This window comes from Bidens hawaiensis, unplaced genomic scaffold (genome assembly GCF_021521415.1).
Source record: "Bidens hawaiensis isolate Kalapana, Puna unplaced genomic scaffold, B.hawaiensis_p1.1 tig00006520_1, whole genome shotgun sequence".
NCBI lineage: Eukaryota > Viridiplantae > Streptophyta > Magnoliopsida > Asterales > Asteraceae > Bidens > Bidens hawaiensis.
In genome coordinates, this window is record NW_027491437.1 from 1121747 (window position 1) to 1265925 (window position 144179).

At 37.7% G+C, this 144179-nt stretch overlaps 6 protein-coding genes, 1 long non-coding RNA gene, 3 other non-coding genes and 5 pseudogenes across 12 annotated transcripts; 5 read left to right on the forward strand and 10 right to left on the reverse strand.

Moving 5' to 3' along the window:
• Window positions 1-6328: 6328 nt before the first annotated feature.
• Window positions 6329-7894, reverse strand: LOC143632670 (pentatricopeptide repeat-containing protein At2g20540 pseudogene; annotated as a pseudogene).
• Window positions 7895-10694: 2800 nt separating this feature from the next.
• Window positions 10695-13784, reverse strand: LOC143632663 (pentatricopeptide repeat-containing protein At2g30100, chloroplastic-like). Its single transcript, XM_077101128.1, has 2 exons — window positions 13020-13784; window positions 10695-11631 (listed from the first exon to the last, which is right to left on the reverse strand). Exons 1-2 carry the CDS (start codon window positions 13731-13733, stop codon window positions 10858-10860), a joined length of 1488 nt encoding a protein of 495 aa, XP_076957243.1. The 5' UTR covers window positions 13734-13784; the 3' UTR covers window positions 10695-10857.
• Window positions 13785-16140: 2356 nt separating this feature from the next.
• Window positions 16141-18533, forward strand: LOC143632671 (arginine biosynthesis bifunctional protein ArgJ, chloroplastic-like; annotated as a pseudogene).
• Window positions 16384-16456, reverse strand: TRNAE-CUC (transfer RNA glutamic acid (anticodon CUC)). The gene has a single exon. It is a non-coding gene; the product is annotated as a tRNA-Glu (tRNA).
• A 221-nt stretch (window positions 18534-18754) lies between the features above and the next one.
• LOC143632644 (uncharacterized) lies at window positions 18755-19078 on the forward strand. The gene is made up of 3 exons (XR_013153545.1): window positions 18755-18805; window positions 18888-18958; window positions 19043-19078. It is a non-coding gene; the product is annotated as an uncharacterized LOC143632644 (long non-coding RNA).
• Window positions 19079-49313: 30235 nt separating this feature from the next.
• Window positions 49314-50916, forward strand: LOC143632645 (uncharacterized). The gene is made up of 5 exons (XM_077101111.1): window positions 49314-49726; window positions 49816-49892; window positions 49981-50017; window positions 50122-50227; window positions 50323-50916. The coding sequence occupies exons 1-5, from the start codon at window positions 49456-49458 to the stop codon at window positions 50819-50821; spliced, it is 990 nt and encodes a 329-aa protein (XP_076957226.1). The 5' UTR covers window positions 49314-49455; the 3' UTR covers window positions 50822-50916.
• Window positions 50917-64948: 14032 nt separating this feature from the next.
• TRNAL-UAG (transfer RNA leucine (anticodon UAG)) lies at window positions 64949-65028 on the forward strand. Its single transcript has one exon. It is a non-coding gene; the product is annotated as a tRNA-Leu (tRNA).
• Window positions 65029-65310: 282 nt separating this feature from the next.
• On the reverse strand, window positions 65311-65456 carry LOC143632699 (U4 spliceosomal RNA). The gene has a single exon (XR_013153553.1). It is a non-coding gene; the product is annotated as a U4 spliceosomal RNA (small nuclear RNA).
• Window positions 65457-73909: 8453 nt separating this feature from the next.
• Window positions 73910-77136, forward strand: LOC143632646 (zinc transporter 6, chloroplastic-like; annotated as a pseudogene). The gene is made up of 3 exons (XR_013153546.1): window positions 73910-74490; window positions 75185-75334; window positions 76647-77136. The product of XR_013153546.1 is annotated as a zinc transporter 6, chloroplastic-like (transcript).
• Window positions 77137-78105: 969 nt separating this feature from the next.
• On the reverse strand, window positions 78106-88503 carry LOC143632664 (6-phosphofructo-2-kinase/fructose-2,6-bisphosphatase-like; annotated as a pseudogene). Its single transcript, XR_013153548.1, has 23 exons — window positions 88318-88503; window positions 88178-88241; window positions 85914-86206; window positions 82671-82835; window positions 82335-82529; window positions 82161-82256; window positions 81711-81809; window positions 81575-81604; window positions 81350-81403; window positions 81143-81196; window positions 80796-80873; window positions 80601-80692; window positions 80462-80519; window positions 80260-80334; window positions 80124-80171; window positions 79893-79990; window positions 79483-79558; window positions 79340-79402; window positions 79186-79278; window positions 79012-79080; window positions 78651-78714; window positions 78499-78564; window positions 78106-78379 (listed from the first exon to the last, which is right to left on the reverse strand). The product of XR_013153548.1 is annotated as a 6-phosphofructo-2-kinase/fructose-2,6-bisphosphatase-like (transcript).
• A 4288-nt stretch (window positions 88504-92791) lies between these two features.
• On the reverse strand, window positions 92792-93807 carry LOC143632648 (gamma-interferon-responsive lysosomal thiol protein-like). Its single transcript, XM_077101112.1, has 5 exons — window positions 93541-93807; window positions 93386-93451; window positions 93150-93290; window positions 92968-93060; window positions 92792-92869 (listed from the first exon to the last, which is right to left on the reverse strand). Exons 1-5 carry the CDS (start codon window positions 93805-93807, stop codon window positions 92792-92794), a joined length of 645 nt encoding a protein of 214 aa, XP_076957227.1.
• Window positions 93808-95235: 1428 nt separating this feature from the next.
• Window positions 95236-96337, reverse strand: LOC143632649 (gamma-interferon-responsive lysosomal thiol protein-like). Its single transcript, XM_077101113.1, has 5 exons — window positions 96071-96337; window positions 95901-95966; window positions 95682-95825; window positions 95500-95592; window positions 95236-95397 (listed from the first exon to the last, which is right to left on the reverse strand). The coding sequence occupies exons 1-5, from the start codon at window positions 96335-96337 to the stop codon at window positions 95236-95238; spliced, it is 732 nt and encodes a 243-aa protein (XP_076957228.1).
• A 3204-nt stretch (window positions 96338-99541) lies between these two features.
• Window positions 99542-101614, reverse strand: LOC143632665 (ran-binding protein 1 homolog a-like). The gene is made up of 4 exons (XM_077101129.1): window positions 101423-101614; window positions 100959-101110; window positions 100699-100824; window positions 99542-99889 (listed from the first exon to the last, which is right to left on the reverse strand). The coding sequence occupies exons 1-4, from the start codon at window positions 101569-101571 to the stop codon at window positions 99672-99674; spliced, it is 645 nt and encodes a 214-aa protein (XP_076957244.1). The 5' UTR covers window positions 101572-101614; the 3' UTR covers window positions 99542-99671.
• An 18541-nt stretch (window positions 101615-120155) lies between these two features.
• On the reverse strand, window positions 120156-121156 carry LOC143632696 (mitogen-activated protein kinase kinase kinase 17 pseudogene; annotated as a pseudogene).
• A 15337-nt stretch (window positions 121157-136493) lies between these two features.
• LOC143632666 (putative protein phosphatase 2C 25) lies at window positions 136494-138127 on the reverse strand. The gene is made up of 3 exons (XM_077101130.1): window positions 137683-138127; window positions 137206-137544; window positions 136494-137009 (listed from the first exon to the last, which is right to left on the reverse strand). The coding sequence occupies exons 1-3, from the start codon at window positions 138058-138060 to the stop codon at window positions 136677-136679; spliced, it is 1050 nt and encodes a 349-aa protein (XP_076957245.1). The 5' UTR covers window positions 138061-138127; the 3' UTR covers window positions 136494-136676.
• Window positions 138128-144179: the final 6052 nt, after the last annotated feature.

The window sequence follows — 144179 nt, forward strand, 5'->3', positions numbered from 1 at the left end:
TCTTACCACATTATCATCATATTATACCTGATATCTGCTCTAGCAATCTCTTAATATACTTTTATATTTAAAGAGCAATCTAGTCTGATTCTCACGCCGGAGGGTGGTCACAAGGAGGAACCCCCCCCCCCCTTCTCAGTGACGAGCTCACGGTGTCTGTTTTGCAGGTTATCAGAAGAACCATCTTCCAAGGGTCTAACCCCTCGTGGGAAACATCTATCTAACCCCCAGGTTACCAGTAATCTGCCCGGGGTTCGGTTAGTGTTTCTTCACTAGCCGCCCCTTTGATCTCTTTAGATAAGGAGACTTGAGAAGAAGCAAGGAAATTGTTAATTTTTGCAATTGTTCTCCAAATACTGTTTCACTTTTTGTATAAGGAAGAGCCATCCACGTTCTAACAATGTGTTGAATTGCCTCAACAACCCTTCTTCGTAAACTCTCTTCTTTCACCTTGAACCTCCACCATCGCCACCTTACTAAGAGAGCTAAGTTTGAGTTCCTTAGTTGGCACACACCCAGTCCCCCGTCCTCTTTCATCGTGATCACATGATCCCAGGTAACCCAAGTTATCTTTTTATTTGCTTCGTTTTCTCCCAAAAGAAACTTTCTTCTATTTGTCTCCAAAGTTTGAATATCTTCATCCGGACTTGGTAAACAGAGAAATAATAATTTGGAAGACTTTTAACGTAATACGACTCCCATTGAGAGGGTCTTAGCTTTCAAAGCCGCGAGCCTTCTATCGAATATGTCGGGGACCGACTACCAATTGTTTATTTTCTTCATGTTGGTACCAATTATTTATTTTCTTTATGTTGGCACCCACACCTTGATACCAGATAAAGAAAAGGGAGCTCCCCTAGAGCGCAATGTTAAACCTCCCTCGGAGTAAAAGATCTCTTAATTGTGGTTATTATTTTTCTTTGAAAACAACTTTTTTTTTTACCTAAAATCCACCTAACCTTAGAGTATCTCCACTGGTAGTGGGTGTGGAGGTTTTTGATGACATGGTATGGGGCAAACGAAATGAGACGGGTGGAGACAAACGTTTGTGTTAGGTTTTGTTTGCATTCTCAAACGTTTGGGAGGTGGGTTTGTAGTGGCCCCACCACAACCACTACACACAAATCATATATATATATATATACACACATACATACATATACATATTTATTATATTTTAATGGGGTTTAGATTGGTTTATAGGTGGAGGAAAAGTGGGGTTTTTTGGTGCAAAAGTTTAGAATATGATGTGACCATGAGATGAATGTTTGAATTGGTTTATGGGTGAGGATGCTTTTATATTTACAAATATTTGAAGTTTTGAACGTTATACCTCACTTTGGTAGTAAACAAATAAAAATTCTTTTTACAGTCAGCAAATTTAATAATAAATGTGTTGCCTTTTAATTTTTTTTAAAAGATTATCTTTTAAAACAATAATTTAATAAATAAAAAATTTAAAATAATCCTATGTAGGGCTGTAGCCTCCAAACGAGGTGAGTTTAGTCGGCTGATAGCGGGCTCAAAGTTTAAAGAGTCCACTTTGAGCGGTTTGTTTATCTTAACGAGCTGACATGTTAAGCTTACGCTTAGTTTGTAAAAAGCTCGAGCTAATTTGTTTAGTTTTAATTATATATTTTTTCACATATTAATACATATAAAAGTAAAAAAAGAAATATTCTAACATACATATGCGTAAATTTTATAAACTACAGGATTTATAGTTTGTATATATATTAAAATTAGTTATAACTTATATATAAACTAAAATTTGGTTATAATTTATAGATTATTAAAGTTTAGACTTTAGTTTAACAAACAACGAACAAGCTTACAAACTAACTGATTTCAAATAAGGATTTTTCGAACGATATACGAGTTTTAGCTTTTTGAGGGAATTGATTCAATTCTTAGATCACGAGGGTCGCTTCAAAGCTTTGCGTGAAAGTCCCCCCCCCCCCATCCACCATCGCGATTCTTTGCGTGATAAGAGTGGTCCTGTTCACGCATGATTCTCAATTAATGGGTTAGGTGTCACAATACTATTGGTTTAGTATTTTCTTTTACTTTAAAAAAACGAATTAAATGAATAAAGAGTATAAACATAGATTGAGACATTGAGTAGTGGATGAAGGAGACGAGATGAAGAATCATGGGTAAGTAACATAAATGTCAAGAATATAAATGATATCATACGACTATGAGCCACATGTTTCAAAAACATGACACGCAAGAGTTTACTACTTTATTCCTCCAAATGAGTGGAGAGTAAGAAGAGATTAGAATCCAAGAAAAATGATGATGACATGGATAGCAAAACTATTTGATTGTGTTCTTCAATTAAATGAGAAGTGATTTGAGTCAATTGTTGGTCATCTCAAATTTCATCCACAGAAAGTGTTTCTTTACGATTTGTTTGGCTGTAAATTAGAGGGAATAGTTATTAATATTTATCAGTTCTTAATATTATTAGAGAAATTGTTATATAGATTAATAAAAGCGAAGTTTGATCAACTTGTAATATTTTTTCTTCATGTATTCATATATACAATATGAATACAATTGATTGATTATATATGATACTGGTCGGGTTTTCATTATTCTACAATACACAAAATGTAAAAGAAACAATCATATGTAATTAAAAATTAATACAAAAGCTAAAAACCAACAAAGCAACAAGCTTTCAGTGTCGGTCAATTATTGAACAATAATGTTAAGAAATATAAAAATTATGCATGATTAGGTATACTAAATACTCATGTTCGTTTGTTTTTTCTTAATTTGTTTATATATGAGTGCAAGTTTACAACTTTTCATTTATTTTTGTAATATAAATAATGGCATGGGATCCTATTAGCATGGAAAGAAACACTATACATATGTCATGACCCAAACTTCAAATGCATTAACTATGCTACTAATGTTTCATGTTTTGTAATCATTTCATTGATGACCACTATTATAATAGAAGCGTTTCAACAAAGAATCAAGGCATACACTTGTACGCGGTGTTTTAGTGATTTAATATGAGAGATAAATAGATTGAAGTAGATATAACTAACTGTATTACAATTAAATGGATCTTATTGATCGGCTTGAAGAAACAATCCGTCCCTTGAAAAAAAAAAGAGTTGATGAGATTGTTATTTTATGTTGGTTGGTGGGCAGTACGGTGGTTCAGAATTACACTTCTGGAGGACGTTATTTACTTTTATATTTGCTATGATATAGTGGTTGAAAATGCAAAGTTAAGTGGATGAAGTGGCTCTAAAACCCAATATTGTTTTGTAATTTTGCTCGTCTAGCTAGTCGGTTAGTGTAATAAAAAATCCAATGTTATGAATTATTTTTTAAAAATTGGGTGAAGAATTACAAATATATATAAAAGAAAACTTTGGTGACGATGAAATGTGATTAGTCCACTTGAAAGGATGTCATTGGGCCAAGTGTTTCATATATTTTTTGTTTTTTTTTTTTTTTTAGGATTGTCTTTTGTTTTAAAGTTTAGTAATTATATTTCTAATTATTTTTGTTATGTTTTTTATTTTAGTTCCGATACCTACATACCATAACGAATGTGACAAAAACTGACCTAATTTAGGCTTACCGTATTTTGTTTTAGTTCTAGTACCGTAACGAAACCAACCGGATGCCAATTCTATTTTTTAGTCCGATTTCGTAACGAACATGAAAAAACAACCGAATTTGCATAGACTCACCGCTAGAGACCAACAACGGTTGGGGTTGTACCAACGCTCAAGTTTTACCAACCGACGCCACCCAATTGGTCCATTTCAATTTTTATAACTTTTTTTGTGTTAGTTTCTGTACAATAACACACGTAACAGAAACCGGGCGAATTCACGGCAACGTACCAGCTCAACACTTTAGGACCGATAATGCTTGTGTTTTACCAACGTTTGAATTTACCGACCTGCCAGACGCAACGCGCCGGGTAAAAAACTAGTTTATTTACATTAAATATATTTGGTTACTTAAGATGATAAAGCTTTGCTGACTCTTATAATGTGCCTTTATCAACTTCCATTATTTGATTATTTTAATTATTTTAAGAGAGGACAACCAACATCAACAGAAACATAAGTCAATGATCACAGTTGAGGCACATATGCAAGAAAAAGGAACTAGTAAGGAAAGAATGAGTCATCACATGCATGGATTGTCAGCAACACTTTGAAGATATGGAAAAAGATTCCAAAATATAATCAACTATACATATATATCCAGCTCAAATGTCCCACTTGAAATTACCCTTTTGACCTTTTGACTTGGAGCAGAAAAAGAGATTTATATCATAGGTTAATGCAGCACTTACAAATTCTTGATCACATGGTAAGATGATGCCATTAACTTTGACAAAACTGAACTGATGGTCAGATCCGTCCCCGAGAACCCCAAATATCCAGGAGTTCGAGACAAGTAAAAAAACTGGGCCCCTAAACCTAAACTATTAATTTATTAAAAATAAATACAAATAAAGCTTAAAATATAAAAAACAAGAAAAACGCATATCAAGATTCTTGGTAAAATGCATGAACTTGCACATATACTCTAGAACTTACATAGTAAAGCCCAAGATGGTCCATTTCAAGATTCTTAGAGCGTCTTCTATTAAAACACACACACACACACACAAAAGTTGGAAAAAGGTTGCGATAGCGAACCCCAGCTAGAGGTGCATAAAGTCGGATTTTTTTTTAGAAAACCGGTTTTGGTTTGGAATTGGTTCGGAGTTTGGTAAATTCTTTGTTGTTCATGTGGCAATCCGACAATGTTTGATTGGGTTCAGAACCGGGTCTGGTTTGGGGCATCATTTCTGCAAAAGATGGGTCTTTATATTCAAGCTCTTGATAAATAAGTAGTTGCAATATTGAAAACCACAAGCACGTCGGTTAATTGTTTGATAAGCATAATTTCTGAAAATAAAACCCAATTCGAGATGAGGAATCTCCGATTACAGGTAGTACGATAATAATTTCAAATTCTAGCCTAATTAATTGATAAACCTAGTAACCTATAAATAAGCTACCACTACTAGTAACTGCAACTAAACCTCCCACTCAGCCAAGTTTCTTGGGGTTGGAACCTTCTTTTCTTTAGGGTAGGTTTGACCCACTGGAACTCCTAGGTACGTATCACATTATACCTCTCTATTATAAAATTTTGTACTTAAAACAATCGATTTGCAATTAGGTCATGAAACGCTTGAAAGTTTTCTTTTTTACGTAAAGCACTTTCAAACATGTTGTAAGTCGAAATTCATCAGGTAGATATGTCCATTTCGAACTTAAGCAAATGGAATCCGCAAAGTGAAAAAACTTAACATGTCAAGTATATCTTTGTGTATGTTTACTAAAAATTTCATGTAACATTTGTTTGAAATCCTTTTTTTTAGTTTCTCAGACCACAATTATGTGGAAAATTGAAATACATCTATAATCTGACATTGTTGCTTGACCCCGAGTCGGAGCGTTTTTCGCCTTACAAAAACTTTCTAAATGTTATTTTTAGTCGAGGTAGACACTCAACCTGACAACGTTGCCACATTTCTTGCATCAACAATGGTCAAGTTACTTAATGAAGATCCAACACCAAAAAGAAGAATGGGCACTTTCAAAAGCCATTCCAAGCATTTTCTGAGTGTTGTCACTAAACCAACGCAACCAATACCTATTCATATAATATATGGTGGCGAAAGGGTGAAAAAAATGAAGATAAAACAATCTTCAAACAGTAAAGCCGTCACTCAACGACTAGAATTTTTAAGTTGTCACAACTAGGCCTGTAAACGAACCGAACTGTTCGTGAACCGTTCGGTGGGAAGTTCGTTTGTGTCGAAATGGTTTCCAGGTAAGAACCGATTTCGGCTCTGCACGGGTTCGGGTTTTGGCTCGGCACGACTTGGGGTTAGGACAGGTTTCGCCCGGCATGGGTTCAGGAAGGGTTTCGGGTCGGAACGAGTTTCGTTCCGTCTAGGCACGGTTTCAAGTCGGAACGGGTTTTGGCCAGACCCGAAACCCATTCTAACCTGAATAACGTTGCGATTCGTACCCGTGCCGACTCGAAACCCGCCCCGAAACCTGTAATCCGTTCCGACCCGAAGAAAGTAATTCCATTTCCAATTCAAACTCCAAACATGTTACCCACCGGTGAACAGTGGGTTCCATACTTCCATACATGTAATATATGAAAAGTAAGAACAAAATTTGCAATACGTAGTATATGACCATTCGTATCGTATAATTTTTAAACTAATAGTTGACAAAATCAAACAATAAACTTACATGATCTAGCATCTGATAAATTAAAGTATAAAGACATCATGAACAAATCTTGATTGACCACTAGCAACTTTTAAAACAGTCTGCATATCAAAGTCAACTTGATGCATTGCACTCTCTGCAGTAAACTCATGAACAAGACCATTAATCTCAATCCAACTACACCCGGGTTGTTTCTTAATATTATGATTCCTCATCAACTTCCTCGTCCTTAACGCATCTTCCCACTTATCTGCCAACCGATACAGGTTCCAAAGAAGCATGTACACGCCATCATCACACGGTTCTAACTCGAGTACTTTCTTTGCAGCTGTTTCAGCTAATTGCAAGTCTCTTTTTACCAAACAAGCACTCAAAACCGACCTCCAAATAACTGCATCCGGTTCCAAATTCATGTTCTTGATCAACTCCATTGCATCGGTTAGATGTCCCGCCCGACAAAACAAATCCACCATGCACCCGTAGTGTTTGATTGTCGGTTCAAACCCATAACTATGAACCATCTTGTCAAATAATAACCGCCCTTCTTTAATTAGCCCTCCGTGAGCACAAGCCGATAGAACTGACAAAAATGTAATTTCATTTGGAGATGATTTGGTACGTACCATATTATTAAATATTTCCACTGCAGATCTGCCTTCACCGTGCAGTGCCAACCCCGAAATTATACTCGTCCATGAAAAAACATCTTTTACCGACATTTTATTAAACACTTTTCTCGCAAACTCAAGGTTTCCGCCTTTAGAGTACATATCTATCAACGCATTGTTGACCGAGACATCAGTAACAAGATAAGCTACCTTATTAGCATACGCATGCACAGACCCACCGAAATCAAGAGCACCAATATCAGCACAACCAGAAAGAACCGCAACCACGGTGACGGAAGTAGGCCAATTACGATCCCCATCCCCACCTACGATTCTCATCTCCCTAAACAATTCCAACCCGTGTACAACAGTCTTCCCACGAACATAGCCCACAATCATCACAGTCCAAGACACAACATTTCTGTCAGGCATTTCATCAAACACTTGGCGTGCAGACACAACGTCCCCGCAAATAACATACCCATTAACCAGACTCGTCCAAGAAGCAACATCTTTGATAACCATCGACTCAAACACCCTCCTACCCAAATCCACCCGTTGAGTCCTGGCGTAGAAATCAATCAAAGCGTTTGAAACAATAGGAGCTTCAGCACCCAACTGATATCGAACCACCATCGCGTGAACGGACTTGCCAATCACCAAATTCCTCAAAGAGCCGCAAGCGGAAAGTGCGGCCACGATGCAATGGGCATCTGGGTGCAACCCAGATGAGGAGATCATGTGGGAGAATAAAGAGAGGGTTTGGAAGGGGTGTTGGAGGTGTAAGTAGATGGACATTAGACAAGTCCATGAGATTATGTCTGGGTTTTGAATTTGGTTGAAGATTTTGTGAGCTTTGGTTGGGTTTTTGGCGTATTTGTTGAGGAGGGTACAGGCCAGATTTTGGTGGGTGTTGAAGAGGCCTGAGGTTATCAAGTGGGCGTGGATTTGGGTGATGAGATTAGAGTGCTTGCTGCATTTGTGTAACAAGCTGTTCATAATAATAAGAATAACCAGTCATCTGCTACACTTGGTGTCTCACGATAAGCTCAAAATTTAACATTTACTTACTAAAAATGTGTTCCCAAAACCCCATTTATTATTTACCTACTAGTAAAAAAACCGCCTGATGCTGCGGAAGCGATGAAAATTTGCAATGTGGTATTCAGTTATGTTAATTCATCAATTAAACAAAGATTTTACTGGTTTGAATTTTCATATAATGAATAGAGCATAGAGTAAATCTACAAACACCACTACTCTTTCACAGTCTACCAAAATAATTACATCGACTCCATCAACAAGCTGTTGTACTAAAAAAGAAAAAAAAATAAAACCTTCAATGCCTAGCTACTCCACTACAGGGCATTAAGGGCTTAAGGCCATTATCACCTATTACATGATTGCATCTGCAATACCATTTTCTGATCCAGGAATTTCCTTTAATAGTAGTGATATTCTTTAAAGTTCTATTGGTTTTAAATAATCCCAACTATGGCTTATTGGTAAATATCAGTCCCAACTATTGATGTATTTGTTTTTAACCGGCCGCGACTAACGGATGTTAACTCTGTTAGTGATTGCTGACGTACACCTTCTTCTCCGGCCAGAAACTTGCCGGAAACCTGCAACTTGCCTCCATTCTCCCTAATATCGTCACACCGTCTCCCTCCCTCTTCAAAAGACATCGGAAATTAGAAAATGAAGTAGATTTCATCTTCTTTCATTGCCAATCCCTATATACCAAACCCGATTTTATTTTCAAAAATTTGAAATCAATGTTACACGATTTACAAAATAAGCATAAGGCTTTTGTTAAAAGGATAAAAACGAGTAGAATGATGTGTCAATTACCTCGAATGGTGCACGATTGACGAGGGTGAACTTCGCTGGAGACAACAAGAGCGGCACGTCGGTTAGGTTTCGAATGAGGGGAAAGATAGAGAAAGATGGTGTAACGATATTAGGGAGAATGGAGGCGAGTTGCAGGTTTCCGGCAAGTTTCCGGCCGGAGAAGAAGGTCCACGTCAGCAAATCACTAACGGAGTTAACACCCGTTAGTCGCGACCCGTTAAAAACAAATACATCAATAGTTGGGACGGTCAGCAGGCAAGTGTAAAGTTAAGACTGATATTTACCAATAGGCCACAGTTGAGATTATTTAAAACCAATAGAACTTCTTTAAATGTCATACCTGATTATCCATTTATCCTATAATGCTTGCCTCAACTCCCTTAGCTGAAACCCAAACAAAAAATTGAAAAATCTATTTTATTTTAGATGTAAAAACAAATGTAAAACCATCTACGTAAATCTTCTAAAGAAATTTTTTTTAATTGCAAAAAAATCTTATTTTAGAAATTTAAGACAAAAAGTGTTCGAAGTTGAGGCGATCATATTGGCAGTTTTAACTAGTTAAATACCCGTCTAGTGGTCGAGTTTAATAATCACAACGACATTAGTATTTGACTATTTGTTTTCTTTGCATTATAAACAAAAACATTATTTTAATGTTCTAATGACATTAGTAAAAATTTGATTTAGAGATTCAACATCTAACATGTACCTCACTAGTTGTTTATTACTTATATCACTAATATCGAAACATTACTCTTCAAGTAGTCAGCATTTTCTGAGTGTTGTCAGTAAACCAACGCAACCAATACCTATTCATACTAATACATGGTGGCCAAAGGGTGAAAAAAATGAAGAAAATGGTGAAAAACAGTCTTCAAACAGTCATAAAGTCGTTACCCAACAACTAGAATTTTTAAATGGTCATAACTAGGCCTGTAAACAAACTGAACAGTTCGTGAAACGTTCGACAGGAAGTTCATTTATGTTCGTTTATTTTATAAACGAACGGACATGAACAAAAAATTTGTGTTCGTTTAATTAAATGAACGAACATAAGCACATGTTCCGTTCGTTCATTTATGTTCATGAACGTTTGTTTATGTTTGTTTATTTATGTTCGTTTACGTGTGTTTATTTATCTTCATTTATGTATTAATAGAAAATAATTAAATATTATCTGGATAAGTCATCTACTTAAAGATTTTATATTTGTTAATTTGCGTTCACTTAAGTGTTTTCATTTATGTTCGTTCATGTTTGTTTGTGTTTATTTACATTTATTCATATATGTTCATTTTTTAAATAAATGAACATGAACATAAATATTTGTTCGATTGAATATTCGTGCTCGTTCGATTCGTTTACAGACTTTCATTATTCACATTGATGAATAAATTAGTCTCAATCTCTAGGCTCTACCGATTTTATTTGTGTTCGTGACCGTTCGTGGGCACATTCATTTCCTTAATGAACGAACACGAACATAAAATATCGTTCAGTAAGTGTTCATGAACACATTATTTCCTTAACAAACAAGCATAAACAAGGCCTTGCTCATGTTGTTTCGGTTCGTTTGCATCCCTAGTCATAACCGGTTTTGGGGTACAAAACCAAAACAGAGAGACCGACGTATAAGTGGTGCGTAGGTTAGGAACCAAACCGCTTCATATAATAACCAAACATGAGATGCAGGGTCAAGTACGGTTTATAACATGGTTCTGGTTCTAAAACTGATTTTTTATGCACTATGAGTACAGTTGACCCTTCAAAATAGAAGAACAAGAACAAGAAAGCCCATTGATATGAACACAACACACGGCTTCTTCTAATCTAATTGCAAAAAGGTAAAAACTTGGAACAAAAAAAGATTATTGAAAGCTTGTATAGATTCTTGATGCAAAAGATAAAAACTTTACAGAAAAGCACAAGTAACCCAAAGTGCTGCATTTAAATATTATGTACTTTACCATATCAAGATCCATAATCCAAATTTTAACAAAATACACATTGAACAACATGTAATATCAACATCTTTACAACCACCGACTCGAATTATTAGCTCTATACACATTACACATATACATAATTATGACGATTCTACAGCTTTAAAGCATTTTAATCACCCAAAGCTTATATTTTTTTATATACATGTATATAAGACAAGGTCCGGTCAAACCTGCATCAGATAACTGCTTGCAAAGATTAAAATAAACATCCAAATTTCCCGACTGATTAATTCGCCTCCTTAATCCCTGCAAAACTGCAGCCCGATCAAGAAACTCAGGATACAACCCTAAATCAAGCATCTTTGTAACTGTTTCGGCTGCATCTTCATAATGAGAACCTTTAATATAACCTCTTAATAACCATGTTAACGTTTTCTTTTTGTTTAATAAACTTGTGACCTCGATTCGCGTAAGCAACCGTGAAATAGATTTTGTTTCCTTCTGTGAAGCACAAATCGCTAATACGATGTCATAAAGGTTCGCATCGGGTTCTTTTCCGATTAACTTCATTTTCCATAACTGTTTTTCAGCCTCAGGCCCACGGCCTGCGCATATGTACATGGCTAAAAGGCGATCGTAAACAACCCCGTGAAATGACGGCCCGCCCTCTTCGATTACCCAGTTGGATAAACGGACCCCGTCGGATATAAGGGTAGACTGGTAATTTTGGATGAGGTGCGTGTCATGTTCGTCTAGAGTGGAAACCAGACCGGTTTTCGTGAAGGATTTTAACTTGCGTAAAGCTTTACTGAACTCGTTTAATTCTTTGACGACAGCTGTCATCGCGATTAGATAGCTATAAACCTCAGGCTTCAAGTTGGATTCTTTAATATCGATTACGAGATTAATTGCGTCTTTGTAACCACCATCCTCCTGATTACAAAGATAGCAATAAGTCAATTAGTTAGCTATTAAAAAAAAGAAAAACATGCAAAGTTGCTGATATAAAATCTGATTTGGTAAAAATGGATAGCTTACACGGATTAGGTAATATGCCAAATGGGTTCGGGTCAAAATGCTTTTTATACAGTTTGAAATGGGCCGGGTCAACTGGGTTAGCCTAACTCTTCATAAATAATTAGTGTCAAATACAATTCACAAAATCATGTTATTTAAATAATAATCTGTTTTTTTAATAAATTGACTTACGAGGTTTAATGAGTTAAAAATGCAATTTTGGCAACTTTTAGCATGTTCAGCCCGCCTCCTTTTAAGCTACATCTTTTTTATCCTTAAAACATAAAAAAACAATACAAATTGACACCTCTACATGCCTCTAAATCATTCAACATGTTTCTAAAACTTATCCATTAAGACTTATAAGAGGCACCATGAACCATTAAAAGGTGCTTTTTTAGTGAACCAAACACATTGTACCTCTGAACAATTCAAATGTAGCCTCTTAATAGAATCATTACGAGGCTACCAAACAGCTCCTAAATCATATTTACTAAACCTGTTTGCTTATCTTTATTAGAAAGATAGAACTCTTCAATGTAAGAGTTTTTTTAACCTTAATGTATTTGAACTACATAAATATGTCAACTGAATTCACATTTATTCATTCATATTAATATTAATTTTTGGTACAGGGTAACTTCTATTTTTTCATAAACATGTATCGTTATTATGTTGTTTTCTTAGTCAAATATGGTATTATGTTATTTAAATGTCTTTTAAATAGCAATGCACTTAAGTTGTTGGTGGTCCGTTTTCACAGTTGGGAATTATACTTTCTTGGAATGAGCTAGGTTGCTAAATTAGTACACAATCAACCAGTATAACCGATACAAAAGCAATGACATGGCATGGCATGGCATGTCATTTCATCACAAAGTGGGCTTTATACTCTTTCTGAAATGAACCAACCAGGTAATTTAATAATAAGCCGGCTCATATATAAAGTGTCACGTAAGCATGACAATAGTCATCTCGCGATCAAATTAACAAATTAGCTCATTTTTAAAAGCATAAGTGTGTTGCTTTTCCATGACATTAGTCTTTTCTTATTTAAAAGAATTTATACAAGTACGATTACGCTAAGCACCCTAGACCCTACCAATAGTTGTGCTATTAGTGAGATTTTACTATGTTTGTTTGTTTGTTTGTCATATCGTGTTCACATTTTCCTCGCTTTCACAAAATCTAATTTTGGTATCCTATCAAACTACAAGTACCCTACCTACCTAACCAATTACACACACGAAATAACCGAACTCAAATATATATAACCGATCAAGAATACGAAAACAAAAACTTACCATCATCTTCCACGCAAGATACCCGGTGGGCCCCTCTTTCCGGCCGCGTTTCTCCCCCTCATCACCCCCAACCCCCCTCCTCAAAACCTCTTTCACAAACAAAACACACTCATCTTTCTCACTCAACTCCCAATACAAAGAAACCACCTTTTCAATCATGCTAAAATTCGGCTTCAACCCGACACACTCCATATCCACAACAAGCCCAACCACATCATCAACCTCATGTTTCCCCTCAATCAACTTCTTGATCCAACCACACATTAAAGACACCATTAACTCCATTGTTTCCTCATCAACTTTATTCTCTTTCTTCAACCACTCAAACACTTCCAAAGCACACCATGAGTCTCTACCCTCTTGTGAAAAATAAACCAACACAAGCTGTAACTCTCTAGCGGATAACCTAGAATTCATTTCCTCAAGAACATCGGATGGTTCGCGTGTCATACGTTCTAATTCCTCAATTGCCTCGAAAAACCCTTCACTCATTTCATCCTCGTCGTCGCTGGTTACAACCGTGTTCAATTCCACAGCTTTAAGAATCTTGAATTTGGAGTTAGGGTTTCGGGTCGTAATTGAAACCCTAGAACGGGTATTGACGGAATTGATGGAAACTAAGGTGTATAATTTGGGGGTTTTGCGATTAGGGAGTTTATTAATGGAAACCCAATTCATAAAAAAAGAAAGCCCGTGAATTGAACCCATTTGCATGATCAATTTGAAGATTGAAACCCGTTTCTTGAATAAAAAGATTGGATTTTTTTAGGGGAAAATTATGTGGTTATTATGGGTGTCAAAGATTGCAACTTGTGGAATGAAGAATGGGGATTAATTAAAGGGTTAAGTTTGATGAGAAGGATGAAAGTTTGTAGGTGAATAACACAACAGCTTTAGAATGCGACAACACACCGCATATTTGGTCAATCATGGGAAGTATAATTAAGGGATAAGGTTGTAAAGTTTAAAGTACTAATGATCATGATTAGGAACTTGATTTGGTAGAATTTGAAGGTCAACCATGTTCTTCGTAATCTAAGCGTCTTTGACATAGAGATATCAGCATTGTGCGTAAATGTAGGGGGTGCAAACGGGTTAGACTTGAGAGATTCAACCCGAACTCGTTTATTGGTGTTCTTGGGACCCGGGTATAATTCTTATTGAAAATAAATGAATCATTTCGAGCCTTACGGGTCTTACTCGGTTTATGTAAGGAGCAAATGAGTGAAACCCGCAAGTCTCGACTCGAACCCGGACCCGTTTAATGGTATATTTTAGGACCTAGGAACAACCCTGTTGTAAATAACCCGATATGAACCGGTTCACGACTCGAGGGTCTTACCTGGTTTATGTAAGAAGAAAATGGGTCAGACTCGCGAGACCTGACCAGGACCCATACCCATTTAATATTCTTAGGACCAGGGAACAGACTCTATGGTAAATAATCGGGTTTGATTCGGGTCTTACTCAGAGTATGCTCACCCTTACTTAAATGTGTCTCTCTTCAAGGTGATAAGCGTTTAAGTCCCGTGTTGAATAAAAATCATAGATTAACAAATAATTAAGAGAAAAAACCTGGTTGTTCATAGTTTGTCTTAAATCATGAAAATGTGTAATTGATTGTCCTTGTGGTTTCATGATTACACAAGCTAATCAAAAAGTAACTTGAACCAGCTAAGACAAAAGCAAGGAAACATACAAAATACCCAACTTAAAAAGGATGAAACTTACGTTACATTTAGGTTTAATAACGTATGAGCAGTGGACGGATCAGAATTACATCATCTCTAACCTAAATTAAAGTCAAATGTTTTCTATTAATTTTAAAAATCTTCACTTTTTTTCCTTTTTATGTGTAAAAAACGTGTGAATTGCTTATTTGATTAGTTTGTACTTGTATAGTTTTCTAGAAAACCAGTTTTCAATTACGCGATCAAAATTTCTATTTATATTTTTGTTTTACTCGACATGCCATATTTAAATGCGCCCTATAAAATGGAGTATTATTGAATAGTATTCCAATTTCCCTCGTCAAAGAGTTTATTGATCTATTGTGCTTTCACTTTATGCTATATCATCATTTTTATACATTTTTAGTCATTTCAAACGTTACCAAACGGTTTAGTATGTAGTTTAGATCAAAAGCCTGCCGAGTGGTAGTAATTCTAGAATTAGGAGTTGGACTTGATATATTGCTAATGGGCTGGAGCTGATATCAAGTCTCATATGTATTGCAAGTTGACCTCTTTTAGGTAGCTCCAGACCTCCAGTATCCAAGGTAACAATTATACAACCATCCATTTTATTTATGTATTCGACTATTCTGATTCTCTGTTGTAAAACAAATTACGATATCAAATTGAAGTCAAACCAATTTTTTATTTTTGCTTAGCTTTGTTTTAATGTTGAACGCTTTGGGTTGGCTAAGAATTACCAGAAACCAAATTATTACTAACAAGTTGGTGTAAAAAAACGTTTAAAGAGGAGCGCTCTCGCCTCTAGCGTCAACAAAATAATTTAAAGTTGATTAGTATATTAAAAGATAATCATTATTTTCTATTGATGGTCAAACTTAGTTAGGCATTGAATGTATAAATGGTCGTAGAAGTTATTATTTTCTATTCATTGCTGGCTTTTAACGGCTCCCAAAGTCCTAAACTACAATTATTAAATCCATCCAATACTCTATTGTGGATTTGTGGGGATCAAACCGTCATCCCTTAGGATAGAGGATACCAATTCCATTAGGCAAAAGCCCTTTGATCTATGTTGCTGTTGCGGATTATAATTTTAAAACCATATAAATCAAAAGTTTAATCTTTTAAACTTGGACCCAAACTATTATAACTATAGAAACCATATGAAGTATTTGTATAATTAGCCTTTACCTAACTCATTCAATAAATATCTGGAAATTTCAAAACATGACACCAAAATTTCAATTTTCAAACACGTTTTAAAATATTTTAATTTGTAAACAAAACAAAGACTTTCAAGTGAGACTACAACAAAAATATCTACGATCCATGATATTTGTTTAAATCTAAACATGAATTTCTTGCATTTCATTAGTTTTAAATCAACATAAATAAATTACACATGCTATTAGGATCGTTAGGGAATGACCTCGAGACGAGCCAAGTTCAGCTCACGTTCAAGCATTTTCGAGCTTGAACTCGGCAGGTATACAACTCAATTTCGAACTAGATATAAGTATTTTCAAGCAAATAACAACATAATTATTATACTTCAGTTTTATAACCAAAAGAAATCGATCAAAAAGCTTGGAATTAAAATAAAACTAAAAAGTCAAAAGTAAACAAAAATAAAAAAATTTGCAAAAGTTAAATTTAGAGCCCAAAAATTCCGTTGCCGGGACTTGAACCCGGGTCTCTCGGGTGAGAGCCGAGTATCCTAACCAACTAGACTACAACGGATTCTTGTTACTTAAACGGACAATGTTTAAATGAGCGTTTTCTCTTTTATTTTAAACGAATTGAAATTGAAGGAAGCGGAGGATGGGAATTGAAGTAACAAATTAACTTCATCAACTTCAAAATTATGTTCTGTTATTATATTTGTATTGAATGATATTGATTATTTATGGACGATTTCATTATTTTGGTTGAGACATATGTTTTTTGGAGAGAGATCCGAGGTTCAAAGGTATGCAAATGAGTAGTTAAGATTTATTTGTGTAAAATATAGTACAAGTAGGGCTTTAAACGAGTTGAGCCCGAGCTTGGCTCCTTTTGACTTACGGGAGCTCGACTCGTGAGTCGTTTCTTCAAGCTCTGTCTCGTAACATTTGTTATTTATAAATTAATTAGTATACATTTTTAATTATACATATATATTTTGAGAAAAACTTAAACGGGCCTAAGCTTGGCTCAAGCTCAAAACTAGTCTTGAGCTCGGCTGTGTAGTGTGAAATTAATATAAACAATCATAAAATAGCTAAAACTTAAACATGCACAAGGCTCGACGAGCTAAATTATCTCCCCATACAAGGCGCAAAGGCTCAATAACTAAACAAGCTTTATTTATTTGGGGCTGGTGCTCGACTCGATTCAAGCTTTTTATCGATCCGATCACAAGCGGTTTGGCTCGTTTGTGATGTAGATGCTGTAGCTGCAATCTACTTATGTTGACCTGTAATTGACCTCTGACAGGCATGCCATTGTTTGACTTTCTTTAGGGAAATTTACTAAAAATGTGGTTGCAGCTACACCTGTTCTTTACTGCAAAAAAGTTTTAGAAAAATCTAAAAACAGCGGGTTTTCCGTTCTCTTTAACTATATTTTTGAGTACCAAAACTCTTTGAGCATTTATATTGATAACGTTTTAGGCTCGTGCAGTGTTGATAAATGTTGGTCAAGCAAATGCAGCAACGGTAACTTTTACTTGGAATATTTGATTTTAAATTCATGATTTATGAAGCCTTTATGGTGATTTTGGATTTGATAAATATTATTATATGACTTCCAGGGGGTGCAGGTTCCCAAGACGTAGTAGATTGTTCAAATGCTCTTTCTAAGGTATGTAAAATACTGAAATTTAATAGGTTTTTAATCTTTTTTATATTTTCTGATTGCATGATACAAATGATGCTGATATTTGACAATTCTACAGTTACTTCAAGTGAGTCCAGATGAATTTTGATAGAATCAACTGGTGTGATACAGAAACGAATAAAGAAGGTATATAATGATAATAAGAATTTAATGTTAACTTTTTAAGCACGCGATTAATTTATCATGTTATGTGCAGGAGCCTCTTCTGAATTCACTTCCTAAATTTGTTAGTTTCCTTTCATCAACCGTTGAAGCGTAATGTTCCAATTCATAACTCATGCAGTTAGATTATGTTTTTGTTTTATCCTATATTGAATATTATTATATTCTTTCAAAATTTCGATTAATAAAATGATGATGATGAAAATTTTAACGATGCGTTTGCAGAGCAGATTCTGCTTCTGTAGCAATAACAACCACCGATCTTGTGAGCAAGAGTGCGTAACACTTCTTGGTGTATGTAACATGTTGTAATTAACAGTTTATTAAACTTGAAAACTAATAGTCTGAAATGCTCTTTTCTCATTTCTGCCTGTTACTTTTCAGGTTATAGCAACTGATGCTCTTGTAGATTTTGATGTCTGGAGAAAGATGGTACAAATTGCTCTAAACCGAAGTTTTAACCAGAAAACTGTGAGTGTTAACATTGTAAAATAAGCGTATGGAGGGGTGTTTTAGACATTTAGCTATTTGTCAAACTTTGTAGGTAGATGGGAACACAAGCACCAATGATACCATCATTGCTTTGGCTAGTGGTCTATCTGGATCAAACAAGATATCTGCACTGCACAGTCCCGAGGCAACAGAATTACAAACGTGCCTTGATGCAGTATGTATGTTTGAATGTTAACTTTTACCTGAAAGCTGACTTATTTGCTCATATTTTTTAAAAAATTTGAATATGCGGCGTATGTTGCTTAATAATCTTCAGGTAATGTAAGGACTTGCCAAATGCACTCAGAATAGCATTTTAAGGCTATGCCATCCTAAGGTGCTGCTAAATGGATGGATCTTATCAACGTCCATGAATGATAAATCATAGATCGAACCGCCGAATCGGAAAAATTGGGTGCTATCATATAGCCTTGTATCGGCTAAGTTCATAAGTTGGAGATAAGCGGACTTGAACCGCTGACATCCGCCGCAGGGTAAACCACCGCAACTTGGAGATATCTTACTTATGGAGGGAGGTCAACCGCTTTCATTTGACAGGTAATGCACACGCATCCATACGTGTTCACACAAACAGATATTGGTTAATTGTTAAATGCTACAAAACTTGGCGCTGTTCCAGGTCAGCAGCAAGTAATTACCTCAAGGAGGCTGGTGATGCTCATGGCACTGTCAAAATTCAAATTTCTGTAGGTAAGTTTCTTGGTTAAGCACTTCAACAGGTTTACATACAACACTGGCTTCTTTCTTAACTAATTTTTATTGTCTTTTTAATAGGGGATGGACCAGGAACAGGAGTTGCTTGGGGATGTGATTTAAGTTATAACTATGCCAAGATTAACGCGCAGTGCACCACCTAGGGACTCCGCTGTGTACTAAGATCAGAAGGTCTATTTATACTTGAATGCCTTTAATCAAGGCATTATTAATAAATAAAATGATTCATTTCTATATTCTAGTTATTACTATATTTTTTAGTACATAATGCACTAGTCCATCCAGCCATTGTGCATTATATATATATGGAGTATATGGTCTGGTCCTTGGTCGGGTTCAATTTTTATGGTTCGCTTTGTGGCTAATGATCATCCATAAGGAGAATCCCTAGGGGAAATACATATAAGAACCAACTCACTCGGCTTGAAATGCTCAGATCTTGAAACTTGAGCTCGAACTCGGCTGGAATACAACTCAAATTCGAATTAGCTTTAAGCATTTTCGAGCAAAAAACAATCTAATAAGTCTTGACTATTATACTTCAGTTTTACAATTCAAAAAACTTTAAATTCAAATAAAACTAAAAAACCAAAGTAACCATTAACAAAAAATTTTGTAAAAATAAAATTCAGAGAGCAAAAATTCCGTTGCCGGGAATTGAACCGGGGTCTCTCGGGTGAAAGCCGAGTAACCTAACCAACTAGACTACATCGGATCCTTGCTATTAAAAGATAGCTTTTCGGTTTTTTTTTTTATTTTAAAATTTTACGAAACTTGCATAATTTAAACGTTTATTAAATAGTAAACCTAGTTGTCAATTTTTATCGTTTCATTCACTTCCTTGATTTGTTTTGTAGTTTACCTTGTTTTTTTATTAGGATGATTTAAATTAATTTCTTTGTTAGGTGAGTGAATCTATGACTTTTTGGTTGATTAATATTTTTTTTCCTATCATTGTGTAGCTTCAAATTTGGACAAACTCAATAGAAACTATTTCTCTACTGTTTTTAAACAGTTAGTTTCTAGCATTTTCATAAACATGTATATTAAATAATGCTTTTTAATAAATTAAAATTTGTTTAAGAAACTGAAAGTTGTGTATGATAAGAAAAATGAAATAGAATCGTTTGATATAATTTTGTTTGGTTTGTAAACCACAGAATATAATTTGAATTTGAATGTTTGAGCATGAATAATACATGACATAATATTACACTTTGTAGTATTTTTATATTATGTTGCTACTTTTATAATTGCAGCCCTAAAATTGTTTACAGGATTAAAAAACGTGTAGAATATATCTTTAAATATTTTCTTATCAACGAATCATTTAATTAAAGACTGGGGGTGTTTGGGATTGCTTATTTTCACCAACTTATAACTTATTAACTTTTTAAAAAGTAACAAGGTGTTTGGGATTGTTTATATTGAGAAAAGAAAAGTTTTATAAGTTACACTTTTGTAACTTATTAACTTAATAAAAAGTGATAAGGAGGTAAATAAAGAATCCCAAACACCCCCCAAGTATAATACATAAGACAATGATACAAACTCAATTTATTGTCTCAAAATTAATGAACACAAGTAGATAACTACTGGATATCAAAAAATATATTTGACCATATTGCACATTTGCACAGTGCCACGGCAACTTGTTTCTGAACCATTGACTTAAAAAAATTGAAAAGGCAGCTTGTTTTCCCGCGCATAAAGCTGTGTAGTTACTTAGGCGAGTTCAACGCTTATGCATAGTAATGTTATGACTTCAAGATTAGCGAATGTAGTTTTTAAAATATTGGGTTTTGCAATTCAAAAGAGGTAGCTGTCGTTTGCCTTCTGTTTCAATGTAATCACTACCTTGCTTATTTATTAATAAATTATATTCGGACCCCAAAAATTATATGAAGTACTTTATGTAAGCTTGAATTCTCTAGTTAAAAAAAGATTATGAGGGCTTTTCAAATATTAATGTATCAAGCAATTCATTGAAAAATTCTAAAATTCCATAGCTAATATGAATTAAACTTTAATTTCCTTAATGGAGAGAGTGCCCACGCCACGGGGTGAAGGATTGGGAGGCTTGACATGCTAACAAAATGGTACAAATTAAGAATTTCAGGAGGTTCGGTTTGGAGATCCCGGGCGAGCGGGAGGAAAAAAGGTAAAGAAAAGTAGAAAATTCTCCTCCCCCCACCCACCCGGCGGGTAACGATCAAAAAACCCTCCCTAATGAAAGTACCCGAATGGCATTCCGTCCAGCCTTAGAAAGCAACGATAAATCTGACTGCAATATGAAATAATCCAGTTGTAATCTGACTCTGATATGGAGGTACGTACCGGTGGTAAATCTGAACATAAACCCTAGCTACCCAAATTGACTGAAATTGTCATGTTTGAAGTCAAAATTGTATAAGTCAATCATGGTCATCAAAGTTAGGGACTTGTTAGTCATTTCTGGAAAATGTGGTAGCAGCTTGCATTGTTACGGGTTTGAATAAGTTTCTTATCTCAAGGGTCTTATTGACAAGTTGGAATATAAGTTTGTTTTAACAACTATTCATTATGGGAATTAGGGTTTACAAGCAAGTTTGTTCAATTTGATCGGGTTACCTTTTCGATTTAGTTTTTGAATTCAATAATAATTGTTTTGTTTTTGTTATTCGAATTGTAGAGTTCATTGGTGTTTTTCATAATACAAATAAGAAAGACAAGAAAATCAAACTGAAATATGATCCATTAAGTATTGAATTCCAAATTTTGTATGAAAAACCCAAATAGTCATTGTGTTAAAAGATACATGTTCTTGTATTGGAATTCAAATATTCTCACAATCTCTTTGTTATTTAGTTTATTTTTTTGCCTTATTATTTCCTGATTTCTAGTTTCTTTTGTATTTAAAAACCAAAGACCATAACATAATGATTATTCAGAAATAAAACAACTTTGATCCATCTAAATTTTAGATGGCATCAGAGCGGTTCTCGACCTAAAATAAACACACACAACCCTAATCGCCGCCTTCTTCAATGGGCGGCGATGAAGATACCACGAACTCCGGTTCGAAACATAATACCACACCCGACACAAACTCCCCATTATACATCCATGCTTCAGATTACCCGAAGCAGATGCACGTCAATGACATTCTCACCGATAAAAACTACTCCGACTGGTCACAAGAGATGATGAACTTCCTTTTCGCCAAGAACAAAGTCGGTTTTATCAATGGATCCATCGAAAAACCTGACAAAACTGCTGCGGATTACAAGTTATGGATGCGTTGTGATGCCATGGTAAAGGGATGGCTCACAACGGCCATGGAAAAAGAAATTAGGAATAGCGTGAGATACGCCGATATCGCAACCGAAGTATGGGCTGATTTGTTCGAACGATTTGGAAAAGAGAGCGCTCCGCGGGCGTATGAGTTGAAGCAAACACTCGCCGCCACACAACAAAGAGGTACATCGGTCTCCGCTTATTTCACCAAATTGCGTAGTCTCTGGGAAGAGATGCACTTGGTCATGTCTATCCCTCGATGCACATGTAATGATTGTACATGTGATGTGGGTAAAAAAATGGTTGCATTCAGAGACAAAGAAAGATTATATGATTTCCTAATGAGTCTTAACAATGAGTATTCCGTTATTCGGACTCAAATTCTTGCATTGAACCCAACGCCAAGTTTAAATAACACTTACCGCCTCGTGTCTGAAGACGAAAAACATAAGGCGATAGCTGCTGATAAAAAGACAACAACCGAACCTGCAGCTTTCAAGGCTTTCGCGCCTGGTAAACGTGAAAACAACATGGGCCCACGACGCGACAAAGCTCCCGCAAAGGATATCAAACTCGGCGATGTTGAACATTGTACGTTTTGCGGGAAGGACGGACACAATCGGGACGGTTGCTTCAAACGAATAGGATATCCCAACAGGTGGCCGGGAAATAAAAAGCGTGAAGAGACAAAGCAAATGGCAGCATGTGTTGAAACAGACATCAGCACTATCACAGGTTTAACTAAGCAACAATATGAAGTTTTTTTGAAACATTTTGCAAATAATGGAAAACCCACACAAGATACAAACCCGGCGGCTTATATGGCAGGTAATGAAAACTATCGTAATGATTGGGTAATTGATTCGGGGTCCACCGAGCACATCACACGTGATGTTGGGATTATTGAAAACAGAGTTGAGACCCATAACGAAACACCGGTTGTTATTCCAAACAGAGAATCAATATCCATTGAAGGGAAAGGTGAATGCACACTGCCGGGGGGAGGGGGGACTAAAATAAAAGGAGTTCTTTATATTCCCAAATTCACTTGCAACCTTTTATCCGTTAGTCGACTTAGTCGGGACCTTCAATCAGCAATAACCTTTTTTCCTGATTTTTGTGTCATGCAGAAACTATACACGAGGAACTTGATTGGTGCAGGTGAGTGCAGGAGCGGTCTGTACCGAATGGGGATGTTTGGAGTCGAGAGGAAATCTTTGATGACAACCGTTGACATTTGGCACAAAAGATTGGGTCACGCTTCCGGTGAAAAACTTGCTCAAATAGATTTTCTTAAGAACGTTTATTTCAATAAAATGTGTGATTCTTGTTCAAAGGCTAAACACACTAGACTTCCTTTTGAATTAAGTGAAACAAAAACTAAGGATTGTTTTGAATTATTACATTGTGATATTTGGGAAAGATATCGTACACCCTCCCTTTCGGGTGCCAATTATTTTTTAACGGTTATTGATGATTTTAGTAGGGCGGTTTGGGTCTTCTTATTAAAATTTAAACATGAGGCGGGTGCATGCCTCATGAACCTTTACAATATGATAAAAACCCAATTTGAAAAAACCGTCAAAAGAACTAGAAGTGATAACGGGGGGGAGTTCACATCAAACTTGATGATTAATTTTTATAGTGAAAAGGGCATCTTGCTTGAAACCACGTGTCCTCACACCCCACAACAGAATGGGGTTGTAGAAAGAAAACACAGACACATTCTAGAGACGGCTCGTGCTCTTCGGTTTGAAGCGAGCCTACCAAAAAATTTTGGGGCGAGTGTGTCTTGACCGCTGTTTACGTTATCAATAGATTACCTTCCGAGGTCATTGAAAACAAAACGCCATATGAAATTAACAAAAACCCAACTATAGTTTCATGAAAGTTTTTGGTTGCTTGGCTTATTTTAGAAGCAATGAAACAAAGGGGGATAAATTCGAAGCAAGGGGGAGGCCCGGGGTGTTTTTGGGCTACCCGGCAGGGACAAAAGGCTACAAAATTTTTGACATTGAAAATAAAAAAATTGTTCTCTAAGGGATGCGAGATTCCATGAGAATCATTTTCCATTTGATAAGAAGCAGGTGACTTATGATGACACAGAATTGTTTGAATTATATGATGGGCATATTGAATGTGAAAGTGAAAAAGTAGGTGAGGTCCATGATATGGATAAACCCATAATAATAGAAAGCTCACAACAAGAAGTTGAAACCCAAAATGAAATGGGTGAAGGCCCTAACACAGAAACTACAAGCCCATCTTCAGATTCAGAAAAAAGCCTTGAACAAGAAGACAAACCGGGACACTCAGTTACAGCTGAAAATCCGGACTCAGCCACTGAACGTACTCAGGGTAAGAGAAACCAGTCTCAACCTAAGCATTTCAGCGATTATCATGTCCAACTTCCCCCATCGGTCGACCATGTACGAGCTCCGCCAAATTCGAGTTCCTCTATACCCATTGGCTAACTTTGTTACTTACAATAATTTTTCAAATTCTCATAAAGCATTTCTAGCGGTCATCAACTCGAACGATGAGCCAAAGTATTTTCACCAGGCCGTTAAAAATGACATGTGGAAAGAAGCAATGAAAAATGAAATTCAAGCTCTTGAAAAGAATGGTACGTGGACCTTAGAAAAACTACCCGAAGGAAAACATGCCATTGATTCCAAATGGGTGTACAAAGTGAAGTATAAGCCGAACGGTGAAGTCGAAAGACTCGTCGCGAAGGGATTTACCCAAATGGAGGGGATTGATTATCATGATACCTTTGCCCCTGTAGCCAAACTAGTCACCGTCAGAACCCTTTTAGCGGTGGCGGTTAAAAGAAATTGGGTCATTCATCAACTTGACGTCAATAATGCCTTCTTACATGGAGATCTCCACGAAGAAGTTTACATGAAGATTCCACAAGGATTCGCTAAATACTGGGAAACTAGAGTCTGCCGTTTGAGGAAATCATTATATGGCTTAAAACAAGCATCAAACAATTGGTACCATAAATTTACCAATGCTCTACTAGATATTGGGTTTAAACAATCTAAGGCAGATTACTCTCTTTTCATCCAAAGACAAGGCAATAGTTTTGTTGTTGTGCTTATTTATGTTGACGATGTGGTGATGGTTGGCAATGACACAATCAAGATGCAAGACACAAAGAACGAGCTTAATAACCAATTTAGCATCAAAGATCTTGGCAACTTAAAGTATTTCCTTGGCATCGAAGTTGCCAGAACAAAAGAAGGCTTGGTATTGAATCAATGAAAATATGTACTTGATATTCTTGAAGATTGCGGTTTACAAGGTTGCAAGCCGAGTCCAATACCCATCGAGCAAAATCACAAACTCGATCAAGCCGAAGGTGAACCAAAGGTTGACGCTGGCCGCTACCGTCGCATTGTCGGTAGGCTCATATACCTACAATCTACGAGACCTAATATCGCTTACTCGGTTAACATTTTAAGCCAATTCGTTGCTGATCCTCGACAATCACATTTGGACGCTGCTCATCGAGTCCATAGATATCTGAAGGGAACGCCAGGGCAAGGAGTTTTGTTTCCTAGCGAGGGGAGGTTGCACTCTCACTGCATATTGTGATTCTGATTGGCTCGGGTGTCCTTACACCCGGAGATCGCGAACCGGATATGTGCTTCTTTTGGGTGAGGCACCAATTTCATGGAAAACAAAGAAACAATCAGTTGTCTCTCGTTTGTCGGCTAAAGTTGAGTATCGGTCAATGGCCTCTATAGTTAGCGAAGTCCTTTGGGTCAGGTGGCTCCTAACCGAGTTGGGAATTTCATCTCCTAATCCCACTCCCTTATTTTGTGATAACCAAGCCGCCCGAGATATTGCCAATAACCCTATCTTCCATGAATGAACTAAGCACGTAGAGATGGACTGCTATTTTGTTCGTGAACGAGTGGACTCACAAGACGTTATACCCTATTCGATTGACACCAACATGCAGATTGCTGATCTTCTAACCAAAGGGCTCGGGACTAAACATCTTCGTTTCTTACTTGACAAGTTGGGCACTCGGGATATCCACACTCCCACTTGAGGGGGAGTATTGGAATTCAAATATTCTCACAATCTCTTTGTTATTTAGTTTATTTTCTTGCCTTATTATTTCCTGATTTCTAGTTCCTTTTATATATAAAAACCAAAGACCATAACATAATGATTATTCAGAAATAAAACAACTTTGACCCATCTAAATTTTAGATCTTATATTTATTTGCACTTATAAGTATGGATATTTTTTACATGTTTATATAGTCGAAACGAAGTTACCTGTGACCATATTAGTTTTATATATTTAACCATATGCATTTTAAACACTTAAAAACCCTGCAAGCCTCTATATTTCTTATAGGTACATATATATAATATATAAATGTTATCGAAATGGCTTGTAGCCTAGCGCCTAGCGGTATCAAGACGTGTAACAAAGGTATTTCTCTCTAATCGGTTGAGGATTCTAGTATCGTAGTGAACAATTATATATATAGTTTCGGGAAGTAAGTTTAATGAGTGTTCAAATTAATTAGTTGTTAGAAAAAGAGGAAGAACATGTTCTTAATTGGCGGCAAGCTCACACTAGTCTTTCTTAATTATTGACATAATGTCATATCAAATTAATTATCAATTATGAATTTGGTCAAAAGATTTTAATTCATGTTGGTAAACATATATACACAAGGGGTTGCGATTTCAGACACCATTTTTTAGAATTATATATAGCTATTCGACAGTAAACGGCGTGCGTAAGTTTACACAAGCTAAACAAACGATTTATATGTCTAGTAAGTTGACGCATAAATCGAGGGGATGCGCAAAATCATATCCCATATATGAGCATGCGTATGGGATGCATATGCCAAATCATATGGTATTGGGGAGGAAAGGACACTCATGGGTATTACCCATATATCGGTCAATCACATACTGCCACCTCATTTCCATCACTAATTACCCACAAACCACAAAATTATTAGGAGCACCTACTCACAAGTACCCTAGAACTTTATTAATTCATTTTAATTCTTCAATAGTCAACAATGAATCAATTTTATGTGGCAAACCTTTGTCATGGAGCGAAGCCATGAACCGTACCCACATGCGGTGCGGTGGTGTTGCCATATGGTTTATGTAACACCCCGACCAAAGGCGGATTATACATCGGGGCGCCACATATTGTTTCATTACTCGTGACACTATTGGGTGTCAATATTTAATAAATACATTCATTCGCGCACGCGCAAAGTAAAAATAAGATAACATAAATCATCATAAATCAATATATTATAAGACAAAATATTCGAACAACAATAACTTGTCTTGATACATTTTAATCTAGGTCCAAAAGTAAAAACGTCCTACGTGTCCACAAGCTCCAAATGTAGCTACAGCAAACCTGAACATGTGTTAAAATAAACGTCAAACACTTGCGTGTTGGTGAGAAATCAAGTTTAATACAATACATAGATAACAATAAATCTGCGCGCAACATGTGTATGTCTGGTTTTCAACAAGGGTGTAATCCGATCGGGACCAACTCTAAGATTCATAGACTGCCAGTGCTCACAATTGAGCTCACAAACAAGACAAACTGTGCATGTGTAAACAAAAGAGAAAATCATAAACGATAGTTCTCCCGTGTTCATCTAATGGTACCATGAGAACTGCGGAATAGACCGACAAGACGGTTAATGATCCACACATACAAATAAACAGCCAAGTCTACGTCCTCAACACATGGGATACTGCGCGACTAAAGTTCATAAACAGTTTAAGACTCTAAGTTTGTATGAACACATGAACATCCCAAAACGTTAAAAGCAAAAAGGGATTAGGTACGAGATTACTCACTTGGTAAACGATGCGGTGTAAGATAAAGCAAGAACCAACTTTAAACAAGCACAAGTTAACCTATAAATAAGATTATTGTTTTAATGATCTGTTTTAAGTCTCGATTGTAAGTTAGCATAATTAATAAGTAAATTATTATATATAATATATTTTACCGGAAAAGCAGGGTAGAACAGGGAGGAAGACGGAGGCAGAGAGGAGGCGGCAGAGAGAGCAAGGAGCAAGAGAACAGGAGAGATTAAGTGTTTTGTGTGTGTAGTGTTATGAAAATATTATTATTATTTATAGAGAAACCCTAGGGAACACAATCCCTAGAAAAGGGGAAAAAGATCTCAAAAAGCAAAAGATTCCAAAAGCAAAAGATATCAAAAGATATGGCAGCTGCAGGGGCAAGATAAAGCTGACAGGGAACAGTAAAAAGCATGGGCGGATCAGAAAAAGGTACTGGTCAAGCATGGCAAAAGCAGATCTCAAAAGATAATGTCAGTCACTTTTTCTGCCAACCAATGGGGTTGGTGCGCATGCTGCGCCGAAAGTAACTTTTCAGACATAAAGCAGATTAGGTCAACAGCACAGAAGATAAGACAACACAAAAGCAAACGGCTAGATTCAACAGAAGAAAACTCAAAGGGTTTAGCGCGAGAAGGCTCGAGCGCGAAGGCAGACACAGAAGGTCAAGAGAGCGCGAGCGCGAAGGCAGACAGAACCAACCTTAACGCGTCGCGGAAAGAACTACATTTCTAAGCGCGCCGCGGGAAGAATCACATTTCTTAGCGCGCCGCGGGAGGAACTAAAATTCCTAGCGCGCCGCGGGAAGAACTATAATTCTTCGCGCGTCGAGGGATGAACTACGATTCTTAGCGCGCTGCGAGAAGAACTACAAATCCTTAGCGCGTCGCGGGAAGAACTACCGTTCTTAGCGCGCTGCGAGAAGAATTACAATTCTTAGCGCGCTGCGAGAAGAGTTCGTCTCGCGTATCGCTGGAACAGATGGTCTTCACGCAGGGTTCCTTGTAAGGGGTCTGGCGCGTGGAGCTGCGCAGACAACCTTAGGCGGGAAGGAACAAAGGACAAGCAAAGAGTTGGGAGAAAAGAGGGAAACAAGGCTTAAGGGCGGGACGGCGACAAGAGGGAAAAGAAGGCGGAAAGAGAGAAGAAGAGGGACGGGACGGCGGAAAGAAAGAGAGAGAAAGAGGCGGGAAGGAAAATATATTATTATTATTCAAAGTAAAATATAAGTATAAATAAATATTAAATCACAAAAGAAAGAGATCGGATAAGGGAAACGGGTACCTGGGTCGTGTGACATCTGCCCCGATCCGACCCGACCCAGGTACCCGTTTCTCTTATCCGATCTCTTTCTTTTGTGATTTAGTATTTATTTATACTTATATTTTACTTATTTTTAATAATAATATATATTTCCTTCCCGCCTCTTCCTTCTCTCTTTCCGCCTTCTTTTCCCTCTTGTCGCCGTCCCGCCCTTACGCCTTGTTTCCCTCTTTTTCTTCTAACTCTTTGCTTGTCCTTTGGTTCTTCCCGCCTAAGGATGTCTGCAGCTCCACGCGCCAGACTCCTTACATGGAAGCCTGCGTGAAGACATCTTGTTCCTGCGATGCGTGAAGAGAACTCTTCTCGCAGCGCGCTAAGAATGCATGTTCTTCCCGCAATGCGCTAAGAATGTATGTTCTTCCCGCGATGCGCTTAGAATTCTAGTTCTTCACGCAGCACGCTAAGGATTTGTGATTCTTCCCGCAGTGCGCTAAGGATTGTTGTGCCAGCCTTCGCGCTCGCGCACTCAGCCTTCCCGCGCTTAACCCTTGTATCTTCTGTTTATTCTAGCCGTTTGCTTTTGTAAATGTCTTTTCTTCTGAGCTGTTGACCTAACCTATCTAATGTCTGAATAGTTACTTTCGGCGCAGCATGCGTACCAACCCCATTGGTTGATAGAAAAAGTGACTGACATAATCTTTTGAGATCTGCTTTTGCCATGCTTGACCAGTACCTTTATCTGACCCGCCCATGCCTTTTTACTGTTCCCTGTCAGCTTTATCTTGCTCCCTGCAGCTGCCATATCTTTTGTTATCTTTTGTTTTGTCTTGTTCTGTTTGTCTTGGAATCTTTTCCCCTTTTTCTGGATTTATGTCTCCTAGGGTTTCTCTATAAATAATAACATTATTTTTCCTAACACTACACACACAAAACACTTAATCTCTCTTATTCTCTCTTGCTCCTTGCTCTCTCTGCCGCCTCCCTCCTCTCTTGCCTCCGTTTTCTCCTCTCCTCTGCCCTGTTTTCCGGTAATATATTATATATAATAGTTTACTTATTAATTATGCTAACTTATAATCAAGACTTAAAACAAATCATTAAAACAATAATCTTGTTTATAGGTTAACTTGTGCTTGTTTAAAGTTGGTTCTTGCTTTATCTTACACCGCATCGTTTATCAAGTGAGTAATCTCGTACCTAATCCCTTTTTGCTTTTAATGTTTTGGGATGTTCATGTGTTCATACAAACTTAGAGTCTTAAACTTGTTTATGAACTTTAGTCGCGCAGTATCCCATGTGTTGAGGACGTAGACTTGGCTGTTTATTTGTATGTGTGGATCATTAACCGTCTTGTCGGTCTATTCCGCAGTTTTCATGGTACCATTAGATGAACACGGGAGAACTATCGTTTATGATTTTCTCTTTTATTTACACATGCACAGTTAGTCTTGTTTGTGAGCTCAATTGTGAGCACTGGCAGTCTTATGAATCTTAGAGTTGGTCCCGATCAGATTACACCCTTGTTGAAAACCAGACATACACATGTTGCGCGCAGATTTATTGTTATATATGTATTGTATTAAACTTGATTTCTCACCAACACGCAAGTGTTTGACGTTTATTTTAACACATGTTCAGGTTTGCAGTAGCTGTTTTGGAGCTTGTGGACACATAGGACGTTTTTACTTTTGGACCTAGATTAAAATGTATCAAGACAAGTTATTGCTGTTCGAATATTTTGATTTATAATATATTGATTTATGTTGGTTTATTTATATCTTATGTATACGTTGCGCATGCGTGAATGAATATATTTATTAAATATTGACACCCAATAGTGTCACGAGTAATGAAACAATATGTGGCGCCCCGATGTATAATCCGCCTTTGGTCGGGGTGTTACAGATTGGTATCAGAGCTCGTTGACTTTAGGATAGGTGGTTAGACGTAACGGCCTAGAATACCTAAGAGTCCCTTCTCGCGCATGAGAGAAATCTCATGTTTGCGCGCTTATTGTTAATTACTCGTTATTTATGAATATGCTCGCGCTTGCGCAGTATATGATTTTATGTTTTATTTCGCGATATTTCGATTTTTGTTGAATTTCGATTTTTATTGATTTTACTTACATATTCGTTTGTGGGATTTGAAAATCCGAAAAGTCATGGTGATACATGAATAGTTGATTTTCAATTTCCATTTACGATTATGTTCTGAGGTTGGAGACTTGAAAAGTCATGGTGATACATGAATTGTCAACCTCCAATACTCATTTTCTTGTATATTTTATATTGAAGATTGGAAAGTCATGGTGATACATGAATCGTCAACCTCCAATACTCGTTTACTCGTATATTTTAAATTTGGAATTCGGAAAGTCATGGTGATACATGAATTGTCGATTTCTGATTCGAATTTGTTACCTTTATTAAGTCTGCATTTTGGGTCATTTATTTTACTTTAACTTTTGACAGTAACTGACTCCGTGAAACCAAGCTTTATAAGATTAAAACTTTGCGATAAAACCAAGATATTAACTAAAAATTAAAACTTTTAGAGAATGCCTCCGCTATCTCGCCGTCATCAGAGGAGAGAAGCCTCGCGCATGCGTAGACAGCAACGTTCCCAGGAAATGGCCGCCGCGATAGCCCAAGCCTTGAGCCAAAACAATACCAACACCTCTGGTTACAACATTAAGTCCTTTAACGCGGGTAACCCTCCAAAGTTCACAGGTCTTGAAGGAGCCACCGTGATGCTCCAATGGCTCGAGAAGATAGAAAACACTTTCCTCCACACCCAATGCCCCTCAGACAGACGAACCCTATATGCTTCCAGTGTCCTGGAATCCAGAGCGCTTACATGGTGGAATGGAGTAGCTCATGCGCGTGGCGCAGAGGCTGCTTCTAGCATGACATGGGAGGAATTCAAGGAAATTCTTACGCGAGAATTCTGCCCTCCCAATGAAGTTAAGCGCCTGGAGGAAGAATTCTGGAACTTGAAGCAATACAGTGGCGAAGCGCGCGAGTACGCGACGCGCTTCCATGAACTAAGCCTGCTTGTCCCTCACCTTGTTACCCCTTCCCGTCGAGCCATAGAGAAATTCCTTGGGGGTCTCCCCATGGAAATTCAAGATTCTGTATGGGCCAGAAACCCAGTTACCCTCTCTGACGCCATCGAGTTGGCCGCTGTGCTCAGCGACAACCATGTCAGAGCAGGAACCCTGTTCCTGCGGGGAACTGAGAAGACCAAACCCACCAAGACTGCCCCTGAACCAACAGAAACCAAACCAGAACCCTCAAACCGTAACAACCTCAAGCGCAGGCGCAAGGCCTATGCGCTTACCAACCCGCCCATTGTCCAGCAACCCGCTTACCAACCCCCAGTTTACGCGCCTAACCCACTGTCAACCTACCCAACACCTCCTGTAGTCCACAGCTATGCCTTAACCAATCCAGCACTCCCTGCCCCGCCAACTAAGAAACCTTACACAGGAAACCATCCCTTTTGCCCAACCTGTAGATTTCACCACCCAACCCAAACCCCGTGTCGACTTTGTACCCGATGTGGCCGTACTGGTCACCATGCAGAAAACTGTAGAGTCCTTCTCGCCAATCCAATTGCGCCAACACCACCAGTCTACCCGCAGAACCCACAACCAACCTACCAAAACCCACGACCCAGATCGTGCTTTAACTGCGGTGATCCCAGTCATTTCCGGAACGCGTGCCCGAGACTGCAAGTGCAAATCACACAAGCGAATCCGGTGAACCAGATTTCAAACCAAGTAACGCGTGGACGAGCTTTTAACATAACCGCGCACCAAGCGCAAGCGAATAATGACGTAGTTAATGGTACATTTTTACTTAACGGATTTTATGCTTCTGTACTTTTTGATACTGGCGCCGATCGAAGTTTTATCTCTCGCGCCTTCGAGCAGAAGCTTGCGCGACCGCGCAACGATTTAAAAGAAGATTTTTCAGTTGAATTGGCTAGCGGTGAAACTGTTTTAATAAACTCTGTGATCAAGGATTGTACGCTTAACCTTAATGAAAACGATTTTCTAATCGATCTCATCCCCATGCCTCTTGGAAGTTTTGATATTATCATTGGTATGGACTGGCTTTCGAAGAATCGCGTCGAAGTTATTTGCGCCAAGAAGATGATTCGCATACCTCGAGAAAATGGTGATCTTCATATCTACGGAGAGAAACCCTCCCGCGGTCTTAAACTTATGTCTTGCGCCGAAGCCCAAAGACTCATGCGGAAGAAGTGTGTTGCATTCTTAGCCCATGTGGTTAAACCTGCTGAAGAGAAGAAGCTTCGCGATATCCCTGTTGTGCGTGATTTCCCTAAAGTTTTTCCTGATGATCTTCCTGGTATCCCTCCCGCTCGTGAAGTCGAGTTTCGTATTGATCTTGTCCCTGGTGCTTCCCCCGTGGCTAAATCTCCTTACCGTCTTGCGCCCGCTGAGATGCAAGAATTGGCAAGCCAACTTCAAGAGTTGACTGCTAAAGGATTCATTCGCCCTAGCTCTTCGCCCTGGGGTGCTCCGGTGTTGTTCGTTAAAAAGAAAGATGGATCGTTTCGCATGTGTATTGATTACCGCGAGTTGAACAAACTCACCATTAAAAACCGGTATCCCTTACCGCGTATTGACGACCTCTTTGATCAACTCCAAGGTGCCTCTTGTTTCTCGAAGATTGATCTCCGCTCTGGCTATCACCAGTTGCGCATCCGCGATGAAGATGTTCCGAAGACTGCTTTTCGAACTCGTTATGGCCATTTTGAATTCTTGGTCATGTCCTTCGGTCTAACCAACGCACCCGCCGTTTTCATGGATCTAATGAATCGGGTGTGTAGGCCTTTCTTGGATAAATTCGTGATTGTGTTTATCGATGATGTTCTGGTGTATTCTAAGACCAAGGCCGAGCATGAGCAACATCTCCGATTGGTATTGCAAAAGCTTAGAGCCGAGCAGCTCTTTGCCAAGCTCTCCAAGTGTGAATTTTGGTCTGATGAAGTACAGTTTCTTGGCCATGTTGTAAACAAGATGGGTATTCATGTCGACCCATCCAAGATTGAAGCAATCAAGAACTGGTTTACGCCATCCACTCCTACCGAGATCCGTTCCTTTCTGGGCTTAGCTGGTTATTACCGGCGCTTCATTTCGAACTTCTCGAAGATCGCTTTGCCTTTAACAGCTCTTACGCACAAAGGTAAACCGTATATTTGGGGCTCGAAGCAAGAAAAAGCCTTTCTAACGCTCAAGCGTTTGTTGTGTGAAGCTCCTGTTCTTGCGCTACCTGAGGGTAATGATGATTTTGTCGTGTATTGCGATGCATCCAACCAAGGTCTCGGTTGTGTTCTTATGCAACGAGGCAAGGTTATCGCTTACGCATCAAGGCAACTTAAGGTTCATGAAAAGAATTATACAACTCACGACCTCGAACTAGGTGCAGTTGTTTTTGCCTTGAAGATCTGGAGACACTACCTTTATGGCACTAAGTGTATCCTCTACACTGACCATAAAAGCCTTCAGCATATCTTTGATCAAAAGGAACTTAACATGAGGCAACGCCGATGGAACGAACTCATCAGCGATTACGATTGTGAGATCCGGTATCATCCTGGTAAGGCTAATGTGGTAGCCGATGCGCTCAGCCGAAAACCCTGCCAGCTTAACTGTATCTTGCCGCGCACCCAGCTTCACTTCGCGCCGATTCAAAGCAACCTTGAATCGCGTATTCGTGACGCGCAGCGCGCATCCATCAGTAATGGTAACCTTCGCGCCGAGTTAGCGTGTGGCGCGGAAGCACATTTTGTGCCTAATCTGAGTGGAATTCTCTGCTATCTCAATCGCATCTGGATTCCCTTTGATGAGAATCTTCGCGCTGATATCCTGAGTGAAGCACACAAATCTCGATATTCTATTCATCCTGGCGCCGATAAGATGTACAAGGATTTGCGCATTACTTATTGGTGGCCCGGTATGAAAAAGGATATTGCAGTGTTCGTAGCTAAATGTCTGACTTGTTCTAAAGTGAAAGCTGAACACCAACGCCCATCTGGTTTGCTCGAACAACCAGAAATTCCTACGTGGAAATGGGAATGTGTAGCGATGGACTTTATTACCAAGTTACCTTTGACAGCAAGCAAACATGATAGCATTTGGGTAATAGTGGATCGTTTGACTAAGTCTGCTCACTTTCTGCCCATTCGTGAAAACTACCGTGTTGAGCAACTCGCGCAGCTTTATGTCAAGGAAATTGTCTGCCGCCATGGTACTCCTTTGAGCATCATATCCGATCGCGATGGCCGTTTTATATCTCGCTTTTGGAAATCTCTCCAATCTGCGCTAGGAACTCGCTTGGACATGAGTACGGCATATCATCCTCAGACTGACGGTCAGTCTGAGCGAACTATTCAGACTCTTGAGGATATGCTCCGATCTTGTGTTCTTGATTTTGGAGGTAATTGGGATTCGCACCTGCCTTTGATCGAGTTCTCTTATAATAACAGCTATCATTCCAGTATTGGTATGGCCCCATTTGAAGCACTTTACGGTCGTAAGTGCCGCTCCCCGATTTGTTGGAGCGAAGTGGGTGAAACTCAAATCACAGGACCAGAACTTGTTCAAGAGACAACCGATAAAATCGCCAAGATCCGTGATCATCTGCTGACTGCCAGAAGCCGACAGAAGAGTTACGCAGATCGTAGGCGGAAGCCTCTCGAATTTCAAGTTGGTGATCTTGTTCTCCTCAAGGTGTCGCCCTGGAAAGGTGTTGTCCGCTTTGGGAAGAAAGGTAAGCTTGCTCCTCGTTATGTTGGTCCATTCAAGATTCTCGCGCGTGTGGGAAAAGTTGCCTACAGACTTGACCTGCCGCCCGCGCTCAGTAATGTGCATCCAACGTTCCATGTATCCAATCTCAAGAAGTGTTTAGCTGACGAGAACCTTCACATTCCACTTGATGAAGTTCAAGTTGATGAATCTATGCATTTCGTTGAAAAGCCTGTTGAGATTATGGATCGCGAGGTTAAGCAAACCAAGCGCAGTCGTATCCCTATCGTGAAAGTTCGCTGGGAGTCCAAGCGCGGAGCCGAGTTTACATGGGAAAGGGAAGATCAAATGAAGATCAAGTACCCGCACCTGTTCTCTGCGCAACCTACTTCGAGATAAATTTCGGGACGAAATTTCTTAAAGTAGGGGAGACTGTGACATCTGCCCCGATCCGACCCGACCCAGGTACCCGTTTCTCTTATCCGATCTCTTTCTTTTGTGATTTAGTATTTATTTATACTTATATTTTACTTATTTTTAATAATAATATATATTTCCTTCCCGCCTCTTCCTTCTCTCTTTCCGCCTTCTTTTCCCTCTTGTCGCCGTCCCGCCCTTACGCCTTGTTTCCCTCTTTTTCTTCTAACTCTTTGCTTGTCCTTTGGTTCTTCCCGCCTAAGGATGTCTGCAGCTCCACGCGCCAGACTCCTTACATGGAAGCCTGCGTGAAGACATCTTGTTCCTGCGATGCGTGAAGAGAACTCTTCTCGCAGCGCGCTAAGAATGCATGTTCTTCCCGCAATGCGCTAAGAATGTATGTTCTTCCCGCGATGCGCTTAGAATTCTAGTTCTTCACGCAGCACGCTAAGGATTTGTGATTCTTCCCGCAGTGCGCTAAGGATTGTTGTGCCAGCCTTCGCGCTCGCGCACTCAGCCTTCCCGCGCTTAACCCTTGTATCTTCTGTTTATTCTAGCCGTTTGCTTTTGTAAATGTCTTTTCTTCTGAGCTGTTGACCTAACCTATCTAATGTCTGAATAGTTACTTTCGGCGCAGCATGCGTACCAACCCCATTGGTTGATAGAAAAAGTGACTGACATAATCTTTTGAGATCTGCTTTTGCCATGCTTGACCAGTACCTTTATCTGACCCGCCCATGCCTTTTTACTGTTCCCTGTCAGCTTTATCTTGCTCCCTGCAGCTGCCATATCTTTTGTTATCTTTTGTTTTGTCTTGTTCTGTTTGTCTTGGAATCTTTTCCCCTTTTTCTGGATTTATGTCTCCTAGGGTTTCTCTATAAATAATAACATTATTTTTCCTAACACTACACACACAAAACACTTAATCTCTCTTATTCTCTCTTGCTCCTTGCTCTCTCTGCCGCCTCCCTCCTCTCTTGCCTCCGTTTTCTCCTCTCCTCTGCCCTGTTTTCCGGTAATATATTATATATAATAGTTTACTTATTAATTATGCTAACTTATAATCAAGACTTAAAACAAATCATTAAAACAATAATCTTGTTTATAGGTTAACTTGTGCTTGTTTAAAGTTGGTTCTTGCTTTATCTTACACCGCATCGTTTATCAAGTGAGTAATCTCGTACCTAATCCCTTTTTGCTTTTAATGTTTTGGGATGTTCATGTGTTCATACAAACTTAGAGTCTTAAACTTGTTTATGAACTTTAGTCGCGCAGTATCCCATGTGTTGAGGACGTAGACTTGGCTGTTTATTTGTATGTGTGGATCATTAACCGTCTTGTCGGTCTATTCCGCAGTTTTCATGGTACCATTAGATGAACACGGGAGAACTATCGTTTATGATTTTCTCTTTTATTTACACATGCACAGTTAGTCTTGTTTGTGAGCTCAATTGTGAGCACTGGCAGTCTTATGAATCTTAGAGTTGGTCCCGATCAGATTACACCCTTGTTGAAAACCAGACATACACATGTTGCGCGCAGATTTATTGTTATATATGTATTGTATTAAACTTGATTTCTCACCAACACGCAAGTGTTTGACGTTTATTTTAACACATGTTCAGGTTTGCAGTAGCTGTTTTGGAGCTTGTGGACACATAGGACGTTTTTACTTTTGGACCTAGATTAAAATGTATCAAGACAAGTTATTGCTGTTCGAATATTTTGATTTATAATATATTGATTTATGTTGGTTTATTTATATCTTATGTATACGTTGCGCATGCGTGAATGAATATATTTATTAAATATTGACACCCAATAGTGTCACGAGTAATGAAACAATATGTGGCGCCCCGATGTATAATCCGCCTTTGGTCGGGGTGTTACAGGTCGGGTCGGATCAGGGCAGATGTTACCACATTAGCCTTACCAGGATGATACCGGATCTCACAATCGTAATCGCTGATGAGTTCGTTCCATCGGCGTTGCCTCATGTTGAGTTCCTTTTGATCAAAGATATGCTGAAGGCTTTTATGGTCAGTGTAGAGGATACACTTAGTACCATAAAGGTAGTGTCTCCAGATCTTCAAGGCAAAAACAACTGCACCAAGTTCGAGATCGTGAGTTGTATAATTCTTTTCATGAACCTTAAGTTGCCTTGATGCGTAAGCGATAACCTTGCCTCGTTGCATAAGAACACAACCGAGACCTTGGTTGGATGCATCGCAATACACGACAAAATCATCATTACCCTCAGGTAGCGCAAGAACAGGAGCTTCACACAACAAACGCTTGAGCGTTAGAAAGGCTTCTTCTTGCTTCGAGCCCCAAATATACGGTTTACCTTTGTGCGTTAGAGCTGTTAAAGGCAATGCGATCTTTGAGAAGTTCGAAATGAAGCGCCGGTAATAACCAGCTAAGCCCAGAAAGGAACGGATCTCAGAAGGAGTGGTCGGCGTAATCCAGTTCTTGATTGCTTCAATTTTGGATGGGTCGACATGAATACCCATCTTGTTTACAACATGACCAAGAAACTGTACTTCATCAGACCAGAATTCACACTTGGAAAGCTTAGCATAGAGTTGCTCAGTTCTAAGCTTTTGCAACACCAACCGAAGATGTTGCTCATGCTCGGCCTTGGTCTTAGAATACACCAGAACATCATCGATAAACACAATCACGAATTTATCCAAGAAAGGCCTACACACCCGATTCATTAGATCCATGAAAACGGCGGGTGCGTTGGTTAAACCGAAGGACATGACCAAGAATTCAAAATGGCCATAACGAGTTCGAAAAGCAGTATTCGGAACATCTTCATCGCGGATGCGCAACTGGTGATAGCCAGAGCGGAGATCGATCTTGGTGAAACAAGAGGCACCTTGGAGTTGATCAAAGAGGTCGTCAATACGCGGTAAGGGATACCGGTTCTTAATGGTGAGTTTGTTCAACTCGCGGTAATCGATACACATGCGAAACGAACCATCTTTCTTTTTAACGAACAACACCGGAGCACCCCAGGGCGAAGAGCTAGGGCGAATGAATCCTTTAGCAGTCAACTCTTGAAGTTGGCTTGCCAATTCTTGCATCTCAGCGGGTGCAAGACGATAAGGAGATTTAGCTACGGGGGAAGCACCAGGGACAAGATCAATACGGAACTCGACTTCACGAGCGGGAGGGATACCAGGAAGATCATCAGGAAAAACTTCAGGGAAATCACGCACAACAGGGATGTCGCGAAACTTTTCTTCAGCAAGTTTGACCACATGGGCTAGAAATGCAACACACTTCTTCCGCATGAGTCTTTGGGCTTCGGCGCAAGACATAAGTTTAAGACCGCGGGAGGGTTTCTCGCCGTAGATATGAAGATCACCATTTTCTCGAGGTATGCGAATCATCTTCTTGGCGCAAATAACTTCGGCGCGATTCTTCGAAAGCCAGTCCATACCAATGATAACATCAAAACTTCCAAGAGGCATGGGGATGAGGTCGATCAGAAAATCGTTTTCGTTAAGGTTAAGCATGCAATCTTTAATCACAGAGTTAATTAAAACAGTTTCGCCATTAGCCAATTCAACTGAAAAATCTTCTTTTAAATCGTTGCGCGGTCGCGCAAGCTTCTGCTCGAAGGCGCGAGAGATAAAACTTCGATCGGCGCCAGTATCAAAAAGTACAGAAGCATAAAATCCGTTAAGCAAAAATGTACCATTAACTACGTCATTATTCGCTTGCGCTTGGTGCGCGGTTATGTTAAAAGCTCGTCCGCGTGTTACTTGGTTCGAAATCTGGTTCACCGGATTCGCTTGTGTGATTTGCACTTGTAGCCTTGGGCACGCGTTCCGGAAATGACTGGGATCACCGCAGTTAAAGCACGATCTGGGTCGTGGGTTTTGGTAGGTTGGTTGTGGGTTCTGCGGGTAGACTGGTGGTGTTGGCGCAATTGGATTGGCGGGAAGGACTCTACAGTTTTCTGTAAGGTGACCAGCGCGGCCACATCGGTTACAAAGTCGACATGGGACTTGAGGTGGGTGGTGGAGTCTACAGGTTGGGCAAAAGGGGTGGTTTCCTGTGTAAGGTTTCTTAGTTGGCGGGGCAGGGAGTGCTGGATTGGTTAAGGCATAGTTGTGGACTATAGAGGGAGTTGGGTAGGCTGACAGTGGGGTAGGGGCGTAAACTGGAGGTTGGTAGATGGGTTGCTGGACAATGGGCGGGTTGGTAAGTGCATAGGCCTTGCGCCTGCGCTTGAGGTTGTTACGGTTTGAGGGTTCTGGTTTGGTTTCTGCGGGTTCAGGGGCAGTTTTGATAGGTTTGGTCTTCTCAGTTCCTCGCAGGAACAGGGTTCCTGCTCTGACATGGTTGTCGCTGAGCACAGCGGCCAACTCAATGGCGTCAGAGAGGGTTAGTGGGTTCCTGGCCCATACAGAATCTTGAATTTCCATGGGGAGACCCCCAAGGAATTTCTCTATGGCTCGGCGGGAAGGGGTAACAAGGTGAGGGACAAGCAGGCTTAGTTCATGGAAACGCGTCGCGTACTCGCGCGCTTCACCGCTGTATTGCTTAAGATTCCAAAATTCTTCCTCCAGGCGCTTAACTTCGTTGGGAGGGCAGAATTCTCGCGTCAGAATTTCCTTGAATTCCTCCCATTTCATGCTAGAAGCAGTTTCTGCGCCACGCGCATGAGCTACTCCATTCCACCATGTAAGCGCTCTAGATTCCAGGACACTGGAGGCATATAGGGTTCGTCTGTCTAGAGGGCATTGGGTGTGGAGGAAAGTGTTTTCTATTTTCTCAAGCCACTGGAGCATCACGGTGGCTCCTTCAAGACCTGTGAACTTTGGAGGGTTACCCGCGTTAAAGGACTTAATGTTGTAACCAGAGGTGTTGGTATTGTTTTGGCTCAAAGCTTGGGCTATTGCGGCGGCCATTTCCTGGGAACGTTGCAGCGAACGTCTGCTCGCGGCTTCTTTCTTCTTGAGATGGCGAGCTGATAGCGGAGGCATTCTATAAAAGTTTTAATTTTAGTTAATATCTTGGTTTTAGCGCAAAGTATAACCTCGAAAAGCTTGGTTTCACGGAGTCAGTTACTGTCAAAAGTTAAAGTAAAATAAATGACCCTAAATGCAGACTTAATAAAGGTAACAAATTCGAATCAAGAAATCGACAATTCATGTATCACCATGACTTTCCGAATTCCCAATTTAAAATATACGAGCAAACGAGTATTGGAGATTGACGATTCATGTATCACCATGACTTTTCAATCCTCAATATAAAATATACAAGAAAATGAGTATTGGAGGTTGACAATTCATGCATCACCATGACTTTTCAAATCTCCAACCTCAGAACATAATCGTAAATGGAAATTGAAAATCAACTATTCATGTATCACCATGACTTTTCGGATTTTCAAATCCAACAAACGAATATGTAAGTAAAATCAATAAAAATCGAAATTCAACAAAAATCGAAATATCGCGAGATAAAACATAAAATCATACACTGCGCAAGCGCGAGCATATTCATAAATAACGAGTAATTAACAATAAGCGCGCAAACATGAGATTTCTCTCATGCGCGAGAAGGGACTCTTAGGTATTCTAGGCCGTTACGTCTAACCACCTATCCTAAAGTCAACGGGCTCTGATACCAATCTGTAACACCCCGACCAAAGGCGGATTATACATCGGGGCGCCACATATTGTTTCATTACTCGTGACACTATTGGGTGTCAATGTTTAATAAATACATTCATTCGCGCACGCGCAAAGTAAAAATAAGATAACATAAATCATCATAAATCAATATATTATAAGACAAAATATTCGAACAACAATAACTTGTCTTGATACATTTTAATCTAGCTCCAAAAGTAAAAACGTCCTACGTGTCCACAAGCTCCAAATGTAGCTACAGCAAACCTGAACATGTGTTAAAATAAACGTCAAACACTTGCGTGTTGGTGAGAAATCAAGTTTAATACAATACATAGATAACAATAAATCTGCGCGCAACATGTGTATGTCTGGTTTTCAACAAGGGTGTAATCCGATCGGGACCAACTCTAAGATTCATAGACTGCCAGTGCTCACAATTGAGCTCACAAACAAGACAAACTGTGCATGTGTAAACAAAAGAGAAAATCATAAACGATAGTTCTCTCGTGTTCATCTAATGGTACCATGAGAACTGCGGAATAGACCGACAAGACGGTTAATGATCCACACATACAAATAAACAGCCAAGTCTACGTCCTCAACACATGGGATACTGCGCGACTAAAGTTCATAAACAGTTTAAGACTCTAAGTTTGTATGAACACATGAACATCCCAAAACGTTAAAAGCAAAAAGGGATTAGGTACGAGATTACTCACTTGGTAAACGATGCGGTGTAAGATAAAGCAAGAACCAACTTTAAACAAGCACAAGTTAACCTATAAATAAGATTATTGTTTTAATGATCTGTTTTAAGTCTCGATTGTAAGTTAGCATAATTAATAAGTAAATTATTATATATAATATATTTTACCGGAAAAGCAGGGTAGAACAGGGAGGAAGACGGAGGCAGAGAGGAGGCGGCAGAGAGAGCAAGGAGCAAGAGAACAGGAGAGATTAAGTGTTTTGTGTGTGTAGTGTTATGAAAATATTATTATTATTTATAGAGAAACCCTAGGGAACACAATCCCTAGAAAAGGGGAAAAAGATCTCAAAAAGCAAAAGATTCTAAAAGCAAAAGATATCAAAAGATATGGCAGCTGCAGGGGCAAGATAAAGCTGACAGGGAACAGTAAAAAGCATGGGCGGATCAGAAAAAGGTACTGGTCAAGCATGGCAAAAGCAGATCTCAAAAGATAATGTCAGTCACTTTTTCTGCCAACCAATGGGGTTGGTGCGCATGCTGCGCCGAAAGTAACTTTTCAGACATAAAGCAGATTAGGTCAACAGCACAGAAGATAAGACAACACAAAAGCAAACGGCTAGATTCAACAGAAGAAAACTCAAAGGGTTTAGCGCGAGAAGGCTCGAGCGCGAAGGCAGACACAGAAGGTCAAGAGAGCGCGAGCGCGAAGGCAGACAGAACCAACCTTAACGCGTCGCGGAAAGAACTACATTTCTAAGCGCGCCGCGGGAAGAATCACATTTCTTAGCGCGCCGCGGGAGGAACTAAAATTCCTAGCGCGCCGCGGGAAGAACTATAATTCTTCGCGCGTCGAGGGATGAACTACGATTCTTAGCGCGCTGCGAGAAGAACTACAAATCCTTAGCGCGTCGCGGGAAGAACTACCGTTCTTAGCGCGCTGCGAGAAGAATTACAATTCTTAGCGCGCTGCGAGAAGAGTTCGTCTCGCGTATCGCTGGAACAGATGGTCTTCACGCAGGGTTCCTTGTAAGGGGTCTGGCGCGTGGAGCTGCGCAGACAACCTTAGGCGGGAAGGAACAAAGGACAAGCAAAGAGTTGGGAGAAAAGAGGGAAACAAGGCTTAAGGGCGGGACGGCGACAAGAGGGAAAAGAAGGCGGAAAGAGAGAAGAAGAGGGACGGGACGGCGGAAAGAAAGAGAGAGAAAGAGGCGGGAAGGAAAATATATTATTATTATTAAAAGTAAAATATAAGTATAAATAAATATTAAATCACAAAAGAAAGAGATCGGATAAGGGAAACGGGTACCTGGGTCGGGTCGGATCAGGGCAGATGTTACAGTTTAGAAGCCATGCACCTTACTCATATCGATGCTCCGCCCTCTCTTATGATCAGTGGTGGATCTAGGAATTTTTTTCAGGTGGTGCACTACTTTTATATGCTTCAATTTCATAGAATCGGATATAAAAAATTCTTGGTCTGTTCGATGGTTCTGGCAAAGTTCATTACAAACTAACAAATTAAAAACTAACAAACTAGCAAATTAAAACTAAAATTTAACAAATAATTTAACAATTAACAATATCAAGAGCAATTAAATATTTAACACATAAATCTAAATTTACCTTTATAGTGGGAGGATTCTAGGAAAAGTAGTAAGGGTGAGTATGAGGAAGGGAGAGAGACAGCCATGACCTTTGGTTTACCAAACCACCAACTTACCAGCTAGTCTTGTAGTGTAAATAGAATGGTTCCTTCCTAATTTATAAGGTGGTTACTCTAGTATTTTCTATATATCGATACACTATTATTTAGAAACTCGGATGGTTTCAGAGAACCACCCATTTGCACTATACATCCGCCCCTGCTTATGATAGCATATTTCTAAGGGTTCGTTATCACGGCCAACCTCAAGATATCCATGTTGTATGTACTTATTATGTTATATATGTATGATGATGATGATGATGATGATGATGATGATGAATAATTAATCAAAAGGAGGGAGTGAAGACAAACATCCTCATTCTGGAATGATGGTGTTGATCCGCATTAGTAGGTGATGTTTAACATATACCCATGCAAATTTTATTTAATAATTATACTTTTTTGTACTGTTTGCCTTTAAATAATGATGTTATTTAACATATCAAATAATGCATGGGATTGCAGAGGGTTGACCTTACTACTGGCATTATCCCATTTTTCTATGGTCTAATCAAACAAAAATTCTAATTTATATCTAATTAACAAATCCTTCATGCAAAACCCTTGACTTTATTGTTTCAAGAAGACAGAGAAAACACACATAACCCATCTTCAATGTGCAAATGAATCTTTACCTAGTTTATTTTACACTAGAGAACACTACTTTTTAATTATTATCATTGATTTTTTTTTTAATTTTATTTGTGTGTGTGTGTGTTAGTGTGTTGTGTGTTTGTGATATCTGACAGATTAATCACAAGCTAGATTCATGGATCTAGCTTTTGCTTTTGGAAGATTTGTGTGCTTAGTGGATTCAAACCTACAACCATTTACTTTATAAACAAGAACTAAACACAAGTGAGTAGCGTTGACCAACTACAAGAAGTTAAAATCACTTGGTCTATGGTAGGTAGTTTAACATTTTAATAAAAAGGGTTAATTTGTTAGACATGCTATAAAAGCTCTGAGTTGTTGTATTTTGCCCTAAGAAAAACATGTTTAATTAAGAAATGCATGCCAGTCATATTGGCCCAATGGCCCACTTCGTTTTCTTCCAATTCATGTCTCCTTTTAAAGGTATGTTGATAGGAATAAAGTTGTAATATAAATGTTAAATATAATTACCCATATGTTCATATCATACACGCCTAAATGGTACAATATAGAAGAAAAAGAAATAAAAATATTTGGTCAGAAGTTCTATGGATGTTAGGCCGCATACCTTCAAATGCGGGTATAAAATGTTGTCAAAAGCTAAAATTTGTTTGAAGAATAAAGCAAAAGAAATCAATTCAAACTTCAGTTTCTCAAGTCAACAACATATTTACACACCATTTGCATATACAAGTCTCATAAAATTAAGAATAACCGACTAACTGTGGTGTGTTTTATGGTCTTACAATCACTTAATTGATGAATACATTTTAAAAAGTTAAAACATGGTGCTATTTGAGACGAGATATTCCTTATAGCTTAGTGTCTTTCTTGTTAATAGAATAGAATGAATTATGATTTGGCTAGGATGCAGACTATGCAAGACCGCAAGGGGCACTTCTTTTAGAAGGTGAATCGTGTGTCAACAAAGTTGATCTAGCTAGGTACCTTGTATCAAACATCTTCGTGACTCGATGGTTGTTGGGCGACGTGCCCATAGATTAAAATGACGGTACAAAAGAAGGGAAACTTATGAAGTCTTACATATATGTGTTATGTTAGATATTCATATTATCTAGAAAACCAATTAAAAGAAATAAAGGGTTACGTGAAGAATCTTATGGAAAATTGAGAAAAAGTTGGAAAAAAGAAGATATTTGTTTGTATAGGGAGACAATATCCCAAAAGGAATCCGTCAACGACCGACATACCATCCATTTTCTCCCTTGGGCCCCACACCCATCTACCAATTACAAAGTATTCTCCAACATTTAATTATGTTAAATATAAATTTTTATATCATTTTGTATTATTATAACTAGGTTGTTACCCGGCGCGGGGGCGCGCTGGGCAGTTCTGTGTTGGTTATACACGGGCGTCGTTTCCGTAAGTTGACGCGACGTCGGTTGGTATCAGCAACGGTCTTTACGGTATCAAAACTAAACCAAAAAATAGTTGCTCAAACTAACGTATTTAAAACAAATTAAAAAACAAAACATCACATCACCTTACTTTTTCGATGCTTGATTGAGTATGAAATCTATAAATACAAAGATCTATTTCTATTTTAAAAAAAATGGCTTCAAAAAGGTTCGAACTTGGGACTTGCAAGTTGCAACAACAAAACAATACCACAACAACAGCTTCCTTTTTTGTTACTTTTATTTCTTTCAAATAAAAAAAAAAACTCCAAGGGACTCGAACTCGTGTGAAGAACTCAACAATACCACCACACCAACCACTATTTATGTTACCTTTAGTTTGAAAGCAATAAATTGTAGAATAGATTTAGAAAATAATAAAAAAAAGAAACTTAGTTGCTGTCATATGACAGCCACTAATTGAACCATAATACTTTTCACTGTAGTTATAAGTTTGCATTTATATATAATATAATATGTAAAAAACAAACTTTTCTAACGTAACAGTTTTTTTATTTTTTAATGACTGACATATACTAGATTACTATTTTACTTGTTATGTTATAAAATTTTATTTATGTCATAGCGATAAGGAAGTAAAAATATATTTTATATAATGTAATTTAATTGAGTATATTGAAAAAATGTTATTAAGTATGTATTTCAAAGAATTATGTTGAAAATGTGTATCCATAAACTTATCCCTGACATAAACATGAAACCGACCAAGTTTGTAACGTGAAATGAAAGAAAAAAGATATATAGTCAGTCGGATTGATGGATTAGTTTTATTAAATTTGGTAAGTAATTAGTGTATTAAATACATTGATACATTTTTAAGCAAATAATATGAAGAATCCAATGTGGGCGCTTTATATATTTTTTATTGTTTAAATAACAATTTTGTTTTAGTTATATTATTAAGTTAATTTTTCTAATTTGTTAGCATATCGTATAATTAAGTCGAAATTAATACATGCATGTTCACTAACATTGTAAACTACTCGAATCTAAGTTGTCTAAGCTTGAACATGCATAGTTTAACTTAAGAGGGCATAAATTTTCAATCTCAAGTTCGGATTGGGCTATACTCGATTATTATTTATTAATTATTTAATTATTGTATTTATGTTCATTTATAATTATTAATTTTATACATCTATAACATAATATATACTATTATTACTCTAATTATCTTTAATATATTGTGTATAACAAAAGTCTTGTGTAGATATATAATTAATATGTTAAGAAATTAATATGTACGTTTAAGGTTGTGAGTAAGAGTAGCTCAACTACATTGGAGGGAAAGTGAAAATTTGGGCGGCATGGTGTAAGTTTTCAAGTTCGAATCCAATCTTAATTAACTCGGTTTTATCGCAGTGAGCCTTTGGGTAGTGGGTTTCCCCCAGAACAATAGATGTTGGGCTTAGGCTACCAAGCGTTGTCTGCGATCGCAAGCGTATGATGTCGCATTTTGCTATTAGGTTAACACGGGTAGCCTCGCTTTCTTCATAGGTTAAAAAGAAGAAAATCTAGTTAAGCTAGTTTATTAGATGAGCCTAGGTATATGCTCGAGAATTGGATTACGCTCGTTTATTCTTAACTCAGTTCAAGATTTTAACAAGTCGATCTTAAGTGTCTCTAGACAAGCTCGGTTTGCTTACACCACTAAGGTTATCAGTTTTCTACCTGCTGAACTTAATTTATTGTATCATCCGGTCGCGTGCCTATAATTAAGTTACTCTCTTATGCATGTGGTGTCATAAATGAGAAGTAAAATAAAATGGTGACAGAGGATGTACGACTCTTAAAATTAGCCATTTGTCGACTGAAAATTTAAAGGCATCAATTAATATAAAGACTTAAACTCATAGAAAATTTCCAGTACGTTTGAAAACTTAGCCTTGCCACCGTTCTTCATGCTTAAGAAAATATATATATATATATATATATGATCTCACTCTCTTGTTTTAGTTAAGAACCCCTTTGAGTTTTAAGAACTCGAAAGAACTCAATATAACGATTTTTTTTTCGAATTTTTTTTTACACATGCGTGATATATGTAAGTTACATACACGTAAAAAAATTACAGAATCTTTTACGTACCGAGTCGACTTTTTACACATGTGTAACGGACGTAAAAGTTAGTGTAACCACTTACATATTTATTCTCTCTCATACTTTAATTTTTTTGCTAGATTTAATCTCAACCACATATTCCAATCCATTTAATTAAATGTGTGGCCTGTAATTGAATTCTTAAGTTCTTAAAACTCAACATGATTCTTAAAATATCCCTCCTATGTGTATATATATATATATATATAAAGGAAAAAGAAAAAAACTTAGCCTAGGTAGGACATATGGTCCCATCACCCATGGCCATGCATTTATTGTATGTATATATAATATGTCTTTATATGTATGTACATGCAACTAGATCGAATAGAATATTTCAAAAATTTATTGTTCCATAGATATAGACAAGTCCCATCCTTAGACTTTTACATGGTCTTATAAGTCATGCACATTTCTTTGGTCAATGAAGCTAAATAAATATCATATCAAACCTTGCTCATTTGAAAAGGCAACCTGTATTCTCATGTTTATAATCTTTAAACATTGATGAACTCAAAAACACTTTATTGTTATCAACTAGTAATTTCTGATTCTGATATTAAAAGCTTGGAAAGACTGAAGAAAGATGATGGAAGATGGTGATTGTGATGGTTTAGACTTGAATGATCACTTACGTTGCAAGAAACTTGAAGATGATTATGATGATGGAACGAAAACGAAATCGAGTGAGAGCTCCGGGAATCGTAGCACGGTGGACCAACAAGAGAGTGAGATCAAGACGGAGACATCTACTGGAGTTAGGCTGTATGTTAGATCCAAGATGCCTAGATTGAGATGGACTCCGGAGCTTCATCACATGTTTGTTCGAGCCGTGGACCGACTTGGTGGTCAAGAAAGTAATTAATTCGCCAGTTAATCGTTTGTTGAAGTTGTGTGTTTTGACTTTGTAAATGATCTTACTTTGTGTTTGTGTTAATTTGTGTAGGAGCAACTCCAAAACTGATATTGCAACTTATGAACATAAAGGGTTTGAATATTGCTCATGTGAAAAGCCATCTACAGGTAATAATATAAAAATCAAAAAAATTTCTTGTAATTTGATAAATATTCTTGACATACTAATTTTTTTTTCTTTTTCTTACAAATATAGATGTATAGAAGCAAGAGGATAGACGATGAAGGTCAAGGTATATATATACGCTTGCTATATTTAGATTAGGGTTTTCAAGATTCTTGGACTTGGTTTCTTGATTTGTAATGATTATAAATTCTTTTTACTTTCTATTTTTAGTAATAAATGAGGGAGACTGCTATGCTGCGATGAGAAACAATCACCATATTCACACTTTATGGCAACATCCTATGTTCAATCCAAGATCATATAGGCCAAATCCAAGGTACCCTATTCAATTTTCTTTCTTAATTAAATTACTTGCTTAAGTCTTTATTTTTTGAATTTAATTAACCCGATTCATTCGCATTGTTGATGTAGTAATTACGGGGCAAGCTTGATAACCAGAAACAGCATGAATACTAGAATGAAAGATCATGGCTTGATCAATGGTAATTATGGATCTTATAATTACTATACTAGCAAGATTTTGAACTCGTCTACGGGGGAACAAAGTAACAAGATTGCCCATCATGAGTTTGAAGATAAACCAAGCTTGATGCAACCATGGGTAATCAAACAAGCCTTAAACAACACTAGGTCAACTTTTGTAGACTATCAACTCATGAACAGTCAAAGATTTGATCACAACTTGATTGAGACAAAGAAGAGAAAAACAGTAGACAATGGTATTGATTTGAATCTATCATTAAGTATGAATGCAAGATCACTAGAAGATGAAGATGAAGAAGTAGATAGCTCTTTGTCTCTTTCTTTATTCCCCTCTTCCGCAAAGAAGAAAAGACATTGTAGCTGGTTTGAAGACGGTGAAATAGAAAAGAATCCAAGATGGGCGAGTACTCTAGATCTGACTATATGAATTCGAGAATTCTAGTGAGATGTTGTTGGTACTCGCTTATATTTAGTGTTTTTAGTGTCGATTTGATGATCATTATTGTTATTTACAAGCACTTATTACTTGTTACTGTATTAGTTCGTGCCGAGTTTCATGAAATCTTATTTCTTGATGTTTGTATGAAACATCGTTGAATATCTATCTTTGAATTTCTTAAACTTCATAGTTTAAGTTTCTACTTTCTTACCATTGTTTAGATAGGTGTTATGTGACGTGCAGACTGTGTTATATGACGTGTGAACCGTGCCATTCGTCATATAACGTCTACCTAAACATAGACTTTCATTAAAATGATAGAAAAATATTGTTTTGCAACCATTGTGGCTGCCAGTGATGAAGGAGAAACGCTGAAAATGGAACCAATTAATTAATGTTTTATTATAACTAAGAAAGGCAAACATTCTACATGCTCCATGCATGAACATGGATCCATGATATATCACACTCCCCTAAGATTAAGGTGAACATATATTGTCTTTACTTGTTCTTGTTGTTTACAAAGACTTACAAATCTATTGGGTCTCCCTATGCATATATGGTTAATCTTGGTACTTACAAACTACAACATACTTCAATGCCACTTATTTTTTATTTCATTTATTTTCATATTTTTTTCCATGAATATATGTACCAATAATACCTTATCGATCTGATCGGTAACAGGCTAATTTAAATAACTTAACCATATCGTCATATGTATGTTTCCCTCCTTGACTAGGATTTCCGATTCAATTCTGAGAATAAATACTTTTAAAAGTGTGAGAAGGATTTCTGATCCAATCTAATACTTCTTAATGGAAAAGTTAAAACAAATCATAACTCAAAATATAAAAAACTAAAATGTTTCTGTTGTCATTCGCGTTCCAAAAAAAAAAGCCAAAAAGACAAAATGTCAATACACAATGACGAAAATAAACAAAAAACACAATAATAACTAAAAAATACACAATAGATCGCAAAATATAAATAATACCAAACAAAATATACACAATGTTAAGTAATATAACACAATATCATAAAAAAAAATTAAGACGCAATGTCAAGGAAAAAAACATACAATCAATTACGAAAATAAACAAAAAACACAGTAATAAATAAAAAGACACGTTAATCTTTTTTCCTTAACATTGTGTGTGTGTGTGTGTGATTTTTTTTATTAATTTTTTATTTTTTGTGGCTACAAATCCTTTTTAGAGCATTCTAAGCAGCTCCCCTAAAATGATATGAGAGGGTTTTGCAAATTATTTGATGAGATTATGAGTGGTTATGAGTGCAAATTATAGGATGTAGAGAGAAATGTGGTGTTTTTTGTAAATTCCGGTAGACTTTGTTTGCCCCCTGGCCCATTTATCTTTTAATATTTGTTAAATTGATTGTGAGTAAATGAGAGAGAAAACTGTAATAATAAAGATATAAAAAGTATTATTTAATTAAATATGAGAAAAAATGTAATGATTTTTATTGTCATTATCAAGATAGGGATAGGAACCCTGTCAGAAATGCTCAATCTTATCCTTCTTATTTTTGTTCCCCTTTATAAAATAACTTGAACCTACTTCCTACTTGTTAATATCCAAATCCTTCATATATGAGCACTTGACACTTCAATCATAAGTGTATAAATTAATAAGAAAAAAACTACTTTCAATGGGGTTGTTTGGCAATATTCATTAACAAGTCTAACCGATTAAAAGGTAGCTCTTGAATTATTCAATATATGTGTCTATGAAATTTAACAATTGAAAGACTTCATAAACCACCGAGTAATAGTGTCTTTTTAGTAACCAAAACATAGTGTACCTCTTTCTGATTCAAATGCTATCAAACAACCCCTAACTCAAAGAAAATAACCATGCAAGTAGAACGAAATCCAATATTAACAAAACTTAGACATGTAAAAGCGAGTTCTCACAAATTTTAAACATACAATACTTTTAAAAGTGAAGTTTAGGGGTTTTCATATTTATGTAAAACTTTAGATATAAATTGTTCTCAAATTTCTATGAATAAATTACAAATTTTTGCCCCTTATGTTGGTGTCAAATTTCAATATATATCAGTTATCTTAAAAATTGATCAGATTTATACTTAATGTTTCTAAATATTACATAGTTTATCTTTTGCTCATAACTCCGTAGTTCTCCATTTTTTATTGTTAAATTAGGTCATGTGCCTTCCATTATTTAAAAGCACATTTTAATAACTATAAAACTATATCTAAAACATAATACAATTGTCGATATATGCATAACCATTTGAAAATTTGTTATGAAGCTTAAAACTTTTCTAGCCTTAGTCAAGCTCATCAATATTTAGCTTGTCGAGCTACCCTTTAGTTTTAGCGACAAGCGAAAAATATATGAAATATAAGGGAGCTAAAATCCGAAGGAGCCCAAAACAGTACATCGACAAATAAGAATTACATCACCACCCAACGACTTCGAAAAATAATTCTAAAAATCATATTTATTCGTCTCCTAAAATAAATTCACTGTTTTCTTTTTCTTCACCGGTTAGCGCCCCAATGTTGTTATCACGACCACCTCTCTTTTCGTCCATATTTGAATGTCGCTTTCGACTTGATTGACGATTTAATTTGGACATTTAAATTTTAACCAAGGTAAAAGAATAAACAAGAAAATCCCTTACATGTTCATTTATTGTCTAGTTATAATTCAATGTTATGTCTGAAACTTTTTTACTGTTTTATGAATGAAAATTGTGAACTTCTACCGTCCATATTTGAATGCCGCTTTTTGCTATTTTATCAATACTATTAGAAAATTTGTGAAAATATGATAAGCAAGTAGGTCGGTCATATTAGCAAGTAGTGCTGTAAGCGAAAACCTGATTAGCAAGCGGGTAAGGAGCAAGAAAATATGGTTAGTGAATAGCAATTAGGCAATAAATTAACTGATTAGCAAGTTGGTTAGTAGAAAAGCGGGTTAGCAAGTTAGCCATTAGCAAATACAAAGCAATTAGTATGATCCTCTTATCATAAGCAGAAGCAAGAAACCCAATTTGGGTCATAACAAAAGCCAGAAAGAATTCAAGCAAGAGCAAGAAACATTTCGAGTTAGAAAAAGAAAGAAAGAGAGAAAGAAAGCAATAGCAAGTAAGAAATGTAGCAAGAAGCAAGAACGATCAAATCTCGTGTGGTTCAGTCGATGAAGAGAGCAAGAGAAACATGATCAAATATATCTCGTGTGGTTCGGTCGATGAAGAGAGCAAGAGAAACATGATCTAATTAGGATTAAGGGGAATACTAAAAGTCAATCCTAATTAATCAATGCTTGAAAGTCAAAGGGGTGAATAGTTTATTTTATAAGTATGTTTATCGGTTTCATAGTTTGATTTGATGCATGTTTATCTAGTTGTTTGAAAGTTATTCAATATAAAAGGATGGTTAGTGAAGAAACACTAACCGGACCCCGGGCAGATTACTGGTAACCTGGGGGTTAGATAGATGTTTCCCACGAGGGGTTAGACCCAGAGAAGATGGTTCTTCTGATAACCTGCAAAACAGACACCGTGAGCTTGTCACTGAGAAGGGGGGGGTTCCTCCTTGTGACCACCCTCCGGCGTGAGAATCAGACTAGATTGCTCTTTAAATATAAATGTATATTAAGAGATTGCTAGAGCAGATATCAGGTATAATATGATAATATCAGATAAGATATGTTAAGATATGATAAGATCAGATGGTCATACCATTTGTGGTATTTATAGCCGAAGGTAGGTTTCCAAGGAGGTGTGGCCGGCTGCAACAGTGTTCCTGTTCCACCAACAGTGGCCTACGCACGTGCCCTGCTGGTAGTTGGTGGGTAGGCAGCGGCTGATAGTGACCAGGCCTGCTGTATACTATTCCTTTTCCACCAACTGCCGGCTATGCACGTGGTATGGCAGTAGTTGGTGAGTAGGCAGCGGCTAATAGTGACACAGTACAGGAGCATGCTGCTCGCCATACTGTTGTCAATAAGCTGTCGTATCTTTAGTCAGATCTTTTTCCCATACCTCGTCAGGTACAGTACAGAAGATCTTCCTGTATCGTACGGACTGGCTTATTTGGGCGGGAGTATTCCCCCTCCCGCCACTGTGCGGGATTGTTCCCGGCTTTGCTCATTCCTTCAGGTGACACTGAATGATTGAGAGCTAAGTGCCTTGTGCGTGTAGCCTTGCTGCGCGGGTGGCCTTCCCTGATGGCTTGTATCCGAGGCTGCGGGGACAGGCGGAGTCCTTCACCATTGGGAGGCATTTCCTGCGGGAACAGCTTGCGTACTGCGCGTAAGGACGTCACGTCTCTGAGCATGGTTGGTCCTGCGGATCCAGTTGGTTTCTGCGCAGACGTTCCTCTTCAAGGTGAGTCTTGCGGGTCCAACTGGGCTCTGCTGGGACCTACCTCTTCAAGTCCCCCCAGTCCAATGTTCTTCTCATGAGTGTTTAATTAAGTGAGGTGAACTTTTGGACTTAAGCAAAGGGTTTTTGAAAAGGGTTTTTTAAGGTTTTCCATGGGGATTCTTCCCGCGGAAGTCCTTGTCACTTGCAGAAATTCCCGAGTTTCCTGCTTGGTCTTTGGGTATGATGCGGGTAGGTCTGTAACCTCCTCGCAAGTCAGGAGCGTTGAGTCCCACTTGTGTGGATTCTCCATGAGGTTTTGGTAGTTTTGAACATAGTGATCAATTATGTTAAAACCACCAATTCCATCCTGGAGCTTCAAACAACGTAGTTCTCGACGTTCCCGCTATGCGGGGATGTTATTTCTGTTTCCGCAAGCATTGCCCAGAAGATCCTTCTTGGTTTCAATTCCCAGCGGAGCGCTAGGTATGTGAAGGGTTTTGCCTTAACACTGTACCCGCGCTCGTCTTACGGTTACTTTACTTCCAAGGTATTCCTGGCGTCAATTCCCTGCGGGTGCTAGGTATGTGAAGGGTTTTGCCTTAACACTGTACCCGCATCCGTCTTACGGTTACTTGTTTGCCAAGGTTTTCTTGGCTTCAATTCCCTGCGGGTGCTAGGTATGTGAAGGGTTTTGCCTTAACACTGTACCCGCATCCGTCATACGGTTACTTGTTTGCCAAGGTTTTCTTGGCTTCAATTCCCTGCGGGTGCTAGGTGTGTGAAGGGTTTTGCCTTAACACTGTACCCGCATCCGTCATACGGTTACTTGTTTGCCAAGGTTTTCTTGGCTTCAATTCTCTGCGGGTGCTAGGTATGTGAAGGGTTTTGCCTTAACACTGTACCCGCATCCGTCTTACGGTTACTTGTTTGCCTAGGTTTTCTTGGCTTCAATTCCCTGCGGGTGCTAGGTATGTGAAGGGTTTTGCCTTAACACTGTACCCGCATCCGTCTTACGGTTACTTGTTTGCCAAGGTAATGGGTATTTTCCCGCTTACTTTTTTGAATTTTGAATTTTGAAATTCGAATAGTTGGTGGAAAGATAAGAACAGTCCAAACCTCTGAAACGTCGTGCGACGGTTTCTTCTGACTGTGTCAGGACGTGCAGGAAGTTATGGTGACGTGACAGTACATGGTCATTCCAGACGCTTTTTCAGGCGCGTGGGCGCGATTTTTCGGGCGCGTGGCCGCGAAATTAATGGTATGCGTCCTGTCAACAGCTGTTGCCAGCTTGCTTTTTGCCACGTGTCATAGTTTCATTGCACCTTCGTTTTCTCTCTCTTCCGCATTAATTTCATCGCATTAATTGCGATTAGTATATAAAGGGGTAGAGGGTTCTTTGTAATCCACACTTTCACTCTTCTCTTCATCTTCTAAGCGATTTCCGGCGAATACTCACCTTTTCAGGCAAGCATTCTCCCGAAATCGTTTTCTTCTTCTTTTACAAGATGTCTCGTGATCTCGAATCTACAGCTGATGACAAGGGTACCGCTGGCGAGTGCCAGTGTGCTCTGCCTGGCGATCTGTATCGGTACGTCGTCAGGAAGTTCATGCTCGAGTCTCTCGAGCCTGAGTTTCCTGAACCCCATCAGACGGTGTACGATACCCCCAGAGGCAAGATCGGGGTTTATGCTGCATTCTTTGTTTATGGGAATCTTAGGTTCCCATTGACAAAGTTTGTTTACCGTGTCCTTGAGAGGCACGGTGTTCATTTGACCGAGTTGCATCCCATGGCGATCGCCAAGATTCGCCACTTCGAGTGGGTATGCCGGATACTGGGCATTGAGCCCTATGTTGACCGCCTGATGACCTTCTACACTTGGAGGTGCATCCAGGGGTGGTACACATTGACAACCCGGATCAAGGGTTTGAAGATTTGCGCAACCGAGCGCAGTCTTCGTTCGTGGAAGAGGGAGTTCTTCTACCTCTCTGCTCGCGCCATCCCCCTTGCCATGAAATTTAAGAACGGGCAAGTACTTCCCAGCCTTCACGCCTCCAACTACGAGGAGGCGGAATGGTTTTCGAAGATATCCCGAGTCCAATCTCCGGTTTACCGGTTTGCGGAGTCCGGGATGGTGATGCTGGGGATGAGCCGGGTGTGGAAGGCTGCCGATGCGCAAAAGATCCCAATCGTCCTCGAATACGGTTCGAACTCTGTTCCTTACGGTATGCTTTGTTTCTTTTTGTTGATTTAGAATCTCTTCTAACTTTTTTCCTGTTTATTTCAGAGGGGAACGACTTGCAGTCTCTCTTGAACCCGCGGGAGGCTGACGGTCCCGCTCGGATGGGTACTCGCGCTCTAGACGAGAACGAGTTGCCCATCCTAGAACAAACGGCGGATCGGTTCGTGGAGGTCTATCCGCTAGGCATGAGATCCTTAGCGCCCGTCGGCCAGGTAAGGCGCTATTCGACCCTCGACCCCTCAATGTTGAAACCTCTGCTGGAATTCCTCTAATCGTATGTTCTGATGAGGAATCCGCAGATGGTCCTCCGTTGGTGCGGAAGAAGAAGGCTGCCGGCGGGAAGGGGAAGGAGAAGGTGGCCTCCACTGCCGATCCAGCGCCTCGGTCTGACTCGGAGACCGAGAGCGAAGAGGTGGCGGGGAATCCCGGTGGTGATAAGATCACCATTCCGGAGGCTGTGACAACTGTCACCGAAGAGCCCAGGATGACAACGGTGACCGGCGTGAAGAGGCCGGCTCCATCGGCTTCATCCCCACCCGTCCGTACTTTCAGGCTCAAGAAAACCCGTAAGCACAACTTCCTTTAGCTTTTATCTTCATAGTTTAATATCGTTAACACTTATCTTCTTTACGCAGGCGTGGATGTTGACGCATTCCAGGGTGGAGCGCAGAGTGGTACCTCTCCGCCAATGACGGTAGGCTTGGTCAGCCTACCTGAGGCGTCGACCCAGGCGCCTGCGCCTGCTTCCGCTGGTTCAGTTGCTCACTGCTTTGAGCCGACTGTTCCAGCTGTGATGACGTCACCGCCGGCTGTGAGTGCTATTTTTACAGCATCCTTCACCGAGCCGGCGGTTACTATTGCTGCGGATTCCGCGGCGGCGACCGCGGCGGCTGCTACCATGCCCCCGCCATCGGCAACGACGGCCGATCCATCAGGTACTCATGGGGCTTCTCGCCAATCTCTGCCACCTTCCCATCTGCCTGACCTCTTGGATGGATTTCCCTTGGGTTCAGGTGATGGGATCGGCGGCTATCGGCCTGTTATTGACCCTACAGGTGCGTAGGGTTCTTTTGGCCCTTTTTATATATTTTTTCTTATCATCTTTTCCTAACTGCTTTATGTTTTTTGCAGTGTCGGATTCCAATGAAGTGTATGTTCCACGATGGAACATTCGCCGAGGAACAACCCTTCGCACCCCTGTGGAGTGCGTGGAATGGGCTCGTCACGCTGCTCCCAGTGGTGCGTTGGGGGAAGCCATGGCTAGCTACCAGGAGGGTAGGCTAACCAATGAGCTTCGGGTTCTCCTGGCCCGGATGCGCCGCGCGTCGAGCTGCTTTGTCGTGAAAACGACAAGTTGAAAGCAGCTCGCGTTAAAGAAGTGTTGCTTGCCAACCTCAACAAGAGTGAAGCCGATCGCGCCCGTAACGAAGCTCAAGCTGCCCTCCAAGAAGCCCTGGTTGCCAAGGAATGGCTTCTTCGAGAAGCGTTGTCTCAGGTATGTTTTTCATGTCTTTACGCTTTTCTTTGTAAATAGAAAAGGTTTTGACACTTGTATATTTTCTTGTAGGTTGTGCATCGGGTCTTTGCTGAGACCTCTTACGATGATGCTATGAGCGCAGCCCTTAACGCTTCTCACGAGGATGGGGAAAAGGTCGGCATCCTGCTTGGTCTAGGGTTCGTTGAGAAAGGCATCCCGCCTTCTAACTTCCCTTTGTACAATGTTGATACTGAGGCTGTTTACGACCAAGCAGTGAATCAGTACGCCGCCTTCCCGCATCCGGTGGTGGAGAAGGTGAATGAAGTTGCTGCTGCTGATGATGGGCTAGCTTTCCTTAAGGCTTTCCTTGAACTGCCACGCTCTACTGACGGTGCTGGTCCAAGTGGAAGTGGCCCTGAATCCTGATCCTGAAGATCCCTTCCCACTGCTAGGATAGATTTATCTTGTATAGATTTATTTTCTTGTAGGCGGGTAGTTACCCGGCCATTCTTGTAATGAATCATTGTGAAATATAAATCTTTGTGCGGGTAAGACCGCTTCTTTTATTGGATTCCTTGCTTTATAAACGTTATATGACTTGCATACTTTAGTTTAAATTAGCAATTTTCCAAGTGTAGAATAAGTTAACCTTTGAACGTGGTAGATAATAGGTGTGAAGTTTTGCTTCCTCTTTCGTGATTGTGCGGGTAAGACCGTCACTTGCACTTAGTAGGATGGCTAAACTTTACCTGCGTCTAACCTGCGTGTAGGTTTTCCTCATCTTTTCTGAGGATAAGTTAACCTTTGAACGTGGTAGATAATAGGTGTGAAGTTTTGCTTCCTCTTTCGTGATTGTGCGGGTAGGACCGTCACTTGCACTTAGTAGGATGGCTAAACTTTACCTTTATCTGACCTGCGTGTAGGTTTTCCTCATCCTTTCTGAGGATAAGTTAACCTTTGAACGTGGTAGATAATAGGTGTGAAGTTTTGCTTCCTCTTTCGTGATTGTGCGGGTAGGACCGTCACTTGCACTTAGTAGGATGGCTAAACTTTACCTGCGTCTAACCTGCGTGTAGGTTTTCCTCATCCTTTTGTTAGAAATTCTGTTTTGAACCGTTCGACGCGCGGTTGTCAATAGGTTAGTGTTCAGTTCCCTTTTTCATGATTCATGCGGATAGACCGGCACTTTCATTTAATGGGACTGAACTTTTCCCCTTCAACTGACCTGCGTGAAGGTTTTTCGTTTTTTGGGTTTATGCGGGTTTTGCCGCCTTCCCCACGCAACGACTTTCCACGTATTTATGCGGTGAAAACCGGCATATCCGTGTTGAATAAATTAACCGTTCGACGCGCGGTTGTCAATAGGTTAGTGTTCAGTTCCCTTTTTCATGATTCATGCGGATAGACCGGCACTTTCATTTAATGGGAGGACTGAACTTTTCCCCTTCAACTGACCTGCGTGAAGGTTTGTCGTTTTTTGGGTTTATGCGGGTTTTGCCGCCTTCCCCACGCAACGACTTTCCACGTATTTATGCGGTGAAAACCGGCATATCCGTGTTGAATAAATTAACCGTTCGACGCGCGGTTGTCAATAGGTTAGTGTTCAGTTCTCTTTTTCATGATTCATGCGGATAGACCGGCACTTTCATTTAATGGGAGGACTGAACTTTTCCCCTTCAACTGACATGCGTGAAGGTTTGTCGTTTTTTGGGTTTATGCGGGTTTTGCCGCCTTCCCCACGCAACGACTTTCACACTTATGTATGCGGTGAAAACCGGCATTAGTGTTGATAGTTCATAAGAGTATAAATGTAAAATCATCAGCGTCGATGTTTTAAGGAGAATCATTTCCATTAGAAGTGGCTCTTGGCCTTTTCTTTACAAATTTGGAATTGATTTACATGCAAACTGTGTAATTGAGCTCCCTTCCATGTTGGGATGGGAGTGCCATCGAGCCGATACGCACCTGGTTCGGGATCTCGTTCTTTACGCAGCATGTAGTCTCCACATTGAAGCTGGAAATTTATTCGTGTTTTCCCCAGCTGGGGTTCTACACGCATCAGCCTGCTCAGCGTTCATTGCGCCACGAGGTGCGCGAGCGTCCCATCTCTGACAAATGCTTCGATCATGTCCTTTACGTCTATGCATTCTTCGGTGTTGTGGCCTTTTGTCCTGTGAAAGTCACAGTATTTGCTCCGATCAGCATTGTGACGATGTCGGATTATTTGAGGCTTTGGCCATGGGAGCTCCTCGGTGGCGAATATCTCGGTGACGCTTTTGGTGAGCGGCGTCCATCTGGAGTTCTTGTTTGACTCTACGTTATCCCTTCCGCCTAACCGATTTTGCAAGCCGGATGAGGTGTCAAAGTTTACCCTTGACTGCCAAATGCCTAGCTTCCGCTTTTTGTTTAATCGGGCGGTAAGAACGTTGTATTCTCTTGTTTTCTGGGTGTAGAGGTTTGTGTTCTGTGGGAGATCTCTACCCAGTTGCTTCTCCGTTTCCGCAAAGCGTTTAGCTGCTGTCATGATGGCATCCCATGTGGATGGCATGCCATCTTTACCTGTTAAGGTGCGGATGAGCTCTGGGTCGTTCGCGCCCTGGATAAAGGCAGCGCGAACAAGATCTTCGCTAACGTTACCCAGACTTAGCTTCTTCGAGTTGAAGCGAGTGATGAAGTCTAGCAAAGATTCATCTTTTTCTCGAATGCACTTGAGGATTGTCCATTGCTCCTCGGTATACTTTCGTTGTTGGCTAAAGTGTTGGCTAAACTTCTGTTGGAAGTCAGCCCAGTCGTAGATGTGGTTGACCGGTAGACGATCGAACCACGCTCTAGCAGCCCCCACAAGCGTCATTTGGAACATGTAACACCACGTAGGTTCCGTCCAACTACTGACGGTTGCCCCCGCTATGAACCTGTTCAAATGATCGTCTGGATCAGATATACCATCATATGTGCCTATGCTGGACATTTGTTTGGCACTTTTTGGGGCAATTGCTTCTGCAATGTCCCTTGCAAATTTGGACGTTCCCGCATTTGCAACGTTTGGTCTGAATGTTTTGGAGAAGTCTCGTGGACTTCCACCTGTGCTTTTTGGTTTGAAGGCTTGTCCAAAATGCCTTCTCGGTTGGGAATCCGTTTCCTTACGCTTCCCTTTTGCCCTATGGCGAGGGTTCGCGTCGGAGTCGGATTCCTCCGAGTCATCCAAGTAATCTTCGAATTCGTCAGCCTGTTGGACGGAACGCAAGCGTTCGTCCAACTCAGCTTGGAATTCCCTCTGACGTGCCTCCGCCCATGCCTTAACTTCATCGAGTGTTTGGCGGGGGAGTCTTGTTCGTTTTTCTAACTGGGTATCGGTGAATCCCAGTGAGCGATTATTTACTGCACTTGCCCCAGCTTGGGTAACTGGGGTAGTGTTCGTAAAATTTACTTCACTTGCCCCGGCTTGAGTAGCCGGGGTAGTGTTTGTAAAAACTGTGTTGCCGGTATTCCCCCCAGTAGCTGGGGTTGTGGTTACCGGAGTTTCTTTAACCATCTTAGAAGTTTGAAAAAACTGGAGAAAAATGTTCTAGCTTTATGCACGGATGGCGCCAATGAAGAAACACTAACCGGACCCCGGGCAGATTACTGGTAACCTGGGGGTTAGATAGCTGTTTCCCACGAGGGGTTAGCCCCTGAGAAGATGGTTCTTCTGATAACCTGCAAAACAGACACCGTGAGCTTGTCACTGAGAAGGGGGGGGGTTCCTCCTTGTGACCACCCTCCGGCGTGAGAATCAGACTAGATTGCTCTTTAAATATAAGTGTATATTAAGAGATTGCTAGAGCAGATATCAGGTATAATATGATGATACAAGATAAGATATGTTAAGATATGATAAGATCAGATGGTCATACAATTTGTGGTATTTATAGCCGAAGGTAGGTTTCCAAGGAGGTGTGGCCGGCTGCAACAGTGTTCCTGTTCCACCAACAGTGGCCTACGCACGTGCCCTGCTGGTAGTTGGTGGGTAGGCAGCGGCTGATAGTGACCAGGCCTGCTGTATACTATTCCTTTTCCACCAACTGCCGGCTATGCACGTGGTATGGCAGTAGTTGGTGAGTAGGCAGCGGCTAATAGTGACACAGTACAGGAGCATGCTGCTCGCCATACTGTTGTCAATAAGCTGTCGTATCTTTAGTCAGATCTTTTTCCCATACCTCGTCAGGTACAGTACAGAAGATCTTCCTGTATCGTACGGACTGGCTTATTTGGGCGGGAGTATTCCCCCTCCCGCCACTGTGCGGGATTGTTCCCGGCTTTGCTCATTCCTTCAGGTGACACTGAATGATTGAGAGCTAAGTGCCTTGTGCGTGTAGCCTTGCTGCGCGGGTGGCCTTCCCTGATGGCTTGTATCCGAGGCTGCGGGGACAGGCGGAGTCCTTCACCATTGGGAGGCATTTCCTGCGGGAACAGCTTGCGTACTGCGCGTAAGGACGTCACGTCTCTGAGCATGGTTGGTCCTGCGGATCCAGTTGGTTTCTGCGCAGACGTTCCTCTTCAAGGTGAGTCTTGCGGGTCCAACTGGGCTCTGCTGGGACCTACCTCTTCAGTTAGGGTTGTTACTTATGTCAACAATTATAATAAATGGAGAAAGTCGATTTTGGTTGGAGATCAAATTCCAACAGATATGAAATTCTATAAGAAATTAGCGAGGATCACTCTCTAATTTGTTTCTAATCAACTACTTTTTCCACAAAAATAATGCACCAAAGAGCTTGCTGTTATCTTGGGCGTGGGACTCATCTTTGGCGGTACAAACCACTTTGAATGTTGTATGTTTCAGACATGCGAGTTCTCTTAGTGAGACTAGAAACTTGTTTTGAAAGATATATGCTGTACACGAAGACTTAGCCAACATTAACGATTTGTTTGTACACTCTTAACCAAGAATACTAAAATGCATTTTTCAAATACACTAGTTTAAATCAGCTTTTATCTATGTAAAATTGAATTTTGTATTTGTTATAACCTTTTTTTATATGATACTGTAATATATATTTACCATACGAAAAAACTGGGTTTTAACTTTATTAAAAAAGCTCGCTCGTCAAGCTACCGAGCTCAATACATGTTACACTGAATCTAGAATAATAGTCAAATGAAATAAATGTGAATTGTTGAAAATGAATGGGAAAAAAAGGAAAGAAATTTAATTATTAAAAAGCATGTTTCTTCGACCACCTCTATCAACTCTTTCCGTCCACATATTCGAATGTTGCTTTCTCAGTGATTGACAATTAAATTTCACAATTGAAATATCAACAAGATAAAAAAAATAAAACAAAATAAAATATCATTGATAATACTTAAATATAGTTTTTTAAAGACGCCGGAATAGTTATGAAGTTTGTATTACTTTGAAATATGCAGGAAGTGCCTTTTTTCGATGATCCAATATTCCAACGGTAAGACTCATCAGCAAAAAGTATGTAAATTTTACACATACCATATTTTTATTTTCTGATAAAATGCATCATCAACGGATTTACCCGTCTACAGTCTATCGATAAAGGACTTCTATTTGGGATGTTTGGGTTATATAAGACGGATTAAAATATATAACACCAGAAGTATCCAATAACATAAGTTATAACTAAGCATATGCATATATAAAAAATACATTTGTAAAACCAAAAAGCCTTTTTAACAAATGAAGTGTAAGAATTTGATATATAATTATGCATTACGCCTTTATAATTACGCAACATAAGTATCTAACAACGCACAATTATGTATCTATAATCATGTTATATGTATAAATCATTAAAACAGGCTTAAATCTTTACAGCCGTCAAATATGATGGAATTTGAGGTGTTAGAGAAGTTTAAGACATCAAAAACGCATTTTAACATAAAACTTAACCGACCTACTTTGTGTATTTTCAAAGGAATAAAATTTACGAGCGATTTAAACTTCTGGGATAATATATTATAGTTGAGATAAATTTTTCTTTATTTTAGTTATCCTTTAAGATAAGTTGCTTAGAACATATATGTGACAGTTTGGCCGAGTGGTCTAAGGCGCCAGATTTAGGCTCTGGTCCGAAAGGGCGTGGGTTCAAATCCCACAGCTGTCAATGTTTTCATTATATTAATTTTGATCAACACAAAATTTGCTCTTTAATTTGTCTGTATATACTATTTTTTTTGAAACTTTTCTGCATAATGCATATACATTTTCTGCCTATACCGTCATCGCTTAATGTTGTTTGTGAGTGATGATAACTGTCTGGTTCGTCTCGTGTAAATTAAACTAACCAAACGTATTGAATGGCATCCCACAGGTTTTAGCTACAGCCCGTACCCCTTTGTTGCTGTTAATTAAAAACAATCTAGAAACAAAAACTTGTAGGGCTTTACCTTCAAAAAGGAGTCCTTCCAGAAATTCTCGATGGCTAAGGGAGACCCAAAGCCAAGGAGGGGGTTTGGAAATAGTTTTCAACCAGCAATTGACACGTCTCGGTTATTACTTCATTAGCTGCGTCATTGCCCCAAGCGCAAAGATACTTTTGCTAAACCTCCAAGCCCTCCTTTTATACACCCCAGTCTCTTATTTCTTTCATACTCTCCTCCGATGTGGGAATAGTTTATGGTTCATAAACTAAATTATTATTAACTACCTTCAATCGTTACAAGGTGCATTCAATTATCCTAGTTTGATGCAAACATTCAAAGTTGTTTTTATCAAGCTTTTAACCCCGAATTAAAAGACCCGAATTATGCTGTGTGCGGTGTCAAGGTTTCTCTCTAACAGTGATGACTGACGACTGCTCGAAGTTGGACTTAGACCGCTTGTGTGAGCTTCATCCATGACAAGGGCTGTTGATCCTTGGTGAGCCGTTGGCGCCATTGTAAAGCAACACCTTCGAGATGGAATGAAGCTCGTTGATGGTATGGGTCAATGTTTTTGAACTCAAGTTACTACTCGGCTTGATAAACCCAACCGGAGGGGTTGCCAACGTAGAATTTAGGAAAGTTATTTTGGTGGCTCGAAGTACCTCCATATAAACAAAAATAAACCGAAATTTGTGATGCAAGTGAAAAACGTCCTTGAGTCCATCACTGCTTATCTGCGTGTTGAGCCATTAGTCGTTTTATGATCTTTTGATAAGTTCATAGTGTTGCACAACCAAGAATGACACTTGGATCTTTTTATTGTAAAGCACGTTGATCTTTTTATGTATTGTTAGATTAATTTATAAAATCGGTTTGTAAATGTGTATAAACATCATGCTTTAAATATTATTATTAATAGCCAGTGGTTACACGAAATATACGGGTAGCACAAGATATTGGTTCTCATGCAAAATTAATTTCATCAATAAACATCCATTTTATTGATGATGCTCGATGAAAATATGAGACGTGAGAGCAGTTTCGCGTACAATAAGATTTAAGCAAACGTTTAATATAATGAGCCCCATATATAGAAGTTCTAGTTTCGTCATCGTTTATTTAGGAGAACCACAACCACCCAACCTGCTATTAATCTTTTTGCTATTAATTTGTTTTGTGGGTTTAATCAGTAACATACATCCAAACATTTTTAAAGGGTGAATTGCCATTTTAAAGGCCTTTCATACATTTGTGGCATAATCATAAACACAAAAGGTTAAAAACCGATGAATTGGACCTTTTATAGCGTAATGCCGCAATAAAGGCCGTTTATACATTTGTGGATTAGTGGGCTTTTCTGATGGGTTTTCTGAGTATAACAAAGGCCTTTTGTGTCTTTGTGTGCTTAGTTTATGTATTCTACTATTCTATCCTGTCATTAATCGTATCCATAAAAGGACCGAGTATCGACTATCAACTATCAAATCATGTTGGCATATATGTTGTTATAATTAATGCTAGCTACTAGGTTAGAGCCCGTGTTTAATATAATTAAAATAAAAAATTATTATATGTAATACGTAAATTCAATTGTTTTATATAATAATTTTTATTTATAACTTTTTTTATTAAGTTTTTGATATATTATGCACAATAATTTTAAGTTGAAAGCCAAATCTTGATGTTTGATTAATTATTTCAAATAAAACATTCATACCGATATTGTTATATTAAATATTGTATGTATAAAAATGATATTTATAACAAAATGTTGTCACATATTTAAAAACTAAATTTACAAAGACTAAGATTATGTTGTAAAAGAAAATAAATAAAATATATTATATTCTAAAATAAAGAGATAAACGATGAACAATCTTAAATAGTTGTGTTAAAGAGTTATGAGAAAACAATGTCATATTGTGAATTATGTAAATGTTAACAACTAAATATACTTTTGGTTTTATACTTGAAGAGAAATCACATTTATATATGTTAAGTCAAGAAATTAAACACTATTACCATTTCAGTGGAGTTGGTAAGTACATTTGTTTGAAACATGAGGTCTTGGGTTTGAAACCCTTATCACACAATAATATATTTTTCAAAATTTTATAAAACCTTATGGGTCATGGGTTATGATAGGAAAACGGGTGGGTCATAATATAATAGGAAATAATGACATGATATCTACTTGGCATCCTATGTGGAATGACTAGTTAAATGCCATATGGACAACTTGTGTTGCTTTAATAGATAGTTAAATGTTTTGGAGTACGACGCAATTTAATCAACTCATTCATGCGTTACATGAATCTTTTAATAAAAGTATATTAACATATATAGATTATAGAATGCTTTACTATTACATAAAATTTTTTTTTTAACAGCACTATTACATAAAGATAATAATCCATCTTGCAATTTTCTTTTAATAGATGGTAAAATTATTTTATTCTCATTACAGTATTTAGTATTCATCTTATATTACATACATCTAATGAAAATTTTAGGCCAGTCCAATAACTACATTTGCAAGAAGTGACAAACCAAACCAACTAGGTTGGTTAGGCATTTTACCGGTTCGGCTTTTTAACAATTTTATGGTTTGGTTTTGCTGGTGTGATGGTTTGAACAGATTTTATAATATATATGCGTAACTATGTATTCCAAGAACTTAAAAAAAATAGTTATAAATGTTAAATGGCCGGTTCAGTTTACATGATAGGTTCCAAGTTTCAAATGTGATCGAATTGCTATACCATCCAATCGTGAATAACACCGTTTAGATCTCAAATTGACCAATTTACTTCATTTTGAATGGTTTATATTAGAATGTCTATAAACCGGGCCCAAAACATGATATTGATCCATAGGGCTGTCAATTTATGACACTGACCTGTTAACACGGCATGATATGAGTTTTAACAGGTTCGGGTTCGAGCTTAACAAGTCTCGTGTCTTAAACACGTCGATATGTTTAAGACATGTTAAAATTTGTGTCCTAACAGGTTAAAGACCTATAACCCGCTAGTAACATGTATAGATTTTTTATTTTAAAAAATAAATAAATATACACTCCTAAAGTCTTAAACTTAAAGTCATACTCATATACGACATTTCGCTCGTGTCCATCAGAACCCGCTATTATATTTTTAATGGATGTTATTATTTGCTTCTATGATTTTTTGTTCAAGTATGTTATAGATTGTGTTTTTTTGTTTCACATTTGTTAAGGATTTTTTTTTTCAAATATGTTATGGATTATGTATATATTAATTAAGATTTTTATGTTTGTTTTGAAAATTTTTGTTTCATTACATATGTATTATTCATTGCATGTTTAAATAGATCCTTTAACAGGTATTAACAGGTTAACCTGTTACTAAACAGGTTCGTGTTCATGTTTGGAAAAAAATGGCACGATTAGTTATCGTGTCGTGTTCGTGTTTAGTACCACAGTTCATCACGTCTTGTCATGTCTTATCATTTCGTGTCCGACATGTTATGACAGTCCTAATATTTTACAACAACTTCCTTAATTTAGAAAAGGCTAACAATGTTAACTCAATTTATTATCTATTCAAGTTATTACTATTATTTGATTCTCCTTTTATATTTAGGTTTGTTTGTTAGTTCTATTTAACTACTATTTCGAATGTTGCATGTGATAGTTATTGATGCTTTATCATTATCGTTTGTTGGCTAGGTTTATCATTAATTAGTTTGATACTTTTATCGTTATTTTTCTCATTAAAATCACATAATTTCTCAATATAAAAAATTTGATTTTCAGTTATTCAATACACATTCATATCAACTATTTAAACAATACAGGAAAGTTGAGTGTTCAATTGATCATATGTCTGCCGTGCACAAAACTATAAAAACAATACAGAAAGCACTTTATTCACAACCCATCTAGTATGTGTTGTGTGGCTTGTGGAAGGGTGTGTATGTGTTGCGTGTGCATGTGCTGTGTGTGTGAGGGAAGACACATGTAAAAGATCAACACATTGTCTTTTCAAATTAGTTGCATTTTTTATCAATCCTGTAATTAAGTATTAAGTAATATGTAACAAGTTTAAACCCATTTGATTTTATTTAATAACTTCCAAATTCATAAATATTTATTAAATTAAATTGGCATATATGTGCCAAAGCTCTTGAATGTGTTTATATAATTATCTCCATTTTGTGCCCATATTTAAAAATTTCAGTTATTTTTTAGAACATTCTTTTTTATTATTACAAAAAAAAAAACCTTAATAATTATAAATTTAGATACTTGTATCAGTGTTGTAAAAATCGCTAGTCGGGCGGTGGGCTGAAGACTAGCGATTAATCGGAATTAATCAATCGGACTTTAGTGTATAATTTTTAGTTTTTTATATACACGCATACATTTTTATAAGTAATTTTCAGTTTTATACATACACAAACACATTTTGGCCGGAAATTGGCTGGAATCTCTCCGGAAACCGCTGATTTTTTGCTGGAATCTCACTGGAAACTGCTGATTTCCGGAATCTCATCGGAAACCGCATATTTTGGCCATAACCTCATCAAAACAAGCCATTTAAGTTCGTTTAATCCTGATTTTGGCCGGATTTGACCGTTGACGGATTTATTGACCGATCAGCCCAAAATTAATTAGTGAAGTAAGAACTAATCGAAAATTAATCGACGTTAAGTCAAAATTTTTACAACACTACTTGCATCAGAAAACGGAAAATAATTTATGAGAAAATTCCCAAAATAGTCATTTTTAGAGAGAGAATTCCCAATGTAGTCCTTTTTTCCTTGAATTATTTAGAATTTGGACTTGATAGAGACTTTAGGAAAAGAAAATTATTATGGGTAACATGCCAAATCTTAAAAAAAAGAAATGAGCAGGTAAGATTTGAGAAAATATTGAAGGTAAAATTCAAATTTTTTGAAATATTGAAGGAAAAATTCAAATCTTTTCTAAACTTTTTTTCTCAAAAAACAATCTCCCAAGACTATTTTTTTATATTTCCTACTTGGCCAGTTCATATTTTCAAATTCTTAGAAAAATATATTTTTTACAATTATACCCCTGAACCACCACCACCACCTTGAACCACAACCATCACCAAAGCCGTCAGCCCCACCCCATCACCATCACTGTCACTACCACTATAGCCGCCTCCATCACCGCTGCACCCATCACCGCTGCACCATAGCCGCCGTCGCCCCCACCGGTGGTGGTGATGAGTTGGATTGTTAATAAATTTAAATAAAAACAAATTTCTTCTAAACATTGTCCATCTGTACCATTGACGCTCGTTCTTCGTAAAAGACTAGACACCATACCATGGGCATCCCCATGAGTGTGCTTATGAGCATGAGAGTGGAGTGCAAAGTTCTGTGTATGGACCTCATTACTGACCATCTTTGTCTCACATTTCTAAAGATTTTCTTAAATAACCAAACAAGAAATCGGATGCTATAAGTTTATTAATTGTGATGAGTTTTTGATCATAAGCAAAATTTAAATGACTATATTATCATCTCACCAGTCCATATGATACATGCTACATGCTACATGCATATCACACATAAAACGTAATAAACACCAAACGTAAGTGAACCAAGTGCTGACATAAAAAGTAGTAAACACCAAACGTAAGTGAACCGAACGTTGACGGCATCATTATTTGCACCGGTGGTGGTGATGGGAAGGGGGAGACGGCGGCTATGGTGCAGCGGTGATGGGTGCAACGGTGGTGGAGGCGGCTATGGTGGTAGTGACGGTGGTGGGGCCGACGGTGTCGGTGATGGTGCAGCGGTGATGGGCTGCAACGGTGGTGGAGGCAGCTATGGTGGTGGTGATGGGGCGGGGGCTACGGCGTCGGTGATGGTGGTGGTTCAAGGTGGTGGTGGTGGTGGTTCAGAGCTATAATTGTAAAAAAATATATTGTTCCAAGAATTTGAAAATATGAATTGGCCAGGTACGAAAAATAAAAAAAAATAGTTTAGGAGACTGTTTTTTGAAAAAAAAAGTTTAGAAAAGATTTAAACTTTTCCTTCAATATTTTAAAAAATTTGAACTTTACTTTCAATATTTTCTCAAATCTTACCTGCTCTCTCCCTTTCTTTTAAGATTTGGCCTGCTACCTCATAATAATTTTCTTTTCCCGAAGTTTCTCTCGAATTCAAATTCTAAATAATTCTAAAAAAAAGTACTATTTTAGAAATTCTCAGTCTGAAAAGGACTATTTAGAGAATTTTTCCATTATTTATTGATAAAGTGGAAAAGGAAAAAGTGTTGATTCACTTGATTGATAAAAGAGAAGAGTTTGTCATCAGGGCACTGAAACCTACCTTTATTTATTGCATATAACAATACAGTCCCTAAGGTTCTTTTATATGTCAAATACTGCCCTCTTTATGTAGAAATTGCGTCAAAGTTACATAAAATAATTTTTATCGCGTTTCAAGGATAATATGGGATAATAACGGAAACCAAATATGTTAAAAGAACATATATATTCATTTTGCTAGTATTAAGAGTTTAAATCAATGGTTTAATAAGAAACAGATGTTATAAACTTATAATGCGTAAGAGTTTTGTTGGATAATGTGGATTGCTTGAAAAAAGTTTATGAAAAAGTTTTTGAGTATTATGGATACGTCAAATGACCACATATGTTTTTACAAATTTTTGAGTTTCAGAATCACAAAGGGTATAGAAGCTTGGAAGGGCATAAAGCCCTCATTGTAGCTTGCTAGAGTTTCTAACTAACATGCGTATTCACTGGCTAATAATTCCTTGATCAATATGCACACTCATAATTCATCTCACCACTTAAAAAACTAAAACAAGAAACAACTAATTGACCCATAAGACTTTGTTACTTAATTAATTTTCTGTTTTTGTTTTTAAGATATTATGTTCAAAACGTAAGACGCATGTCGCCACTTATTGAAATTACGTTATGCACATTTATGGAATTTGAATAGTTGATTATAGTTCAATTAATATATTCATGCCTTTTTTTAATTAAAGATTACTAATTTGAAATTTAATATACTACTTTAATGTTTTAATTTCTTTTCAAAAATGAAATCTTTATTTAATTTTGATACTGAATTAATGGTATTATTAATTGATTTCATGTTACACCTCATGTAACACACGAGTCTAATAAAACGTGACCAATACCACATCAATACAAAAAAGTATCTTTTCAGTTATGGCTTATCAATGTATCTTTTCGTTTGTGATCATTATATGTAATGTAATACGTAATCTCATTAATACTAAATACGAAGTTAATTTTCGCTTGTATTATATAAATTAATCATATTGTTTAGCATTTAACTGTTTTTAGACCGTCGACTTTCTTATATTTAACCGCACTCTTCAAATTTGGAGAGCCTCGTTGCCCCACTCTAGCTAGACTATGACGTTTTAACTGGGCTCACATTGGCTTCATAGTTTGGTTTGGGCATTCCTCCAGGAAACCATACTGATTGTTGGCACTTGACAATTGTTGTGTCACCATAAAAACAAAACTCTATGGCGTAACACACGATAAGATGAAAACTCGGGTGAGCTCGAAATTCAAACTGATAATAGCATTTAGTGCTTTTATTACATGTAACTTTTAATTAGAAAATCCCATTGTGATTATAAATAATATTATTAGTGATACATAAAATAAAAGATAAAAACTCCCCACAAACAAACAAACGTTGGTGGAAATCATGTTAAGATTACACAACACACTCTTTTGTCATCCTCAAACATGTTCCACACAATATAACCTCAACTAAATTCATGTCTTAGGCTGAGGGGTGTGGGGGGCGTGAGAGGGGGCGCGAGTGGGGGCTCCAGCCAATAATATTGTGACGTGTGGCAGAGAGAGAAACTTGATAAGATGGGTGTTGGTTGTGGTGCTCGCGCCCCGGGCCATGGTGTGGAGGGGCGCGAGAGGGGGCGCGAGCGGTTTTTTTTTTATTTTTTTATAAATGTATTAAAAAAACGAATTATTATAAAAACTCATAAATTATTTAAAAAAACACAATAAAACATTTAATTCGAAACAGTTTGTTTCCCGCGAACCCATTCTATTTCGAACGATCACAAAACACATGCAGCCATGAATAATAATAATAATAAAGCAACCTCATAAATCATAATTTTAACTTCTCTCTCACTCCAACCCCTTTATTATTATTATGATATTATCTCTCACCGACTGCTACCCACTGAATCATAGATCTCCGGCTACAATACCCAGTTCTCCGATCACCGGTCAGCCAGGTCAGTCACTTTTCCGGACAGTATTGCCAACATCATAAAAAAAAATTTTTTTTAATAAACAAAGAGCCCAACGGCTCTATTTACGCATTCCCATGCCGTTCACGAGCGCTACCCCTCTTGCGCCTGCCTCTTTTTCCGCGCTCGCGCCCCTCTCGCGCCTCGGTGGTGTGGTGCTCGCGCCCCGGGGCGCGAGCGGCTGGCCTCACGCGCGAGAAAGGGCGCGAGCGGCTGGCCTCACGCGCCCTTTCTCGCGCTCCACACCCCTCAGCCTTACATTTAATTTAATGGAATCCTGACTTTGAATCCAAACCCAAACCCAACCTCAAATCATGACTTTATGCGCCGCCGTCGACTCCGCACGCGCCGCCGTCGACTCGACGGCCACGCGGCGGCGACATTCAAACTCATCTCCATCTTCGTCATCTTCTCCACCAGCATCATCGGAATCTCCGCACCAGTGCTACTCGCGCGTTTGTTTCACGGCAAACCGTTATACGACAAAGCCATATTAATAATCAAATGTTTCGCCGCCGGCGTAATATTATCCACGTCACTCGTCCACGTGCTTCCCGACGCGTATGACGCACTCGCGGACTGCCAGGTGTCATCACAACACCCGTGGAAGGATTTTCCGTTTTCCGGGTTGATCACGTTGATCGGAGTGTTGACGGCGCTGTTAGTGGACTTAACGGCGACTTCTCACGTTGACGGTTATAGTCATGGACATGGGCATGGTAACGTTAACGATAACGGAAGTAAGGATGTTATGGGGTATAAGCGGACTGGGGAGGATGAGGAAATGAAGAAGACGGTGGTCGAAATTGAGGCGGTTGAAGCAGAGGAAGAGCGGGTTCTGGTGAAGGAGGAGGAGGAGGAGATGATGAAAGTGAAGCAGCGGATGGTGTCGCAGGTACCGGTGTTCATTATTCAAACAAGAATAGAATATATCGAAATTCAGATAAAAAATTTGTATCTGAATTTCGAGTTATTCAAGTCGAATTTTTTATTCAAATGCGAATAAAAATTCGAGTATAAATATAAATTTGATTCGAATTCTCGACTCAATGTAGTCTAATAATATTTCTCTCACAGATCTGTTCTATTTCAAGTCATGTATTACAAGTTATCGAACCTATGAATCTATCCACTATTTTTTATTTGTGAGTTCGTGGTTAAATGCAATTTACCTAGGGCTTTGATTTTTTGGGAAAAAAAGAGTTAACTTATTCGAATTTTAGGCAAATGCGAGTCGATTCAAAATTTAGTTATAGCGTACGTATAGCGTGTATGATTATATGTCCATGTGAGATTACGAAATCAAGCTGAGTAATTATCATAAAAGTTGCATAATTATTTAGATTAGTTACAGAATTATGTATGTTCATAACTATAAGCTATAAGCATATGTATACATCTTACCCGTAGCTTTACTATTTGTGAGATATGAGTACGATGATGTTGATTTTATTGTAGTTATATATACTTAATAATTTTATATTCAGCATTTCAACATCCATGTTTATTGTGGTTATTAAATCCAATTTTAAAACTTTTAAATTCAAATAACTTGAATAAGCTGAATTTGATTCGTTGAACACCCGCAGGTGTTGGAGATCGGGATTATTTTTCATTCGGTGATCATTGGAGTAACGATGAGGATGTCGCAGAACCGGTGTACGATTAAGCCGCTGGTGGCGGCATTGGCGTTTCATCAGATCTTTGAAGGGATGGGACACGGCGGTTGTATAGCTCAGGTAACCATCGGCACCGGTATTGAGTATATTATTGTTGATGGGTTTGGGTTAATCTGAACCGTCCATTATGCATTGATTTTTGAGGTTGAAAGTCGTTTCGAGCCCACGTACGTGGTACTTTTGTCTAGTGTGACACGTGACTGCTCTGGTCTGAAATAAAATAACATTGATCTTGGGAATATTTGGAAAATTGGTTTTTAGTGTAGAAATGTGTTCGGGTCAATTTTAGGTTGGACGTGTAAACATGCCTAGTTAGAGCATATATATTATATAATTATACCAAAAATCAATGTTTTTTTTCTCTTCTGTTTAATTAAAAATCAATGTGTAGAAAATATTAAAAAATTGTAAGGTATAAACAGTGAATCTCCAAATTTAACTTTCCTCTATAACATTTTCTGCCTCCTCTACTCACAACCACTCATAGCCATGCCATATAATTTACAAATCCCCCTCACAAAATATAGAGAATGGGCTGAGAATGCTCTTAAACGGGTTAGTCTGACGGACCTACATCATGAAATTGGCCCGAACATATTTATGCTAAAGAAGTAAAGAGGTTAGTCTCAGTTACGAACGGACCTATGTTTTTGCTAAAAAAATTTGTACGCTTTTTTTTACATTTGAAAGTTGATTAACACCTTATGAGTCTAAAAAGAAAACATATATAAAAAAAATATGGTTCACAATTTAACACAACCATTTTTCATATAGATAGAAGTCTTTGCTATTATTATACGATAAATGAGACGAAAAGAAGAAGCTTCCAAATTATGGATGAATCTGTGAGAAAATTGGTAAAGAGGTCACTATCCTCAATCAAATATACGATGGCATGATACTATAGCAAGTCTTGTGTTCAAACTTGTGCCACCCTTATTTATCCATATTAATTTCTCGTGTTTTTTAAAATTATTTTTTGAATAAATATATTTTGTAAGTGTTATATACTTATATGTGTTTTTTAATTTCTAATATGAGACAGTTTTAGGGCATTCTTATTGATGGCATTGTGATTATAATAAAATATAAAATCTGAATTTCGTGACACAAACTTAATAAAATACTAATATTCTAATAAATGAGCAAATCATTAATAAGCATATAATAATACAAATAGTATAAATTCGTTAGTAATGCATAGTAAGCATAGAATACTAAAATATTCAAAAAATTCGTAAGTGTACACCCAACAAAAAAATACTGCCCATCTTCAATTATCTATTTTAGAATACATAACATGTATCTATGATTTTGGAGTTGTTTAGGCTTTTAGTCTGAAATAATCAGGATGTTGTTTTTTGACATACAGGCAGGATTCAAATTCGGAACAACGGCTTACATGTGCATAATGTTTTCTGTCACGACACCTATGGGAATAGCTTTGGGGATGTTATTGTTCGCGTTGACAGGGTACGATGATAGCAACCCGAATGCGTTGATCATGGAAGGGCTTTTGGGGTCATTGTCTTCAGGAATACTTATATACATGGGTCTTGTGGATCTAATTGCTCTTGATTTCTTCCATAACAAGTTGATGAGTTCTGAAAATTGGTTAAAAAAGATGTCTTTTGTGGCCCTTGTTCTTGGCTCTACCTCCATGTCTATCCTTGCTCTTTGGGCTTGAATATTATGCAGGCTACATACACATTTAAAGTTTAATTTTAAGATAATATCTTCTTGCTCTGGAGTGGTACGCGAAAACCAACATTGTTTCGTACAGTGTAAATATCTTTTGTGTCATAAGCGTCACGTTTGAATGATTTATAAGGTGGTTTTAATTGTTTTGGAGTGGTACAAGGAAACGAACGTTTCGTATGATGTAAACGATATCTTTTGCGTCATAAACATCATGCTTGAATGATTTATAAGGTAGTTTTAATAGATGGGTAATACCAATAGAAAACACCAAATAGTTCACAAAATTTCGGCTTGCATAAATACAGGAGCTAAGAGCTAAGTTAAGCACCAAATGATTTATAAGGCAGTTTTAATAGATGGGTAATACCAATATAAAACACTAAATAGTTCACTAAATATTGGCTTGCTTAAATGCAGAAGCTAAGTCAAGCAACAGGTACGACATTTTTTGTCGTTTGTGTTGAGCTTTAGACAAATTGGAAATAAACAATCTCATCTTTAAAAATCACCACCAATGGTCCAACCTTTCAACTATTTTTGTCTCAATGGACCTTTGTTAAAACACACTTAATGCCGTTAAGTTTTTTCCTAGTTTCAAGCCGATGTTTTAGGAGTTTTGATCGGAAGAAGGATATCAGCTGACTGATGTAAAACTTATCTCGAAATGGTGATTCAAATGGTTTGATTTTGTTAATTGGTAATTCAAACATCCGAATTGAAACAATGTTTTGTCATTTGGATCACCATTTCTAGATATGTTTTACATAAATGATCAGTCGACTCTTATCATTCTTCCAATCAAAAGCCCTAAAACATCGGTTTGAAACTCGGAAAAAACTTAACGACAGTAAGAGTTTTTTTTAATGGGGGTCCATTGAAACAAAAATAATTGAAAGGTTGGACCGTTAGTGGTGATATTTAAAGATCGGATATTATCAGCCAAGTCACAAATAGTGAGATTATTTATTTCCAATTTGCCTAAGTTTTAATATTTTCTTTTCAAAATGAAATGTAAAATAATCATATCACATGAATTTAACATTTTTATTCTACCTTACGGTTATTAAAAAGAATCAAACGTTTTACAAATGAATAAAGCTGCATATGTAATTTCTAAGAAAAGACTTGTTTATAACAATCCAATGTAATTTACCCTTAATGTGTATTCAATATATTTTCATTAGTGATCATTACAATGTTTAGTGACATATGTTTCATGTAATGTTTGATTACAGCTGTTGGGTATTGGAAGTTGAATAAACGTATATCGCGAGTAGCATTAGCAAGTTACCAACAAATAATGTCACCTTTGTGCACAATAATATCTCAATCCATAAGCTTGTATCGTTTCTCTTGTACTCCTGTAACTCCCATTTGTATCTCTATTATTGTATGCAGCTGCATCTGAAACCACAACATTAAAGTCACTATCCGTTTTAACCCGCTCGGATAAAACATAACCCGAATCAACCCATCTGTAAATAAACTAGTCAAAATTGCTACTTTTGAGCATGTGTTGTTACCTCAATGTGTGGAATTTCTTTTAATGGTCTATCAGCAAAATATGCATATAATGCTCTCAAAACAGCCTGTACAAAAGCAAAAATCAAATTGATGGTTAATGTTAATTAAGTAATAATAAAAATAAGACTTGAAATGAAGTGTGAAGGTTAACCTGGTGAGATACTACTACAACAGGAGCCCGTTGACGTTCAAGCTCAATTATCACGGGCTCTAACCTGCAATAGATTTGACGTTTTAAACATCCAATTATATGCATCAAAATAGATTCAAAATTTCAAATATTGACAAATGCGGTTTAGATGTGGCATAATGGGTCAGTTGAGACGGGCCAACGGGTCGAAGCGACCCAAAAATGTTTTAGTTCGGTTTTGAAAATAATTTACAAATACTTAATGTTTCGATTACAATTACATAAAAAAACAATACTAATACGGTGGCAATCTAAGCTGACCCAATTGACCCGTTTAAAGGGAAATGTCAAGATTGTGGCTAATGGTTAAGAAAAGTCAAACCTTTGAATCACATCCAAGTAAGACTCTCCACGAGGATACCGATACCTCAATTTATCCTTCTTTCGTGACCTTCAATTATTTAAGAAAACATTCTATACTCAGAATTTAAAGAAAATAAAAATGATATTTTTGTAAAAGGCTGATAAAGTTTGTAGATTTGGGGATAAAAAATACCCGTATTCCTCGGGCATATTCTTTTTTATTTCTTCATATGTCAATTCCGTCACACACACCGGCGTTTATCTCATCAAGTGCACGCCATTGTACCTATATTAAAAAATATTTCATAAATAAAAGGTGATATTTAAAATCTCGCATTCACACTGACCTTTGGGAATCCAACTATTTGATTTGCAGTCAAGATTGTTCTCTGTAATGTACTTGTCCATACCTACAAGTTCAAAGCCAAAAGTTTCATTATAAAAGAACAATTAAAATAAAAAGGCAAACCCAATCAATTAAAAATTTTACAGAAGCAGCTCTTTCATTTTGGAGGCGTTTCTCAACAAAGTTGGAAAGCTTCTTTGCATAAAGCTCGCCTTTTGAACTGTTCAAAAGAAGTCGAATAAATTAAAATATATATATATATATAAATAATAATAATAATAATAATGAGGAGAGGAGGAGGAGGAGGTAATTGTGTTTATCAGAGATTATTGTTTAGAGTAATTTATTAAACAATGAGTCGACTCGGTTTATGTTTTATTTCAAATGGATCAAGCAGATAAAGTCATAAAACTATAAAAGAAAAAGGTTAAATATATTTTTGATGCATAAAACCTCCTAAATCATTATATTAAAACAATTAGAATAATTTTAAAACACACTCACTTTTGAAAACACATTTAACATCCAAATAACCTATAAGACAATAAACAAACCTCAAAGCAGTGTCACCACCTATTCTTCCTCTAACATTATCACGGCTCTCTCCGTGCCTTGTTAGGAAAATCGGTCGAGGCGCTAAATGAGTATTCACCTGAAAATCATCATTACATAATTAAGCCAAGTAAAAATTGGCAAATTATCAGTTAGCATTTTTTATCCAATTTGTTTATATATTAAGATATGCATCTAAATTGAGATGTATATTTATTTTTTGGATAGCATACCAAGAAAAACACAATACGTCCAGGGAGATATCCACCAAGATTATTTACCTGAAGAAAATAGAAAATATATTGGTGAGTGATACATGCATATATATGGTTCACTCACTTCTAATATAAAACAAAAATGTAAACTTACTTGTATCTGGCCGCCTTTTCCACTAGCCATGTCAATCATTTTAATATACGAACCTTCATTCACCGGCTCATACACCTAGAGTAAAAAACGGGGGGGGGGGGGGGGGGGGGGGGGGGGGGGGAATAATCTAGTCATTTTCTCCAATGATTTCTGTTTTTGTCTTTTATGAAATAAAGATGGGATACACAATTCAGAAGGCTACCTTTTCATAGTTATCAAGACGCCTTTTGAAGTCCTCATATCCAGCTTCAAAATCTGGCCTGTAGATATATAGACACACACACACTTTAACTTTATATCCGTAAATATTTGAACAAAATAATAAGATGGGGTGAGTTTACTCTTCTGCATAATCAGGACTCTGTTGAACCTTGAGCCTTATGTTTCTTTCAATAATCTTTGGATCATTACATATTGTTTCCAAAAAGATTATCTGCATTGGCATTCATTCAAGAGATCAAGGAAAATGCCATATTACAATGGTCTTTAGCACTTCAATATTTTTTTAATTATAAAGTTCGGTTTCAACAGCGTGCCTTGCATTTTCCTTCAGCCATCTTCATAAGCATATTCCTTCGGTGGCTTGTACTGTTTGTGGCATCAAATATTCCTACCTACATACAAACATAACATTTCACAGTAGCATAAATGTCCCAAATTTGTGTAGAAGTGAGTATTAGTCAGGAGCCCAGGATTAGCCAAAACACTTTGTCCAAACTTATTATTTTTATAAAGTCATAAGTATGTCAAACACAATTATAAAAGTAGTATCAGTTGAATGATGATATAAAAATTTGAAAAAAAAGTTGACTAATGAGGTTTTATGCATTAGAAAAATAAATTGATAGATCTTGGTCCGTTAAAAAAAAAGTAAAGGACTTACTTGGCCACCTTCTTGCATCCAAGCTATCATGTCATCCATTGCCAGAGCAGCTACCTAGTAGCATGTGATGTATTAAAACTATTTGCAAAGAAACATGTCAATACATTGTACCATATGAAATGGTATAAGATATAAACAATTAGGTTATAACTACTGCAAAAAAAATTTTAAAACAAATATGTTACAATATTTTCAATGGCCATTCACCTCATTCCGAGCCTCCATGCCTTCTGGATTGTCAACTCGGAAAAAATCTGCATTCTGCATCAGTGATAACGTACGGGTATATAAGCATTATCTAGAAAACTACTATTGGGTGAAAATTAATACAAATGGTGAATTTTGTCATCAAATAACTGGTAAAATACAAAGTTTTAAATAATGAAAATAAGGATAGATCTTTTAACCAAGAGCCAAGAATGTCATATGTACCAGATTAGCTCCATGTTTAAGCCGTCGATACTGTCACAGAAAGCAAAATAATATTAGACTATTTCTCTTAATTCCATAGGTTCTAATGAATGCTTTAGAAAATGTAAATATAAATTTAGTGTTAGAAAGTAATCACCTTTCCCACATTGAAATGTTTGGTGTCGTGACCTAACCAACGAAGATACCTAGTAAGTTTCGCAGCAGTAAACGTTTTGCCACGTGCCGGCAAGCCCACCTACCAAAACCACCAAATATTTTAGATACTTTATGTTTAGTAAAACTTAAGGAAGGTACTTGATCACGAAAAGCAGAGGTGGCAATTTTCAACCATATACTTTATAAATGGAAATGGATCAAATAAAAATTATATAAAATGGAAACGGGTCTTGGATCAACTGAAAATAGCTGCAATGAAAAAAAGTAGAAAGCTGCTTAAAGTGTGTTTTTGTAACGAAATCCAGCCCGAACTGGTCTGTTTTGACCCATACTAAAACATGTTTCAGGTTTCAACGCAACCCGTTTTGACACATTACCCGACACGCCCATTTTGCCACCTGTCATATTAAAAAGATTATCATGGGCCCACCAAGACAATTGCCAAATGCATATCTTCTTTGGGTCCGAGCATTTGATCAGCAATAGCAGCAGCAGCAACAGCTCCAGCGGCAGCCGGCATTGAGTTCTAAATAGTTTCATATCAAATTTTTACACGAATCCAAACAACCCTAAAGATATCTTTACATGATTAAAATGTACAAACCTTGGATTCCGAATCAGGTAAGTTAGTAACACTTGCAGATTTAGCTAACCGATAAGATCCTACACCTCTATCCACAAAATACGCTTTTTCATTATATTGCTTCTGTATTGGTGAAAATGTACCCACAGATTTTGACTCAACCATGCCAGGAGAATGGTGCATTTTAGCAGGATCTGGGTCCACAACTTCCGGTTCCTATTCAAATGCCATAAGCACGTGTAAGAAATCTCGATCCGTTAGTTATAAATGGTTTGATTCAGTTTATGTTTTATCTTAACAAGTCAAACTGTTACACAAGTCAACATAAGCTTAATATATATGATTGGAAAAAGTAACCTTTGTAGTTGAGAGTGGATCAGTGGGTCCCACAGTCGTGTCTGAACCATCATGTTTCAAAGATCTTGGATTTTCTGTCAAATTAGCTGCATATACAACAGAAGTTGGTGGAGCGGGAACCACATATTGTTCAAGATCAAGATCCAAACTTGCTGATACTCCATTCTGAGTAAGATTACAAATAAATAAGATTTAATTAATTGATAATCACCTATCCAATTCATATCTGGTTATAGCAAAACCAACCTAGACTCTTATTAATGATGTTCTAATACGAAAAAACGTCATACAAAGATTTAGATTTCCATCTTCCTCATTATAGCAGGTTTAAAGGGGGCTATTAGGATGTGCATTTGAAGGTGATGTTGAATAATGATGATGAGATAATCAACTATGACAAAATGTAATGCTCCAGAGTTTTGAATATGCTATTGCTATGTGAAGTAGTAATAATGGCTTTTATGGTATCAAGTATCTGAAAAATCTATACATATAATAAAAAAGTAAATAAGTTGGATGTTACTCAGTATTTTTCTAATTTCACCCCTTCCATAAACATTTCCAATATATTAACTGAATCTATGAATAAAAAAAGGCATTTTGTAAGGCCCCGTTACCGGTAACCCTACTTTCGTGTTGGATTTACTCATAAACACAGTTCTAAATATCAGAGTTAATTAAAACTTTACGCGGAATATAAAACTTTCATAAAACATTACATATCAATTCATAATCATGTCTTAAAACATTCCTCTTGTCTTTCAAAATCAAAACATAACTTATAAAACATATCAGATCTTCAGATGCCAGGCTTTAGTCTTCTGCCATGTGTCCTCCACTCAAGCCAGCTGTCTCAACCTACTCACCTGCGTGCATACTAAAAGTCAGCTACGCTGAGTGAGTTCTAGTTAATCATACAATACCATACAATACCATATTACATACATACGTACTTAACCTCATAACTTTCTTTCATACACACATAAGTACTCATGCCTTCATTCTTACTTACATACTTTCTTTACATTCATAATCATACGTTTTAAAGAGCCTTTCGCCCTATAACCTCACAGATATTATAAGGGTCTGGTCCCTAACATCACAGATATTATAAGGGTCTGGTCCCTAACATCACAGATATTATAAGGGTCTGGTCCCTAACATCACAGATATTATGAGGGTCTGGTCCCTAACATCACAGATATTATGAGGGTCTGGTCCCTAACATCACAGATATTATTAGGGTCTGGTCCCTAACATCACAGATATTATTAGGGTCTGGTCCCTTGTTTTCGAATATTAGTAGGGTTCGATTCCCTCTTCGTTACCATACAACCATACATCATACCTCGAGTATTATTAGGGCTCGGTACCCTTTTCGTAACCATACAACCATACAACCGTTATTTACTTTTTTTATTAACTTTATTACGTTCATACACATAAACATACATATCATACTTGCCATATTTATAACGTTACAACCTGACAGTACGTGCAATATCCGAAGATCGTTCACGTACCATCAAGCAATCATTCATACATATCATACTTACCATATTTATAACGTTACAACCTGACAGTACGTGCAATATCCGAAGATCGTTCACGTACCATCAAGCAATCATTCATACATATCACATATATCACATATGGCATACACTTATCACTTAGGATAAATGTATTAACAACACATCAAGTATGCACACAGCCCCGAAAACATAACAAGGAATGGGGCTAGAAACTCACCTGGATCCTGTTACGCTCGCCGTTGATCGTAATTCCTTTCTTTAACTGGGCTCGGCTAACTGTATAATATTTACACATATCAATTAACTACTACTTCTCGTTTTGTATTTCTATCTATATATGACCCACAACGAACGGGGGTCCGGGGGCAGCGCCCCTGGCAGCGGGGTTCTAGGGGCGGCAGCCCCTAGCGGGGTCCAAGGGGCAGAGCCCCTGGCTGGGGTTAAGCTGCCAGGTCAGCTTGGAAAAATTTTATTTTCGATAACTGCCTTAACACATTTTCCATTAGGTTTTTAATTTATTTTATAAACGAACTTCACTTCAGGCGAAGTTAAACCTTAGGCGAACTTGGCTTCAGGCGAAGTTAAACCTTAGGCGAACTTGGCTTCAGGCGAAGTTATACCTTAGGCGAACTTGGCTTCAGGCGAAGTTAAACCTTAGGCGAACTTGGCTTCAGGCGAAGTTAAACCTTAGGCGAACTTGGCTTCAGGCGAAGTTAAACCTTAGGCGAACTTGGCTTCAGGCGAAGTTATACCTTAGGCGAAGTTACGCTTGAAGGCGAAGTTACGCTTGAAGGCGAAGTTCATCAGGCGAACTTAATCTTGCAGGCGAAGTTATCGCGCTGCAGATCTGTTTTGCCCATAACTCCTTCGTTTCTTAGCCAAATAACTCGATTTTGGTACCCACGGAATCGTATGATCGGCGCCTACAAACCCCAACCATCAAATCGGCCTAAAATCGACGTTTTAGGGGTCCGATTTGGGCAGTTTGGGTTTCGGGTTCGGTTAACCCATCAAATCCTAACCATTTTCAGTAATATAAGCTTTGGTGGATTTGTTCTTACCTTACCAACTCAGATCTATCAACAAAATCTCGGGTCTCGGCTTCGAATCTTGATCGGTTAGTATGTGTGTTTTGAGGAGTGTGTGGAGTGTGTGTGGAGTTTGGTGAGAAATGAGATATTTTGGGATTTTGGGGGTATTTATATCCCTGAAATCCCATTCTCATTTATCCTATCTCAAATAATCCAAGTCCATGACCCGCTCCTACTCGATATTAATAATTAAAACGCGAAATCACTAACATAACTTTCTTTATTCAACATTATAAATTTTAGGATGTTACACATTTCCTATATATTACTCGAGACCTTTAACCTTTTAATAAACCCAAAATTGAATAGACTTGCTGTTAATAATATATATATAATTTACATACTAATTGTAAGTTGATTGCAATTAACTTACATGCACACCACTTGCATTATGCATCATAAAGAGAATCCTAACTTTTTCCCGCATATCTATATATAATTTCCATTTAACATCCTAGATAATATTTCATTAAAGTTAGTGATGTATTGATGTTTAGAATTTTGAATGTCAATTACATCACAGTACTTTGCCTTTATACAACCTCCTAACTCGTCTTTATACAAATACTTAGATAGTTATTTGTAATACTAATCATCAAACAAAGGTGCAAAGTTCATACCTCACCATCTTCATGCAATGCATTGATACTAACATCCGGAATCCCACGAACCTTTGAGGGCTCAAGATTTTCTTGATAAGCCCTCCAACTAGCAGCAAGATCAAAGGGTGAAACCCTATCGGCTTTAATACAAACCCTATATTCAAGAACCTCTTCAGCATTTACCCTAAACTGAGCCAACCTTGTGATCTCTTGTAGAGTCCCACCTGTGAACTGCCTGGTGGGACCCTCCTCCACTATGCATGGTTCACTGTTATCCTTTGACTTCAATAAGAACTTGAAGTCCAATGTTTCTAAACATAAATTCAAGCACCTGGTGTTATTAATGATTCTATCAAACAATCATCCCCAATTTTGTAATAAACAGTTTCAGTTCAGCTTCTATAATCAAATTGGAGTCATCATATTCACTCAAAGACACAAATCACAATAAAAACCTAAAAACTGGGCAAACTAACAGATCACTTCGGTATGGGTCAATTTTCCGTTTTCGGTTTGAGATCAGTTTGGTTCCAGTTTTGCCATTTGAGTTTCAAAATGCTGGTCCGAAATAATGAATTTGGGCCTAAATCATTTTGTTAATGAAAATTGGAAATTAAACCAAACTATCACCTATTGACTGATAATAATCCATACTTACACTTTGAGCAATGATAACCTATTGCCAAGGGCAATCCCGATAGCATAATTATCATAGATTTTACACTACATTTACACTTGATTTATACTCGATTTCGCTAATACGTTTCTCCATTTTGTTAATAATCATTATTGTGAGAGAATTCGAGTGAAAATCAAATATAAATTTAAGATTATTATGCTACCGAGAATGCTCTTGGCACCACAAATAAAAGTTAGGATTATTAAAATTCAGTTTACCTTTTGTTAATTAATAACTTACTAATTTTCAGTTTTCCTTTTGCCAAAGCCCGTTTGTCTGCCATTTTATTGTAACCGTTTTGAGTTTGATGAGAAATAGCAAGCCATTATTTCTCCCAAAAAAAATTATTATTATCCGTTTGTGCTAAATATTTGAGTTACACATATATTAAATTCGCATAAGTTACTTAAAAGTAGAAAATGAAAATCTATACATTCGGTTAGGTTTCTACAAGAACATAATGTTTTTTCGGTTTTATGCACACATCAGTAATCTCTAATTTTGAACCAGATCGAACCAATTAAACGATTATCAAGCTCATATTCACTCGAAAACACAAATCACAGTAAAAACCTAAAAATTGGGCAAACTAACTGATCACTTCGGTTTGGACTAAAACCAAACCGAAAACCGAAACTTTTCGGTTTTTAAAATTTTGAAAACCGTTCGGTTTCAGTTTTTCCAGTTTCGGTTTTAGATCGGTTTGGTTTTTGCATTTGAGTTTAAAATGTTTGGACTGAAGAAAAAACAAATTGCCCCAAATAATGAATTTGGGCCTAAAATATTTGACTTACATATACATTAAATTCATATAAACTACTTAAAGTTAAAAATAAAATGAAAATCTATACATTTGGTTTGTTTGGGTTTTCTTGGTTTTTATTACATGCAAAACGAAAACCAAAACTGAATCATAAGTTCATTTTTACAAGAACAATGAAACCAAACAGTTGGTTTTTGTTCCGGTTCAGTGTTTTCGGTTTTGGATTGGTTTTTTGGTTTTTGGTTTGAGATTGGTTCGGCTTCGGTTTTGTCATTTGAGCTTGAAAATTTGGGCCGATGAATTTGGGCCTAAATCATTTTGTTATTTAATAACTAATTGATTATTACTATTCAATTTGGCTAAAATATTTGAGTTACATATACATTAAATTCGTTGAAACTACTTAAAGTACAAAAATTAACAACTAATTGATTATTATACATTTATTCTAAAATGCGTGAGTTACAGATATTTATTTATTTATTATTTTTTTAAACGCAAAAATTTTGTTATTAGGCAACAATAAAATGATCCAATTACAATAGAGATGCGGGTTAGCGGGCAACAAGTTGTCCGCCACCCCCTTTGGAATGGCAATAAACCAAAAAAATGAAAATTTATGCATTCGGTTCGGTTTTTATTACATGCAACACCACAATAAAATAACATAAAACTAAAGCCTTGGTTTTGTACAGGCTCGGTTTTTTCTGTTTTATCATGCACACCTCTACTGATCAGTGATCTCTAATTATGAACCAGATGGAATCAATTAATCAATCATCAAGCTTAATTTCATCAATCAGCACAGGAAAGTAGAGTACTCAAATTAGGGTAAAATACCGTGATTAGGAGACACAACGAAGCTCAACTGCCACATAGAACTCGACTCACGCTCCATCGGAAGCTAATGCAACAGTAATTAGTTAGAAACAGATAGCAGTTAAACCTAACTTTACAAACAGTAAGATTAAATCAATTACAGCTTTAGATGTGTCCCAAGAGCCAACAAGAGGAACAGAGCCGTAGACGTGAGGAACAAGGCTTCCTCTTGGGCTGTAGTCTTCCATCTTCAGGCACACATACAGTTGACCGCCGCCGTGGTCGTCGCCGGCGGCGTGAGATGTGGTGTTTATTGATGAACCGGTTCCCATTGTGAGTTGACTCAGCGAGTTTGGTTAGTTAGTGGTGGTGGTTGTGGGTTCCGGTGGTGGGTACAGATGGCATCTGAAGGTTAATATTCGGACCTTTTATAGAATTTGAGAGGCAATTCTGATTGGTCAATAAAAATCGATTTCAACGCCATTTTTTTTTTCTTTTTTATTAGTTTAGCCAATTTATCATAAAAGGTAAAAGGGGGTAAAGGAACTATGTGTTGATTATGTATTATTATGTTGGGCCTTCACATCATCGACAATTTCTTCATTATCCACAATAATATTAATAAATTTTAATAAAATAAAATACGATGTTTTATGTTTGACAAAAAATTTTAATTGTATGTGGAAATATAAATTTTAGGGGTGCAACCGTGCAAGCGAGCTGAATTATTTGAGTTTTAATTGATAAAAAGTTTGATACGAGCTGAGCATAGACACAAGCCTAAGCTTTAAATAAAGTTTGTTTGGTTATCGAGCTTGAGCTCGGGCTCTGCTCATTTACGCCCCTACGTATAATACTATAATACACATTTACAAGTGTTATATGTTCGTGTATATTTTTATACGTTTGTATATATAGTAGGCATATCACCTTTAATCGTCATCTAATTATGTACACATGACCTTAGAATAAATAATTTGTGTTTGTAAGTGTGTGGAATGAGGAAGATGTAGATATCCCCATGATTCCATAGATTGTGGATAAGAAGAAATCCATATACAAGATTGGGTGCTCTTTTTCTGGCTTTGGAATGAGAGTGATTGAAGCTAACATTATGTGTTCGTAGATGAATTTATTATTAGAAATTTCAAAGTCTCTGGTTCACATTGAAGTAGTGAATGTATAGCGATTATGTCGATTAAATAGTTAATTTTTCGAAGATAGTGAACAAGTTATAGTTTGTATATTTTTTTTGGGTTAAAGACATCAACTCTAACCCACACATGCTTAAAATCATATAACATAAACGTGACATGTGTGACGCTTTTGATTAAATGATGTGAAATTACAAATATCAATAACAAAACTAGATTGTTTAAATTAGGATTTTTTTTCTATTTGATGTAAAATCTTAAATATTAAATCTTAACGATAAATAATTGTGTTTAAATAATCAACGTTGGTAAAACACACACACGGTTAAAAAGGACAACTGATTTTATATTTTTATACTACATATAATGTATCTATGCTTTTAACCTATTTATTTTATATATCAACTTGGTTCTCTTTAATAACCGACATTTGTTATCTTCTTTTAGAAAGCTAAATACATGATTGCATTTAATTTTTTCTTGATGTTCCGATATAAATTGATTTGAATATACATTTGTCTCTAGAACGAGCTAGACCGATACCAAACAAACGTCTATACTGGTATCTGTGCCGTGAGAACCGTTATCAGTATTAGTTAAGAGTGGTACGGTGGTTTTTTTGCTTAGGATTTTTTTATTTTATTTTATTTTTTAATATTTATAAAATTTAATGGGTATTTTTGTAACAGCCCAATATATATCAAATGTAAGTTAGAACGGTGGGCCAAGCCCAAAGTGCAGCAGCCCATATCAGCGTAACAAGGTAGGGTTTCACTATAAAAGTAGATTTGCATCAAATCTCACCGGTGTCTGCAGCTTCTGGTTCATCGATCTTCAACATGAGAGCTAAGGTAACCCTCTAGTCAATCACCGTTTATTTATGAATGTATTGTTTGTTTAATTATGTGATGGATTAACAACAGTGGAAGAAGAAGAGAATGAGGAGATTGAAGAGGAAGCGTCGAAAGATGAGACAGAGATCCAAGTAATCCATTCAATCTGTTTTGGTAGCTTTATGTTACACCGACGTCGTTTTCATTTCGATTATTATTACTATGATAGTTAATTTCGTATTCCATTTCGTTGTTTGTGAGCATTGCTGAATCTATATTATTACTAGTATAAGTTGTTGCTTAATTATGTCTTATTTTTGTGGTGGTAGTTTTTGTTTATTAAATTGAATTTCTAGTTTTTAGATGTTGATCACTTTAAGCTAACATATAATTTAGTTAACCGGATTCTAGACCTGTTAATAACATGCATGGCAGTAACTACTTACTAAAGAACCAGTTAGGGATTTTCACATAGAAACTGCTTAAGAACTGGTTAAGCTAACATATGCAAATATAGTTAGTGTTAGTTGGTAGTCGGACTTGATCGGGCCTAGTTGGTTCTCTTTCGACCTAGTTAGACTTTCATTCCAGCTGATTTCCTGCAATTTGTGATGGTTTTAAGCCATTTTTTTGTTATTTTTATTTTAAAGTGATAGCAATGGGTTGTGTTTGGGATAGGTTTAGATGGTTCCAAAGCCATATATGATTATAAACATTAATGAAACTTGGCTGGTTTCTATTTAGTGGGTCTGTCAGCCATATCAAACACAAAATTTGTTGGGTATATACAAATGTGTATATATAATAATTAAGATTGTGTTGTATACGAACTTATGGGGTGTTTGGGATTCCTTATTTTTGCCTCTTGTAACTTATGGTAAGTCATAAGGTTGACTTATGACTTATTGACTTATGGATAAAGGAGGTAAAAGTAAGGAATCCCAAACACCCCTTTAAAAGTTAAATAAAAAAATACCCATGCCATGCCTGTACTCGAGATAATGGGTTTATGTTATGGATTAATCGATTGAGGTAAATGGCTTTATCACTAGATCCATATTCGCTTCAAATCTGCGGAAAATTTTGATTTTTTTCAGAGTATTTGGGTTTAAATTTCATCTCTACTTATTTTTAATAGGTTATTGTTTGTACTTTGTTGTTTGCTTAATACTTGTTGCAATCGTTTGACCAATCAGCGATTAACTGGTTTTCCAACTTTTAAATGTTATATAGATAGATAACGCCAATGCTCATTTCGTATGAACCCAAGGTTATACTGCATTGTTCTTTTTATTTTATTTTTGTTATTTTTTTCAAAACTTAACCTGCAGACTAAATGTGTGTATGATAGTTCCTAAACCTTTTAAATTGTAAAATAAAACAGCAGCTACTAGCTACTTATTAGAAATAGGCTTTATTATTTTAATGAGATCAAGCTCATTACCCACAATTGAAACCACACTAACATTAGAAATACTAAGCTACGCCAGCGATGCTTCTTATCCATCATTTACCCGTTTAAAGTGGTCTTAAGTGGTCTAAGGCGCCAAAAAGTTATGATGGGTAACCTTCTGAAGGCACGCCATAATGAACAAATTATGTCGATGTTAACTACCAAATCTCAGTTCTACTGAAAGCTATTATTATGTATTAGCTCAGTGGTTGAACATATGACAAATAACGTAAATTGTTAGTTGTTGATACCGCTATCTTGCTTGCCTGATAATTCGATTAAACATTCATATTCGCCGAGTTAAAGCACATATATTTGAAAAGGTCAGCCACGCAAAATTTAAACATTGTGTGTTATTTTTATATAAACTTCAAAACGTGTATTTATTTTTATTTGGGGTTTAAGTGGGTTAACTAGTCCGCTTAATTGTTTAATCCTTTTATTTAATTAATTTTACACTTCTAATATCTACACGTTTTTAAATAGTTAAATTAAAAATTCTAAAGTAGAATTTTTTTAACGACCAATGAATATATTAAATGTGCTACTGGTTATATTTACCACATTGGGATGCATTCGCCTTTCGATCTGAGGAAAACCCTCACCTAAGGCCAGCGCTCGTGAACACTTGAAGACACGACCGTGCGGTAAGAAGGTAAAACTCGCTCAGTTCAAAGATCCAACTAGTGAACGCCACTTACTCGTCTAGCATCTCATCATCACCTGGTGCCGCCGAAACTAAATGCTAGAGGCAGAAATGGAGCATGGGCCCCTTGAAACAGTAAGCCTCTCTCTTACCACTCTGACATCAACTCATTGGCTTAACTAGAATCTAATGGTTATATTAACTCCTTTGAAAACCGTTTTGTTTTCATATATAAGATATAATTTCACCAAAAGAAATTCATATAAGAAAACCTTTAAGATTGGATTATTAATACAAGAAATTACCAAATGCTAATTTTATAGTTCATTCATAACTCATTCATAAAATTCATTCATAATTCTAACTGCTATAAGTAACTTTTCACTAATATATATTATAAAATTCATTCATAATTCATTACATGTTTCTCAAATCATGACTAATAACGGTCACATTATCTTAAATAGATTACAAAAGCTTTGAGTTTGTCTTTGCACTATAGTTTTCTTTTTAGCAGACCGCACTGGAATCCAGAGCGGTAGTCGAAAGCTATAACCCACGGCAAGCTTGTGGTGGGTTAGGTCCTTTATAAGCTTTACATACGTAGCTCGTGAAATTCTTGTAATCCTGCAACTCCAAACAAATGTCATTCTCTAAACAAGATTCGCCAAATGACAACATTGTTACAAACTTTTACAGTCTGAAACATAATACAAAATGCTTACATCTAGGAGTGGTTGCCCGTCCACAACGACCCATGGCACATAAAGATTAGGAGGATTAAGAGCACGTATTTCATCTGCATATTCTAGCTTGAGCTACATAATAAACACATATATATATAATGAATTTGGCATTAGTTAAAAAACGAACCAATAAACTTAGTACGAAAAAAAAGCAAACAAACCTTGTATCCACGCCCACTGATGATACACTCAGTAACGGGATTCGGGTCTAACTTTAGATTCTCGAAACATGTTTCCCATTCATCATACTTCGATTGTTCAGCTAAAGCTTCCACACAATAGATAAAAGGGAAGTGATCAGTCTGCATTAATTTAGATACCGTATTAGATAACGAGCAATATCGGTATATCACAAACAAATATTAATCATTTCACACTGTAGAAATTAGAATCTTACCACGACCGGCCATGCATTGATCGCACAAGCCTCTACAGTATTTAGCTTGCATTCCGGTTCCTCATGCTGCAACAAAAACACCATCATATCTAGTGTCTTAGTGTTTGTTTTGAGTCATGATGTTTAATGATTAATATATGCTATAATTAAGTAACCTGACAAACAATGGTGCCATTGTCAAGAAGCCCAGCATTTCCATAAGGACTGAGCTTGAGATCAACAATATCAATCAGACCGTTATTGAACATCTTGGGTAGATAGTTGATAATGAAATCCTCAGAGTTCGGACACAGAGATTCATAGTACAGATTCAACTTCACTTTATCTTCACCGACCTGTGATAGGGACGACGTCACTAGAGTTGCAACCAACGAGACGATTAGAAAAAGAACAACGTTTGATCTGCGAAGATGCGCCCCCATATATGTAACTTAGAATAAAAAGTTGAAAGCTCATGTTTTTTGTTACACTTTATATACTAGTTATGTAGTTTAATTAGTCTTCGTATCATGTTTATTTACGTTGCTGCCATTGTTTAATGATCTTGTTTCTGGCATTGCGTGGCTAGATTGATGAACTACCAAAGGGGTGGAATTGTCTAGTTTTGTGATTATTAAAAGAACTTAAACATACTATTTGTTGACTAATATACGAAAATGGTATATTAATAAAAGTGAGTTTATTCTGTACTACAAGTTACAAATACAGCAGTTTTCTTTGGTGGTAATTAAGAAATGGAAACGAATTGTTAATAGAGATGTTAAAAGACAAACCGACCTGCTAATTTATTATTTGTTTGACATTTCTATGCTTGAAATCATCTGTGAACCGGTTTATAAATAACCGGCTCTGTAAACCGATTTTAAATGGAATATAGTTGAATAAAAATAATTTTGGCTTAGTAATTTTCGGTTATATATTGTGTAACTTAATTGATAATTTTAACAATTCAAGCCATTGTTCATGTGTATATGTATAGTGAAGCATAACGTTTGGAAGGAGTTGAATATTACTTGACTAGACAATTCAACCTGATATGATGTTTCGGAAACCAATTTGGCTCCTCTTCCGCCTCAAGTTCTATGGAGGTTTTGTCATTTATGTATAACATGCAACATAAGCAATAATTGCTCGTTTTCCGCCCATTTGCACCCCTAGTTGAATGCAAAAATTGCACAACTTTCAATTGGCTAAAAGCACACATAAAATGTCTGTTATAAATATTAATATACAGCGTACTTACTAATATTGTAATTTATTTATTTATTTTTTTACATATCATCATCTTCTTCAATCTTCATGCTACAGAGCTTCAACTGCTGTGATTGGAGTGATGGTGAATAAACGATAAGTTTTGTTGTTTATGGCGTAACATTGTTGAAAAACAACGTATAAGCCAAGTGACTGAACATATGCCAGATAAAACGTAATTATTGTGGTTGATGCATCTATCTAGCTAGCTCGAGAATTCGATCAAACATTCATATCCGCAAGTTAAAGCACATGTATGTGAAAAACGCAACCAGGCTAATTAGGATTGTACATTGTTGAATCCTTTCATTTAATAAATTTTACACTTCTACTATCTATAGGTTTTTACATAGTACAAATAATAAATTCTAAACTAGAATCTGACTGTTACATTATCTCCTTTGAAAACCATTTTGTTATCTAAGTTCATAAATAAGAGATTGTCAAACAAAACCAAATCCACATAAGAAAGCCTTTAATAATATAAATAGCCAAATGCTAATTGCATGGTTTAACTAACTTTTCATTGATATATTAATCTTTATTACATGTTTATCAAAAACATGTGTACTATGACGGTCCACATTATCTTAAATAGATTACAAAAGCTTTGAGTTTGCCTTTGCACTATAGTTTTCTTTGTAGCAAACTGCACTAGAATCCGGAGCGGTACTAGTCGAAAGGGATAACCCATGGCAAGCTCGTGGCACGTTAGGTCCCTTATAAGCTTTACATACGTAGCTTGTGAATTTCTCATAATCCTGAAACTCAAATCAAATGTCATTTATCTAAACAAGATTCGTAAAATGACAACACTATTAATTACAACTTTTACGGTCTCAAACATAAAACGAAGTGCTTACCTCAAGGAGTGGTTGCCCGTTCACAGTGACCCATGGCACGTAACGATGAGGAGGTCGAAGAGCACCTATTTCATCCGCGTATTGTAGCTCGAGCTACATCATAATTAAATGCATAAATAAAGAAATCACTCAATCAGTGTGAGTTCAAAGAACAAGCAATGAAATAAATCAAGAAAACTAACCATGTATCCAAGCCCACTATTGATACAATCATTAACATCTTCTGGGCCTAACTTTAGTTTCTGGAAACATGTTTTCCACTTATCATGATGCTTGCCTTGATCAGCAAAACTTTCCACACAAGTGATAAAACGTAAGTGTTCATCCTGCATTAATTAAGATACATATCGTGTTAGAAACCAAGCAACAAATATTAATCTTTTCACTTTGTCGAATCTTACAATAGCCGGCCATGCATTGATTGCACAAGCCTCTACCGTATTTAGCTTGCATTCCTGTTTCCCATGCTGCAACAAAAACATCGTCAAATCAATCATATATCTTAGTATGCTTGTTTGAATCAACGATTAATAACACTAAAATATTATTTTCATGGATTCTTTAACTTAACCTGACAAACGATGGTGCCATTGTCAAGAAGCTTAGCATTTCCATAAGGACTAAGCTTGAGATCAATGATGTCAATCAGGCCGTTATCGTATATCTTGGGTAGATCGTTGAGTATGAAATTCTGACAGAACGGGCACAAAGATTCATAGTATAAATTCAGCTTCACTTTATCTCCAACGACTGGTGATGGGGATGGCATCACTAATGCTGCAATGAACGAGACGATTAGAAGAAGAACAACGCTTGATCGGCGAAGATATGCCTCCATGTTTGTCACTTTGAATAAAAACACTTGTGTTTGGTTACACTTTATATACTTGTTATGTAGTTTAATTAGTCTTCATATCATGTTTATTTACGTTGCTGCCATTCTATTCATCTAGTTTATGGCTTTTGCGTGGATGGATTGAAGAACTACCAAACAGATGAAATTGTCTAGTTTTGTGATTGATAAAAGAATGAAAGCATCCTATTTGTTGACTAAGCTACAAAAAAGAGAGTATTAATAAAAGGGAGTTTATTCTGTACTACAAGTTGTTGCCACAAAAAGTGTGAGTTTTTATATTCTCAATTTTCGGTTGAGTTAATACTTATGCTATAAGAGATTATTCGATCAATAACTTGTGACTAGGGAAACCCATTTATTATTATTATTATTTTTATCGTAACATGTATTACATGTATGCATGTCAAAAATAGCAGGTCGGGTAATTTGTTCCGATCAAAATCAGTAGTGGACCCATGAAATTTTCTCATAAAGGTTGGAAATTTTATCAATTAACTATTGTTATATACACAAGAGTCGGTTGGGATTTTAACAACTATGATATATAGTTGTAAAACAAGTTTTAACAGGATCCCGTACCACTAGGGTAGGTCCGCCCTAATCAAAATAGAGTCACACTGAATCGTTAAAAAAGTTCGCAAAATGGGTTCACCCACTAGCTATATTTGTTTTTATAGTAGTTCGTCGTGGCGGTGGCTATTGATGAACATGATATATAGTGGCTGAGATGGCGATGGATGAGATGACAACTGTTGTGGGGGTAGCGGGCGGTGGTGGTGTTTGCATCAGCTGTGGGAGAGACAACTAAGGCATAAACTGATAGCGCCGGTGACACATGATGTTGGTGGGTGGTGCCAATCACTCTGACGGAAAATATTTAGGTTAACAAGTATAATAAAAATGTTTATTTTCTACCTATTCTATAATTGTAGAACTTATTTCTTGAAGATATGTAATTACATGAAAATATAGTGAAATTGTATGTGGCTGGTTATTTACACTGATGTTATGTATTAATCCCATTTTTAGCTTTTGACATTTGCGTAGATAGAATAATGTACCAAAAAAGGGTTAAATCGCCCGGTTACGTATTAAAAAAAACAAAATACGTTCTATTTGTTGACTAAGGAACAATATAGGGTAACTAAATTAGTTGATTCTGGATTAAGATAACATACTATCAAATTTTTCTTTATCGACTTAATATATACTAACCAAAGTGACGTGGCCAATGTAGGTTGGAAAAGTCATCCTCATGATGTGGTTAAGGGATTTACATGCTTATTTTTGAGAATTTTGATGCCCCAAACGAATAAAAAGAAGGTGGTATTATATTTATCACAAAAATTGACGATAATTATAATAACAATAAAAAAAAAGTTATTGCATCGATAAACAAATACAAAATGAGTTTAAAACACGTACATGTTTTTAAAAAATATATTGGTATTGGGCAAAAGTGCAAAACACAAAGATTTTAGAAAAAAAAAGGGTATTGGTATTGGACTAAACATATGGTTTAAAAAAATGATACTGTATGCTAAACAAAATGAGTATTGGACTATCATTGTAAGGTATATACTATATAGAACTCTCTAAACTCAATATCTTTGAACCTTTTTTTAAAAAAAGATACCCAGCAAAGTGGGTGAACGAGGCCCACCTTGCCTCAAGGGCTGATCCTAGGGATCTACTCAATATTTGACAAACGATAGATAGTAATTTATTAGTTGTTTCTTAGAGTTAGAGAGAGTCGTTGATGAAATATTAGACATAATCACTTTAGTAGAGAACATTTTAAGTTGAGTTTCATAAAAGAAAGGTTTTCTATTGCTAGTGTAAAATGATTACCTTTTTCCACCTATTGATGTGCTATAAAATCAAAAATGCAATACGCGATTAAATCCTAGAACAAATAAAGTGATGTAAATAAATAAAGTAAGAAAATAAATTAAATACAATTGTTTAAAGCTAAATCAAATAAAATTATAAACAAAATATTAAAAGATATCTAGTGTGTTTTTTTTAATAATTCACACTTCCCAAAAAAAAAAAATAGCCTGCCTAAATCATATGCTGGAAAGCAACTACATTATATGCCAAAGTTTAAAGTGCTCTTATTACTAACACTTTTTCTACTCACATTGTCTTCCCAAACAACATACATTGTGCTGTCCTTGTTTGGGGAATGTGAGGTGGCTATCCGAAATTGGATCGCATTAGTGGAGGTTGGACTTAAAATTGCCATGTTCAAAATCGTTCTAACAAACTAAACTCACCCTCCGTTTGTTATTATTGACAAAGACAAGCCAGTGCTATCAAAACATCAATAATTCGTGCCTTCGTGGTAATGAATACTTTGATATTAATCAAATGGGCAATTTTATAGAATAGTAATTAAGTTTCAAAAGTGTTTCAATTAGGTCACTCAACTTTAAAAAGTGTTTCAATTAAATCACTCGACTTTCATATTTTATTAATTTAAAAGTTTTAAAATGTTTTTTTAGTTTTTTTCTTTTTTGTTTCACATAGAAAATCTTTTCATCTTTTTTTTATGTTGACGTTGAGTGGCGACATGAATTTTATTTTTAATTTATAAATTAATATAATTAACGTTTTGTTAATATTTAAATTTAAGTACATATATTGCAAATTCTGACTCACACATCTTATTCTCGTCTTCTTTCTTGACGCATAAAATAATCAGTGAGACTCGATTAGAAGATTTTCATTAAGTGACTCAATTTAGAAAAAAATTATATGAGTAACCCAATTAGAACACTTTTGAAAGTTGGTTACCATCCTATAAGATATTCGCTTAATCAAACGACTATGTACAAAATTTTATCACATTCTAAACAATCATTATATGTGATTAAAGCATTTCAAATGTATTTTCAACTTTAGTACTAAAAGGTAGGCAACATTTTTGGTTTCAAATTTGAGCCAGTCATTAAGGTTAAAACCAGCCTGAGCCAATTGAGGTGCAAAAGTTGCAACTTAAAAATATATTTTTAGCAAAAAGAAACAGTGACAGGTAATAACAAATAGAGAAAACCAAATTAAATAATAAAAAGCAACTCCAACCAAAGTAATAAAAACAAATAAACAGTCTGTATGCTGATATGCATTAACCCGACAACCAACCAAACTCCAACCAGATACCATCTGCAAAAATCCATAAATCTATACCCAACCCAACCCGCCCAGACCCGACTCTTATAACGCTCCAAATAGGAACACAAACTGACCGACCAGACCCATCACACAAACCAAAAACCCAAACCGACTCCACTCCTGCATGAAACACAATTCACTACTCTTCTTTCTTTTCAGTTTCAGCAGGCTTGACTTCGTTGACCTTTTCAGTTGTCTCCTCTTTGACTTCCTTGACTTCAGCTTTCTCATCCGCCTTTTTCTCTTCAACGCTCAACTTCTCAAGAAGACCAGCAGCATCCGTGGCATCTTTGTTCTCTTCCTTACCCTTTTGAGACTCCGCAACTTCTGTAAATGTTTCCATGAACTTCTTGCAATCTGTAATTACACAAAATGTTAATTAAAAGTTACAAATAACTCAAGATCATGTACGAGCGTGTGTGATGCAAAACAACAGGATGATCAGTGTAATAACGGTGATCACATGCAAGAAATGAGACGTAAAGATGAGATGTTGAGGTAACTCGGTGCATGAATGTTGGGAGAAGTCTAAGTTAGCATTCAATAATAGAATGCAACCCACGCCTTTTGTTACAACCCAACACCAAAAGAATATTAAAAAATGGTGTTTTGTATGCTTTAGAAGAGGTTGCGAGCGTTACAATGTCATAACTTTAACAAGAACAGAGGCCCTCTTCAGTTTTATACAACATCTAATCTTTACATCACCATATCTTGCTCAGACCTTTTACATTCAACATCATTTCAATCCCAGTATTAAATACACAAAGAACATGATTGATTCTTGGTTTAGAAAAGTGTGCACAGTTCTCTAAGGCGCAAAGCGCGTAGCTTTTGACCCAAAAAGGACACTTGAGGCGCGCAAAACCAAACGCTTTGCAGCATCAATGCCGTACGGCTGGCTTTTTAAGGTTGTTCGAAAATGTTATTTATAAACCTTATTTAAAGCTAAAAACCCATAATATATGCAAATCATACATAAACCAGCGCCTCAATTTTTAAACCAAAGAATGATTATTCGTCATAGGTACGTTATGCGTTTGTCGAACAGTAATCAAAGACTAAAATTGAACTCACATAATAAAAGTAAATAACACAAATTGTGTGCATCAAAAGCTCAGAGTCAACCAAATGAAAAACAAGTAACATACGAGAAGTAAACTTACTCTCAACTGATGCAAATCTGATACAGAAAAGCTCATCCTTGAGTTCACCATCAGCAAAATCAGAAGCATGCCACACACATGACTTCTCATTACCAGCGTGCTCTTGAACAGACATCGTAGGAATAACTACAATAACATAATGTAACAAATTCACATCAAATATTAAACCTAACCTTACACACAGTCGAAATTAAACTACAATAACATAATAACAAATTCAGATCATATACATAAAACATGTAACCAATTCTTATGCATACCGAGATGGTTCGCACAGATCTTTAAAGTTTTCGATTGCCTCATAACAAGACGAACTTTTTCCGTCTTCTTGTGCTTCAAAAACTTAACCGATCCAGCGCCTCTTTCCTTCCACTGGTTTCCGTCCTTATCGAATCGATACAACTTCGCCTTACTACATAAACAAAGCATAACCTTAAAATCAAAACCCACAACCATAAATAAACAAAAACAGCAACCTCAAATCAAAACCCACAACCTTAAATTAACAAAAACATTAACCTTAAAATCAAACCCAAAACCTTAAATCAAAACCCACAAACTTAAATCAAACCCCAAAACCTTAAATCAAACCCACAACCATATAATAACAAAACGGTAACCTTAAATTAGCAAAAACAGTAACTTCAAATCTAAACCCATAACAGTAAACTAAAACAGTAAATAAACCCAGATCTAGAACAGAATAATATTATTAAAATCTTACAGATCAAGTATGGCATCTTCATCTTCTTCACCGGTACTAACGGCAACTTCTTCAAGCTTGATGATCGGAGCAATCTGTGCTCCGGTGTCTTCCTCTTCGGCGGCGGTGGTCTCCTCCTCCTCCTTGTGCTCTGGATCGTTGCTGGCCATTGGATTGATTGAGAGAGTTTAATCGGAGATTTTTTAGGCGGAAAGAAACGGCGGACAGATATGAGGGTTTGATGGATTGAGGACGTCAAGGGTTTTATATTAGGGGCGTTTGGTTGAGTGGATAAGTGTGGGCTGTTTGTGTTTGGGCTTAGCCTTGTTCATTTTGGATGGCAGTTTTGAGCCCATTCAAGTATTTCTTGATACATTGTTGCTTATTAGGTCCTTTTAGGTTGTTATTATAATAATAATAATAATAATTTTTATATGAGCATACGGAGTGGGAGCCGGGAATAAGTGGGGAAATCCTGCTACCCGATGGAAATGGGGAGTTTAAGCGGGTTTCCCGTGAGGCAAATCAAGAACGAAACTGAGGAAGTCAGGATGAATCAGGGTTTTGATCCAAGGAAAGGGTTGAACACCACCCATCGATTTTGGGGGCGGGGTGGAGATGGGCTAAAATGGGAGTCTGGACGACTTCATATGCTCTAAATGCGTGAATGGGTCTTTATGAAAGTTGCTAGTCGTGTTGTTGTGGGTCAAATGGGAAGTAAAGGTTCAAATCGTAAGGAGTATAAGTATAGCTGCATCAGACCAGTTACAAAACCGAACTGATTACACAGGTTGGGGACTTTCCGCTCAAAAAACAGTTAGAAGTCGTAACCAGATTGGCCAGTAACCGGTAAGGATTAGTTATAGTATTCCAAAAAACAGTCAACTGATATTTGCACCTCTAACGGGAAGTATGCATTCTCAAGTTGACACGAACACAGTTTATTTAATCATAGTTGTTTCTATGTTAACTCTTTAGATTATAAAGTAAATACAAATGTGCTTGGAACATTTTTTTATAAACGGATTACTTGGTCCATAAGCATATGAGGCTGGCACATAACAGTCCTAAAGATGTTCCTAAACATTTGTTAGTTCTTTGTGGCATCTAAAGCGTTAGTGTCAGAAAATAAAATTCTAGTCTACGACCTACCTAGTACAAGTTTGAATAGGCTTGATCAATCAAGAACTCTTGATGAATGCGTTTGAATTGCTGTAGTTGGATTATTGAGTTATAGAATGTACAAAACGTAATAACCGAAATCATAAAATACTAATAAAAGAAAATGTTAAAATTTAGGTGTCAAACCTATATTTCTTCTAATTCCTAATCTCTCATCTCATTCATTCATAAAACTATTTTTGTCAAGTGGGTTAAAACATAGTATAGATTTTATACATTATTGAATTAAGTGTCATTTTCATATACGAGATTTGACCAACTACACAACTTTAGTACATTTTTTAAATTTTTTGCAAATCAACACACGACGTTTCCAATAAAATCATGCTATTTAAGTACTTTTCGTTAATCCCGTTTGTTTTTTCCATTAAATTTAAATTAATTAACTTATAAGTATTTTGATAATCACAATTGAAATAATGAATCTTATTTATTTTTATCATTTGACAAATCCCGTGTGGTTCAAAAGCTAGTGTTCATAATAATAATAATAATAATAATAATAATAATAATAATACAGAATAATGACTCAGACGAATACACGCCATTGTAGAGATGTAATTAAAAAAAATTGATAAATTAATTTTGTAAAAAAAATGGAATATTAAAGCTACATAAAACATTAATAATAATAAATGAAAATTTATCAATAAGCATAGTGTTTAACTCAACTTTTCGGCCAGGTATCCTAGGCCCACGATATTTAAGGAGTCTGGCCCACGAGACTGCTGGTTTTCTCTAGTTTAGATGAGTTAAAAAAAATTAATAAAACTTTAATTTTCTCTTAGATTGGAAATATAGTTTTCATATTAAATTAAAAACCAAACCCGAATTGATCGTTGTGTTCAGTTTCTTTCGTTCGCATTTTTTCGTTAGGTTTCTCAACCGAACTAAGTAGATTGATAAAGTTGTGAACCTCGCCGATAAACACCAATAGTAACAAGACTAGGATGAATTTTTGGTTACGTGCATTATGCTCATGTGAATTGACTGTAATTATGATTTGATGTACGCCAATCGTTTATTTGAATGTACATACAGTTTAAGTTTGGTTTTTTAAGTTTGTCATTTAATACATTTTGAAGACATAGTTTTTGTTAGTGACCAAATTAAGTATAAGTTTATTGTAGATCATTTGCTTTATCATTGAAACTTAATTATGAAATGATTAACCATATTTTCCGGTTGGTTTTGCTATTATGTTAAGCATGACACCTCTTACCCACAAGTATGGGTAGCACAATATTAGCTAACTAGGGTTTAGGGATGAGCTTGGCAACGAAAATCTCAATCTCAATTTCTCCAAAATCTTGATACCGGTACCGATACGAAAGGAAAAATTCGGGAAATACCGGTAATGAACTGTATCAATACCATACTGATCCTAAAACGTCAAAAACTTGGTACATAATTGGTACCAATTCCGTACTGGTACCGATTCGGTACCCGTACGTGTTCGCTCATCCCTACTAGGGTAGTTTGGACTTCAAACTAAAGCTTTTGCGCTCTTTGGGTTAATGGGTATTTATAAAGGGTCTAAATGGGTTAACTAAACTTAAGAAAATAAAGGATGGGTCATAAATATAAAAGCCAAAAAGAAGGGATCAAATTGGGACACATCTTATGTAAAGAATACATCCTCGAATGCTTTTATCGTCTTAGGGTGGTGTTGGGCGCAAGAATTCGTAATTAGTGAAGGACACCGAGCTGTTGATGTATCATATTAGCATTATGTTGTACCATGTTAGAAGGTAAGGAAGCTTAAGTCATGGAGGATAAGGGTGGTGGGAAGACTAGGGGCAGTGGAAGTGAACTAGTGTGCCTGATGTGTGTCGACTTTAGGTACATGGAATAATCTAAAAACACATACTTTGGGCCGAAGACAATTGGCTATCCCTGCATTGATGTCTGGAACTACTAGTCTTTGTTGAAGGATAATTGTATCCTGAACACATTCAACATTTCTTCCCGGACGTCGTCATTCACCATCATTCATATTTTTAAAAACTATGATCCAACAACTTAAGGGGACACATAAAAGTGTGTCGATCCCGAACAAGTTGTCAAATGTGTGGTCGATGGTGGGGACGTAGGGGAAACTGTAGCATCTCATATTAGAAAGTCGTACATTCTTTTAGTGATTGTATCTTGTTGACAGATAGTCATGCCTATTCTCCGGTCATGCCACATTCTTTATTGTGGCTCGACTTTCTACCCTTTGTCTTGTTGTAGTGTTTTTTTCCAGCTTAAGGACGAAATGTGTAGTTATCTATATACATATACCTGAAAAACAAAAGTTGTAGTTTATTCTAACTATTTCTTTATAGATTGTATTGATAGCCAATTAAACAATGTATTATACCCAAGTACAATTTGAAGATTTATATTTCACTTTGATATTAAAACAGGTAGATGTACCATTGAAGAGGTAAGTCCCAGCAAAGCCCAGTTGGTCCCGCAAGACTCACCTTGAACAGGGACGTCTGCGCAAAGGCCATCTGCTCCCGCAGGACCCACCATGCTCAGAGAACCTTACGCGCAGTACGCAAGCTGTACACGCAGGGAAAAGCCTCCCAATGGTGAAGTACCCCGCCTGTTCCCGCAGTTGCGGATACAAGCCATCAGGGAAGGCTACCCGCAGACAGCAGGGCTACACGCACAAGACAATAGCTACTTCAGTAGTCACATGAAGGAATGAGCAAGGCGGGAACAATCCCGCCAAAATGAGCCAGTCCGTATGATTCTGAAAGATCTTTTGTACTATACCTACCAAGGTATGGATAGGACAGACAATCTGACCAGAACAGCCCATGAGCCAATCACAGGGTGACAGCTCACCGACAACAGTACGAGGAGGAGCACCCTCTAGTACTGTTTGTCACTATTAGCCGCTGCCTACTCACCAACTCTTACTGAGGGGCGTGCGCAGCCTACAGTTGGTAGAATAGTGTTACTGTTGGCCGTAACCTATTCACCAACCAGCATGGCCTGCGTATAATCCACAGTAGGTGGGACGTGCATAATCTACAGTTGGTGGAATAGTGCAGCCGACTTTGTTACTGTTGGCCGTAACCTATCCACCAACCAGTATGGCCTGTGCATAGTCCACTGTTGGTAGAACAGGAATACTATTCAGCCGGCTGTACCTTCTAGGAAACCTACCTTCGGCTATAAATACTCCAACATCTTGGAATGGTAAGATCATCTGCTATCCTGTTATCTAGCAACCTCTTAATATACACTTATATTCAGAGCAATCTAGTCTGATTCTCACGCCGGAGGGTGGTCACAAGGAGGAACCCCCCCCCCTTTCTCAGTGACGAGCTTACGGTGTTTGTTTTGCAGGTCCCCTGAAGAACAACCGTCTCTGTTGGACCTCATTCTCGTGGGAAACATTACTTAACCCCCAGATTATCTATAATCTGCACCGGGTCACTTAGTGTTTCTTCATTGGCGCCATCCGTGCATAAAAGCTAGAACTAATTTAGTTTTTTCAAATTTTCTGAAGAAATGGTTAACGTTACTCCGGTCCAAAGGCCAGTAACCGACCAAGAAACCCCGGTAACAACCCCAGCAACTGGGGGGAACACCGGCGGTTATACAATCCTTACGAACACTACCCCGACTACCCAAGCCGGGGCAAGTGCAGTAAATATTCCACTGGGATTCACCGATACCCAGCTGGAAAAACGAACGAGGGTCCCTCGCCAAACACTAGATCAAGTGAAGGCGTGGGCCGAAGCACGTCAGAAAGAGTTCCAAGCTGAATTGGACGAACGCTTGCGTTCAGTTCAACAGGCTGACGAATTCGGCAGTACTCGCCAACACCTCATTATGAACAGCGAGGGCGAGTACTCAGACGACGAGAGGGAGGAGTCCGATACCGACGCAAACCCTCGCCATAAGGCGAAAGGGAAGCGTAAGGAAACGGACTCCCAGCCAAAAAGGAATTTTGGGGAAGCCTTTAAACCAACAAATGCGGAGAGAAACCCGCGTGACTTCTCCAAAACCTTTAGACCAACTGCTACGAATGCAGGAAAGTCAAAATTTGCAAGGGACATTGCGGAAGCAATCGCCCCGAGAAGTGCCAAACAAATGTCCAACATTGGCACTTATGATGGTCTATCCGACCCAGACGACCATTTGAACAGGATCATTGCGGGGGCTACCGTCAGTAACTGGACGGAACCCACGTGGTGTTACATGTTCCAGATGACTCTGGTCGGAGCAGCCAGGGCATGGTTCGATCGTTTACCGGTCCACCACATATATGACTGGGCGGACTTTCAGAACAAGTTCAGCCAGCACTTCAGCCAGCAGAGGAAGTATACTGAAGAGCAGTGGACGATCCTCAACTGCGTTAGAGAGGAGGATGAATCTTTACTAGACTTCATCACCCGCTTCAACTCCAAGAAGCTGAGTCTGGGCAACATAAGTGAAGATCTTGTTCGCGCCGCTTTCATCCAGGGCGCCGAGTACCCAGAGCTTATCCGCACATTGACGGGTAAGGACGGCATGCCATCCACATGGGATGCCATCATGACGGCAGCCAAGCGCTTTGCCGAGACAGAGAAGCAGCTGGGAAGAGATCTTCCCCAGAGTACACACCTCTACACGCAGAGGACAAGGGAGAACAACGTTAGGACCGCCCGGCAGAACAAAAAGAGGCGGCTAGGTATTTGGCAGTCAAGGGTAAACTTTGACACCTCATCCAGCTCTCGCCCTCTTGTTGGCGGAAGGGACAACACACACCCTTCAAACCGAAAACACCGGTGGACGCCACTCACCAAGAGCATCACGGAGATATTTGCCACGGAAAAATTGCCATGGCCAAAAGCCCCATTGATCCGGCAGAAACCTAATGCGGATCAAATCAAATCCTGTGATTTCCACGGGACAAAGGGTCATGGTACTGAAGAGTGCACATCCTTGAAGGATATTGTGGAGACATTTGTCAAGGATGGAAGACTTGCACATCTCGTGGCATCAATCAAGAAGGGAGGAAGGAATGACAACCGGTACAGAGGTAACGGACGAAAGCCCGTCGACATCAGCATCAACATGGTTCATGGCAAGGTCAGAGGAAGAAAAAGACGAGTGACAGAACCATGCGCGTGGAAGGAAGCTGAGGTGCGCTTCCCGCGAGTGCCAGGAGGCCTCAGCAAAGAAGGCCCCATCGTCATCAAAAGCCAGCTGGGGCATTACATCACTTCCCGCACTCTTGCTGACAACGGCGCTTCGTCGACAGTGATGTACAGGCAGTTCTTTGACAAGCTGGATGATGAAGACAAAGAACGCTTGGAAACGGTCTACGCTTCAATGGAAGGGTTTGACGGCAGTACAGAAACCCCCCTGGGTATCCTATCTTTCCCCGTTACTCTTACCGATGGGAATCATTCACGCACAGAAGACGTGGATTTTGTCGTGATGAAAAAGCCACACCACACGTACGACATCCTATTCGGAAAAGACGGGATGGCAAGATTCAACGCCGTGGTATCTTCAGTCCACGGCATGATGGGATGGCCAACAGCTGAGGGTGTAGCGATGATCACTGGCATTCCCCAGGTATGCATCGCATCTGTCTCATCTAAACCCAAACCGAAAATGGCTAAACCAACCATCACCGAACCGGAAAAATGGGCCTTCAATGGAAAATACCCCGACCAGGCCGTTACCATTGGACCAACAATCGTTGATCCCACCCGCACCCTACTCAAACGCTTACTGCAGAAAAACGCTGACATCTTTGCGTGGGCACCAGCTGACATGACTGGTGTACCCCAAAGTAAGGCGGAGCATAAGCTCAAGTGCGATCCGGCTGTTACGCCAGTCGTACAAAAGCGCAGAGTAATGGGGCCTGAACAAACTAACGCGTGTAGAACCCAAGTCAAGGAACTCCTAGACGCAGGCATCGTACGCGTTAGTAGATATCAAACATGGGTTGCAAATCCCGTAATGGTACCGAAGAATGACAAACAATGGCGCATGTGCATAGATTTCAAAGATTTGAACAAAGCATGCCCCAAAGATTGTTATCCGTTACCAGAAATTGATCTTGAGGTGGATTCGTTGGCACCATTTCGCCTTAAATGCTTCTTGGATGCGTATAAGGGGTACCATCAAATCCACATGGCCGTAGATGACCAGGACAAAACCGCATTTCGGACGCCCGATGGTACATTTTGTTATAAAATGATGCCATTCGGACTTAAGAATGCAGGGTCCACGTACCAACGACTGATGGACAAAGAGTTTCATGCCCAAATCGGGAGAAACTTGGAAGTCTATATGGATGATTTGGTCATCAAAAGCCCCGAGCCAGAAGCGATGTTGAAAGACATTGAAGAAACTTTCAACACGCTCAGAAAGATAAACATGAAGCTCAACCCGAGCAAGTGTTCATTTGGGATGGAAGAAGGGAAGTTCTTGGGAGTCATTGTTACTAAAGATGGCTTCAGAGCGAACCCTGAAAAGGTCGAAGCCATTGTTAAAATGGAATCACCTACCACCATCAAACAGACTCAGACACTGAATGGACGACTAGTCGCACTTAATCGCTTTTTGGCAAACCATGCGGATAAGTCGTTTCCTTTCGTGTCAACATTGAGAAACTGCTTAAAGAAAACGCACTTCCGCTGGACACCAGAAGCGGAAGCAGCTTTTCAGGAGATTCGGTCACGCCTGATCGAACTCCCAACACTTACAGCACCACAAGCGGGAGAGGAGTTAATCCTATACCTTTCCGCAACAGATAGAGCAACCGGGGCAGTCCTGCTAATAGAACAAAAAGGCATCCAGATGCCAATCTATTATGTTAGCCGTGTACTAACAGACGTAGAAACCCGGTACTCTACCCTCGAAAAATTGGTCTTAGCACTTATACACGCTTCACGCAGGTTAAGACGATATTTCCAGGGCCACCCAATCACCATTCTCACCAACTTCAAACTCTCAAACGTTCTAGGCAAACCCGAATTATCGGGACGTCTAGCCAAATGGGCAATTGAATTGGGAGAATATGCAATTAAGTACAAGCCAAGACCAGCCATAAAAGGCCAGGTCCTGGCCGATTTTATTGCAGAAGTCCCCGCTTCGCGGGAGAAAGAGTGCCAGGAGGAGGCTCAACCTTCCCCGGCACAGGACATCAATGATGTCTGGCGACTCTACACTGATGGAGCAGCCAGTAACGAGGGTTCAGGCGCAGGGTTAAAATTAACCAACCCAGCAGGCCAAGAATATACTTACGCTATTCGGTTGGATTTTCCAAGTACGAATAACGAAGCCGAATATGAAGCATTCTTGGCCGGATTGAGAATTGCGCGTAAGATGGGAGTGAAAAACTTGGAAGCCCACGTGGATTCCATACTGGTGGCCAACCAAATAAATGGGACGTACACGGCTGTGAACGACACAATGGCCCTGTACCTCGCCCAGGCAAAAACCCTTATGCGTGATTTTAATGATTGTAAAGTCATACACGTCAAGCGCAGCGAAAACAAATCTGCGGATGCGTTAAGCAAGCTTGCATCACTAGCCTTCACCCACTTGGGAAAGGACATCCGCATTGAACTCCTCGAAGCACCATCAGTCCCGCACAAGGAAATTTGTGTCATCCAAACCGGTACAGAAACGTGGATGACACCAATAATAAATTACCTTGCAGCAGGAACACTACCAGAGTCCAAAACACAGGCAAGAAAACTACGCTGTAAAGCACTGAATTATCAACTCTTCAATGACATCCTTTACAGACGTAACTTTCTTGGCCCACTCTTAAGATGCGTGGACAACCAAGATGCTGACTACCTCCTAAGGGAAGTACACGAAGGCATCTGTGGAGTACACGCAGGTCCCCGCGCTGTTGTAGCCAAGCTAAACAACGCGGGATACTTTTGGCCGGGGATGCATACGGATGCACTGGCATACATCAGAAAATGCAGGTCTTGCCAGCTTTACGCACCCAACACGCACCGCCCGAAGAATGAACTGGTTCCAGTCACTTCTTCATGGCCATTTCAGAAGTGGGCCATCGATGTGACAGGCCCATTTCCTACAGCAGCAGGAAATGTTCAGTTGCTAGTGGTAGCCATCGACTACTTCACCAAGTGGATAGAAGCAAAACCTCTAGCCCAAACAACCGCGAAACATATCAAAAAATTTATTTGGGAATTTATTATTTGTCGTTTTGGACTTCCACAGAATTTGGTGAGCGATAACGGCACCAACTTTGCTGACAATAAGCTACAACAGTGGCTAAAAGAACTTCAAATCACCCACACCTTTACCTCAGTGGCACACCCGCAAGGTAATGGTGAGGTGGAAAGAGCAAATAAGAGCATTGTCGAAGGCATCAAGAAGAGACTATCGGAACACAGATCCGGCTGGGTGGACGAGCTTCCGCACGTCCTTTGGGCAAACAGAACGCTGAAGAAGGCCAGTACGGGAGAAACCCCGTTCAGCCTCACTTATGGCACTGAAGCCATGGTCCCGGTCGAAATTGGTCTACCCTCACCAAGGGTCTTGAGTCAGCCAGAAGACAATGATGCGGAAAGACGGTTGGATCTTATGCTAACCGAGGAACGCAGAGACTTAGCCGCAGTGCGTGAAGAGAACTACAAACGACAAATGCAAAAGTACTACAACACGCGGGTAAAACTCTGCAACTTCAATATAGGAGACTACATAATGCGTAACAACGAGGCTTCAAACCAAGAGCGCCCGGGAAAGCTGGCCCCGGTCTGGGAAGGGCCATACATTATCAAAGAAGTCCTGGGAAAGGGCGCATACCGGCTCGAAAGGCTCGATGGCACTCCCATCCCAAGAACATGGAATGGAGCTCAATTACGCAAATGTTATATGTAGATCAATTCCAAAACTTGTAAAGAAAAGGCCTAGAGCCACTTCTAATGGAAATGATTCTCCTTTCATAATGTGTTTACCTTTATACTTATGAACTTCCCACTGGTGCCGGTATTCACCGCATAAACGGGAAGAAGTAAGTCGTTACGTGTGGAAGGCGGCAAAACCCGCATAAACACAATGAGGGAAACCTACACGCAGGTATGATGTAAGTAAAGTTTAGCCATCCTTGTAAGTGAAGTGACGGTCTTACTCGCACAATCACGAACAAGGAAGCAAAACTTCAACCTATCATCTACCACGTTCAAAGGTTATCCTAAAAAAAAAAAAAAAAAGGAAAACCTACACGCAGGTCAGATATGGGTAAAGTTTAGCCATCCTACTAAGTGCAAGTGACAGTCATACCCGCACAATCACGAAAGAGGAAGCAAAACTTCACACCTATTATCTACCACGTTCAAAGGTTAACTTATCCTCAAAGATGAGGAAAACCTACACGCAGGTCAGATGGTAAAGTTTAGCCATCTTACTACGTGCAAGTGACGGTCCTACCCGCACAATCACGGAAGAGGAAGCAAAACTTCACACCTATCTAACACGTTCAAAGGTTAACTTATTCTAAACACTTGGAAAATTGCAAATTTAAACTAAAGTATGTAAGTCATATAACGTTTATAAAGCAAGGAATCCAATGAATCAAGCGGTCTTAGCCGCACAAAGATTTACATTTCATAAGTATTCGTTACAAGAATGGCCGGGTAACTACCCGCCTACAAGAAAGTAAATCTATACAAACTAAATCTATCCTAGCAGCGGGAAGGGATCTTCAGGATCAGGCTTCAGGGCCACTTCCACTTGGACCAGCGCCGTCAGTAGAGCGTGGCTGTTCAAGGAAAGCCTTAAGGATAGGCAGCCCATCATCAGCAGCAGCAATTTCATTCACCTTCTCCACCACCGGATGCGGGAAGGCGGCGTATTGATTTACTGCTTGGTCATATATGGCTTCAGTATCTACATTGTACAAAGGGAAGTTGGATGGCGGGACGCCTTTCTCAACAAACCCTAGACCAAGCAGGAAGCCGACCCGTTCCCCATCCTCGTGAGAAGCGTTGAGGGCTGCGCTCATTGCATCGTCGTAAGATGTCTCTGAGAAGACCCGATGCACAACCTACATAAGAAAATATACAAGTGTCAACACCCTATTTACAAAGAAAAGCGTGAAGACATGAAGATAGACTTACCTGAGACAACGCTTCTCGAAGAAGCCATTCCTTGGCAACCAGAGCTTCTTGAAGGGCGGCTTGAGCTTGGGTGCAGGCGCGTTCGGCTTCGCTTTTGTTAAGGTTGGCAAGTAGAACTTCCTTTGCGGCAGCCTCTTCGACGCCCTTAAGCTTCCACTCGGTATGATCAAGCACGCCCCTCTGGTCCAAGATCTCCTGGAGCTTCTTGGCATCTTCCATCGCCAAGGCATCATGAGCACGTTGGAGAGCCTCTAATTTGGCCTTGAGCTCCTCATTCTCCACGCGTAAAGGCTCAGCAACGGCTTCAGCCTTGGTGGCCCTCTCGGTTGCGTTCCTCGCAGTCTCCTTAGCCAGCCGAAGCTGTTCGTTAACAGCTTGGGCAGCCTTGGAGCGGGCCTCGAGTCGCGCTTGAACCTCAACCTCGAGGGCCTTGAAGGCCTTCTCCTTCTCCGCAGCAGCTGCGGACAGCTTTTGGTTCTCCTCCCGAAGAACCCGCGCTTGAGATACTTCCTTGGCGCGAGCTGCTTTCAACTTGTCGTTTTCACGACCAAGCAGCTCGACGCGCGGCTGCATCCGGGCTTGGAGAACCCGAAGCTCGTTGGTTAGCCTACCCTCCTGGTAGCTAGCCATGGCTTCCCCCAACGCACCATGGGGAGCAGCGTGGCGAGCCCATTCCACGCACTCCACAGGGGTACGAAGGGTTGTTCCTCGGCGTATGTTCCATCGCGGAACATACACTTCATTGGAATCCGACACTGCAGAAAACAAAAAGCAGTTAGGAAAAGATGATAAAAAATATATGTAGAAAAATGGGCCAAAAGAACCCTACGCACCTGTAGGGTCAATTACAGGCCGATAGCCGCCGAACCCATCACCTGAACCCAATGGAAATCCATCCAAGAGGTCAGGCAGATGGGAAGGTGGCGGAGAGATGCGAGAAGCCCCACGCGTACCTGATTGTCCGGCCGTCGTTGCCGATGACGGGGGCATGGTAGCAGCCGCCGTGGTCGCCACCGCGGTCGCTGCCGCAGAATCCGCGGCAACAGTAACCGCCGGCTCTGTGAAGGATGCTGTAAAAATCGCCCTCACAGCCGGCGGTGACGTCATCTCGGCTGGAACAGTCGGCTCAAAGGAGTGAGCAACTGAACCAGCGGAAGCAGGCGCAGGCGCCTGGGTCGACGCCTCAGGTAGGCTGACCAAGCCTACCGTCATTGGCGGAGAGGTAATACTCGGCCCCTGACCCTGGAATGCGCCAACATCCACGCCTGCGTAAAGAAGAAAAGTGTTAAAAGACTTAAGGATTAAACTACGAAGATAAAAGCTAAGAGAGTTGTACTTACGGGTTTTCTTGAGCTTGAACGTACGGACGGGCGGGGACGAACCCGATGGAGCCGGTCTCTTGATGCCGGTCACCGTCGTCGTCATTGGTTCTCCGGAGGTAACAGTCGTAGCCTCCGGAACAGTGGTCTTCTCACCACCGGGGTTCCCCGCCACCTCTTCACTATCTGACTCAGTGTCAGATAGGAGCACTGGATCGGCTGTGGAGGCCGCCTTCTCCTTCCCTTTCCCGCCGGCAGCCCTCTTCTTCCGCACTAACGGAGGACCATCTGCGGATTCCTCAGAAGAAGACAGGATGTCAGGAATTCCAGCAGCGGGTACAGCACTGAGGGGTGGAGGAGAGAATAACGCCTTACCTGGCCGCCGGTGGCTCAGGATCTCGTGGCCCAGCGGATAGACCTCCACAAACCGTTCCGCTGTTTGCTCCAGGATGGGCAACTCGTTCTCGTCAAGAGCACGAGTACCCACCCGCACGGGACCGTCAGCTTCCCGCGGGTACAGCAGCGACTCCAAATCGTTCCCCTCTGAAAGAAAAGAAACAGTTAGAAGACAAACTCATATCAGCAAGAAAGACAAGACATACCATAAGGAGTAGAGTTCAAACCGTATTCGAGAAGAATGGGAACCTGAGACGCCTCCTTCCATACCCGGCTCATCCCCAGCATCACCATCCCGGACTCCGCAAACCGGTAAACCGGAGATTGGACCCGGGATATCTTCGCAAACCATTCCGCCTCCTGGTAGTTGGTGGCGTGGTGGCTCAGAATTGCTTGGCCATTTTTAAACTTCATGGCAATGGGGATGGCGCGGGCAGAAATGTAGAAGAACTCCCACTTCCACGATCGGAGACAGCGCTCGGTCGCGCAAATCTTCAAACCCTTGATCCGGGTTGTCAGGGTGTACCACCCCTGGATGCACCTCCAAGTATAGAAGGTCATCAGGCGGTCCACATAGGGCTCAATGCCCAGAATCCGGCACACCCACTCGAAATGGCGAATCTTGGCGATCGCCATGGGGTGCAACTCGGTCAGATGAACACCATGCCTCTCAAGGACACGGTAAACAAACTTTGTCAATGGGAACCTAAGATTCCCATAGACAAAGAATGCTGCATAAACCCCGATCTTGCCTCTGGGGGCATCGTACACGGTCTGATGGGGTTCAGGAAACTCAGGCTCGAAAGGATCGAGCATGAACTTCCTAACAACATACCGGTACTGATCGCCGGGCAGAGCACACTGGCACTCACCAGCAGTACTCTTGTCATCGGCCGAAGACTCAAGATCACGAGAAGACATTTTGCAGAAAGAAAGCGATTTCGGGAAAATGCTTGCCTGAAAAGGGGAGTATTTGCCGGAAATCGCTAAGAAGAAGAAGAGAAGGGTGAAGGTGTGGATTGCAAAGAGCCCTCTCCCCCTTTATATACTAATCGCAATTAATGCGATGAATTTAATGCGGAGGAGAGAGAAATCGAAGGTGCAATGAAACTATGACACGTGGCAAAAAGCAGGCTGGCAACAGCTGTTGACAGGACGCGTACCATTAATTTCGCGGCCACGCGCCCGAAAAATCGCGCCCACGCGCCTGAAAAAGCGTCTGGAATGACCATGTACTGTCACGTCACCATAACTTCCTGCACGTCCTGACACAGTCAGAAGAAACCGTCGCACGACGTTTCAGATGTTTGGACTGTTCCTATCTTTCCACCAACTCTTCGAATTTCGAAATTCAAAATTCAAAAAAGGTTCAAAAGTAAGCGGGAAAACACCCCTTACCTTGGCAAACAAGTAACCGTAAGACGGATGCGGGTACAGTGTTAAGGCAAAACCCTTCACATACCTAGCATCCGCAGGGAATTGAAAGCCAAGAATACCTTGGCAACCAAGTAACCATAAGCCGGGTGCGGGTACAGTGTTAAGGCAAAACCCTTCACATACCTAGCACCCGCAGGGAATTGAAGCCAAGAATACCTTGGCAACCAAGTAACTATAAGACAGGTGCGGGTACAGTGTTAAGGCAAAACCCTTCACATACCTAGCACCCGCAGGGAATGGACCCCAGTACCTTGGAAGTAAAGTAACCGTAAGACGAGCGCGGGTAGTGTTAAGGCAAAACCCTTCACATACCTAGCGCCCCGCAGAGAATTGAAACCAAGAAGGATCTTCTGGGCAATGCTTGCGGATAGAGGAATAACACCCCCGCATAACGGGAACGTCGAGAATTATATTGTTTGAAACTCCGTGATGGAATTGGTGGTCTTAGCATAATTGATCACTATGTTGAAAACCACCAGAACCCCATGGAGACTATATACAAGTAAGACTCAACGCTCCTGACTTGCGAGAAGGTTACATACCTACCCGCATCATACCCAAAGATCAAGCAAAAAAATCAGGAATTTTTGCAAGTGACATTAGGAAACCCGCGGGAAGAATCCCCACGGAGAACCTTAAAACTAAAAACCTTTTTCAAAACCCCTTGCTTAAAGTCCAAAAGTTCACCTCACTTTATTAAACATTCATGAGAAGAACATTGGACTGCGGGGACTTGAAGAGGTAGGTCCCAGCAGAGCCCAGTTGGTCCCGCAAGACTCACCTTGAACAGGGACGTCTGCGCAAAGGCCATCTGCTCCCGCAGGACCCACCATGCTCAGAGAACCTTACGCGCAGTACGCAAGCTGTACACGCAGGGAAAAGCCTCCCAATGGTGAAGTACCCCGCCTGTTCCCGCAGTTGCGGATACAAGCCATCAGGGAAGGCTACCCGCAGACAGCAGGGCTACACGCACAAGACAATAGCTACTTCAGTAGTCACATGAAGGAATGAGCAAGGCGGGAACAATCCCGCCAAAATGAGCCAGTCCGTATGATTCTGAAAGATCTTTTGTACTATACCTACCAAGGTATGGATAGGACAGACAATCTGACCAGAACAGCCCATGAGCCAATCACAGGGTGACAGCTCACCGACAACAGTACGAGGAGGAGCACCCTCTAGTACTGTTTGTCACTATTAGCCGCTGCCTACTCACCAACTCTTACTGAGGGGCGTGCGCAGCCTACAGTTGGTAGAATAGTGTTACTGTTGGCCGTAACCTATTCACCAACCAGCATGGCCTGCGTATAATCCACAGTAGGTGGGACGTGCATAATCTACAGTTGGTGGAATAGTGCAGCCGACTTTGTTACTGTTGGCCGTAACCTATCCACCAACCAGTATGGCCTGTGCATAGTCCACTGTTGGTAGAACAGGAATACTATTCAGCCGGCTGTACCTTCTAGGAAACCTACCTTCGGCTATAAATACTCCAACATCTTGGAATGGTAAGATCATCTGCTATCCTGTTATCTAGCAACCTCTTAATATACACTTATATTCAGAGCAATCTAGTCTGATTCTCACGCCGGAGGGTGGTCACAAGGAGGAACCCCCCCCCTTCTCAGTGACGAGCTTACGGTGTTTGTTTTGCAGGTCCCCTGAAGAACAACCGTCTCTGTTGGACCTCATTCTCGTGGGAAACATTACTTAACCCCCAGATTATCTATAATCTGCACCGGGTCACTTAGTGTTTCTTCAACCATCAATGTTATTATTTAAGAAATCCAACCAGTATGTTCAATGTTACTAAAATATAGCAAGGTACTTGTGTTTTTATACATACACTTGTCCTTATTTAATGAATAAAACATAATGCCGGTAATATACTAGAAATGTCCCTAAAGAACAATTTTAGCTGTTTAACTACACGTTTATTTTAAAACTTTTGTTTGTTTGTTTGTTTTAAAGAATAAAAGGTGTAACAACTAACGAGTGCCATGTCCTGAAAGTCGAGAGTTTGAATCCCATAGTAAACGGGTTATATCGATGGAGCAAGTTATTAGTTGTTAATAAAAAGAACTGTTCATAGAACATTGAACTACATTACCTAAGAAATCCCAAACAACGTTTACAAAATCAATGTTGGAATAAAAAGGATGGAAGGAATCAAGTTACTTGAAATAGAGTTAACATGTTTAGGAAACTGGAATTGGGATGTCTAGCGTGCAACTGCAAATCTCTTACGTGCCATCAACTACTTCCTTCGTACCTAGTACATATGTTCTTACCAATTCCATACTCATCTTTAACTTGCAACAAATATATCCACACATATATAGAGAATAATAATTAATTAGTTTACATTTTTCTGCTATATATCACTTTCTCAACGACCTAAATTGCATAACTAATGGCGAACCCATACACTACGACTAGGACATGAAATTTTGTTGGAGACAAATAAAAAATCTTGACAAAAACAAACCTAAAAAAACAGAAAAAAATGAAAAAATAACAAAAAAAGAAAAAGAAAGAAAGGAAACAAGCGATGGGGTCGAACCTGGGTGGTAACTGGTAACGTAAATTGTTTAAAGAAAAAGAACTATTAAATTTAGTAGACGTATAAGTATGATAACTCTAGTAAAGTTTAGGAGTAGAAATGTAAATTGCAAACTCAACAAAAATAAGCCTAAAAAATTATGGGAAAAAAAATGAAAAATAACAAAAAGAAATTGAAAATATTAAAAGAAAACTAAGGATGGGGTTCGAACCCAAAACCCCCAAGTGGAAACCGGTAATGTAATTGCTTAAAAGAAAAAATATATATTAAAGTTCAGGACCGTACCGTGAGTCTATGATACTCTATTGAAGTTGAGGAGAGAAAATCATAAATTACGTTATTGAAATAAAAAATCAAAATTCTAGTCCAGTCGATGAACGCGATGTGGACCTATTGTGACTTACAAACGTAGATGTAGCTTTGAAATATATATATATATATATATATACACATATAGTTACAACTTATAAACTGATAAAAGATTCAAATGAATTGAAAATAGCATACTTGTGTACCCAGAACTATTTTTTGAATTTAGTGTTGCAACAAGCAACTATATGCAATAGCACACCAATATTTGATTGCTACAGTTGATTGGAAGCTGGACATCATTTCACTGGATCAGCCGACCAGTTTTAGCACTTGATAACATGAGCTGGTTGTACTGAAAACAATTGATTGGATTGCAACAACTAACCAACCTACTTGTAAGACTTGCAACTGTTAATAGGAAACCATTTTTATTGCACCAAAAAGTTGTTTGACGGCATATTAAATCTTTTAATCGCAAAATAAGTTGTTTGGTTCATGTCTTGACACACAAAAATTACACCTGGAGAATTAAGCAGGTCAGGGTGTCAGGTGGTATGCTAGATCTTAACAACCACTTTAAAAAAGAGGTTATTTTGGTTCGGGTCAAAATATGTGTAGGTCAAAACGGGCAATATTATGATTATTCACAAACAAAGAGTGGTCATTTCTAGTCACTTTGTGTGATGTTCTTTCTGACATAGTTAGTTGATACATCTGACTTAAATATGGTTTTGGGGTTTCAAACTGAAAAATTGGACATACGTAACCAGCCTTAGCCCAGTTTGACCCGCTCTTCCTTGTCAAGACTTTCTGATTGTGTCCGGTTTTCTTGAATATAGACATGCCTAGAAGAACCCTAAAGGTAAAAAAACAAATGTTCGGGGATACCCGATGTTTTGCATAAACGGTATTGCTGCTGCTTATACAAATTAAAGAGAAAATATAGTATGTCCCTAACAACTTTTATAACTAAAACGAAAATGTATTTAGGGATTAGTTCTATTTATAAAACAATGGTATGATTCAATTCAAGTCTTCATTGGTAAAATTATTGGTAAATAATAAATATGAAAGCATAAATTCGAACAAGACCAGAATTAAACAAAAACAGAATTTTATAATAAATGTGTCGGATGACATTGGATTAAACAATAATAACTTATTAAATGAACCAAACATACAACAACTGTACCATGTCTCTACTATTCCACCAGCTACTTGTACTCGGCGCATGGTTGCTTGTACATTGATCATCATTGTCGAAACTCCCATTTGAATCTCTATATTCCCGATTTGTCCTTTCACTTCCAATTGTCGATTGCCCATCATTAATCTCCGTCGAATCGGAATATTCCTTCCAACTCGCTGTTATTCCCTCTTCGACAAACTCAAATTCTGACGCATCGGAGTTGATGACCGAGCTCCTCACCAACTCCCAGCCGTCAGATTCCCAATTCGCAGCCGTCAGATTCCCAATTTGCAGTCGAATTGGACGACGATTGACTAGTCCTCTGCCTCAAATACGATGAATCAAAATTCACATTGATTTCAATCTCCGACGCATTGTCGTCAGAGAAATTCGAATCTGACCAATCAAACACGCATCTCGGGGACCATTCTTTTTCCCGAGGTGCTACACAAGATAACAGAAACGGATGTTGCAACAGCTGATCACAGCTCCATCTTTCCGCACGGTCTCTTTTCAAACACTTCGACAAAAAATCACATAAATAGTCGGAAACCTGAGCTGGCAACTTCGGTAACTCGTTAGAGTACCCAATTTGAAACAACGTGTCAACTCCTCTGTCTTGCCATGCTGGCATTCCGGTCACCAATTCAATCACCGTACATCCCAATGACCAGACATCAGATTCCGGTCCTTGATACTCCCCACGAACAACCTCCGGCACCATCCACAACGGACTGCCACGTGTCCCAGTAACCGGATCCCCCATTTCCACAGCCGACCCAAAATCCGCCAGCTTGGCAACACCGGGACCCACCCCAACCAATACATTTTTTCCCTTCACATCACAATGAATAATATTTCTAGCATGAATGTAACCTAGTGCTGACACTATACACCTAGTGTAACTCCGAACCATGTCGTCATCCGTTTTATCCAAGTCAGCAACAGTGCCACCTGGCATATACTCCATATGTAAATTCCTATACATTATTGAACAATTTTCTTCTTCCGTGTAGTCATCACCGAGATACTTAACAACATAATCCGACGAAAGCGATTTAAGTATCCGAATCTCGTTCTCGAGAGATTCGGATACCCGTGTGTCATTTCGGTCAACTGATTTGACGGCGAACAAGGCGCCGTCGGATTTGTTGACCGCGAGGTTTACAGTCCCGAATGAACCTTTGCCGAGGCAATGGGTTCGGAGCCAGTTGGGGGTTTTGGTCATTTTGAGTTGAGGGTTTGAGATAATGGAGAGAGATAATAGGGGTATTTGGGGATATAGACAATGAATTAAGAAATAAGAAGAAAGTTGGCGTGAGAATGATACGGTGGTTTATCCTTATCTTAATGGCTGATACCTGATGCTTGATAGTTGGAGGGTAATAACTTATTTTTATTTAGTTATGGATAGTATTTTTTTTAACAAATATGTATTTTTTTCATTTTACTTCATGTTTTAAGTCTCATAACCATTTTATCGAAGATCATACTTCTTTGTCATTAAAAATAGTTTTTTTGTTTAATATCTAAACCATTTATTATTTTATTTTTTTAATCATGGTATTTTAGTAATTTCAGACACAATTAGATGATTAAAAAAACCTAACGTCGGTTCACTTCAAAGAACATAGGTGTTACGTTTTGAAAACAGTTGGGGAGCAAACTTGTAATATTAGAAAGGTGTGGAGCAAATGCGCAATAGGCACTAACCAAAGGAAATATTAGAGTAATTGACTCTAAATTTGTTGTCTTCCTAATCGGTTTTTATAAATATCAACATGCTTTGTAATCCTAATTTTTGCAAATTTTATATGTCAACTTACACCTAATTTTATCGGGACAGGTTTTGTGTTCGGATATTGTTTTCACGTTTTCAATTAGGAGCTCCTAAAGGCTAAAGGAAATTGTGATTTATTTGATCTCATATGTTAGTAGACTATTGGCGGGATTACATGAGTCTATTGTTAGCAGGTTCTCGTGGTTTTCGCCTGATAAGAAGAAGAAAACTATTGAGTTATTTTGTATCTTGAATATTTTGATGCAAAGAACAAAAAAATTATATTTAATTAATTATATTCTTTTTTAAACTTTGTGATCGGTAGATATTTGTTAGAAGCACATTTGAAGGTATTTGAAAGACTAAGAATTTGTATAATGGAATGGTGCCTAAAAACAAAACTATGGATATAGAGATTTAAGTGGATAAGAGCTAAATATCTCCACTTTCTTTTACTATAATTTCTTTTACTTGTTATTTAGTTTTAGGGTCAAATGGTATCTTTGTTTAAAGGTATCAACGTGTATAAAAAATGTATTTCTAAATTCTAAGCGAAGGATTCTAATCTTGTGACGGATATACCGTGTACGATTTAGACTTCTGTGGTAATAATTGAAACAAATACAGTTTCAGTGACATTCACAACTTAAAACATACTATAAAAGAAGAAAAAAACAGAAAAAGAAATTTTAAAGTTATATTTTAAAATAAGGTTCATGATCATAAATTGATCCATGAGTTAGTTATAAATCTTACATATGTGTAGTTCAGCCCCTTCACTCAGGCTATCATATTTGTTATTTTGTATACTTGACAAAATCATGGATACAAATCCGTTCTAAACGTTTATTTTATTATTTTTATTTAAAAAAGTATTAACTGATACCTTAACATAACACCTAATTGTCCACCTAATAAAGAGTTTACCCAGCTAATTAAAAACTATGAAGAGCGGGCACAACCAGATGAGCTTGTGGAATTTAGAACAAAAAATGGTAAGTTATATGATTACTTTATCAAAGTCAACAATAACACTTGATCCGGCAACGGGTCGGGTGTCGACGACATACCTGTCCAAACACAATTGAAATATTAAAAGGCAAAGCACCAAATTAAACCAGACTGACATGACTTAATGTAGTCTCGAACCATGTCATTCGACACAAAATAGATCAAACACTATATAATATGGTGAAAGATTGTTGTTAAAACTACAAGAACCAAGTATTCTAGCCTTAAAACAAGGATGGCGTTAATGAAGAAGCACGAACCGAACCCACGACCGGGTCAGATCAGTGTTTCAACCGAATATGAACTATAACACGAACTACAACTCAGATGAAATCAGATCTCCGCCATATTCCTGCAAAACAAACACCGTTAGACTCGCTACTGGAAGGACAAGAGGGGTATTCCCGTAACCACTCTCCGACGTTAGAATAAGTACTGTACTGTAAACGGAGAAAGTACGAAGTACAAGTAATTGATATAATGTGTGTGGGGTGAATAAATCTCTCATGAAGATGATGAATGTATTTATAGCCGGTGATGGGGGGGAAGCTCATTGGTGGAGTTGTCACTATCTAGGATATTCCTTTCTATCTGAATGGACACGTGTCGCGTGCTTATAGGACGTGACAGTCTGGCCACGTTCAGGGCGGTTACCAAGTGTCCTGCTATTCTTCCTAACACGTGGGAACTTTTTATTATTTCTCCTTTGTGTGAGGTTCCTTATGCGATACGCAGATTCCTCTTGCGGGTGTCTGCTGATGACCCGCGGGTAACATTGGTGATCTACGGATAACTTTCTTAGATTGTGGTTCATTTTACTGCCCTACATCTATAATTATTTTTCATGTTGGACGTTGGTTACAATAGAAACCGAATACTTGATGTGATAAAGCTAACGCTATTCTTAGTTAAAAACTTAAAATAAATATACTTCACAATTAAAGATGAAATGATGAACCACTCATTTTGGTCTTTAATTTTGTTAACCCCGCATACGTGGAAATATCAGACTTTTTCGTAAAATTCCTTTTTTTAAATGTCTAATTTGTGCTGTTCGAAAAAAAAGTCTAATTTGTGGTTGTGAAATAAAAGTGAGTAGAAAATAAAAGGTGTAGATGAGATGACCAGAACACATGGAGTAGGCGACAACGTTAAAGGCATATATAAAAGCAATCTGGCAGTGGGCCCACTTGCTGACATGGCTATCATATATAACTTACGTCAACGAGAAAGAAGTAACAGATATCCCAATGCCCAATAGCCAAAGACATGTCTGCATGTAGACGTGTAACAAATTCATCCAGGAAATATTGGGATTTAGTTTATAAAAAATGTGTTTATTATTATTATTATTATTATTATTATTATTATTATTATTATTATTATTATTAACACAAACAGAAGGATAAAAGATTGGAGTAAAAAGAGTATATATCTTATTATTATAAAAAGTTATTGAAATAGAAAAAAATACTACAAATTATATCATAACAAAAAAACATATCTTAAATCCAAAATGGATAACATAGTATCAGGAAACAAGTACCATTTGTCCACATGAAAACATATGGCCAGGGATAATCTGAGATAGACTAGAAACCAACTTCGGTATCACATAGAAAAGATTAAATGACCCCTTAGCTATGCAAGTGTCTAAAATTCGAAATCCCATAAAACCTTTTTCAAAATAACAAAAATAGCATTTTTTTAGTGTTCATCTAAGATTAAAATTTTACCTTTATTTTATAGTCATGAAACATGTAAAACTATTTCATGAATCTATTTTATAAAAAAATGTCCTACAATGTAAAAATAGATGAACCTGTCTCTTTTTATACTTATAGGTGAAAATTTTGTCGAGTTTCAAGTTTTTCACATGTCTATTCCTTTATCTACTTTCAAGTATTCACTTTATTTTACGTATTTACTTATTTTCACATCTCTCTTATTTTACATATTCGTGTTATTTTATTAAAAAAACGAGTTAAATTTATAAATTTTAAGATGTTTGATGATGCATGGGCATAAAGTATTTACATGAAGTTTAAGCACATTTTTTTTAACCATGGCGGTTTTACCTTTTTGTTATGTATTCATCAAATAAACATCACCGTATAAATTGTATTTAAAACATGATTATTGTGGTGATTTTCACATATTAAAGTAGTATTTAAAGTACGTATGCAATATTTATTTGGGGTGTTCAACTTGTGACGGGAATTTAATGTGGTAACCGAAAGTGAAATTGTCCAAGGGAATTAAATATAGAATGGAGGAATGGCTCATCCTCAAGTCGACATCAACCATCCAAAAATGTGTCAGCTATAAATTGAAGTATCCAATTCAAGATCTTGCTTCATACGTTCTTTGTTGGTTAGTACGGTCCATTGACACATCACTTGATACGGGTAATCTTCACTTATAATAAATATATAATGTTTTTATATAATTGTGTATATTTTATGCATTTTTTTGGGTACATGTGACTCCACAATTATGAGTCTTCATAACACCAATTCTATGTGATTTAACATGTTTATCGGCCTATCATTGAATCCTGGCAAACTAGATAGGTCAGGCGGGTATAACTGTATAAGTGGCTGTCAAAACAAAGATATTGTCAAAACGGGTTGTATGCCAAAATGAGTTCGGGTCAAAACTGACTATTTTAAAAAAAATGGTAATTTGCTCAGTCAAAATGGATTTTCAGTCAAAATGAGGTAGGCTGAAATATTAAAATGTGTCATTTATGAAAAAAGTCCTAAAATAGGTTCAACGTTATATTCATAGTGGCTAGTGGCGACAATAGAGATGGTTACTGTGGCAATGACTACGAGGGGGTGTTGGGGGTGGTTGTGGTGTTGTTAATGGCGGTGGAGTTTTGACAATGGTGACAAAAACATAGGCAACTACTACTGGGGGAGGCGGAAGCGGTGGATAGCGTGTCACTTTCGTTGATGGCAACAGTGGTGCCAATGCTGGTGGTGACAATGACAACAAGTAAGCAACTTGACAAATGATGACCATGGATGGTGTTAACTCATTTGGACAACTTCTTTTATAATAATTATACATTTTGAGTCATTATCAAAATTTAGTACTCAAATTGAGCGATATTTAATTCACGGTGACCCTAGTAAATACATATATCATTTGGGACAAAATTAATGGGAAATGATTGTCGCCTATATTTCGTACTGGATTCTAGCAAATATAGCAACTTTTCAATACTTTAAATTGTATGTATTTTAACTACTAAACATGTAAATCCACAATTACGAGTTTCTTAAATGGCGGTTTTATAAGTTTTTTTAGGTTTGTTTTGTTTATGGTTTGCCCTCGCATCTAGCTTTTAGTTATAACAATATGTGATAACTATGTTTTAATTTTATGTATGATATTAGAAATCAGTTGGTTTGTTTTGTCGTACTTATATGAATGGAGTAAGTAAAATGTTTGGATATGGTTCCCAAGAAATTGAAGTTTTGTGGTGTCGGGTGAAGTAAAGGGGACATACAAAACTAACACAATTGGACGGTAGACATTGCAACGTGCATAACCAACTCCAAATACGAGAACACATGTTAGAACCAAGACACTTGAACCTACTACGGTCTCATAAAAAACAAAAATATTAGAAGTAACCTTGTTATACAATACTATGTTATCAAATACTTTATTATTATGATTATTTTGCATGTACTTTTTTTAAGGTAATAACATATAAGCTTGATGATCATTGATCAATGTACATACAAGCCACTCATATGCGATTTTTTAGGACGTGACATCAATATTTAAAATAAATATTTAATACATAACTTGGTCAATCGTCTCCACCCCACCACATCACCATAAAGACATGGCATTGTCATATCTCTAGAGCTCGCTATCTCTATATCTCTTCCCACCACCACTTGCAACCATCAACTTCGACTGTATATATCTGCATCTTATTCATTCTTTTCCCTTCCCCTTATTCATGCAACCTCTTACGTGGCTTTTGCGTTCTGTAACCGGTTTGGGGCTTCGTTTGATCACCGACCTAAGATCGTTTTTATTTGAAGAAATCTTCTTCGTTTTCTGCTTTAATCACGTGTTTATTAGATTTTAAAAGGGTTTTTTTTCCTTGTCTTTTGGGTGAGGGCTTTATCGGAGGTGACATGTGTGTAGGTTTATCGAGAGACTCACTATCAATGGTTTAGTCACAAAAGACACATTTTATGGTAAAGGTGTTGCCACATAAGGTATCAAAGGAGGGCGATCACAATGGCGGTGGCCGGACAAAGCTTAAAGATTAATGGAAGGGATCGAGGTTTCAGAAGTTGATTATATGAAGATAAATTGAGAGATTAATGATTTATCCACCATTTATCCACCTAGCTAGTTTGTTTAAATAAATGCCACATATTTAGAGAGATTAACGATAATAAAATGTTCTTGTGTATTTAATGTTTTACATGATATATGGTATGATAATAATAAAAAGAAATTATTCAACTTTACACCAACTATGATTGTATGCTTATGCTTAGGCCGAGGGGTGCGGAGCGCTAGGAGGGGCGCGAGAAGGCGTTCGATAGCGCCCCGGGGCGCGAGAGCCACACCACCGGGGCGCGAGAGGGGCGCGAGAGGGGCGCGAGAGCGGAAAACGAGGCAGGCGCAAGGGAGGTAGCGCTCGTGACCGGCTTTGGGAAGAGTGAATTGAGCCGTTGGGCTCTTGGATAAATAAAAAAAAAAAAAATTTTCTTCTGGGCATATAACATATTGTTGTTTGTTATTGTAATCATATTTTCCGGTGAAGTTTTCTGGGCTAAACGAACCGGCTTTGTTTCCATCTTTTCCGGTGAAGTTGGCTCTTCAAGCTCCGTTCACGGTGGTGGTGGTTCAGTGCAGCCGAGGGTTGCAAATGAGTCTGAAATTGGACCGGAGTCAAATAATAATAATAATAATAGTAATGAGAGTGAACCCATTTTACAAGAAAGAGGTGAAGATCATGGAACTGGTAATGCTGGTGGTCCAGTTATTATGGAGAATAATAATAAGAAAGATGATGAAGAAAAAATTTTCACCAATTATCAATCTCTATATATATCACTTACATATATCAAAAATATATACTCACTAATACATAGCACACCCAAAACCATTCTCACACACCACACCCAAAACCCAAAATCACCCTATATTCGAAACCTAGATTCAGATTACAGTTACGACGATTTATGGTCGGCACCGGACCAACCGATATTTTATTCGGGGTCGCAACAATCATCCGGCTTTCAACCATCCAACATACAATTTTTTTTTATATATTAATGTGTTTTTTTAATTAATGTGTGTTTGTTTAAATAATTACTAGTTTTTTTAATAATACGTTTTTTTAATACATTTATAAAAAAATTAAAAAATAAACCGCTCGCGCCCCCTCTCGCGCCCCCTCTCGCGCCCCTCCACACCATGCCCCGGGGCGCTATCACCACTACCAATACCCATCTAATCAAGTTTCTCTCTCTGCCACACGTCACAATATTATTGGATGGCGCCCCCACTCACGCCCCCTCTCGCGCCCCCCACACCCCTCAGCCTTAGATATTAAACCCTATCTTTTGTTGACGTGACAAGCATATAAGTAGTCACGTCATTCTTTTCTAATTTTTTTAATCTATTTCTTTTAATAACCTAAAAAATTTACACATTTATCTTACACTTATAAAAATTTAAACTACCAATAACTTAACATTTATGAGAAAACACCATACCACTAGACAAATAGGTAATGAACTATTTAAGGTTAGTTAAACGTAATAACATGAATTAAATATATGATACCTTAAAATGCATGTTTTAAAATTTAAAATATTAATAAAGGGTAATCTATTATTATTTAGTTTACTCTAATATAAAGTACTTCATCCAAAAAGTTGTTCATTTTGGCCTTGTCCACACAACTTGGGCAACATATCCACATGCAATATATTCTTAAATCTTGCATTGTTTTTTAAATGTATAAAAACTTACATGTGAACATGTTTCCACTCATCTTTGTTAGATGAAAGCTGGATTTTGATGCAAACACAGTTCATATGGATTTGAATATTAAAGAAAAAGGCTTGTAGTTGTGTCACGAGAATCAATATGCTTTAAGATATTCAAAGCTTGTACTATTTCTACACTTATGGTTGTGAAAATCGCCCCTACGCACCAATTAATCCCTAGCCCCCCCCTCCCCCCCTGATTAGCGGTCAAAATTTGGTCAAATCAGTTAAAAATTGAAATTTTTTGGATTTGAAATTTGGTATATATGTATATCTGAAAGTTTACATATAAATGCCAAATCGATTAATCCTCAACCAATCCCTGATTAATCGTTAGTTTTTACCTCATTGCCCGACTAGGTGACTAGCGCTTAATTATTTATGCAACACTGCTTATAGTTTATGTACTAAATCATAATGAACAAAAATATCTTATTTTCTAAATAAATTCAACAATTAACCAAAAAATCAGCCTATAAAATGACAGCACGTACAGCTAATATAGCTATATAATTACACAATATCCTTAGTCACATCCACTAAAAAATTCTTTAAACATAGTTAAAAAAAATGAAGGTAAACCATATAATAAAATCTCAATTTAAGGTTACGAGGTATACTCTAATTCCTTTTAATTACAAATAGGAACCACATCACTTATTTTTCTCTCTTTTACTCTATCTCATCCAAATGAAATGATTTAATCCATAATTAAAAACAAATCAATTAGTTATTAATACATATTGTTCCTTTTAACCCGTAAAAAACATTACCCATGAGCCTTTTTAACAAACTTAACACTAGTGGGAAGTGGTTTAATGCATATTTAAATTGTAATGTTATCTTAACTTATGTTGGGTGTTAGAGTATACACTATAGCCTAAAGTATGTGACTTAATGTATAAATGATCACACATTACAAAATGACCTATGTTAATAACGTAAAAATATAATTATCCGATACCATTATAAATACAACTATTCATACGCCCATACCCTGAATTCTTAAATTAACATCAATAAGTTTCAAAAGATTAAATACAAAACAAATCAATCAAGAACTTTTGATTGATAGCATAAGGCCAATGCTCTATTCAACCGATGATTGATCATCTAGAGATTGATAACCTCTAGCCATCTCAAATAAAGCTTAAGATTAAAAAACTAAACCTCTAAACATGCAACACATACGAGCGATGAACAGCTCGAATATTAAAACTCATAGGTTGTATAAAAACAAACTTTTAATTAACATTTTCTCTATCTCTCATCCACAATACTCTAAACCACTCCATAAATAATAAAACGTCACTCACATTATTTGATGAATAAGATGTGAATGCTTAGAGTTCAAATTTGACAAACCATGTCACCATTGATCGAGGTAGTCCTCTCAATATTATGATTATTATCAACAACGTATGGAATACATAGATATAAGTTACAAATTCACTTGCAACTTAAAGATAGACCTATGTACTTTGAAACACCTATACTTATGAACATCATCGCAACTTTTAACACCAAACAAGTATCAGTTTCATATATTTGAGTTTAATTCTTTGACTCAACATGCCTATTTCTTCAAGAGTTCAAAGTTCAAACCTTTTGACTACATGCATGTTTTATTTGTTTTTTTTTTGCTACTAAAAATCGAGACAAAATAGGCATGCAGAAATATCAACAAGATTAGACACCGATCCACCTCTAGACACTCACACACATCCTAAAGTACATACTTAAACCCAATCCCTAATTACTCAAAATTAAGTATTTAAAGTAATTGCCTTGAGTTTTTTTTTAAAAAATTTGCCAGAATTGTAGTCCATTCTCCCTACTAAAGGGATGTGCGAAGGTATATATAAGCTTTAAACACCCTCATTCGCTGTCTTGGACTCCTTTTGTAAACTCTATACTTTTTACTTACAAAGTATAAACTTGAGTTTCAACGAATATGATAAGTATATATTTTAACTCCATATTCTTGAGCAGATAAGGATAAAATTACCGTATTTCCAGTAATAATCATACTATCATAGTAAATAACCAAAATGTTCTAGCTACCACTTTGACTTTTATCATATTTTCTCATTTTTCATGAGAATTTCGTAAGCAAATCTCTATTTTTTAATTGCCCATGAGTAAAATACCTATAAATAAGTTAGTGTACGTTAAGGTGTAACAACCATTATATTATATATTGTTCCCCCTAAATTCAACTTCTTTTTGGGATAACCTCAACCGTTTAAACTCTTTAAACTTTCAATCATGATTATTGAAATTGCTAAAATAGCTTCTAGAAGGGGAAGTTGAGAGAGGTTTTACACCCTCTCTCCTAAACCCTGGATTCACGGGTAAATCTACCCCCACTTTCTTGTTTACTCGGCTTCTTTTTCTCTCCTGTTGATTACAAATCAAGTGGTTCTTCATCTTTTTCAATTAATATCATCAATCATGAGTTTTGTCTAAAAAAACCCACCTTTTCATACACCCATCGTCCCACGCACCAGTGTTCATACCACATCAATTTGTGACATCGTTCATTCATCATCGTCACCTTTTCATTCACACATCTACAACTATGATTTCCTGCACTGGTATTGTTATATAATCGTCTCTGTAATGTCCTTAATTGGATTATAGGATAATATTTGTATGGAATAATGGTATGACAATCTAACCCAAATTTAATATGTTGATTTTGTGGGTTCAGGAGGGGAGTGCACACGAGTTGTTTGCTAAATAAAAGTTCACTTCTTTATTTAACAATTCGCTGGAGTTGATGTTGGCTAAAGGTACAAAGCCATGTTTCCCTAAACCGTACACAATAATTACATGTAGACAATGATTACACCAAAAAGTAGCCACTTTGAACACAAATTTATTCTGGTGGAAACCGGGAATCTAAGGTATTGAATTTAGGATAAATACTCAAATCCGAGATAAGCTGGAATAGCTAACTGGGTACGGTACGCATCACGTTCTCATTGCAAAAGTTATATTTTGTGCAATTATGCTCTTAAGTAGAAATTGCAGTTTCTTTGTTGTGTGTAGAATAGAATTGGAGCATACATTATTACGGCTCTTGATGCTGTAGTAAAAACCACAATTACAGGTCTTTGTTTTGAGGAAGTTATGTGTCGTCACACTTTGCATTGGATGGACAGATGCATAGCAGGTAAAGATTTTAAAGCTACATTTTTATTAGCATGCAGAGAAGGAAATAGCAAAAAGCTTAAACTGAGATGCTTAATATTAGTGTTATGTTATATTCATTACATGTTTTAAAGCTACAATTTTATTAGTACGCACTTTGCATTATATGCTTTAAAGCATTACGATTATTGCGTGCAACAATTTTTATACTGCACCTGTATCAAAAAGGACTTACCATCAATTCCTAATTCTAGGATCAGGGGTATCATATATGAGTGCGGTGGACTGGTGGCAACATGCACATGGAAGAACAACAATGGGCAAGAGCAACTACTGACTTTTTTCAAGTTTTGAGAATCTATGATGAAGCTGGGAATTATAGAAGAAATCAGTCTATTAAATATTTTATGTTTTAAGCCTTTTTGTGTTTCTGTAATTATTATTCAGATAACTTGGCCTATATGTTGTGTTATACAAATAATTGATACTGTTAACATGCTTGTGCAATCGGAGGTTGATCCATTTGATGGCAAGAGGTTATTATTTGTTTATTTATTTTTACATTATGGCATTAAACTACCCGTCTACCGAATGGGTATAAAACTAGTTATTTCTTTATTTGAGATGGTTATAATTGTAGAAGATTCTAACTTCACTTAAAAAAGTAGTTTTGCTAGAAAAACATTTTTTTTTCTTAAAACAAATCACAAGATCGTTAGCAAAACCCACTATTTAATTAGCGGTTGTTATATCATTAAATGTGTTTCAATAATTAACAACATTTTAATTTGAAGATTGTTGTTTGTTCCAATCTTTAAAAAAAAAAGAATGAAAAGTTGAGTTGTCTAGAAAATATATGAGGACGAGATTTGAGGATAACAAACCATAAAACATAAGACGTGGGATGTTTTGTTGGTTTGTCGAATTTGTGAGCGGTGAGTGCTCCTTCACTATTCAGCCTCATCTTTTACGTGATCATTGACACTTGCCAAAGGTCATGCTAATATCTAATCTTAAATTACATAAACCACCCCTCGAGCCATCCCCACTTTTGACGTTTTTGTGTTTTGATTTTTGACCAACCTTTGAGTCAAAGCCATTATATATCCACTGGCCATCAAAATTTTGGGGCAAAAACTAAAAAGTATAAGAAGTCAAAAGTTACAACCTACTTTTCAATTTAATGTCCATACCAAAATTAGCTGAACACTAATATATACCATTTATGTTCACATTTAAGTTTAAGTTTATTAAGTTAAAACTAATAAACAATTCAGTGAAATTTGTTACTATTGTAAAATTTTAACTAAATAAAAAACTAAAACAGTTAATTACTCTCACATTTGGTTATCATGTCTTATCAAAAGCCAAAAGTGTCCGATAGGGCGAGTAGCCTAGTTCGTATATCGTACTAAGTGGATACCCGAAATGGGTTGTTACATGTGGTACTGAAGAAACACTAATTGACCCCGGGCAGATTACGGATAATCTGGGGGTTAAATAGATGTTTCCCACGAGGGTTAGTTCCGGCAAAGATGGTTGTTCTTCTAATGACCTGCAAAACAGACACCGTGAGCTCGTCACTGAGAAGGGGGGGTACCTCCTTGTGACCACCCTCCGGCGTGAGAATCAGACTAGATTGCTCTTGAATATAAGTGTATATTAAGAGAAATAGCTAGAGAGAAGATATCAGATAATATATGAAGATATAAGATGATGATACCGTTCCAAGGTGTTGGAGTATTTATAGCCGAAGGTAGGTTTCCAAGCAGGTACAGCCGGCTGAATAGTATCCCTTTTCGACCAACTGTGGGCTACGCACATGCCATGCTAGTGGTTGGTGGGTAGGCAGCGGCTGATAGTGACATGGCCGGCTGTGTACTATTCCTTTTCCACCAACTGCAGGCTATGCACGTGCCACGACAGGGGTTGGTGAGTAGGCAGCGGCTGACAGTGACATTAAGTACTAGAGTGTGCTGTTCGTCGGACTGTTGTCAGTGAGCTGTCGCAGCTCTGGTCAGATCTTTTGTTCATATCTTGGCAGGTATAGTACAAAAGATCCTCCAGTAGCGTACGGAGTGGCTCATTTGGGCGGGAGTGTTCCCGGCTTTGGGCGGGAGTGTTCCCGGCTTGCTCATTCCTTCTTCAGGTGACATTACTGAATTATTTAAGAGTTAGCGCCTTGTGCGTGTAGCTTTGCTGCGCGGGTAGCCTTCCCTGATGGCTAGTATCCGCAGCTGCGGGAACAGGCGGAGTACGTCGACCATTGGGAGGCTTTTCCTGCGGAAACAGCTTGCGTACTGCGCGTAAGGACGTCATCTCTCTGAGCGTGGTGGGTCATGCGGATCCAGTTGGTCTTTGCACAGATGTCCCTCTTTAAGGTGAGTCTTGCGGGTCCAACCGCGCAGACGTCCCTCTGAGGTGAGTCTTGCGGGTCCAACTGCGCAGACGTCCCTGTTTGAGGTGAGTCTTGCGGGTCCAACTGGGCTCTGCTGGGACCTACCTCTTCAGGTACGGTCACTAGTAAATGTTTTGTAAACGTGCAATCAAGTCTAGCTAGGTTAAAAATAAATTCGGAAACTTTCATGACATACACGTTATAAGACGCAACTACACAAAAAATAAATCACAATGACTAAGATTAAAATCTTAAATCATACTAATTTTGTTCCATTGCAAGACTTAAAATTTAAGTAGACTTAAAATTTAAGTATACAGTATATACACATGTTCTTTCATGCTCCGTTTTTTTTATTTCAATTTTTTTTGGTTTTAGGTTTCTTGGCTTCTCATCAAGCAAGTCAACTCGGTTTGTTGGTTTTTTTTTAATTGCTTTAACAGAATTCATATATTTCAGAATCCTATATAATATAAGAAATGAACAGATTATTCCCTATATAAGGCTATATTATATAGTAAGTATTAGCGATTGAGTTGAGATTGAAAGAATCCGATGGCCATACTTTATACAACTCTCATGTGGTTGTGGTTGTAGTTGTTTCCTCCAACAAAAGGCTTCACATCTTGTGGATTTGGTTGTCTGCTAACTCCAACTCCAAATCATTATCTTATATATATATGGTCAAAATGGTACGAAAACATACAAATATACCAAAATACATATATATTATGCGAGAGAAATAAATGTCCATATATGATTATGTACTAGGTTACATAATCACATACTAGGTTTTATAATTGTGTACAGTATATAATTAGGTACCATCATATCATGTGTAATCGTATACCTGGTTACATAATCACACACAGGGTTATATAATTCCGTGTCATTTAAAATTTTCAGAAAACCAATAGCATTGTTATACTCATATTAAAGATGATAAAATTTGTATTTAATGTGCGGCTTAGAAAGTTGTAATAAAGCATTAAAAAGTTATATGAATTAAAAAAAATGGTAGAAGTATTCAATTTTTTTTTGTCTATACTGTGGTTAAACAAGGAAGCATAGTCGAATAATTATCAACTCGAATTCAAGCCCAAAACAGTACATGTCGAGCTAGATTTATAGATTGGCTTGTAAACTTCAATTCGGGCTGGAGACCAAGTATAGACATGACTTGTAATCTTGTTTTAAACTCTTGTTTGTTCCTGGTTCGATGAGCTGACTGATTTTTCTTTTTATAATGCATGTATATTTTTTATACCAGTTTTAAATATAAAGGTAACTGGCAATCAAAAATTACAAAAAATTTGAAATGCCATCATGATCTAGCTAGATGGTCAAGGGGTTTTATGATTTACCCATCGCTCCCGGCCATCGTCAAACATATCTAACCATAGTTCAAGCTCGCCGCGTAACTAATTTGTGCCCTCGGCAGATGACCACCATGCCCCTCCTTAAGGCCGGCTTTGGGTTTTCAACTAAGTGGTTTCCTCTTGGGAGGTTCCCGGTTCAGTCCTACTAAATGCAAATTCGGTAAATATGGGCGAGCATCACTCGGAAGGATTCGAACCTGGGGTAAGGAGAGGTTAGCGAGCGTTATCATGATTTGGCAGCGACACATCGCTGCCACCGAGCTATCATCGTTTAAAAAAAAAACAATTTACAAATATACAAGGAAAATTGAAACTGAAAATTGAAAAATGTATTTGGGCGAATGTTTGGGATTGAGTTTGAAAAATACTTATTGGCTTATTGGTTTTTTTTCAAAAAGTCATTTTGAAATGCCATGATTTGAGGCTTTTGAAAAACTGTTTTTAATCATTTCAAAAAGCTAAAATTAAAAAGATTTTTGTGATTGCCAAACACATTTCAACTTATTGGCCTTTTGAAAACACTAAGAAACATTTTTCAAACTCAATCCCAAACATGCTCCAAATCAGATAAACTCAAGCTGAATTTTGAGCTTCTTCTACAAAGTTAATGGCGTGCCCCATTAGGCCCAGGTGTGTGGTAGCATGGGCCATTAAAATCAACCATGCATTCTAAGCGCTAAAAGTTTTAAAATATCTCAAAACATTCATGTAGCAAACATACCTTGACCTATGTTCCTATGCATCTATCAACTGGCCTTTAACGGCTCGTTTCTTGGCTTCTTGTACATTGCATTTTTTTATAGAAAGAATATTTTTCCCCCATTTTTCCAGATAAGAAAAACTGTTAACAAATCAGAATTGAGAAGAATGAGCCCATGATTTAAGACTAAAGTGATTGCTACATTAAATCTAGTCAAACTAGTAACACTCGTCATCAAAAAGAAACATTAGGATCATCAAAAACTCTAATAAAAATGTCATCTCGATGATCTTTTAACATTAGATAATATCATCAACAAAAACGACCCAATTGAATAATCATCACACTCTTATCATCAAGAGAGCCTCGTGAAATCGAGAGTTCAACTAGCTTCTTGCAAGCCGAAATTGCATCTAATTTATCCATCAAAGGTCGAGCTAAATCAACCGCTTCTTGATTGCTAACTTTCTCCCATAAACCATCAGAGGCCATGATCAAAAACTCATATTCGGGAATAATTTTGAAGATCTTGGTTTCGGGTTCAGCTGTAATCCATTGTTTTAGGCTTCGGTCGCCAATTCCTCTTGAAACCGCTAGTGTCCCGAGAACTCGAGAAACACCTCGAATACAATCGACATAACCACCCTGCAAATTATCCATGAAGATTCAATAAATCCAATTCTATAAAAAGTGTTGCAAGTAATTAAAACTGTAAATATTAATTACATTGTGGAACCAGAACCAGAGGTCATGAGGGTCTATTGACCGTTGGTGTTGGTTCATGACCTAGGGTTCTGGTTCCATCGTATATATATAACCTTTTTTTTTTTCAAATTCTTACCAGTGATTCAATTCGTTGTTTTTCATCTAGTCTTGATGGGCGGTGATCTGAAGTGAGGGCCTCGGCGACTCCACCTCTACTAACAACCGACCGACAATCACCTGCATTCGACACAACAATATTCCCGGATGTAATAACCGCGGTTACACAACACGCTCCGCCTCGTTGTTCTTGTTTTAAAAATTCTGAATCTGTAGTTAAGTAACCTTGTTTAACTGCCTCAACTATTTCAACTTCACCCATCTTTTCCACTTCATTTTTAATATTCTTTTCAAGATTTTCCGATGCGAATTCAGCCGCTTTCGATCCACCATGCCCGTCAAAAACACCAAAGAACGCCTAAAAACATTATCAAAAACAAAGATCAGAACATGTTTTAAATAATAATAATAAGATAATAAGACCAAAAGTTCTAATTTTTTTTTTCTTTTCACGACAAATATTGCTTCTACTCTACTCTGCTTTACATCTTATTACCTGTTTATTATCTCCGTTAAAGTCAACTTTAGCTTTAAACCGATCTTCCATATGTTCCCTCTTCCCTCTCTTACAATAAACCGAATACCCATCTTCATCCACCTCCACCTCCTTCCACCGGTCCTCCACCGCAGGCGCCGGCGTTGACCGGTCAACGCAAAAAGTCAACGACCCAATCGGAATAGCTAATTTAGTTGGTCTCTTTCTCTTTAACACCGTTACATCTTCATTTGATGTTCTAATAAGTCCACTGACAGGCGGCGGTGGTCTTTGTAGCCGGAACTTGAACTGAGACGACGGAGATGAGGAGCAGGATGTTGGGGAGGCTCTTGATGATGGAGAGAAGACCGGTGAGTTGGATATTGCAACGGCACACATGTTTGATGTTTGGTTGTAAGTTTGTAACGTTCAAATTTATGTTTGGTTTTAGATGAACTTTGGTTAATGTTTTTGTGAGGTTATATAGGAGTTAGTGGTCAAAGTGGGTCCCAGTATTCTTCTCCGTGTTGGATTTGTGTTCGGTTCTCATTTCTGTACAAGTTTATTTTCCTTGAACTAAATTGCCCCCATGTTGATGTTATTATTATTATTATTATTATTATTATTATTATTAACAGCAAGTGAAGGATACAATAAACTATAATTGTTATTATTTTTTTCCTATAAATGAATGTTCTGTTTTTTAAACATACTAAAATCTTATGTAGGAAAAAGCAAGTCTGTTGGACAAAAAACTATTAGTTGGGAATTTGGGGTGGGTTGAATTATGTTTTTGTTAGGTCGACCGGTCTTTACGAGTTTGGCAGTTAACGGGTGAACTACTTCGATTATTAGACCGTTTTACTTGTAATATATAAGATTAAACCTAGAGCTAATAAGATTGATCCTCGTAACCTTTCATACACATCAATTGATTGTAAACTTCCGTGCACATATCAATTAATTTTAGAAAAGTAGTTAGATGATTGATATACCAAAAATTGACCCATTGGTTGTTAGCATATAACACATACAGTGCGCAATGTGGAGATTTATTTTTTGAATAATAAAGGGCAAAGATTAAAGAACTAAACATTGATTTGATTTATAATATGAAGTTATGAACTCACATAGTCTTTATTTTGCTTTCTAAAAATAGGAGATGAACATATTTAAAATTGGTCAAATACCGGCCAAAAGAGGAAAGGGGTCAATGTATTTGAAATCACGCTCGACTTTTTATTTAAAATTGATGAACAAATACCAAGCCACTCGATCTTAACTTTTTGAGATTTTGACTTTGAATTTTTAAAAAAATGATTTTGACTTTGCAGCCGTTCAAATTTTTTTTTTGTTGACTTTTTAAAGGGAGTTCCTAAAATAGCAAGACCAACTAGATCGCTTTTACTCTTGTTGAATGTTTATAATAAACAAGTAGCTGTTTATATAACTTACATAAAATCAATCTAATATCTATTTGAGTGTATTTTTTATGGGTTGAAACTCGTTGAACGGTTATATTATGTCTAAACATGAATTTTTTACGCCTGGGATTTATACCGATGATTTGGTACAAAAGTAGATCTAAAGATATTACTTCATTTATCACACTAGGTTAGTAACCCGTGTAATACATGGACTGAATAAAGAATATAACATTAATAAAAAAGATGTTTATATACGTGGTAATATTTTGAATTGTATAACAATTTCTCATATATGAAATTAAATATTACATTATATATAAATTTGAAAAAATATTAAATACAAAAATTATTCATAAACCTTCAAATATCTCATTTTACATAACGTACATGGTTTTTCCATATTAATTATTCAATTGTACGAAGGATAATTTTAAGGTTTTAAAATGGTAAAATAAATCAAGAGTCAAGTCAAGTTTAACTAAATTTTTACATAAGTCAAATTCTATGTATTTAGATGTAACCACGTTCGAAAAGAGACTTTTCAATAGTTGAGGCATATGCTAATTGTTTTACGTAAATCAAAAGGACCTTTATAATAATAATAATTTGCAATAAAGTATTTAAAAAATTAGTTTAAAAGACGTAATAAATAAACATTAACTTTTTTTTTTCTTTTTCTGTAAATCACATTAAATTAAATGAAAATTTAATTTAGTAATTTTAAAAATTAGAAATAATAATAAATGTAGCAAATTAATTGAATAGATTTAAATAGAGTTTAATTGTGAAAATAGCTTATGTGTCATTCTATATGGACACTTTAGAAAGATAACATGTGTCCACATTATTAACATATTAGTAAGATTAATTATTTTCTACATTATCTCCTAAATAAATTGTCCGATTTCATAAAAAAATAATTAAATTTAATAATTTTTATGGCTTACCTTTTTCTTTCTTTCTTTCTCGCCTCAATTTGTTTTAAGATAAAATAAAATTTCTGTCATGTGGCATTTTTAAATTTTAACATGTGAGATTGTCTTGATACTTTAAAATTAACTAAATTGACGTAATTGGTTTTGGAGAAGGGCAAAATGTCAAACAATATTAAAGGTCAAACACGTTATTTGTACGAGGGATGAATTATGAATAAACATTAGTATTGGGTGTGCTTGACTTGTTACACTCCTCATCTTGCTTTTTCAGCTTACCATTATATAAATATCTATTACCTACTAGTACATGATGCACAATTAATTGTACATAGTATTTATTTTTGTTTATATTATCTTTTTATATTTTATATTATAGCTTCTTAGCAGGGAATAGCTTATGGACAGATGGCACGTTTTAAAGGGATATGAATCTTGACGGAAACTACAAAGAAAGTTCGGTCTTTGACAATAAAAATATTATTATTAATATTACTAATATTTTTTACTTAAAATGGCCCGTTTAACATGCGTGTTTTTTGGGTAGGGGTCATAGTGGTGTCAATCTAAGTCAAACAAATGTTTTTTTTAAATAAAAATTAATTACAGTGTTTATGGTAAGTGTCGCAAAGAACATGTTGAGAACATACGACAAGAACAAAAGTCCTTTTAAAAATTTATGTTGACCATATCATAAGTGACGGCAAGACAACTGTGTCAAGAGTCAAAGTCGGTTATAAACCTTCTAATATAGACGGAAGAACAAGTCGAATGTCACATCACACTCTACGTGATTAAATTAGAATCACTAAACCGACAAAAAATAATTCATCTTTAGTTAGCGGAAAACTATATTCTACTAAAATTAGATTTTTTGTGATTGATAATTCAAACTTTATTAGTATAGGGTATGATTATGATAAATAAGTAGATTTTGACTAAATACCATACGAGTGTCTCAAGCGGTTGTAAATTTATGCAAAAACTAGCTATAAAAATAGGAACTATACCATTAGCAGATGTATGTTGGGTTTTAGTGGTGATCAGTTAAAATTTTGTTTATTAAAACCGGTTCAATAAACGTTGCAAATAATAATTAATCTCATTAATTAATAATTATACGCAGCGGAAAATAAACGATTAATCAGCACCAAAACTAAACCCGACAGGATCCTGTTACCAGCAATACGAGTACGAGTCAAATAATAAACATATAATTAAAACTAACAATATATTTAAGTTTACCTCAGTTAATAATTAACCGGTTGAGACACCGAAGGCTAACTGTAACATCTCGGATTTTTCGTATTTGTTTAAACCGATTCGAGAATGTAATTCGGATCTTTTGAACTGATTAAAACTTGTATTTAACTTGCTTTAACTTATTTTATAATTCCATAACTTTCAATCATACCAAATAATCCTTAGAAACCTTTAAAATCGCTTAAAACGGCTAAAAATTGCATTTTCGGGAACTACAAGGACTAATTTTGTCAATTTTTTTTCTATTTTTGATTAAATCTACGAAACATAAACTCCAAGAAATGTTATAGCTGGTCCAATTTCGTTTTCTTGGTGTCCAAGCCAAATTTTGTTAGTTATTGTACTAGATTTTCTCATTAAATAGCTTATTTTGTTTCATAATTTGTTTTTAGCATCCAAATCGCTTATTTTTGGCATAAATAAAGTAAATTAAGGTCCAAGAAAAGGATTATAACTAAAATACAGGTCCATATTTATAACTTACTGATCATGCACGAAATCTACAACTTATTTCATTGATTTGGTCATTAATATCGTATCTAGTTACTTAAACGAGTAAATCTTCCAAATATGGTTCATTTTTTATATTCTTATATAAACAAGACTCATAATCTCTACCACAAACTTTACAAAAACCCTAAGAAGAATTCTCAGTTGTCACCCTCTCTATGTCTCATAAAATTCTTCGGTTTTTACATTATTGTTGAAGATACAAGCTTGTTCGTTTGACTTTGCATACGTGTGGACATTTGACTCATCGTTTCTGTTGATTCTTTCACTTTCCGGTGGACGACTCGTTTATTCGTTAGCTCGCTTATTCGTATTTATAATCATTTGTTGTTAACCTAAGGTGAATTTATAATTCCCCTATTTTACCAACTAAACGTTTTGGGGACATATGCGTACCTATCCGTATTTCATACATACATATATATATATATATCAAACAAATGCATACGTGTAATTGTGAGTGACTTAATCAAATATACGTGTTACATGCTTACTTGTGTTAGTATTCATTCATTCGTATATTCGGAGGGTCCATCATACTCCCATGTATTGGGTTCTCATGCTATTGACCAACGCCCGATTTGTTTGGCAAGGGTCTACATACTTGTTTATGGTTTGATTATATTTACCGCTTTTATCACGTTATGCTTATTTATATTGACATGCAAAACTGGTGATATTCTCACTCAACTTTCTGTTGACAAACTCCATTTTCTACGCATATGCAGGTTGCTTGTTGTTAGGGCTCGGATTTTCAGTATCCTAAGCAAAGGATATGTTCAGGATAACTTCAGGATACAGTATCCTCCCAAGCAACAGGTATCTTTAATATATCGTTATACTAACAGTTCAACCGTCTTTCTTTGATTTTTACCAGGTCATACAACTTCACATGATCTCCTAAAGATTCGGACCACTAAGCAACTGTTATACATGGGATTTTTGGCATCCTGAAATGCGGTATATTCAGGATAACTTGAGGATGCAGTATCCTCCAAAAGACAAGAAACAGTCAACAATTAATAAAGCATTAAAGATTGTAGACGTTGGAGGGAGTTACAACTCGTTTATAACAAAGATATGCAAGCCATAACCGCTCCAAGATCATAATCAGGACAATTAATACTCTTTATTGCTAGTTATTATCTAGTGATTCTTCTTGTAACTATAAATAGGAGCTGTTTAGATCATATAGGACACACAACTTACACTCTAGCTATAGCGTTACTCTGTAAACACGATCTAAAGAAGAAAGCTCCAAACATTTGTAACCTTTTTCGACTATTAATAAACTGGTGGTGATAGTTTTCACCGCCTGGGGGTTTTTTTCTTGTTATCCTCAGAATAACGGGTTTTTTTCTCGCAACAAATCCTCGTGTTATTGCATTTACGTTCATTTATATCAAGCACCTAAACCTCACTTACTAATTTGGTTACGAAATTACTCTTGTTAACTTTTACCCAAAACAATTTGGCGCCCACCGTGGGGTGACGTGCGTCGGATAACCCTCACAACTAAGCTTTAAATATAAAACGAAAATCCTAAAACCACACACAACCGGCAAGTGTACCGATCGCAAGTAGTATAGACCTACGAAGTCCGAGTATCGAACACGTGGACACGTAAGACGCTAACGATCACAAACCCTAAACAAAACCTACCTAAGAATAATATTTAATTGATTTTTGATTTTTAATTACTTAACTGAACTAACCTAACTGACTGACAAAACTTACCAAAAATAGAAAACTTAACGACAAACTAACTGTGTTAACTTAGGATGGAGAAAAACGTCTACCTAGGTCTGAATCAAACTGTAGGCCTAACAAGCTAATGGATTGAATGACTTCAAGACACCGGTCCCTAAAGATGACACGACTAATGATCGCTCGGGCTCACTGGATCACCTCTCAGTCTCACTCGATAAACCTAAACTACTCAAAATCGCCTAAACGACCAAACCGGGAAACAATTGTTAACGTGCTCTAATGTTGACTCACCTCTCGGTCTCACCAACACTCGACCCTAATGACAATGAATACTACACAACCAAGGATAGAGGAACAATTCAACTTAAACCAAAATAGATCAACTAGTCGCTCAAAACACCTAAACCTGACAAGAAACGAACTCACTCTCGCGCAATTCTTATTCTAGCATGCAAAGATAATGAGACGACCCTACTTCTTATCACCTCTCGGTCTCTAAGAAGGTGCCTAACCGTTGTACTTTAACCTCAAATTCACGCAACAAAACCCTACGGTTGTACCTACCGCAAACAAACCCTAAACACAAAGTCTAGAATCAAACAATGCACCGATCAATCAACACAAAACTAATTAACCGACGCACGGGGTTTAAGCAATGAATGACCAAAATTTCCAG

Excerpts from the sequence above, each read along its gene's own strand:
- LOC143632663 (XM_077101128.1), bottom strand. The coding sequence starts at position 13,733 with ATGCAAATGGGTTCAATTCACGGGCTTTCTTTTTTTATGAATTGGGTT. Across the intron at positions 11,632-13,019 it reads ATCTTGCGTGGAAGATGATG|GAGGATGGTGGTTACAAAGA; the intron begins GTAAGTTTTTGT and ends CTTTGTAATCAG.
- LOC143632645 (XM_077101111.1), top strand. The coding sequence starts at position 49,456 with ATGATGGAAGATGGTGATTGTGATGGTTTAGACTTGAATGATCACTTA. Across the intron at positions 49,893-49,980 it reads ATGTGAAAAGCCATCTACAG|ATGTATAGAAGCAAGAGGAT; the intron begins GTAATAATATAA and ends TTACAAATATAG. Across the intron at positions 50,018-50,121 it reads GATAGACGATGAAGGTCAAG|TAATAAATGAGGGAGACTGC; the intron begins GTATATATATAC and ends TTCTATTTTTAG.
- LOC143632666 (XM_077101130.1), bottom strand. The coding sequence starts at position 138,060 with ATGTGTGCCGTTGCAATATCCAACTCACCGGTCTTCTCTCCATCATCA. Across the intron at positions 137,545-137,682 it reads TTAACGGAGATAATAAACAG|GCGTTCTTTGGTGTTTTTGA; the intron begins GTAATAAGATGT and ends TAATGTTTTTAG. Across the intron at positions 137,010-137,205 it reads AACAACGAATTGAATCACTG|GGTGGTTATGTCGATTGTAT; the intron begins GTAAGAATTTGA and ends GATAATTTGCAG.
- LOC143632649 (XM_077101113.1), bottom strand. The coding sequence starts at position 96,337 with ATGGAGGCATATCTTCGCCGATCAAGCGTTGTTCTTCTTCTAATCGTC. Across the intron at positions 95,967-96,070 it reads ATGGCACCATCGTTTGTCAG|CATGGGAAACAGGAATGCAA; the intron begins GTTAAGTTAAAG and ends TTTTTGTTGCAG. Across the intron at positions 95,593-95,681 it reads ATAGTGGGCTTGGATACATG|CTCGAGCTACAATACGCGGA; the intron begins GTTAGTTTTCTT and ends ATTATGATGTAG.
- LOC143632665 (XM_077101129.1), bottom strand. The coding sequence starts at position 101,571 with ATGGCCAGCAACGATCCAGAGCACAAGGAGGAGGAGGAGACCACCGCC. Across the intron at positions 100,825-100,958 it reads GATCTGTGCGAACCATCTCG|TTATTCCTACGATGTCTGTT; the intron begins GTATGCATAAGA and ends ATGTTATTGTAG. Across the intron at positions 99,890-100,698 it reads CAGATTTGCATCAGTTGAGA|ATTGCAAGAAGTTCATGGAA; the intron begins GTAAGTTTACTT and ends GTGTAATTACAG.
- LOC143632648 (XM_077101112.1), bottom strand. The coding sequence starts at position 93,807 with ATGGGGGCGCATCTTCGCAGATCAAACGTTGTTCTTTTTCTAATCGTC. Across the intron at positions 93,452-93,540 it reads ATGGCACCATTGTTTGTCAG|CATGAGGAACCGGAATGCAA; the intron begins GTTACTTAATTA and ends TTTTTGTTGCAG. Across the intron at positions 92,870-92,967 it reads ACGGGCAACCACTCCTAGAT|GATTACAAGAATTTCACGAG; the intron begins GTAAGCATTTTG and ends TTGGAGTTGCAG.